General features: G+C 38.4%; 7 protein-coding genes across 9 annotated transcripts; 5 read left to right on the top strand and 2 right to left on the bottom strand.

Moving 5' to 3' along the window:
- Nucleotides 1–936: 936 nt before the first annotated feature.
- Nucleotides 937–10,897, top strand: LOC148059499 (galactocerebrosidase-like). Of its 2 annotated transcripts, none has more exons than XM_087780865.1 (17): nt 937–1,135; nt 1,579–1,647; nt 1,726–1,789; nt 2,173–2,286; nt 2,714–2,853; nt 2,965–3,003; nt 4,726–4,856; nt 5,910–6,065; nt 6,169–6,293; nt 6,363–6,490; nt 6,555–6,644; nt 6,712–6,801; nt 6,856–7,000; nt 7,793–7,973; nt 8,732–8,895; nt 8,976–9,052; nt 10,452–10,897. In XM_087780865.1, the coding sequence occupies exons 1-17, from the start codon at nt 998–1,000 to the stop codon at nt 10,590–10,592; spliced, it is 1,992 nt and encodes a 663-aa protein (XP_087636991.1). In that variant the 5' UTR covers nt 937–997; the 3' UTR covers nt 10,593–10,897. The 2 variants fall into 2 exon arrangements, with proteins under 2 accessions (XP_087636991.1, XP_087636992.1); XM_087780866.1 differs by lacking the exon at nt 4,726–4,856 and adding an exon at nt 3,141–3,268.
- A 475-nt stretch (nt 10,898–11,372) lies between these two features.
- magixb (MAGI family member, X-linked b) lies at nt 11,373–66,995 on the bottom strand. Of its 2 annotated transcripts, none has more exons than XM_087780864.1 (17): nt 66,843–66,995; nt 50,908–51,197; nt 46,719–46,835; nt 36,567–36,686; nt 31,198–31,362; nt 27,145–27,364; nt 25,966–26,036; nt 24,548–24,709; nt 23,032–23,530; nt 21,067–21,592; nt 20,895–20,955; nt 19,746–20,144; nt 15,142–15,342; nt 15,003–15,079; nt 14,790–14,936; nt 14,575–14,713; nt 11,373–14,223 (listed from the first exon to the last, which is right to left on the bottom strand). In XM_087780864.1, exons 2-17 carry the CDS (start codon nt 51,185–51,187, stop codon nt 13,064–13,066), a joined length of 4,344 nt encoding a protein of 1,447 aa, XP_087636990.1. In that variant the 5' UTR covers nt 51,188–51,197; nt 66,843–66,995; the 3' UTR covers nt 11,373–13,063. The 2 variants fall into 2 exon arrangements, with proteins under 2 accessions (XP_087636990.1, XP_087636989.1); XM_087780863.1 differs by lacking the exon at nt 66,843–66,995 and adding an exon at nt 66,397–66,712.
- A 647-nt stretch (nt 66,996–67,642) lies between these two features.
- Nucleotides 67,643–72,256, top strand: gpkow (G patch domain and KOW motifs). Its single transcript, XM_087781231.1, has 11 exons — nt 67,643–67,824; nt 67,987–68,147; nt 68,251–68,396; nt 69,666–69,772; nt 70,133–70,337; nt 70,414–70,546; nt 71,125–71,284; nt 71,374–71,494; nt 71,569–71,638; nt 71,715–71,800; nt 71,868–72,256. Exons 1-11 carry the CDS (start codon nt 67,643–67,645, stop codon nt 71,994–71,996), a joined length of 1,500 nt encoding a protein of 499 aa, XP_087637357.1. The 3' UTR covers nt 71,997–72,256.
- Nucleotides 72,257–72,358: 102 nt separating this feature from the next.
- Nucleotides 72,359–73,938, bottom strand: pqbp1 (polyglutamine binding protein 1). Its single transcript, XM_087781595.1, has 7 exons — nt 73,868–73,938; nt 73,487–73,554; nt 73,289–73,400; nt 73,088–73,188; nt 72,854–73,021; nt 72,709–72,766; nt 72,359–72,644 (listed from the first exon to the last, which is right to left on the bottom strand). The coding sequence occupies exons 2-7, from the start codon at nt 73,551–73,553 to the stop codon at nt 72,494–72,496; spliced, it is 657 nt and encodes a 218-aa protein (XP_087637721.1). The 5' UTR covers nt 73,554; nt 73,868–73,938; the 3' UTR covers nt 72,359–72,493.
- A 187-nt stretch (nt 73,939–74,125) lies between these two features.
- LOC148059495 (mitochondrial import inner membrane translocase subunit Tim17-B-like) lies at nt 74,126–77,000 on the top strand. The gene is made up of 6 exons (XM_087781259.1): nt 74,126–74,168; nt 75,448–75,547; nt 75,623–75,686; nt 75,748–75,876; nt 75,954–76,064; nt 76,327–77,000. Exons 1-6 carry the CDS (start codon nt 74,143–74,145, stop codon nt 76,398–76,400), a joined length of 504 nt encoding a protein of 167 aa, XP_087637385.1. The 5' UTR covers nt 74,126–74,142; the 3' UTR covers nt 76,401–77,000.
- Nucleotides 77,001–79,219: 2,219 nt separating this feature from the next.
- Nucleotides 79,220–103,824, top strand: cacna1fa (calcium channel, voltage-dependent, L type, alpha 1F subunit a). The gene is made up of 44 exons (XM_087782293.1): nt 79,220–79,324; nt 80,509–80,648; nt 80,726–80,871; nt 82,000–82,152; nt 82,221–82,417; nt 82,480–82,583; nt 82,656–82,798; nt 82,870–82,938; nt 84,122–84,185; nt 84,279–84,305; nt 84,386–84,546; nt 84,612–84,837; nt 86,096–86,303; nt 86,362–86,482; nt 86,555–86,627; nt 88,824–88,887; nt 88,976–89,030; nt 89,483–89,579; nt 89,653–89,782; nt 89,854–89,913; nt 89,978–90,084; nt 91,220–91,307; nt 91,383–91,490; nt 91,553–91,605; nt 91,672–91,818; nt 91,887–92,088; nt 92,920–93,078; nt 93,159–93,269; nt 93,343–93,426; nt 94,381–94,404; nt 94,485–94,613; nt 94,673–94,738; nt 94,805–94,896; nt 95,606–95,765; nt 96,798–96,925; nt 96,989–97,085; nt 97,147–97,249; nt 97,309–97,410; nt 98,941–99,409; nt 99,770–99,931; nt 100,945–101,282; nt 102,388–102,500; nt 102,564–102,890; nt 103,513–103,824. The coding sequence occupies exons 1-44, from the start codon at nt 79,268–79,270 to the stop codon at nt 103,717–103,719; spliced, it is 5,871 nt and encodes a 1,956-aa protein (XP_087638419.1). The 5' UTR covers nt 79,220–79,267; the 3' UTR covers nt 103,720–103,824.
- Nucleotides 103,825–105,860: 2,036 nt separating this feature from the next.
- LOC148059493 (synaptophysin-like) lies at nt 105,861–116,373 on the top strand. Its single transcript, XM_087781357.1, has 7 exons — nt 105,861–106,005; nt 107,584–107,649; nt 112,317–112,441; nt 114,589–114,787; nt 114,872–115,063; nt 115,140–115,479; nt 116,237–116,373. Exons 1-6 carry the CDS (start codon nt 105,988–105,990, stop codon nt 115,446–115,448), a joined length of 909 nt encoding a protein of 302 aa, XP_087637483.1. The 5' UTR covers nt 105,861–105,987; the 3' UTR covers nt 115,449–115,479; nt 116,237–116,373.
- Nucleotides 116,374–120,037: the final 3,664 nt, after the last annotated feature.

The raw sequence follows: 120,037 nt of genomic DNA, 5'->3' as shown, positions 1-120,037 counted from the left end.
AGCTGCTGTCTTCACGCCTAGCAGTGACTTTAATGTGGATTAAAGGTTTTATTTATATTTGACGATGCAATAAAGCCTTTCATTTTCTGCTTTGCCTTGTTTCAAACCAATAAGGAAACAATAACAAAACCAAAGATTTACATTAACTAACAAACATGTTTTACAAGATTTAAAAGATGGATAGTTTAAATTGGTTTTCGTGAAGAAGAAAAAAAAGAAATGAAAAACAATTAAAGATGAAGAAAAACGATAGTTATGTAAACTCCTGTCTTTTCATGGAGTCACAAAATTATCATGCAACTTTGTTTTTCATCTTAAAATGGAAGAAGTTTAATCACAAGCGATTTCATTTGTGAACCTCAAGAATTAAACTGAAATTAAAGTGATATTATTGAAGAAAAAAATAACTATTTAAATGAGATATAACTTCAACGATAACATTTAAAAAGTCACTCTAAATATTTGTTTTCCTACATTAATTAATTCTTTTTAAATCAGGTTTTAAAAACTAAAACATATCTGTGTCATTTTCTTTGAGATACTTATAGATCACAATATATTTTTCATGTGGGAAAGGGTTATGGTTTACTTTGCATTGGGGGGCAATATTTTTTTCTCAATAAAGTTGTTCTGGAATTAAACATTTTATTGTATCTTTTACTGGACTTGTACTAATGTTGAATTCAGCCCCAAAAAAATATTTTTTAGAAATATGTCTGTTCAGTGTGACATTTTAAACATAGAAGTAAGGGGTAAAAAATATAAAAAGAAAAGAAAAATGAATATAAGACGATAAAAATACATAAAAGACAAGAAAAAAAAATAAAAAGGAAAAACATAGAAGACAAGAAGAAAACAAAAAATATAGAAGACAAAAATAAAAAGACAAGAACTCTGGGAGAGTCATGACTTCCTTGTTCCGGGTCAGGCTCCGCCCCTAGAAGCGGCGCCTGATGTCACAAACTCTGATCCATGATCTGAAGAGTTTTTTGTCAACATGGACGAATCTTTGCTCAAACGTGCTTTTCTTCTGACTTTATTTCTGCAACTTCACGACTGTCATGTTTACACGCTGAGCGACTCCGTGGGCTTAGGACGAGAATTCGACGGAATTGGCGGTTTGAGTGGCGGAGGGGTGAGTCGTTTTGTTTTGATCCAGTTTACTGATGGTTATAAAACGTTTAACCTGTAACTTTTCACAGTCTTTATTGAGTTGGTAACTGATAACTACACTGATATATTCACTTAAAACTACAGCGCACGGACGAAACGTAGCATTTTAACACCCACGGTGCTCCCCTCGATAAAATGGTTTGACCCACATTCGTTTCCTCATTCGTCATCCGAGTGCGCCATCTGCAGTAGTAGTTCAGTAAAACAGAAAAAGTTACAAACATCTTTTATCTGTGTATTTCCTTTTATTCCCTTTTATAATGCTGGGAAAAAAATAATTTCAGTTGATCTTTTCTTGAATTTTTTTAAATATATATTTTTATAGCCTATAACTTCTTGATAAATGCTTAGAATCCATGAAACATTTGATTCTAAGACTATCATGTGATTAACTATTTGTTTCAGGCCACCTCTCGTCTTCTAGTGAACTATGCTGAACCGTACCGCAGCCAGATTTTGGACTTTCTCTTCAAGGTAACAAACGAAAAAAACACTCACTATATTTTTGAGGAAAAAAAACACTAAGCCAAAGATGTTGTTTTGTATTTTCAGCCCAACTTTGGTGCCAGTTTACACATTCTGAAAGTAGAAATCGGAGGCGATGCTCAAACGACAGGTGATCTATGTTTGTTATTTATTACTACAATATTAGAAATCCTTCTTAAAACACACACTAAAACGCTCTAAGGTCATCGAACATACATGGCTAAACATTCACTTCCTACTTTACAGCTCAGGGAACATTTTTATAGCAGTTTTACACCAGGCCAGGTCGATGATCAACCCTAAAATCCCATCAGCCTTAGTTATTATTGACCTCACATGTCTTTTATCATCTTCAGAAAATAATATAAAATATACTAAAGTAAAGACAAACAAAGGTTTACAACAGAAAAGGTGTAGGAAGTATTGTAGAGGTTTTCTCATGCAGTTTTATTTTGACATTTCTGAAACATTAGTAAAGCTCCTCAAAACACTGTCTGTTGTGCTTTTTTGAAGATGGAACCGAGCCCTCGCACATGCACTATGAGAATGATGAGAACTATTTCCGGGGTTATGAGTGGTGGCTGATGAAGGAGGCGAAGAAAAGGAACCCAGAGATCCAACTAATAGGTAAGAAAAGATCGCTCGTTTTACGTGGTCCTCCGGATGGTTGGCTCACAGTCAAAGTAGTTTAACCTTCATGTATGGAGTCCTATAAAGTTGTCAGTGTTCAATATAAAAAAGGAAATATATTATGCGTTTAAAAAATATATATAAAGAGAATTTCAATAATAATAAAACGCACATCAAACGAAATTAAATTGATGGTAAAAAAAAACAAGGTATAAATATGACGGATTAATATTGTGAATATCGCAATCTAGATGAAACAAGTTTAAAGAAAACAAAAATTTAGAAGAAAAGAATAAAAAAAAGAATTAAAAAAAAGAAAGTAACCTCACAACAACAAATCTAGTCTTAATGAGACATGAATGGAAGGTGATTATTTACTCGTCTACTTCATCCTGTTGACGTCACTTTAATCCACATGTGACAGGTCTGCCGTGGGCTTTTCCTGGATGGGTGGGTCACGGCAAGAACTGGCCCTACGACTACCCAGACATCACTGCAGCGTACGTGGTGAAGTGGATCCTCGGCGCAAAGCAGTACCACAATTTGGACATTAACTACGTTGGAGTGAGTTTTGAATCATTAATTCTATTCTTAAAGAGCAATATCAACCAAGGTAAAAATAAAATAATTGTTTTTATTTTATTTAAAAGTAATAATCACGTTTTTTTTAAATAGATTTGGAATGAACGCAACTTTGACACCAAGTACATCAAGGTAAGAATACATTTGTTCACGTGTTTAAGGGTTTTTTGGTGTTAAAATATAAGAAAAAAAGCCATTTACATTGAGTTCAGTGGAGCTCGTCACTCGTGGTCTTGGTTCCTCTTGAGAGCAATATCTGTGTCACGAAGGTGCTCCGGCAGACCCTGGATAAAGTGGGTCTAACCGATGTGGGCATCATCGCCGCCGATGGTGACTGGAGCATTTCTAAAGCAATGGTCGATGACCCCGGTCTTTACCATGCGGTGCAGGTGATCGGGTGAGTAGAGGCGACTTTCAAATCGCACCAAAACACTTTAGATTTATTTATTTTTTATTTGCAGAAAGAGAAAAGAGGGTTTCCCCCTCATTAGTCCGATCTGACCTCAATGTGGTGGCTATTTTTCTATGGCTCATTAGGTGTAAAAAGAGTGGACCGAATTTACTTCATGATCTCACCAGTAATATACAGTAGTTGGAGATGGTTTGATACTAGTTTCACTAAACCATGTTGCTTAGCAGATATGTCGATATTTATGAGTCGTAAAATCATGTTCAAGAATTAGGTTTATTCCTGCTGTCCATAAACACAGTTTTATTTATTACATTATTTTTAAAATTCAATACCTTTTCTTTAACCTCTGTACAATATGCACGTCTCTTGTCTTTATTCTATTTTGTAATGTATCTGAAACACCAAAGGAAAAAATAATTAATTAATTTTTTTTTTTGCATTACTGGAAATAAATGTGTAATCTTTCCAAAGTTTAATCTGGAAACACATACGGGGTAGAATCTGTTTAAATGATTTGTATTAATTTGCATCTAAATAAGCCTCTTATTTAGTATTTATTGTTTGTATTTGTCCATCATTTTTTGTTATTGTCTTTTTAAATGTTGTTCCCTTGCATGATGCAGTTTGAAACCCTTTATCCAAACATGACAATTTAGGAGTAAATTCTCCCTTACAGGGACATTTTTTATTTAATTTAAACGGATGTTACATATATACCATAAAAGAGAGATTAAGTCCATCTACGGTATGCACGGTACGTTAATTCAACGACAGTAATTATGGAAGTATATCAGAGTATTGAATGGTTTAATTAAAATAATTGAATTAAAAAAGATTTTCAAAATAATTCTTAGTTTATTATTCCAATTCTATAGATGGCTAGATATACTTTAAACTTTATTAATCCTCTGGAGGTCTCCTTCTGGAAACTGTTTTTCCAGCTTACAGCAACACAGACGATAATTCATAAACAAGAACAAAGTGCAATAAAAACAAAGTGCAAGATGACACAATCTAAGTCTAAAGATAAAGAACATGGATCAAAGAAACATGGAATATCATCTTTTCACTCCACTCCTGCCCCCAAACTCAGAATTTAACAGCCTAATTACACGAGGAATGAATGAGTCCCTGAGTCTATTAGTGTCGCATCTAAATTAAGTACATTTTCATTTGTATTTGTACTTTTAACCTAAATATACAAATCTTGGTATACATTTGAGGTGGGAGGAAATTTGCAAAAAAAAACAAGAAACAATTAATGAAAAAACAATTAGTCCCAACAATAAAATGTAAAAAAAAAAAAATCAACATTCTGATGGCACTTATACTTCTATAGATAAAGACAATTTTCAACTTCTTTGGTTTTACGAGCAGGCAGTTGAATTGAAGCTCAACGTTGAATGTTTGTTTTCTTCTCCCCATGTCCCTGTGATACTCAGTTACTGCGCTACACTCTGGACAAAAATGGCCTGAACACAGTCAGGATCATAGCAAGTGACAACCTGTGGGAGCCCATAGCCCTGTCTGTGCTGCTGGACGCTGAGCTCAGCGAGGCAGTAGATGTGATTGGGTACGAGTGACTCCTCCTGTGTGTCAGCGTTAATCTGTAAATACCTTCTCTCTCACAATCAGTCAATTGACTCTGAATGCAAAAAAAATCCAAATCAAAGTAGATCAATGTTCATGTTGATATGGTGACATTTAAAGATTTAAGACGATAACATTATGTGATACTGTAGTAACAAGGATATATTTGTAGTATTGTCGAGTACTTGACTCTGGTGTTGCAGAATTTACAGACCACATGACTCTTGACGAAGTCGTAACTGCTTTCATTTGTTTTGAAACCAATATATGCAAACATCAGCTTTAAAAGATGCTGGAGTCCACTGTATCCTCTCGTCCTTAGTCAAGTCAGGATTTTTCGGTATTTTAGGATTCCTTTTGCTGCGGAGGATGCGATGACTGCTGCCCTCCAGCGGCCATAAGTTTAATTTCTACACAAATAAGAAAAAAAAAAAGGTTTGAATATTGGGATATTAATTTTAAACAAAAACAAAAATTGTATTATATTATTTTATACATACACTTTACTGAAATATAAACCATAAAATAACTAATATGAAAATAAAATGTAATTGTATATTTGAAATATTTTGTAAATCAAGACAGTGCTGTAGAGTAATCGAAAAATGAAAAAAATATAATAATTAATATAGATTGTAAGTGTATCAATATTTCCTTACTCGCCTGGATCTGATGTAAATATACATTTTGTCCCCTTCACGACTGTAATGGCCAACATATTTTGGCCCCTTGTGTGTTTCAGTCTGACTCTGCTCATAAATCAAAGTTCTACAAGTTGTTGTCGTCCATACGTCACATTGGTCAGAAGTGAATCAAACAGAGGAAGAATATTGTGTGTATACAGATGTACAAAGTCCTTTCCCGACACTGATGCTTTTCTTGTTTGTTTGTTTTGTCATCTTATATTTATTTCTAATCACATTTATTACCAATACTGCTTCACCGTGTCCATGTAATACAATAATAATAATTATAATAATAATAATATATAATGTATTATTGCTATTTTGAGTTGGTGTATTTTCAATTCTTTCAGGGCCCACTACCCCGGAACCACAACAGTACCAAACGCCCTGAAGACTCAGAAGAAGCTCTGGTCCTCTGAAGACTACAGCACCTTGAACGACGAGGTGGGAGGAGGCTGCTGGGCTCGGATTCTCAACCAGAACTACGTCAACGGACAGATGACCGCGTACGTGGATTCATATCTTTGACCGCATGCATCAAATATTATATATACAGGTATTGTCTGTAATTGTCTTGTATGTGAAGTAAAATATCTGCTTGATCTTCAGCACCATCAGCTGGAACCTGGTGGCGAGCTACTACCAGGACCTGCCGTTCGGTCGAGACGGACTGATGACCGCGGAGGAGCCGTGGAGCGGACACTATGTCGTGGACTCGCCTGTTTGGATCACGGGTGAGATGCCGAGCGGTTCAGTTCAATTTCAGAGTTTGAAAATGTTAAACGTTTAAATGATTCCTGCAGCTCACACCACTCAGTTCAGCAGGCCCGGCTGGTTCTACCTGCAGACGGTGGGACACCTGGACGGCGGCGGGAGTTACGTGGCGATGACCGACGGGAAAGGGAATCTCACGGTCGTCATAGAAACCATGGTAAGTGCCTCTGAAGAAGTTTGAGGAGTCGGTGAGTTGATGTATTTTCTCCTTGTGTCTGCAGACTCACGATCACTCGGTGTGCGTCAGACCTCCACTGCCTCCCTTCAATGTGACGCCACAGAACAGCACTTTCCAGCTCAAAGGATCCTTCGTAGGCGCTCGTTTGTTCTCCGTGTTTAAATAAAAGTGTCTGATTTCTGGGCGTTTGTTTTCCCCAGGCTTCCATTAAGGAGCTTCAACTCTGGCGTTCACAGTTTAACTTCAAGACGAAACAACCTTCTTTCTTCGAGAAGCTCCGTCCTCTGAAGGTGAGGCGCCCCGGACCACGAGAACGAAGGATCATTCATGGAACGTTTCCTCAGGTTACAGACGGATCCTTCACGATAAGTCTTCTGGAAGATGAGGTCTACACTCTGACGACCGTTCCCTCGGGAAGAAAAGGGACCTTCCCGGACCCCCCTGCTTCTGCTCCTTTTCCTATTCCCTACAAGGACGATTTCAACGTCAGTAAGTACCACGTCTTAATGGAGGGTCGACGCTACTTGGTCCTGTGGACCAGTTTTCCTCAGAGAACGAGTATTTTCTAGGGGTGAAAAAGAAAAGAAAATATTGATACACTTAAAAAAACCCGATGGAAAGTACTAAATTAAAGAAACCCCACTAGAACCTTGGGATGACTGAGGATGAGAGGATACAGTAGCAGCTTTTTATCAACCCTTTTTATTTTCAACCTCTCTCGTTTCCATACATACATATGCAATGATGGAGGTTGTTCTCCTTGACCCAAAGGATACCAAAAACAGGTTTGTTTTAAAGCCTTCGGGTCACCTTGACCCTGAGATAACACGAGAGTTAAAGCTGATGTTTGGACATGAAAATGAAAGCAGTTACGACTTCGTCAAGAGTCATGTGGTCTGTAAATTCTGCAACACCAGAGTCAAGTACTCGACAATACTACAAATATATATACTTATTTTTTTGATTAGTACTCTCTGAAAAGTGTTTTATTTTACATTGTATTTAGTATACAGTATTCTGTAACATTAGTTTGTGACTTTTAACACGTCAAGACGCTTGTTTCAGTCAAGTTTACTAAGAAAATACATTCGTAAACTAGTGAAAATTGGTGAAACACAAACTTATATATATATATATTTTTATGTTTTTACTGTGAATCTAATGGTGACATTAAACTGTTACCTGTTGCCAAAAAAGTTGTGGATTTCTGTTGTATAAAAAGAAAACTTTCCCAAAATCTTGTTACCCTGACTTGTGACTAATCGACCTCCTCTTTCGCAGGGAACCCTCCTTTCTCCGAAGCTCCTAACTTTGCCGACCAGACCGGAGTGTTCGAGTATTTCGTGAACCTGAGTGACAGCGGACCTCACGTCCTCACCCTGCGTCAGGTCATGACTGACAGGCCGGTGACGTGGGCGACGGACGCCGACCAAACCATCAGCGTGATCGGAGACTACCAGTGGTGAGATGATGTTCAGTCAGTTCTAGTATGTCACAATATTGACTGGTTAAATCTAAAATTCAAATGTTAGAACTCTCCCCGTGTTGCGTGGGTTTACTCCGGGCACTCCGATTTCCTCCTAGAGTCCAAAAACAAACAGAGGTTGATTGAGAACTTTGGAAATTGTCCATAGGTATGAGGGTGTGAATGGTTGTCTGTCTTTGTGTGCCCTGCAAAAGACTGGTGTCCTGTCCAGGGTTTCCCCTGCCTCTCACCCTATGATACTGGGATGGTCTCCAGTCTCCCTGAGAGCCCGGTTAAGGATAAAGTATTAGAAAATGAATGAATTAATAATTGATTTTCAAAATTCAAATATTTTCACAGTTTCATGTTCATGTTCTAATAAATCAAGAATACATTTTCCGCATACATTTTTATTAACATTTTAAAAGTAATATACAAATAATTGTTGCACCAATAAATGTGAACCAACTTAATCAATGAATCAATCAAATTGAATCAATTAAAACAAAATATTCAAATTTTAAAATATAATATTTGAATTATTAAAAGAAATCCCAACAAATTCCACTTTTCAATATAGAAATGATTGAATTCAATTAAAAAATAATTCAACCTTTTGATATAGAAATCATTGGATTAAATAATTAAAACGATATTAAATGGTTTCAACATTTGAAATGTTACATTCACTATTCTGATGCAAATCTTACACTTTATTATCAGTTTTCGATGTTAACTTTTCGATCTCCTCTCAGGCAGAATTCCACCGTCACATGCGACGTCCTCATGGAGACGGTCGGGGAAGGAGGCGTCTTCGTGGCGGCGAGGGTGGACAAGGGAGGACAGCTGGTGCGCAGCGCCAAGGGCGTCTTCTTCTGGGTGTTTTCAAACGGCACATACAAAGTGACGGAGGATCTCGGTCGGTTCTGATGATGGTCTGGTGCGAGCAGAAGTTTTTTTTCTTCTTCTGACCCGTTTGTTACTTCTTCTGTTCTGCAGCTGGTCTCAGCGTTTTGGCGAAGGGAGAGTCGGGAACAAGTGCAAACACTTGGTACACCATCTCGCTCACTGTTCATGTAAGTGTCCTCATGCGCTTTAACACATTCATTGTTCCTTTAGCCGGGAAGGATGTCATGACTGCTGCCATCTAGTGGCTGGAATTTAATTGCAACACAAAAATGAACAAATGGTTTGAATATGTGCATGTTAATTGTAAAAAATTGAAATATTTTACTTTAAACACAGAATATTTAACTATAAACAATAAAAAAATGGAAAAACATAAAATATTATTTGCAAGCCAAATATGAAAAAATGTATGTATATATATATTGTATTTAAAATTAATTACTTTTCACAAATAATCGATACAGTGTTGTCATATATTGATACAGTATCATGGAAAGGATATTGTGGATCTATCGCCATATGAATACTTTCTTACACCCTACAATAAACGCGTATAGTTTTTGACGTTAGGAATATAAAACGTGTCTCAATCATCTGACTCAGTCTGGAGAAAGTGCCATGACTATAGGGGGTTGTATTGGCAATAATATGGTTATATGACCGGAGCCTTGTTCCTACAGTGTTCAAGTTATTTACTTTTAAATATACTTGTATCAAGACATACAGCATACATTAAATTGTACTCCTCTCAGACCCAAGAGGCAAAACATGAAGACGGTTGAAAGGACATTAAATAAGACATTCAAGAAAATAAATGAATAAAAGTAAATAATCAACAAAATCAAAAGTTTCACAATATATCGTAATATATAGTGATACTGTAGTAACAAGAATATATAATAATTAATAGGTTTTGTATAGTGCTTTTTTGGAGGTCACTCAAAGACACTTCACATTGCATAGAATATACAACAAAAAAAAAAACACGAAAACAAATTCAAAATAGGATCAGGTATGGTATGGGAGTCAGGGGTCGTATGCTTTCTTGAAGAGGTGAGTTTTGAGTTGGCTTTTGAATGAGTTTATGGAGTCTGAGTTTCGGATGTTTAGGGGGAGGGAGTTCCAGAGGGTTGGGGCAGAAATGGCAGAAACTCTGTCTCCTGTGGTGCGGTGTTTTGATCTTGTGATGGGGGTCAGAAGGTTGGTGTCAGATGATCTGAGTTGGCGAGTGTATGTGTAGTATTGTCGAGTACTTGACTCTTGTGTTGCAGTATTTACAGACCACATGACTCTTGACAAAGTCGTAACTGCTTTTTGGTTTTGAAAACTAAATATGTCCAAACATCAGCTTTAAAAGCCGCTGGAGTCGACTGTATCCTCTTGTCCTCAGTCATCGCCTGGAATTCTATTGCCACCGTGTTTTATTACAACACAAAAATGAATGAACGCAGTGAATATTTTAAGTAAATTGTAAATACAAAAATTATATCATTTTATTTTAGACACACTTTTCTGCTCTTTACTTGTTGTCGTGAGGTGACCGAGGGTTCCATCTCTTCTCTGCAGGGTCAGTTTGCGTCGGTGCAGCTGGACGCGAACACACTGTGGAAGAACACGCTCGTCTCGGCACCAAAGAACGGCTGGGCCGCCATCGGAACTCACTCTTTCGAGCTGGCTCAGTTCGATAACTTCTCTGTGCGAAGGTGAATTTTGTTAGATCATTTAATAACTTTGTGGTTTAAGGAAAATGTAAAAAAGATTTCTATTTGATTGGGCTTTTCTACTTTTATTACTGTTAACTGCTTTAATAATGGATTTAATAACATGTATTACAGTCAACCTATGATGCTAAACTTGTTATCTTCAAAATGGCAAAATGCATTTCTTTATTCCACCTTAGAAGTCGAGCGTCTTTGCTGAAGATTATGAAATGATAATAATACTTGAAGAGTGGATGATTTTGTGAAGGACACTGTTGATCTCTTAAATAATTTAAAGTTGAATTTAACAAATCTATTTTCAATTCTTCACTGCTGTGTCTATAATTGTACATTTCCACTTCCGGGTTCCCCAGGCGTATTTTGGCGGCCTCTGGTGGACGTTTAAAGTGTAGCTACTTATACCAAATGAACACAATGGATGAAAAAATGATTTGAGCACTTTATTGTCATATTTATCAGAGTACAGTTCAGACTTCCTCTTGACACATAACAGTCTGAGAATAAGGGAGATAAAAATAGGTAGAGATTTATATGTATTTATATAGATATGGTTAACAGGATTTCTCATATAGTGGCGTTTATAGAATTGATTATCGACAAATAAATAACAGTCATAGTCCTGTAATAATGCAGACCTTCTTTCTATATTAAATAATATAAATCTGTTGCTCTCCCTTCAATGGCTTGTCTAAAACACAGTATGTTATAACCTGAGTATTTCCAAAAAGATAATTTCATAGAAAAATAACATCTGACTGCCTCGCTCTTGAGGAACAATAATAATAATAATAATAATCATGATGTTCAATTCATGCCAGCTGACGCACAGCGGAGAGCTCCACTCTGCAGATGTTCCGGAAACAAAGTCCGTGGATTAACAAGGAGCGCTTACATAGATCAGCTCGGCTGGAATGACTAAAACTCACCCACCTGTCGGATCACAGACCTCGCATGACGCCGCTGTTGGTTAGAATAAAGCGTTACCAAGGCAACGATACGTGGCTCTACAGGAACAGCACTCGCCGGATTATGACCGTTTCTTTTGTTTTCGCTCAATAAGACGCACAGTTGTGTACTTTTGGCATCTTCTGCTCGACGGCAGGAAACAAAAACATTCGGTGAACGATGGGAAAAAAGAAGGTCCGTCACAAACGCTACATCTCAGCGACGCACGTGGATAAGTTGGATATAGAGATCTGTACAAATGCATATCGACGCGTAAATACATGTTGGAGCTTTTTTACATGACACTGTACACTTGATAAGAAGACCAGTGATGACCGAGGTGACGATAAAGTGGGTCGAAGTCTTTTCTACGAAACCACTGCAGTTTGTGTTGCGTTCACAAGTAAACTTTAAGAATCCTTTAATTGAACCCAAGGGTGTCAAACTAAATCACATGAGGGGGGAAATCAGTAGAGGTCGTGGGTCAACAAATATAAGTCTGTTTTTATTACATTATTATCGAATCAATTTTTATTATTATTATTTTTTATTATCAACCTCAAGTATCTGTTATTGGAAGTCTTTGTATAATTCATGACATACGTAATCTCTGTTCATGATCTTATCTTAATCACTGTCATCTGTCACCATATTAACACGAACATTAATCTACATTAAATTAAATATGTACCTGTTTCCAGAACTTATAACCTCTCACTTTCCAGTCGAAAGAAAGACTAATAAAAGAATAATAAAAAGACCCTTTATATTAAAGGAGAACTAAGAAAGAACAGAGAAAAAATTGGATCTAGTTTAATTTTATGCAAAAAAAGCACTATTATACTGAATAACACATTTCTTTGTAACAAATGATTGTTTTTTGATTTCTAAAAAAAATCTTAAATTACATTTTCAGTATTCTTTCAAATAAATAAATAATTAGTTTTAGCTAAAAATCAAAGTAGATCAATTTTTATGTTGATAATCTGACCTTTAAAGACGTCAGCGTTTAAGATAAGATAAGAAATGATGGACGTGAAAAATTCACACTGTAAACTGTTATTATTACTAAAAATCGAAATATCCGTTTCAGGAAAACCTTTTATTTTTGTAATAACAGGATAATGTTTTATGGTTTGAAGTCGCAATAAAAGTACTTCTTGTCTGTTAAGGGCTGCTTTATCTTATCGTCCCTGATAAAACAAAAACGGCAGTGGTTTCGTAGAACGACCTCTCGACCTTGATGAGGTAAAAGAGGAGCTGTGAGAGGCAGAGGTTGAGCGTAAGATCACGTGTCAAAGTGAGCGACTGCAACTGGAACTTAAAAAAAAAAAAAAAAAAAAAAAAAAAAAGAGCCACCACCTCATCCGATATTCAGCAGCTGAACGTCAGCTGAAAAAGGCACAAAGACTTGATGGAGAGAGGAGAAAAAAAATAAAAATAAAAAGTGAAGCTGCGTCAAGTCAAGAGACGGCACTTCTTTGTCCCTCCTGTTGGACCGGAGCCGGAGCTCTACCGGCTGGGCGTGAGCCAGGGCCCGGGCTGGATGGCGGTCCTGCGCCCGCCCGCCCGCGCCGCAGCCACAGAAAGGCCTGAGATGCTGGCGGCAGACGCGCTGCCGTCCGATTGGCTGCCGCCGGACTCTGACTCCTCCTCCTCCTCGTTGTCATCTCGCGGGCGAGGGGAGGCAAGGAAGGAGAAGGGCTCGCGTTGGGACGCCGGCGGAGCGACGTCGGCTTCGCCCGACAACCATCTGAACCGTGCAACATCTTCATCATCATCATCATCATCATCTAACATGTCCCTCACGTCCCTGTACTCCTCGGCCACGTACCATTTCTCCTCCTGCTCCCTGCTCTGAGGCCGAGGTAGCTTCCTTGTTTCATTGGGAATAGGTAGATTGGGATCCTCTTGCTCTTTGGTCGACTCAACTCTCTCTTTTTCAACTCTCACTTCCTCCTCTTTTTTAACTCTCACTTCCTCCTCTTTTTCAACTCTCACTTCCTCCTCTCTCCTCCCTCTTTCTTCTCTCCTCCTCATCTCCTCGCTTCCTTTCCTGGACCTCCCTCTTCCCACGTCCCCCGGCTCGGACGCCGGGCTCCGCACTCGCTCTTCTCCCTCGGACGCCCAACTCCTTCGTTCCCGACTCCTCCTTCTCCTCCGATCATAATCCAACATGTCCCTCACGTCCCTGTCCTCCTCGGCCACGTCCCATTTCTCCTCCTGCTTCCTGCTCTGAGGCCGAGGAAGCCTTCTTGTTTCATTGGGAATAGGTAGATTGGGATCCTCTTCATCTTCGGTCAACTCAACTCTCTCTTTAACTCTATCTTCCTCCTCTTTTTCAACTCTCACTTCTTCCTCTCTCCTCCCTCTTTCTTTACTCCTCCTCCTCTCCCCAATTCCTTTCCTGGACCTCCCTCGTCTCGCGTCCCCCGGCTCGGACGCCGGGCTCCGCACTCGCTCCTCCCCCTCGGACGCCCAACTCCTTCGCTCCCTCCTCCTCCTACTCCTCCTCCTCCGCCGATCATCCGTTGACTTGCTTCTCTTCTTCTTCTTCTCCTTCCGTTTGGAGCTGCGCCCCCTCTGCCCGGTGGACGTCACTGCAGCCAAACCCTGCTCCGAGGGGTGACGCAGGTCGGAGGAGGAGGGGGAGGTGATCCGGTGCTCACGGCCTGAGGAGGGGAAAGGAAGGAAGGCGGGAGTTAAAAGCGGCGAAGGAGTCAAGTCGGGATAAGTGAACTGTGTCGACAGACATCAGCAGAGAAATGTAGAGAAACAGAAAATGGGCGAACTAACAGGAACCATTACCAACCGCGTATTCTCGGTGCGACCAATGACATAGAAGCACGGCTCGCCCAGTTTGGAGTTGGTCATGCACAGAGACAAACTGGAGAGCTCCACTGAGAGGAGGAGGAGGAAATGTAGGACAGTAAAGATAGGATCCCGGGACAGAAGAAGAAAGGACAGTCAGGTTAGCGAGAAAAAGGAAGCAGCGGAGAAGAAGTTTGACTCTCGTGTCTCACCATAATCCGGGACGTAGCCGTTGCCTCGCTTCAGGACCAGGTGGATGCGATGACCTCCTCTACGGATCTGCTCCACCGCCTGGCTGTGGGTCATCCCCGCCGTGCTGTCGCCGTTGATCTCCACCAGCTGATCGCTCACCTGCAGGGTTAACGGTCGTGAGCAAAGATCCACTGGGGAAGGATTTTTCACGCTCTGGGTTTTTTTTTTTCTTCACCTGGATCTTCTGGCTCCGCGCCGCCGGCCCCCCGTCCATCAGCGCCAGGACGTACAGCCCCATGTTGTACTCGCTCCCGCCTCGGAGGCTGAAGCCAAACCCGGACGGCCCGCGCTCCAAGTCGGCGCTGTAGTACCTGGAGTCGCGCTGGAAACAGGAAGTTAAAAGATTAGCAACCCTTTTTTTTGTTGGGGGCGCTCTCTCTCCTCTTACCTTTGGTCGTGACCTTTGACTCTTCCTGCTCCTGTGCCTGAGGTCGTACTCGTTCGTGTCCGAGAGGCTGGTGGAGTCTGCGGATTCAACAAAAAACGTTAAAAGACGAAACTATTCGTTTTTGTCGTTGGATCCCTACATGTGCTGGGCCGCGGGACGATGGTGAGGCGCAGGGTGTTCCCGGCCCGCCGCAGGATCTGGGCGAGCTCCCGGTGCGGCAGCGTCGACGCCGAGCGACCTTCCACGGCCTCCAGCCGGTCGCCCGGCCGGATCTGACCACTCTTGGCCGCCGGGCTGCCGCGGCGAACCGTCACGAAGCGGTGCGGGAGAAGCGAGGCGGCTGAGGAGAGAGAGGAGGACGCATTGGTTTATTATTCCAGGACTTGTCAAACCACGACACTCAAAACTTTCCTTTTAACTAAAGACGATGAATAATATATGGACTGGACTTGAAACATTTAGAAGGAGGACAATTTACTCCTCCGTGCGTCTGCCAGGATTCTTTAAAACAAGCTGTAATTAAACGTCGGAGGATTCTTTTGGCAGCGTTGACACTATAAATTACGTGGACAGGACACTTCCTCCAGTGTCTCCTTGAAACACTCCTACGGCTTCTACACTTGCTGACGCTGGGAAAACTTCTTGGAGTGTTTGTCTGGATCTTAAAAAGACTGTCAGGGAACAGAACTGTCCGCTCGGATCTTTAAACCCGTCAAGTTTGGAGACACGTTACACACTTTTAAGAGTTAAAACGAGGCTTAATCGAGGGCGAGAAACTTTTTAACAACATAAATATTTAAACAATAACCTCGTAATAGATTTATTTTTAACTTGTAACCAAGGGTGTCAATACATTTGTCACAAATACTAATTTTGAGGAAAAATATTATACAATATTAAACATTTTATAAAACAAGGTAGTAAATAACGAGTGTAACACAGGGCGTCCCAAAAGATAATTTTATTACCCATTTTCTTTTAGTATAGTTTAGGTTTTATCTGATACTACAGACCTTTTAATTAAAACAGTATATTTATTTCCTATGCAATGTTTTTTTCTGGTAATATTTTCCGACGCATTAAATACTGTATGACTTTAGAAAAATCTGTTGTTGTCAAGAATTTACTGCTTTATGGAAGTAATCTTAATATTCCAAGTATGGCTAAAAAAAACTCAGAAACAAGCTTTTTTTAAGTTAAAATGTAAGTGTTATTGCTCCAGACCATGAAGTCGTCTCTAATGTTTTGGTAAACCATGTACATTATCAAGATGGGATACATGATATAAGGTATATTTAAATGATATATAGTATACATTTGTATATATTTTTAAACATTATCAACAGTATTATTTGAATTGATCTTGTTTATGTACTTCTTTCCTTTAATGATTTGGTGTGTTGGATATAATTTTCCTTTTTTTAAAATCGCATAAACTAAAAATGTTTAAATCATTTAAAACTTTGAGAACATTTCTACATAATTTACAGTTTCCAGACTCCCTTGACTCTTGGTTTAGGAAAAAAAACATAAATTCCAAAAATAGTTGGACCTAAAAACTACAATTTTTTGAGTGTACTTTGGGTGAAGAACAAATGTACAACACAGACCTGCTGCTCAGAACTTGTTTCTATCTTTGATAATTCCGATTAAATAATGTTTTTCTCGTGCTATTATAGAACAAATGTTTTATTTTTTTAGAGTAAATTAGGAAAAGCCGACTGATGCCACGAGGTCACGAGGCGGCCGATTTGCACCGTAATTAAGAGGTGCTGGTGTTAATCCCAATCCAGCATTTGACAGCAGATACTTCACACATGTCACAAACATGCGCGCCAAAAAAAAAAAAGCAGAAGCTCGTTGTTAATCTCTCGCTCGACCAAAAAAAAAAAAAAAAAAAAGCTTCTTATTGCTGGACTTTCTGTCCCTGTTGACTTAGTTCTAAACCACCTCTCACTCTCGCCATGACCCCTGGTTTGAGGCTGTACTTTAGTGACAGCTGCCTCCTCTTCCCTCGCCCCTTATGTAACCCTCCAACACCCCGACTCTCTGCTCGACGCCCTCAGGGCCCAGAGATGGCGAGACAAAAATAGCGAAAGTGGGGCAAAAAATGAGTCTTATTGTTATTTAATCCTGATGAGTCATTTTGAGAAAATGGATGTAAATCACAGGGAGGGGGGGGGGGGGTGAAGGGAAGGGAAGGGGGGTCGCGTCTCCTGACGGGACCTAATCTGGGTGACCCAGGCTGAAACGGCAATCAGGTCAAAGCCGGCGCGGCTTTGCATATAGTCCTCTTATCATGTATTATACATCATAAACTCCAGCCAAATACTCGCATGCGAACGGACGCACAAATGTGCTTGTTGCACACACACACTCTCTTGCACACGCACACACACACACACACACGTCCAACATTAGTTTCATCCATGTCGTCCGTCCATGTGTAATCCTGCTGCAGTGTCCAGGAGCGAGGGAGCTGCATGATCACGCCGCTCAGGAGTGGAAGAGGCAATGTTACCTCACCCTCCATTCCCACCCACCCCCCATCTCTCCCACCTAAACCCCCCCACTCTGCAGTCCACATGCACCAGCAGACATTCCTACTGCAGCTCACGGGGCGACAGCGCACTGTTGATCATCGCACACTCACACAAGAAAAAGAAAAGGCGTCCACACAATACCAATCAGATCCGCCCGCGGTGCGTTCAAGGGACGGTCGCACCAGTAGAACGACAGGAAGTGCTGCCTCTAAACTTCCAACACATTTTTTTTAACAGAAGAATAAAAAAGGATAAAGATTACGTTTCGACTCCTTCACAGTTCTCAGAGCGGACTGTAGTTTCTCCAGCATCTCTCCGTGGGGGGGAAGAAAATTCCGTCTGATTTTCTATGATTGACAAGGGTTTGTGAAAAAAGAGAAGAAGTGAGCGGAGAGTTGTGATGTCCCTCCGTCAGCGGCTGAATGTCCCGGGCGTCCGAGCGTAGCGAGAGAGAGAGAGAGAGTGTTTTAATCTGTTAAAAACTCGACCGGACGCTTCCAGCGTAGCGTGAATGGAGGAGGGAGACGGAGGGAGGAGGCGAAAAGACTGATGGATGCAAAAGACGGGACGGAGCGAGAATATAAAAAAAAAGGCGGGTTCCGGTGATTGAAGGGAGGAATGTGGGCGACAGGTGCGACTTTAATCTCGTGGGTTTTCTTGGGGCCGTAGATGAAAATCCAGCTGCAGTCGAGAGGCCATTATTATCATGGAGCAGGAGCAGGATCATCACCAGGTGTGACCAGCATCAGGACCACAAGTGTGGGCTTTGAAAAAGCGTGAAAGTATGAGCCGATCCAGTCTCGGACCGGTCCATGTTGAGACGCCAAATGAGGTTTATTTAAAGCCGCACTATGTAACTTTTTTTTCATTTTATATTTCCTGTTGTTCGAGTTAGTCGGAGTGTGTCACATGACCCCAAAACTACTTGAGTCGGAGACGGTATTTTCATGCAAAGTACTGAGAAACTTGTTCTTTACGTTCCGGGTTTTCTCTCGTTTAGTAAACTGATGTGGCAACAGATGCTCTATGGCATTGCAGTTGCACTGTTCTGACACTGTGGGGAGCCAAAAGAAAAGTTTTTAAAATCGGACGTATTACTGCTTTAATCATTATCCTTTCAGAATAGTACATTTGTTTCTCGGTACAAAATAAGCTCCTTTTTAAACTTGATGTAAGATAAAACGACGGATTTGAGGTAATATGACAATGTTGCAGTTACACTGTTTGGGCACTAGGGGGCAACTCTATATCTAACAACTGAAATCTGATTTGCTTTATTCCCCCGTTTTAAAATCTATGTCGCCTTAAAATATGAACAAATATTCAACTGTTATATGAAACAGTCACAAATGATTAATAAAAAATTTTGAACGGAAGGAACGTTACGACGGAAATAAATTTGGCCTTTTTTTATTGGGGGTTAATGTTCTGAGAAAACAGAAATATACGAAGTAGTGACCATTCCCCTTTTTTTACTTCTTTAAATTAACATTTATATTATCTTGCATATGAAGTACGATCCCTCTCTACAACCTTCTTAGTAATGGTGACCCGTCCGGCTCCAACGATGCTTTGCCGCCCAGCCAACCAATCATGACCGCCTGCTGATCATGCACATTGTTTAGTTAAATTAAATCTCTTAATTTTTGTATTTTATAATTATTTATTTAAATGACATTTTATTTTATTAATCAGTTTATTTTATTCATATTATTTCATGTTTGTATTTGTTAATGCCACAATTCAATTTAATACCTTTGACATTACAAAGTAGAATTTAAATTAAGTATTTTAATGATTAAGTAGAGCAGCGTGTAGAAAGGCATTATGGGAGTTTACTGTTTTTTGGCGCCGTAATTAAAGTGATTGAAATCCAACTGCTAAAGGTGAGCCACATCATTTAAAAAAGTATCATATAAAAACTTAAACAATACTGGACCTGACTCGTGAAGCTCAACATATAATAAATCAAAGTGACCATCAGAAGGTGAAATATGGAACATGTCACTTCCATCACCATGAAGTCCGTCAGGAACACAGTGGAGAAGGAAACGGTGACTCATGCCGTGGCACGAAGCCACTCCATAATATGTCATCTCTTAATGGCTCTTGTGCTCACAAGGGCAGGAGAATAAAAACCCGCTTCCCCGGACGAATCACCAAATGGATCTACTGGAACAGACACAAGGTTCTCTCCTACCTTTGCCGTTCTCCACGTCCTGCGAGGCGATCACGAACCCGAAACCTTCGCCGGGTTTCCTCCTCAGCTCCACCTCGAACCCTCGGAGGGGTCGAGTCCGATCTTCTGCCCGTCCTCCCACCAGCAGGGGGTCGGGCGGCGCCTCGTCCTCCAGCCCCGTGTCGATCCAGTCTTTGGGCTCCATGGTCAGGGTGACGGGGATGGACTCCAGGAAGCTGGTGCTCTGGACCAGGGAGGAGGACCGCTGGGGGACCGGAGAGGGGGGCGTGCTCCTGGAGATGCGGGGCACGGGGAGGACGTCCGAGAAGATGTTGGAGTCTCCGGGCGGAGGAGGAGGCCGGAGCAGAGGAGAGGGGAGTCTTCTGAGGGGACCCGGGGAGATGGAGGACTGGTAGATGCCTGTGACACACATGAGGGCCCCGGATATTAATTGTTTTCTTGCTATAATCACACAAATGTGTCTATTTGTAGGTTTGCTGGCTCTTAAAGTATTTATTCAATTATTTCTGGCATTAAAATTATAAAAAATATAATGAATTTAACATGTCTAATGTTGAAACTTTACATTTTTAAATATAGAATTCACTAACGTTTTTGTTTTTAATTGAATAACTTCATTTTAAAATGTGTAGCCTCTAGAATTCAACCAAAAATAAATCTGGTATAATAATGCAAACATTTTTATATTGAATTAAATAAAGCTATGAATAAAATAAATATTAAATTGAGAAAATGTAGTTGTTTTTTTAATTATTGGAATTAGAATATCAAAATCTATGCGTAAATAATGTTTTTCCAATTCATTTTAAGTTTAAATTTGTAATTAAATTATTAAAAACAATGACAAATTAATCAATGTATACATTATTGAATTAAATTATAAAAAAAACGGAATTAACCTTTAAATATATAAATTTCTAATTAACGTATTTAAATATATAAATTATTTAATTAACGTATTTAAATATATAAATAAATGCTTCAAAGTCTCAATATTTGAAATTTTTTAGCTGATATTCTGATGTCACTTCCATAAACAAGGTCCTAAAACATTCAATATTGTTGTTGCCATATGTGATTAATTCAACTCGGATTATTAAAGTAATTATTAAATTATTACTGGCATTAAAATGACAATCGTTTACTCACCTCTGTAAACCAACAAGATGACCTCGTCTTGTTTGGTGTGCTCCAGCAAAACCGTTTGTACCTGTCAACGAAAACAAGAGAAATAACGAAGAAAAAAGATTTTAAATGATGTTTAAAAACAAATTAAAACATGTTATTGTGAATATACTATCTTATTCAACCAGTGGCTCACCTGTGCACAGCTCAGACTCTGCACGTCAGCGCCATTAATCTTGATAATAGCGTCCCCTGGCTGCAGCGTGTGGCACTGCTTCCTGTTCCAGACCCTCTTCACGACCGAGAACCTTCCTGACGCGTCGCTGGTCATCAGACTGAAGCCCAGGTCCCCCTCGTTCTTGGCCAAGGCCACGGGCACCAGCTCCCCGCCGCCGCTCAAGCTGCCGTTCCCCAGACTCATGCCCCCCGGGGACGACATGGGGCTCATGCTGGTGTTGAAGACTCGGCGCTGGGGGCTCTCGGGGGCCCCCAGCGGGGCCCCGTGATGGTTGTTGGTCTGCAGGCGGAAGAGGCGGGAGCTGGCGCTGGTGGGTCCGCCCGGGGAGGACAAGGGTCGCCGGGGGGACTGGGGCAGGGGGAGGTGGGACTCCGGGGCGTTGAAGGTGGACAGGTCGCTCTCCGAGGACTTGTACGTGGCGTAACGAGAGGGAGGAGGAGGCGTCGACAGAGAGTTGTTGTTATGGTTACGGATCATCGAGGCTCTGAGGGCAGAAGAACGTGAAATATTAGTATTTACTTGTTTTGTTATTTAAAATAAGTTGAGCTCTTTGATCACAACATGATAAAGTGACAAAGACGGTGAACATCAGTTTAATTTTGTCACTTGTTAGTAAGTTTTATTCTGATGTTTTCTTTACTTTTTCCTCAAGAAAACGGCTTTTATTAGAAATTTACCGGTAATATTTGTGATTTTCTTTGTTAGGATTGATCTTAAAAAAAGGTATCGGAAAAGGTCAAAGGTTAAGTTTGGTATCGAAGTCCAAAAGTTAATTTTCGTACACAGCACTTTTATCACAGAAAGAACTCAAAAAACAGAGTTTGTGAGGATTTTGTGACGACAAAAATTGTAGTTACACGTTAGTAAATCGAGACTTTGGTGATGGACGGACGGAAAAAAAAATGCAATCATTCCTAAATGATGCATTCAATGACCCCAGGATTGCTGCGATGCGTTCAATAGCGTAGGATATATTGTAAGGAAAACACTAAAACTGAAGGATTTTTAACGTCAATTAACAAACTGACACATGGTCTTTTATGGTAAATGTTAAATGGCTCTTACTTATATAGCGCTTTCTATGCTTATTCAGCACTCAAAGCGCTTTACTCTAGTTACAAATTCACCCATTCACACACACAATCACACACTGATGGGAGTAGGCTGCGACGCAGCACGCCAGCTCAACCATCAGGAGCAATCGGGGTTTATAATGATTGAAGTTTTCTGCTCATTTTTTCGATTATTACTAATTATTTTAAATTTAACACATTATTTTAATGCACCGTCAGTTTGTGATAAAATATTTGGGTGTTTTGGTTCAAATAACTTTTGTTTTTAACGGGATCTTTAAAACTTCTTTGTATTTATTTTGGAAATAGGGCTGGAAAAAAAAAGATGGAAACATTTTAAAATATGTGTCAGTTTGACACATGAACAGCTTCAAAGATCGATTTGATTGAAAGGTTAAAGTTGTTTTTTAGTTTATTAATTGAATTTAATAGTTTATATATTGAATTTGTTTTTGATCGTATAATTTAAAAAAATTGAATATTTTCAAAATAAATAAAACATATTATACATAGATTTTGATTTTATAATTCCTATTATTAAAAATGTTGTATGTTGGCATTATTATACTTTATCGTAATGATACTCCTACTTCCTGTTTGTTAAATACCAACATCTTTTTTGGGGCGACACCAGGGCCGGGTCTAGACAGGCATGTATGAGGGGGCAGCCACAAATCTTGAGGGGGCATTGTGCTGTTACTTACTTACATGTAAGTTTGAGGGGGCACAACATTTATTTGAGGGGGCCAGGCCCCCTCTTGCCCCTGCCTAGACCCGGCCCTGGGCGACACTGATTTCGCCCCTCAAATCATTGAATTTCAGCCCTTGCTTTAAAACAAAAAAAAGTTACCGGTGAGAGCCGATGGCCGACACGACCTCGCTGTCGCTCTGACTGGCCAGGGTGGGGTCGAAGGACTGCAGCCGGGCCAGACTCCTGAAGGTCCGGGGCTGGAGGGCCGGGGACGAGGAGACGGCGTTGCTCATGCTGGAGCGCCTGTAGGTGGGCTGCCTCATCACGAAGGGCGACCCGTTCCCGTCGGAGTCCAGGAGGTCCATGTAGTTGCCGTCGTTGGGCTCCCCGTTGTGGTAGTGCTGGTTCTGGGGCGTGGGCGTGAGCCGGCGAGGTAGCAGAGGTTGAGGCTGGGTGGTGGTGGGGAGCAGGACCGGGTCGCCGGGGTGCCTCGGCGACTGCTGCTTGGGTCGACCGTCCGGGTTGTACAGCATGGGGTACCCTCTCCGGACCTCCACCTCCACGCTGTGACCCGCCGGGATGGTCTTCAGCAGCTCCACCACTTCCTTGTGGGACACCCCCAGCACACAGGCGTCGTTGATGTAGACCAGGATGTCGGCTGAGAGCAGAACCCGCAACATTTAGAGTCCATTTTTTTGGAAACATTATTATGTGAATCAAGTCCAGCATGTAACTGTGTCTCCTCTACGCAGATGACGTCACGTTCTCTGAAGGGTTCGTACTAATCCAAGCAACTAATCCCTGTCAAACAGACTATTAGCAGATACGGACCCGGACCCGTCCCCGCGGACCCTCGTCTGGCCCTCTGAAGTGGAAACATCCGCTGATCCGGAGTCAGTGCGTCTCTCGATAAATGTTGCGATCGTTAGATTACGGCGAGGATTAGCCGCGGATTGAAGAAGTCGACTTTTTTTCTCCAGGACATCAGATAAACTGCCAAATTCAAAACCCTTCATGTGAAGTGAGAAGTAAGAGGTAGAAAAGGAGTTCAATCATAAACGTACAGATGAACTATGATATACTGTGTTCTAATACTGTAGTAACAAGTATATATTTGTAGTATTGTTGAGTACTTGACTCTGGTGTTGCGGTATTTACAGACCACATGACTCTTGACGAAGTGACGATGAGTTTTAAAACTAAAATATATCCAAACATCAGCTTTAAAAGCTGCTGGAGTAACCTGTATCCTCTCGTCCTCAGTCATCACCAAAATATGTCCAAATATCAGCTTTAAAATCTGCATTAGTAAAGTGTATCCTCTCGTCCTCATAATCACCAAATTATGTCCAAGCATCACCTTTAAAAGCTGCTGGAGTTGACTGTATCCTCTCGTCCTCAGTCATCACCAAAATATGTCCAAACATCAGCTTTAAAATCTGCTCTAGTCAACTGTATCCTCTCGTCCTCATTAATCACCAAAATATGTCCAAACATCAGCTTTAAAAGCTGCTGGAGTCGACTGTATCCTCTCGTCCTCAGTCATCAGCCGGAATTGTATTGCCACTTGGCGTCAGCAAGTTTTATTACTATATTTTTTCATAAAAACAGAAAATGTCCATAAAGTCTGACATATTAACATCACAATAGACGAGAGAAATGTAGGTTTTTTCACCAGTTTTTAGAGCTGAAGGTCCGTTCGCCGTCACACTGTAGATCTGCAGCAACTCTCGGGGTCGACTGCCCCCCACGATGTTGAACCCGAATCCTCTGGAACCCTTGATCAACTGCGTGTGAACCGGGAAACCCCGGAGCTCATCGGGATGATCCGTGAACCCTAAAAACAATACAGTCGTGATGTCAGACTTTGAGGAAGAAAAACCTAAACATAAGCTCTGAAAACATCCATTCATGTTAATGTCCCTATTACAGAAATATTAGTTTAAAATACTATTTTATAAAATATATATAATGATCAAGAAATTTAAAAAAGGATTTTATTTTATAGTGAAGTATATAAGTTCCATAAGAATATTAAATAGTTTAATTCAAAATGTCAAAAGTTGAAAGAATTGTTTTCAAGCATTTAATTATTTATTTAATCATTTAATATATTGTTTTTTAAACAATAACATAAAAAAATATTTGTACTATATTCATACATTTCTAAAGATATATTTTTACACATAGTTAGTACATAGCTCAATACATGATATTATTTTCCCATTAATTCAATATTCAATATAAATCATAAAAAATATTATACCAGAAATTTTACAATTACATTCAATGTAAAGTGCTACTAAGAAATATATAAATAAAATGATTTAAATTAAAATAACAAACAGAAAAAACATTTTAAAATATTTTCTTTCAATTATTAAAAAAAATAAAATGAAGGCAAATTTAATCTTTAAATATACTTATTATTAAATTAAAGTATTCAATAAAAATAAACTCAACCTTTCATAGAAAATATAGAACAGAATATTATTCAATTTATTATTAAATTGAATAATTATTAAAAAAATACATCAATGCTTTACAAAAGCAATTAAAGCTATTTGTAGATTTAAAAATGTAATATTCTGATAAACTTTCATAATATTAATGCATAAAAAATAAACATCTGTTTCAAAATGTATATGATTATATTTTTGCAACAGATTTAAAAAATTAAAATATATACGTGTTTATTATTTATGTCTGACGAGCACAAACGGCGACTTTGCCGCCCCCACCTGGCGAGTGTAATGTACTTCACTTAAGAGCAGTATCACAGTACTTGAGTTCATAAACGCCAGAAAAACATCAAACCCATCATGCAGATTCAAACATGGACTCTGTCACATGACGTCTGGTCCTGGACCTCCAAAAAAAAAAAAAAAAAAAAAAAAGCCTCTTGGCTTCCCACCAAACAGTTCCGAGCCGGAGGCCTTTAACCACTTACTCGCCTCCGCTCGGCTCACAGCTCATTCAATCTGGTTCGACTCTCGACAAGATGGCTCTCGTCGCGGCTTCCGCTCTCCACGCACGTGCAGCTTCGTTCGGGCCGTCGAGCGCCTAATAATAAACCGCAGACAAAAGACTCACATTCGTTCTTGTAAAGCGTCTCGCGGCTCGACGCCCGGGAACCCTGCCAGACGCCCCTCTTCACGCCGTGACTTCGGGAGGAAGAAGAAGAAGAGATTTTGAGGCTTCATTAGAACAAGAAATGAGCGGATTGATAAGTCGACTTCTTTCTCCAGGGCATCAGATAAACTGCCAAATTCAAAACCGTTCGTGTGAAGTGAGAAGTAAGAGGTAGAAAAAGAGTTCAACCATAAACGAACAGATGAACTACGATATACTGTATTCTAATACTGTAGTAACAAGTATATATTTGTAGTATTGTCGAGTACTTGACTCTGGTGTTGCAGTATTTACAGACCACATAACTCTTGAAGAAGTGACGATGAGTTTTAAAACTAAAATATATCCAAACATCAGCTTTAAAAGCTGCTGGAGTCGATTGTATCCTCTCGTCCTCAGTCATCACCAAAATATGTCCAAATATCAGCTTTAAAATCTGCATTAGTCAACTGTATCCTCTCGTCCTCATAATCACCAAATTATGTCCAAGCATCAGCTTTAAAAGCTGCTGGAGTCCACTGTATCCTCTCGTCCTCAGTCATCACCAAAATATGTCCAAACATCAGCTTTAAAATCTGCTGTAGTCAACTGCATCCTCTCGTCCTCATTAATCACCAAAATATGTCCAAATATCAGCTTTAAAAGCTGCTTGAGTTGACTGTATCCTCTCGTCCTCAGTCATGAACCGGAATTGTATTGCCACCTGGCGACGGGAAGTTTTATTATAACACAAAAATGAATAAACGCAGTGAATATTTTACGTAAATCGTAAATACAGAAATGTGATTTAATTGAATAAAGTGTGTCTAAAACTATGATTAAATATATATATATGAAATCTGAAATCTTCCTGGCAATGATTCATGGGAATTAATATTCCTTCTCCTTTGTTCCAAACTTCAATTGGTTCCTTGAATGACTGAGGACGAGAGGATATTGTGTGGCCCACCATTGGGATTTTTTTTTTAATTTTATTATAAAATAACCTGCATAACTTCACTTAACCAGGTTATATACAGTATAATTATTGCTCCTTAAATAATGCTTTTTAACCATATAACTAGAAAAAGATGTAATTGAAATACGTTTATTTACATGCTATGGTTCGTCCATAGTTTCACAAAAAGTGCTGACACTCACTCGAGGTAGTGGCTCTCTCCGGTGTCACTGACGGCCTCCTCCCAGTGGTCAGGCGTCACCCCTCTGAACCGGGACCCTCCTCCTCTGTAGCCGTTGAGTCCGTTCTCCATGACATGACCGTCACCCCCGCTGGACGTGCGGGGTCTCCGGGGCGAGCGGTGGTGCTGGTGTTGGTGTTGGTGGAGGTGGTGGAGGCTGCTGCTGACGCCGGCAGATCCTCCTGCTGGTCGACACGAGGGGATGAATATGGAGCAGCAGGTGTCGGTGTCTGACCGACTAATGATCCGCCGAGGCCGGTCAGGAAAGACCTGAGGTCAGCGTCGCACGAAGATTCTCCAGCACGCTGTCCTTTGCGACCTTCAGCCGTGACGCTAGTGCAGCATCTTTGGTTGTTAAGAGCCGCCCCCCCCCCCCCCCCCCACTAAAATAAATGTTTAAATTCAATATTTTGTCATTTGTAGCCTTTTAATATCGGTATTGTCTGGTACCACTATTAACCTTAGTGTTATCTCTGGGTCAAGGAGACCCGAAAACAAACGTGTTAGAGGTATACTATACTATACTATATTAACATTTTAATATAGAATTTAAAAGGCTACAAATTAAAATATATTGAAATTAGGACATTTATTTTAAAATATAGGATTTAGAATATCAAAACGTTAATTCTTTTTTTAATATTCCAGTTTTTTATTTCAAATATTCAATAAAAACAAATTCAAACCTTTAATATATGTCACGTTCCTCTTCCCGGCGCTTTTATTTTGTATGGTTGTTTCCTGCTCTCTCCCTTCACAGGCGCTGCTCTGCGAGAACCACAGCTGCTGACGATGAGCAATCTAACCTCCGGGTATAAAGCCGGGATTTCTCTCTGACTCGGCGTCAGTATTTTGCCCTTGAAACCCCGATAAATCTCGCTACTCCCTGACTTTTTCCTCAAACTCTTTTTGATCTTTTTCCTGACCACTCTTTTCGTCAAATCATTTTGTTCTCTTTGGTGAGTTTGATTTCGGTTTCTCCTCTTCCCCAGTGGATCTCTTGACTTGAAGCCAGCCTCGCCGCCCCTAAAGTCTTTCTCTTGTTGTATTACACTGTGTTTTTGATACGTGGATAGATAAATGGATACGTAGAGAGATGCAGAGATAGATACGTAGATGCGTAGATAAATACATAGATAATTAGATAGATACGTAGATGCATATAGAAATACGTAGATGCATATAGAAATACGTAGATGCATATATAAATACGTAGATAAATACGTAGATGCATATATAAATACGTAGATAAATACGTAGATAAATACGTAGATACATAGATAAATGTGTAGATAAATACGTAGATAGATAAGTAGATGCGTAGATAAATACGTAGATGGATGCGTAGATAAATAGGTAGATGGATACGTTGACAAATGCGTAGATGCGTAGATAAATACCTGGATAAATACACAGATGGATAGGTAGATATGTAGATAAATACGTAGATAGATTCATAGATAGATGCGTAGATAAATACGTAGATGCGTAGATAAATGCGTAGATGCGTAAATAAATGCGTAGATGTATACTAAGATAGATGCGTAGATAGATACGTAGATGCGTAGATAGAGGGGTAGATATGTAAATAGATATGTAGATAAAAACGTGGATAAATGTGTAGATGCGTAGATTGATACGTAAATGTGTAGATAGACACGTAGATGGATGAGTAGATACGTAGACGCATAGATAAATACGTAGATAGATATGTAGATAAATGCATAGATGCGTAGATAGATGCGTAGATAAATACGTAGATGCGTAGATAGATGCATAGATACGTAGATAAATGTGTAGATAGATATGTAGATAAATGCATAGATGCGTAGATAGATACGTAGATAAATACGTAGATGCGTAGATAGATACGTAGATAAATGCGTAGATAGATACATAGATGCGTAGATAGATACATAGATATGTAGATAAATATGTAAATAGATGGATAGATAAATACGTAGATATGTAGATAAATGTGTGGATAAATGTGTAGATAGATGCATAGATAAATACGTAGATAGGTAGATATGTAGATAAATACGTAGATAGATTCATAGATGGATGCGTAGATAAATACGTAGATGCGTAGATAAATGCGTAGATGCGTAAATAAATGCATAGATGTATACTAAGATAGATGCGTAGATAGATACGTAGATGCGTAGATAGATGGGTAGATATGTAAATAGATATGTAGATAAAAACGTGGATAAATGTGTAGATGCGTAGATTGATACGTAAATGTGTAGATAGACACGTAGATGGATGAGTAGATACGTAGACGCATAGATAAATACGTAGATAGATATGTAGATAAATGCATAGATGCGTAGATAGATACGTAGATAAATACGTAGATGCGTAGATAGATGCATAGATACGTAGATAAATGTGTAGATAGATATGTAGATAAATGCATAGATGCGTAGATAGATACGTAGATAAATACGTAGATGCGTAGATAGATACGTAGATAAATGCGTAGATAGATACATAGATGCGTAGATAGATACATAGATATGTAGATAAATATGTAAATAGATGGATAGATAAATACGTAGATATGTAGATAAATGTGTGGATAAATGTGTAGATAGATGCATAGATAAATACGTAGATAGGTAGATATGTAGATAAATACGTAGATAGATTCATAGATGGATGCGTAGATAAATACGTAGATGCGTAGATAAATGCGTAGATGCGTAAATAAATGCGTAGATGTATACTAAGATAGATGCGTAGATAGATACGTAGATGCGTAGATAGATGGGTAGATATGTAAATAGATATGTAGATAAAAACGTGGATAAATGTGTAGATGCGTAGATTGATACGTAAATGTGTAGATAGACACGTAGATGGATGAGTAGATACGTAGACGCATAGATAAATACGTAGATAGATATGTACATAAATGCATAGATGCGTAGATAGATACGTAGATGCGTAGATAGATGCATAGATACGTAGATAAATGCGTAGATAGATATGTAGATAAATGCATAGATGCGTAGATAGATACGTAGATAAATGCGTAGATAGATACGTAGATAAATGCGTAGATAGATACATAGATGCGTAGATAGATACATAGATATGTAGATAAATATGTAAATAGATGGATAGATAAATACGTAGATATGTAGATAAATGTGTGGATAAATGTGTAGATAGATGCATAGATAAATACGTAGATAGGTAGATATGTAGATAAATACGTGTATACGTAGATAGATGGGTAGATAAATACGTAGATGCGTAGATAGGTATGTAGATAAATACGTGGATAAATATGTAGATACGTAGATAGATAGATAGATGCGGACAGTAGATATGTAGATAGATATGTACAGTAGATGCATAAATGGATAAGTAGGTAGATAAATATGTAGATAGATACGTAGATGCGTAAATAAATGCGTAGATAAATACCTAAATAGATAAGTAGATGCGTGAATAAATACGTAGATAGATAAGTAGATGCGTGGATAAATACGTAGATAGATACGTAGATACATACAGTAGATGCATATATAGATAGATACGTACAGTAGATGTGTAGATGGATACGTACAGTAGATGCGTAAATAGATAGATAGATGCGTAGATATATAATTAGATGGATACATACGTAGATACTTACAGTATTCTGCCCGTAACAACTGCCTCACAAACATCCCCGGGATAATGACCTCCTTGGCAGATGAAATGACCGTGAAACTACCTTCCGTTGCACCTGTGTCAGGTGAGACAGACGCCCACACCTGGCCTCATTACTCCTCTCTCTCGTGTCTGCAGACCCTACACCCCCTCCCTCAAACCCCTGAAGGCATCCTGACCTTCCTCTGGTGCTGATCCAGCGATCGATGAGGCCGCGGCACGGCGGGAAGTTCAGAGCATGCTAATCGTGCTAATGATCGATTCATCAGCAGCGTTTTGCTGCAGTTTCCCCCCGAAGCCTCGCCTGAGAACATTGGACCACAGGCTTGTGTCTCCAGAAGGTACTCGCCTGAGTCGTCCTCGCTGTGGTCGGCCTCCTCCGCGCTCTTCTCCAGGTTGCTGAGGGATCTGCTGCGAGTGCGGAACGTCCGGAGCAGGTTGCAATGTTCCTGGTAGGTGATGGGGGGGATCTCGGCGGTGATGTGGACGGGCCGGGGGGTGCCGTAGTAGTTCCCTACCACACAGACGTAGAAAAAAACATGGTTTTATAAGTGAAAATCAACTTTAAATTTAGCTTAAAAGTGACTTTCAACTTGTTATAAACACGTTTTTTTCATAAAAATATACAAATAATACATGGATTTTCAAGGACTTTCATTCCAATAACAAACTCCACTATTGGCTTTAAATTGAGCTTCTTGTTTGATTTTTTACGACCAATTATTCCTTCCCCGTTAAGCCGAGTCGGCGCCTTTTTATCGAAGGTTCAGCAGTAAAATGTTTCTGCTGATGTCATTGGTGCCATCGTGACCCCCGACATAACCTTGTCGTCCCCTTGGTGAGTCTTTTTTTTTTTTTTTTCCTTTGTGCGTTGAAATGTCGGCATCATGGACAGGAAGATTCTTTAAGACGTTTACATTTAGAAAAGTGGCTAAAAAACACATCATTTATGATAGTAGTACATTTCTTGGATCTTAAACTGTATCTGTGGAAAAACCTCCATTTCTTCATTTAATATTTTTCCTTCCATCAAAATTTTACTGTACTAATTATCTGGAAGACCTCAGTAATACTTTCTCTTTCTTATCTTTAAAAACACAACATCAACATTAACCTACTTTGATTGTCATTTGGCCACAGAATGACTTGTTGTTCAGACTATGATGACAAGTAGGACTTCGAGTGCCGTAATGTCATTAAAAAACGTGATCATAGCAGTTAAAATGCTTTAAAAGATATATAATTACATGTATATTTAATAATATAGTATTAATATAATTCACTTTTAAACAAAATAAAATAATCTGAGATTCCAATATAAAAGAAACTGACGTCGAAGGGAAGATTGATTGTTTAGTGACGATAAATGACATTATTATGAATAAATACATGTATAAACACAACTAAATGTATAAAAACATGAAAAAATATAGTTTTTTTTTGTTGTTGTAGCTTTTAAAATAACATGAATTGTAAAGGACAAAAAGTAGGAAAATATCAATGAATAAAAACCTCAATGTATCAATATATGAATAAAAAGCAAAATGTTGAAATAACAAAAAACATACATAATTAAATGTACAAATGAATGACAAAAAGTCAGAAGTAATTTATTTATTGATGCATATTTTATTGTAAAAAACTTAGTTATATATCAGATTAATAGATGTTCATTATTATGAATAAAAACGTGTATAAACACATAACTATATGTTTTAGCTGATTTTTTGACATATGTTGGTGATGACTGAGGACCAGAGGATACAGTTGACTCTAGCAGAATTTAAAGCTGATATCTGGACATACTAGCTTGTTGTAGCTTTTAAAATAACATGAATCGTAAAAGACAAAAGTAGGAAAAAAACCTAAATGTTTTAATATAAGAATTAAAAGCAAAAATGTTAAATAACAAAATATATAGATAATTAAATGTACAAATGAATAAATGTATATATAAACAGAAATTGCACTGTTTGACAAAAATAAAGTCAAGTCATTTATTTATTGAAAAACTTTTATATTTTTAAATGTATTTATATACTACATTAATAAATGTATCACACTCAGAAAAACGGAAGATTTGGGTAAATATAAAAATATTTAGTTTAGACTTCAAGGATCTTCCTTGTTGGATAAAGTTCCTCTGACATTTCTTATTCAACATATTGAAAGCGAAAACAAAGACTTGACCTTATTCATCAGTTTTATTGAAAGCCTTGTTACGGGCCGACATAAATTGGCCGACGACTGCACATCTCCTCTGAAATGCCAGCATCATAATGAAGTCACACACACACCAAACAAATGTAGCTGATATTTCCAGCCCGGCCTGACGAGCATCAATATTTTACTGAACCGGGGAAGTATTTTTTCATATTTTCTGTGCAGGTATGCAACCCTCCGGTCGTGTTTGTGGTCGAGCCTCTCGTCTACAACCATCTGCTCGTGCCGCTTTAATAAAGTAAATTAAATCACCTCCCCCACATGTGGGCCGCATGGAAATCCGAACCGGTCGAGGAATAACATTAGGTTAGTGATACCAACCCGGGGAGGCCCCTAATGTCTGCGCCAGATTGTTTTCGCCGGCGACTACACGTCCATCAGTGTCGCCGGTGTTGGCGGGCGGCGATGACGTTTATTGCCGCCGCTGAAACGCCCGATGAATTATGGGAGTTAATCTACAGAGGGTCTTTAATCAGGTGCAGAAGAACCGTGACCCTCACAGGTGCTGGGTTCAACAGCAGGTAACCAAGCAACTGGTAATATTTCAACTCCAGCTAACTATGATTTACTTTGTCGCCTTTTAAAGTCAATATAAAAATGTCACTATATAAGCATGGAAGTAAATCTGAATTTGAATACAATTTTTGGAAGATGTATTTTTACAGCATCAAAATCTGACTTTTAATCTGAAAAACACTTGTGTTTCAATCGTTCTAAATCATTTTTCTTTTCAATGCATGAAAAAAGGTTAAAAATTAAATTTGACATTGAAAAGACAAAAAAAATACAGTGTAAGAAATTCGACGTGCAATGTGTCGAGTAATATTTAGTATTAATTCTTACGAAGGCAAATAAAGTAAAGAGTCCTTTGTCACCATTGGTTCACCATTAAAAACATTTTAAGTGTAAAATCAGCATAGAAACAAATGTTCATTGTAGGAATTTCAATATGCAATGTGTTGGGTAATTTATAGTATTTAATGTTATGAACGCAAATAAAGTAAAGAGACCTTTGTGTAATGTGAAGCGTAACGTCAGGGATCGTTTGCTTTTCCATGTTGACGCTGAATTTTGTTTACACTGAATTTCTTACACTGCGTATATTGACTTTGAATTTTGACATTGAATTGTTTATACTTAATCTTTGTTTTAATTTTTTTTTGTTTTTAAGATTAAATTTGAAACTTAAACTATTCATGTATTAAAAGTAAATAGACAAAAAAAGAACACAAGCAATTTGATTTTCCAATTCAAAGTCCGATTTTGAAAAATTCAATGTTTGGAATTATTATTCAAAGTCAGATGTTGCACATTTATTTCCATATATTAGAATTTGGAGACAAGTTTGGCTTGAAGAACGTTCTAGTGCTCTTTGGTTATATTCTGGTGGCGCTGGTATACCGACATTCTTATATTGAATTTAAAAAGGATTTTACTTAAAAAGTATTGAATTTAGAAAATTATTTTTTGAATTTTTTAATAAGAAAGTTAAAATGAACATCAATAATTAAGAAAAATCTTGAATTCAATTATTAAAAAACTAAATTTAATTTAATAAAGAAATTGTTGTATGAAATTAATTGAAAAAAAAAACAATTAAATGCAAAATGTCAATAAAAATTGCACTGATGAACTTCAATAGTTGATGTTTGTCAAAATAAAGTTAGAAAATACAGTTTGAGTTAAAAACTAAAATCTATGGGATGTGGTTCTGACTGAAAGAGTCCCTGAGGGGCAGACGTGTATATTCTGATGATGTCAGATATTCAGAGACACATTCATGATTTATTTATAGTCGGTGTGTAGGCGGTCGAGGGTTGAAAGTTCAGAGCGACAGTGTTATGATAATTTCTATTTTAAGCGTGAAACACTTGCATTGATTTGTATGAAATATAAATGATGATGTTTGACTGAATAATGTATGTGGAAACTGGCAACACAACAAAAGAAGGCATGAATGATCAAGACTTCACCTGTTTCTTTGATCATCTTTCATGTCTACATCTGAGCTTTTATTTTTTCAAATCAGTCGATGCTGACCTAGTTTGAAAACAAATTAATTTTTGTTTTATTTAAAAATTATATTTCATTACATTTTTATTTTACTCAAATGGATAACTGTTGTATTTTGGCCTCACAAATGTGTCAATATTTACAAATTAAAATACAAAAGGGTAAATATATCATTTTAAAATAAAGCCATTTGCAATGTTGTATGATGTATATTATCTTTGATTATATAAAACAAACTCTTGCATGTAAATGAGAAAAAATATATTTTATGTTAAACGTGTAAAGAATAATTAATATAAGTATAAAATTAAATAAAACGTTAGTTGGTTGGTCTTTGTATTCTTACACAAACATACATGTACACAGAGAGAAAACCCAGATAGATTCACAGACAGATAAACACACAGACACAAAGATACACAAACAAACAGACACACAGGCAGATACTCAAACAGACACACAGGAAGATACACAAACAGACACCCATGCAGACACACAGAAAGATACACAAACAAATAGACACAAAGACAGATACACAAACAAATAGACACAAAGACAGATACACAAACAGACACACGGATAGATACACAAACAGATAGATACACAAACAAACACACATGCAGATACACAAACAAATAGACACACAGGAAGATACACAAACCGACCCACACACGGATACACAAACAAACACACAGGCAGATACACAAACAAACACACAGGCAGATACACAAACAAACAGACACCCATGCAGACACACAGACAGATACACAAACAAATAGACACACAGACAGATACACAAACAAATAGACACACAGACAGATACACAAACCGACACACAGGCATACACAAACCGACACACAGGCATACACAAACCGACACACAGGCATACACAAACAGACACACATGCAGATACTCAACAAACAGACACACACACGGATACACAAACAAACACACAGGCAGATACACAAACAAACATACACCCATGCAGACACACAGACAGATACACAAACAAACACCCAGGCAGATACACAAACAAATAGACACACAGACAGATACACAGACAGACACACAGACAGATACACAAACCGACACACAGGCATACACAAACAGACACACATGCAGATACTCAACAAACAGACACACAGGAAGATACACAAACAGACACACACACGGATACACAAACAAACACACAGGCAGATACACACACAAACAAACAGACACCCATGCAGACACACAGACAGATACACAAACAAACACCCAGGCAGATACACAAACAAATAGACACACAGACAGATACACAGACAGACACACAGACAGATACACAAACAGACACACAGACAGATACACAAACAAATACACAGGCAGATACACAGACAGGCAGGCAGACAGACAGACAGACGTATGTTACATAACTATCTAACCTACTAAAGTTACTCTGTCATAACCCCGTAAGACCACAGAGCGGCAGCGTCTCCTCCTCACCTTTGAACTTGCCGCTCTCCAGCAGAGCTCCAGACTCCTCCAGCGAGAAGAAGTCCTCGATGGAGACGAAGTTATAGTCCACCCCTGAGATCTCCCCGACTCTTGGCAGCCTGGTCGTACCTGGCGAGAGAGCGGCAGCAAATAAAAGCTTCAATGTTGTGAGGTGAGAAAAAAAAAGGCAATGAATCAATGTTTTATCCTTTTATCTGCAGCTCATGAATCACCATCAATTCCTGCCTGTGTTTAAGCACCAGAGCCATTTAGCAGGAGATAAATTGAACACGCTTGAGGCTCGACAGAAGCTGTGTTTAACATAATGAAGGAACCCAGGTGAGACCACACACACTATTACAAACACACACGTAGATACGTACGTACGTGGATAGATAGGTAGGTACCTAGGTAGGTAGATGCGTAGAAAGATACGTAGATGCATAGATGGATGCGTAGATAGATGTGTAGATAGATGGATAGATGGATAGGTGCGTAGATAGATGCCTAGATGGATAGATAGATGCGTAGATAGTCGTACATTGATGCGTAGATAGATGCGTAGATGGATGCCTAGATGGATAGATAGATGCGTAGATAGAGTCGTACATTGATGCGTAGATAGATGGATAGATGCGTAGATAGATGGATAGATGCGTAGATAGATGTGTAGATGGATGGATAGATGCATAGATAGATAGATGCGTAGATAGATGTATAGATAGATAGACACTTAGAGATATAGATGCGTAGATAGATACATGGATGGTTAGATAGATGCGTAGATAGTCGTACATGGATGCGTAGATAGATGCATGGATAGATATGTAGACGCATAGATAGATGCGTAGATGTGTAGCTAGAGTCGTACATTGACGCATAGATAGATGTGTAGATAGATGGATAGATGCGTAGATAGAGTCGTACATTGATGCATAGATGTGTAGATGGATGGATAGATGCGTAGATAGAGTCGTACATTGATGCGTAGATAAATGTGTACATAGATGGATAGATGCGTAGATAGTCGTACATTGATGCGTAGATAGATATATAGATAGATAGACACTTAGAGATAAAGATACATGGATAGATAGATAGATGCGTAGATAGATAGATACTTAGAGATATAGATGCGTAGATAGATACATGGATGGTTAGAAACGTAGATAGAGTCGTACATTGATGCGTAGATAGATGCATAGATAGATGTGTAGATAGATATATAGATACTTAGAGATATAGATACGTAGATAGATACATGGATGGTTAGATACGTAGATAGAGTCGTACATTGATGCGTAGATAGATGCATAGATAGATGTGTAGATAGATATATAGATACTTAGAGATATAGATACGTAGATAGATACATTGATGGATAGATAGATGATTAGATAGATGCGTAGATAGATGCGTAGATAGATGCGTAGATAGATGGATAGATAGACGGATAGATAGACGCGTGGATAGATACATGGATAGATGTGTAGATAGATGTGTAGATAGATGCATGGATGGATAGGTAGATGCAAAGAGATGCGTAGATATATATACTTTGATAGAGATATAGATACATGGATGGATAGATAGACGCGTAGATACGCAGATAAATGGATGGATCCGTAGATCTACAGCAAATCCTGGCAGGAGCCAAGGTTTTAAGCAGGCAAGTTTCTACTGATTAGATTTGGTCTGTAAAGCTCAACTTCACCACAACTTGAAATGTAATAGTTTAAGAAAAACGATACATCTTCAATATCAATAGTTAAGAACCACTTCCAGCCGTTGGACTCGCGGCTCAATAACCATCGACCCGCACGTACCCTTTGGTTTTGTGTGGACGACACCAGGCATTTACCGAGACCGCTTTATTAAGACCCGCTCGATGGAAATTGAATGAAACCGTAACGAGCCTTTGTGCAAGTCTCTCCGTCACCGCTCATCGACGGCGCGCTCGCATGATCGATGGCCCGTCATCGCTATTGATCCACGTTGACTTTGGAGGACGACGCCGAGTCCAGACCTCGGAGACGGAACATCCTCGACCGAAAGCGTCATGGCGTCATGCGGTGGGATGCTTAATGTCGGGTCAAGCCTCACATTTTTTATTAATCTGGTTTGTGTCTCCAGGGCAGCGATGTTTGACCTTGAGACGGATAAATTTCTCTCTCCCAAGACAAAAGCAGAACCCGAGGTCGAATCTGTGTCCTTGTCCTGGAGGACCTTCTGGTGATGTCAGTGGATTCACAACCGTCCACGGCCTCATGATTAATGCACAGCTGCCCCTTAGAGCCGTGACACACACAGGACTCTCAAGCCCACAAGGAAGTGAAAAAAGACTTCATGGGGGGGGGGGGTGTCGTTGCTCACCTTGTAGGAACACCCTGACCCGAGAGAACCACATGAGCCCTTCGAGAGAGAAGCTCTCCTTTAAGCACCGTCGAGGAAATCGACTCAAAGCTCTTCTTCTAACGTGACAAACTACTGTACGTGACAGTGGGCTTCTGTGGACCGACCAGCTGACCGGAGCCGAGCACAAGATCTATTAGGACCGACTTAAGCCGCCCACCGTGACTCGGCGGGGGCCTGAGGTCGAGTGGCAGGTGAGTTTAAAAATAAACATTTTATAATGATTAAAGGAGTAAGAATACACTCGATACACCTAAATATCCCCATATTTCATTCCATGATACTGGATCTATACAAAGTATGTATGTATGTATGTTGTTTATACTTCAATAAAGTGTATATAATATGAAGTAAAACTCTTTTTTTTTCACAATTTACATGCAAATATTCACTGATTATTATTTTTTGTTTGATTTAACAATTAAATTTCTGGCCGCTAGATGGCAACAGTCATTTCTTCATGAAATCCCAATTAAATCCAACTAGATCCAGATGATGACTGAGTACGAGAGGATACAGTCGACTCCAGCAGCTTTTAAAGCTGATGTCTGGACATATTTTGGTGATTACTGAGGACGAGAGGATACAGTCGACTCCAGCAGCTTTTAAAGCTGATGTCTGGACATATTTTGGTGATTACTGAGGACGAGAGGATACAGTCGACTCAAGCAGCTTTCAAAGCTGATTTTTTTTTTTTACATATTTTGGTTTAAAAACAAATACATGTAGTAACAACTTCATCAAGAGTCATGTGGTCTTTAAATTCTGTAACACCAGAGTCAAGTACTCGACAATACTACAAATATATCTTTGTTACTACCGTATCGCAATATATCGTATAGTCTTTGTATAGTGATACGTATCATATCCACAGATACGTTTCACTTTTAATGATTTTTAACACTAACACACAAAACAAAACCATTTTTATTTCAAGACAGATCTCAAATCATCTTGTCCTTCACAGCCTGGAAAAGAAAATCCGGGAATTCATCTATTTAAATTGAACACAGACTGTGCTGCCAGGTTACATTTTCTCTTTTGAGGATTAAGTAGTTAAGTAATTACCTTTGAGAGGCAGATAAGCTTAGTTAATAAAGGTAATGACTTTGGAGAGGAAGGTTTTTGTATCGAAGAAAATGTGTGCCACCAGATTTTGAATCAATCCATGCAATAATAATAATAATACAGTGAAAAATGTAATTTGTAAAAAAAGATATTCAGTGTGAATAATGCAGTGTAAAAATGTCAGTGTAATTACATTCAAAAACAACAAGTACGTAATTAGAAATAACTTTTGTTGCTATCAGCACCCTTGCTCAATAACCAATCACAAACGCATCTTGAACCCATCACTTTAAATCCAACCCAGCCTGTGATTCCGCTGTGTTAGATTTTCTCTTTTTGCACATTTAAGCGAGTAATTAAGGGTGAGAGGCAGATTAGCTCGTCGGTAACCATCACGAGTCCGGCGGTCGCGGGTTTAAAGCCAACATAAGGAGCGACCACACCCCTCGCTGACCCCCCGAGTCGTCGCTAATGGTTTCCAGCGTTGATCCGTCACCTACAGACAGGACTTAGAAAAAAGGGTCTTTAATTAAGGATAAGAAATCTCCGGATGACAAGTGACGCCTGAGTTATTTTTCTCCTCCCTCAGGACACACAGATGCTCCTGCATGAGGCGAGCATTCATTATCGATGCCCCCCCCCCCACACCTCCTCTAACAGATTTATGTGACATGTCAGCAGGGGTGGGGGGGCGGCGGCAGGATGGATTATTGACATCTTCTTCTTCCTCCAGCCCTGTGGGTGCACCGTCACCCGGAGACGGGGTGAGGCGAGGCAAATACAGAGAGCACTGTATCAACACCTGGAGACAACTGTCTGTCAAGATCATCACACGGCTAACGACGACGTCTGCCCGGCGACAGTCGGACGGGCAAAAAAAAAAAAAAAAAAAACCCAAAATGATGTCGCTTATCTCCGACTCACTCCGAGGACGATTACAAAACGTCTTTTTTTTTTATGGAGGAGACAAAAGCGGGTCGAGATGATGACTTTGGCGCCGTGCAAGGGCGTATGGATGAACGGATGCTGTGATTAGTGAGTCTGGATAGTTGAGCAGCCGAGAGGTTTTTCTTTCAGGGTTTTTTTTACATAAGGATACAAAATCTGATCCTCTGTTGTGAGACAAGAAGCTGGAAAGTATAAAAGTATATCAGTGGCATCAGGATATTGAATCTTTTATTTATTTTTATTGAATGTTGGACGGTTTTTGTTTAAGTATTTTTTAAGTAATTAAATTCCATTATTTGTATATTAAAAGTATGAATTATGTTATTGAATAATTTATTTTATAAAATATATAAATTAAAAGGTGTCATTACTTTTAATAATGGGATAAAACAATTGAAAATTGACTAAATGAATGAAATTTTTGCAACAGAGCTACTTGATCGAACTTTTTTTTTTGCTTTTTGTGTTACAGTCATTACGTCCTGAAATCCCATTGAAATCCAGCTAGATCCCGGAGATGACTGAGGACTAGGGGATACAGTTGACTCCAGCAGCTTTTAAAGAAGATGTTTGGATATATTTTGGTGATGAATGAGAACGAGAGGATACAGTCGACTCCAGCAGCTTTTGAAGCTGATTTTTGGACATATTTTGGTTTCAAAACAAAAGAAAGCAATTAAGACTTTGTCAAGGGTCATGTGGTCTGTAAATACTCGACAGTACTACAAATATATCCTTGTTATTACAGTTTCACTATATATCCTTTCGTCTCTGTATCGTGATAAACATCGTATCCGCAGATACTTTCCAATAGTTTCAGCCAATCATACGACACGCAGACTTAGTCTTCGCAGTTCAATACAGTAGCTGTACTCTTTAAAAATATTGTCTGGTGATACTGTTATCCGAATGTTTTTAAATTGACTACTAATAACGAAAAAAAAAAGTATTTTTGAAACGGGTTTTCAAATTATTGGAATTAGAATAACAAAGTCAATGTGTAAAAAATAATAATAATAATATAAGAATATTTATATTCAATTATGAGAAATGAAAAACAAATGTAACCTTTCAGTAAACAAATTATTGCATTACATTTTTTGTTTTAATTATTGTTATTATAATATAAATGATCTGTGTGAAAATATTAATTCATTTTGAATATATTTCTTTTTTCTTTTATTAATAAGAAACAAATTTATTCATGTTTTATTGTAACAAGTTGAGTGAATTTAAGCCAATATATTATTGTGATTTTTTTTTTTCTTTTGTCACAAAAGTCACATTTTTCTGCATCGTTTTTATTTTCTCTCATTTGGAAACAGAAGCTGCTGCCGCGGATCTGCTGCCGGGTGTCACCTCGTATTACGACCAAATAACTTTTCATTTCTGTTCGGCTCAGATTCGGAGCGAAGGCGTGACCTCCGCGAGCTCCGAGCTTTTTCTATTCCAACAGAATCTACTGAAGTGAAACCATTTCAACGTCGAGTCAAACTCACTTCTGGCTCAAAATAATGAATTAACGACTTATAACAAACGACGTGTCTCAGGTGGTTCAGAGGCGAGTCAACTGGACTGGGAACTGGGAGTTCTGGGAAAACGTGTCACCTTTTTTTCTTCAGTTCTCGGTCCAGTTAACTCACCTTTGAACCACTTGGATAACCATGACCTGGTTGAATGAGAACCTTCAGGGATATAATGCGTCTCCATGGTTTTATGTCAACATATCTTGGCAGAAATGTAATTGAGTCATTCAAATTGTACTGAAATAAATAAAGAAAACACTGTAAACTAAAGTAAAAATAGCAGTTTGAAGTCATTCCATGTGGCCCTGCTCGATTGCTGTGTCAAAAAATAAAGTAGATCAATGTTCATGTTGCTATGGTTACCTTTTATAGATGTCACTGTTTAAGATGAGTTAAGGAACAGAGATTATAAGTGTCAATAATAAGAGTAAAACTAAAGTTGTTTTGGTAAAGAAGGACAATCGGCCATAATTACAATAAATGGAGCAAGATTTTGGCCCCTAGTCTGATCGACACCCCTTTATTTAGAAAATAAAAGCACAAAATAAGAAAAAACGTTAAAGTGAAATTAAAAGTTAAAAATATATATAAATATAATAAAACAATGAATCATCTTTGATCCAATCACCTGTTCCTCGCTACTGTTGGTTAAATTTAAATAATCCTTTTCTGAAGTTATTTTGCTGGACAGAAACAATGCAACAAACCTCTGCCAGGTTCCATATATTTAACATCTGTCACTTTAAATAGGACCCTGTTAAAAACCAAATGTTCCTTTATTACCTGCTTCTGCCTCCACAAAGAAACATCTGCTGCACTTAACGAAAACCCACTCTCATCTACCAGAGTAGTCTCCTCCTCCACTTTGTTTTTTTTAATTCAATTCCACCCGCGAGATCATCGATGCACTCGCTTAACTTCATTTTCTTCCCTCATTTACATTTTTATGCACTGCCCTCTTGACTGACGGAACCTCCGCAGAGATCTCACCATCGGTGCCAACATCCTGGTCTGACGGAAACATGGGGGGGGGGGAAGCGCAGATAAAAACACTTACATCAAGACTGAGAGTCACACTCCTGCAGGAGACCAGGCTGAGCCGCCGATGCATCTGATTGACATTCCTCCTTCATTGAGCACAAAATCCTCCTGAGTAGATGTAGGAAAAGCTACTTCCTTCTAGCAGCCAGAGGAGGGTTTTTGGACTTGTCTGTGGCTGACTCAGGATCAGGGGGAAAAAAAAAAAGCACGCGCGTGTTGGTGTCTGCATGTCAACAACGGAATCTTACTGTCTCATCTCAAGCAGATCAGAGGATTACTGACTCGTGGGCGGACCTGCTCTTACTGCCACTACCACGGAAAGTTGTCTGACAGTTCGCCGCGTGGCTTAGAGGAGATTCAGTGAAGTCTGGAGATGATATCGTACATCTTTTTGCACAAAAAAAAGACGTTTTTAGTTACAAATATGAGCAAGATTGTAGGATAAAGCTAGAAAATCCCCAAGGAGCGCAGACCTCTGCCAAGCAGCTTCATTTCACTCAATATTATCGCCCCAAAAATTAATTTAATCTACATTATTATTTTTTGCACTTGAATGTTAACGCACTGTTAAATTGTATTTACTTAAATAAGCAGTTGGTCATTCAGAAAGATAATAGTACAGTACATTCTTCAAAAGATTAGTGGATCCGGGTGGTAATCCTGAACATGTAATCCATCTGTTCCCTGTTTTACAACATTTTATGAAAAAGTCGGTAAAATCTGTTTTTGCTAGGACGTAATTTCAAGACAGTCAAGCCAACGGACAAAATTTCCAACGTTTTAATCATGTAAACCTGAAATATATGCCTTTTTCTTAATTACAACTTAAAAGAAATGGCAATAAATAAACTAAAATGATTATTTAATATTATTATTATTTAATAAAGATATTGTTGCTTGGTTTTGTAAATGTAGTTATCTTATGCAGGTAGTACTAAGCCCAAAAAATTGTTTAATTATGTTTTTGCAAATATTGCCCAAAATGATATTTATGTACATTAGTTTTTACTTTTTTGGCACTTGAAGTCTAATTAGCGATTAAAAAGTAATAATTTAAAGTAGAATTTTGACACTCAGAAGGACAACACATGCTTCAAAAGATTAGTGGATCCAGATGGTAATCCCTAACACCCCCGCCAACATGTAATCATCTGTTCCTTGTCTCAACATTCGCTGAATATGTCAGTGAAATGCATTTTCATGAGGGTTTCTCCATAATCTCAGTCAAGCTAACATTTTACTCATTAATACCTGCTTTATAAATATATATTATTCAAAGCATAAATGGGTAAAATAAACAACAATAATCAACCTCTTAAATTATTCTTCAACATTAAACTTGTGGTTTAAATAAAATGTATTCTATTTACATTATCAGTTACCCTTTTAGAACCTTTGGACATGCAGGAAGATAATAAATTCTTCAAAAGATTAGTAGATCCAGATGGTAATCCAGAAATTCCAGCATGTATTGTCTAAACAATTCCTGAAAATATTGGTAAAATCCCTTTTTATCCCTTTTATTTGGATTGTCACAGAATCTAAAGGCAATTTGATAGATGGTCAAGATTTGAATCATTAATACCTTATTTATATACTAGATTATATAGACTTTATTAAACTATCTATCTATATTATTGTATAAAAGCCTTTTTTAGAGAAAAACACCTAAAATAAATTGCAATAAATACCTATAAAATTGTCATTTAACGCTAACTTAGCGGGTATAAATACATTTTTTTTCTTTGTTTTGTAACCGATTCTGCATCTCTGCAAGGGTTAGGTTACTCAGGGTAATAGTGTTTGCAAAAAAAAAGAAGAAAAAAGGTCAGTTTATTTATGTGTTTGCAGAGTTCTGACCCGGACCGTCAGCGGGCGTGTAGTGTGTCAGCGCCACCGACTCCCACATGACCTACTTGCTGTATTAAAGGAGAGATTAGCCGATACTCCACAGAGCAAGAGTGAGAGGTCAAGAGTGGTCACTCGAGTCCACGATTTAAAAAAAAAAAAAAAGGAAGAAAAAGGAGCAAGGTTTGAGAGTGATATGATTTTTTTTTTTTTTTTTAAAAGCTGATTTGTTGTTGTGAGGAGAAGCCACACTCATCTGCTGTGTCCTCTGGCTGTATCCAGTGACGTCATGTGGCGGAGGATTAAGATGGCAACAGATGCACTACAACTAGCTGCGTTTGGCTGCCATTGTACATCATTTTATTTATAGCCATCAAATAAGTCTTTGGACATCCAAGCGCTTTTTTCAGGAGATTAAACGGAAAATGTAAAAATATCCTGTCTACGCTGCCGCGGACTCGAACCTGCAAAAAATCTTGATCCAAAATATTTCAGAATATTTTCAAGACTATTACTACTACTAAAAAACATTATTTACTTCTGTTCTCCGATATAGCCTTGTGATGAATTTTAAAAGGTCTTTACTGTTGAGGGGTTTCACAAAATGTCCACATAAAAAACCACACTGTGAGGCATTTTTGAGGCTATAAAAAATGGATTTGAAATAGAAATGTCCTCATGACAGCCGCGGATAAAAGTGTCCATCAGACGATGAGGTTCGAAAGTGTGAAGAAATTAAAGGTATAATCTGTAGTTTTCTACATTTTGAGTTTAATAGCATCTAAAAAAGTGACAGAAAGGCTTATAAGTGTGATTTATATGCAACTAAGTATTTGCTTGTCATTTTTAAATATAATTCTTGACAACATTTTCTCTTAAATTTTCAGTATTTTGAGCTTTCATGTAATGCTTATTTCGATTATTTTAATTGCAATGACTGTCTATTTTTTAGTTCTACGTTACCATCTGGATCCAGATATCTTTCAAAGGACTCTTCACGTTGTTGCTCAAGAGCTGAAGCAGGGTCTTATTTACTGTTTGTGTTGTCCAGGTGAATTCCCTGGAGAGATACTGCCACCTGCTGGACCATTGATGCAATGCATGACATTTCAAATGCTAAAAAAGGCATTTGATCTTGATATTTGTTTCCCAAAACCATTTTCTTGTTTGATTCAGTCATTACATTTCCGACGTAAATACGCTAAAATGCTTCACAGTGATGCCGAACAACTGATCTTATTATTGCAGGTATAAAGAACGTCAATGGTTCCGATGACAGTTCCTGAAACTAGCGTGAAAAAGAAGAGGAAGGACTTACAAGGGACGGCGCGGAGGTAGAGGTTCTCTCTGATGACCTGCTGGAGTTGACTGTCCACCGATCCGGGAGTGAAGCACTTGCTCAGATACAACCTGAGGTCTTTGCACAACGTGGTTCCTGAGAAGGAGGAAAGATGATGACGACGCACACGTGACATATTATATTATTTATGATACAGTTTCTATTAGGGATGTTAGAAAAAATTCTACTCTTAAATAGTTTTTTTCACGATACCGAAACAACATTTTAAAGCACTGTATCAATGTATTTATTCGTGTTCCTTTTAGAAGTCTATATGTATCACACTTAAAATCATACTTCTTTGCGCTATGACTGAGGACAAGAGGATACAGTAGATTTTAAAGCTGATATTTGGACATATTTTGGTTTCAAAACGAATGAAAGAAGTGAAGAATTCAAGAGACATGCAATCCGCATCGCAAAATGAACAGGGAACGAAGAAGCTGATGATGAAGTGCAAGAATGCTCCTTCCCATGATGCAACACTAATAGACTCAGGGACTCATTCATTCCTCGCGCTATTATACTTTATAATTCTGAAACTAGGGAGCAGAGTGAAAGTATGATTACTTTTATCTTTGAGTTATTTCCTTTTGATATACGTTCTTTATTTTGATATATGTTCTTTATACTTGCACTTTGTTCTTTTGTTTGCACTTTGTTTTTGTTCTGTTTTTTCATGAAACTTGCTGTCAAGAACCTATTTTCCCGAAAGAGATCTCCAGAGGGATCAATAAGGTCTAATAAAAATATCATACTGTTGCCCTTTTATCGTGATACATATCGGCTCTAGATTCCTGCGGATGCACGATGTTTAAAAAGGACTGCATTTCATCCCTCGACAAGCGACGACTTGCCACGGTTCCCGAGCTATCTGTGCCACCTCTCCGGTATCGGATGTGTTTCCCCAACTCTCTGATGCATAGAGAATAATCTGCCGGAGATAATTGCTCCCGACAAACAAGCGTGGAAGCGTTTCACCAGGGAGTCGGAGCTTATCGCCGGGGCCTCGCTCTCCTCGCTCTGATCTCTCAATATCATCTGTGAACGAGATGTTATTGATGAGTCGAACACATGGTCCGCTCTGTCACTCTGACAGACGCCTGTGCCCCCCCCCACACCCCCCAACAGCTCTTCCCGGTGGCAGACGGAATGTTTGGTAAAAGAAAGAACATCCCTTTCAAAACTTGATGAGTGGACCGTGGACCGTGGACTGCTGTCTTTCGGGAGGATTGATGGGCTCCTGCTCCGCCTCTTACGAAACAAATCGTAGGAAACACTGACCCTAATGTTGCTTCTTCTTTGTGACTAATTGGCTTGTTTCGTTGAATCCTGTCCGTGAGTTTAATGGAGAATATAGAGGAACATGCTGGAGGCTTTTTCTGTCTAAAACACAGATGTTTGATTTGTTATAATGATATTTAACTATTTTATACAAAGACAACGTACAGACGACTAAACAATTACCCAGGGAGCTGAGACTTTATTGTAATTTATTTACTCAATATTATTTAATCAATATACTTATACCAGTGGTCCTCAATAGGAAAGAATGTAGAAGGTTTTATTTTGGTTTTACTTTGTACACTCACTTCCTGTTCTCTCATTTCCCCGAGTTTACTAATGGAACACAGCTGGACCTCATCAGCAACTTCAACTTACTTCACCTTCCTGAGTCAAGACTAAAGGTAATCCTGCACTGGTGTGGTAGTTGTTAACCTTTTCTATCTTTTTGTATATTACTCTTGGACCCTTTTGTGGTTTTGCCTCATGCATTGGTGAGTGTTTTAGTTTTCGTTCAAAATAAAAGCTTTGACCGCCGTGTTTTCTTTTCTGTCTTCCGGGTTTCCTGTTTTTTTTACTTGTTTCCTTTTTTATTCTTGGATTCATTGGACGCTTTGTTTTTGGACTCTTAGAGTCCAATTTTCAGACTGTTTTTGTGGACTTTTGTGATGGTATGGATTGAACGCTGTTATTTATTAAATTGTTATTAATTCCATTCGTATTTTGTATCCGCCTCTGAAAAATACTGACTCGTGTATGAATAGAGCTATAGCTGAGGGATTGACAAATCCTTCAAAAGATTCCTGGATCCAGATGTAAATCCACATTTCCTCAAAACACAGTTAAAATCAGTTGTTTGTAGATTATTTTTTCAAGAAATCTGCCAACAGGTTTTTCTCCTTAAAGACCCAATAGTGACCTTTTGGGTTTAAATTGAATCAGGATTCAACCCTTGGACAGCAGTTTAGTGGTTTACTCCCCCCTTGGGTCCATCAATCTTTTTTTTTGTCGCCCAGGCTAGGTTGACCAGAAAACCACTCACACCCTGTTGATAACTCTGATGATGAAGCGGTTTCTCCGTCTTCGTCCACCGCTCCATATGTTGCCGGATTAGTTCATTGATTATTTGACTTTGGTGTCACTCGTTTTGGTCGACTCGTATTCTAGCGACGGATGATTTCATCGCGTCTAAAAGTTTGTCGACAATTAGCTCAGGGTGTCCCCTGCCTCTTGCCCCAAGTAGATGGGTTGGGCTAAGTTCTTGCGGTTTGTGGCCTCCCTGAATGTTCCTCAAAAAGCTGAACCAATTACCTCTGACAAGAACATCAGTGTCACCTCAGAAGTGGACACTTTCCAGCTCCATCAACGGAGCCGCTTCATTGTAATCCTCCCCGATACCTCGGATCGTGGGTGTAGAATTGGGAACCAGCTCATCCATCAACGTCCACCGCTCAAGTCCGACTGGGCACACTTCAGGAATGATAATGGATTTAACTGTGGCAGAAGGACCAGAAGGGGGCAAAGGTCCCACGTTTACACCCTTGGGACCCAAACCAGCTATCAATCAACGGAGCGAGGCCATCGGGAGCCCGGTGGTCCGGTGACACGTCGGTGACATATTCCCTGTTCGGGGAACCAACGACGCCCCCCCCCACCCCCCGGCCTGGAGATATAAACATCAAGGTCCCCGGAGCGTCTGATTGACAACTATATGTCGTCAGGATTCCGACCCTCTGGCCACATATTGACACGTCGCCTTGACACGAGTGGAAGAATTGACGGTTGCAAATTAGGAAGCGGAATGTTTCGGCGGCGCCGATTGGGCGGAGGGTGATTCAGCGCCGGACTGAGTCGGTTGCAATCGGATGTTAAGTTGAACAGTGTGGAGGGGAAAAAAATCAGGAATTGGAAGGATCTTAATGACTCTTGAATAATTCATGATGTCATTAAAAAGCCATGAATACTCGGATCCCTGAGCATTGGCTTGATTATCTGATGCTAATTGTTTTCATAATTAAAGTGAGGACGATGAAAACCTTTTTGTCTGGTCGCACTCTTTCAAGGACACTTAAGCATGTACCGTGAATGAATATTGACTTTCTTTTCTTCTTGACGAATCATCCAAGAAGATGGACAGATTTATTTTTGTGTTGGAAAACTTTCGTGGTTTGGACTGACTCGGTACTGAAAAGCTTAGCTGGATTGGTGATTGTATCCGGAAGTTAATCTGAACTTCGTTGTTGTCCTACAGATCATCCTTCTTTCTTTAATATTTGGCTTTTATTTTCTAGTTCTTTTCGTGATCCCGACTCAGTCGCATTCTTCCTGCAATATGATACGTATCACGATACAGGGGCATAATACGATCTACTGAGATACTATCAGAATAATCCAGAATTTGTAGTATTGTCGAGTACTTGACTCTGGTGTTGTAGAATTTACAGACCACATGACTTTCGACGAAGTCGTAACTGCTTTAATATGTTGCAGTATGCTGGAATCCACTGTATCCTCTCGTCCTGAGTCATCACCCAAATATGTCCAAACATTAGTTTAAAAAAGATGCTGGAGTCCACTGTATCCCCTCGTCCTCAGTGATCACCAAAATATGTCCAAACATCAGCTTCAAAAGTAATGACGTCGACTGTATCCTCTCGTCCTCAGTCAATGCGTGGATCTAATAAGTTTTTTTTGTTGCTTCAACTGCGATGGACGTATTGTCTGCTGCCATCTAGCGGCCAGAAGTTTGATTGCAACACAAAAAGGATCGAACAAATGAAGGGAATTTGTGTCTAATTTAGTTGTTTTTTTTATATTGATACACATATTGCGAAAAGCTCTGTAACTGTTTCTAAATGTCATTTGAGTTTGTAAAGGGGCTCACCTGGCGCCACAGTTCTGATCCGGATGGGCTGAGGGCAGGTATTGATGACCCCACGGACATCTCCGAGTGTCATCCCCAACACGGGCGTCCCGCCGATCTCGAGGACGATGTCCCCGACGGTGGGGCCCCCCCCGGGGGCCGAGGTCACGAAAGGAAACTCTCCATAATCCGCCCCGCCGCCGACGGAGACCCCCGGCTCGCCCAGGGAGCCCAACAACGGCACGAAGCTGTCCTGCGCTTTGGACCGCCAGTGTTGCTTCTTGGCTCCCGTTTTAGACATGGCGAACGAACTGGAGAAGAAAACAAAGAGAAGCAATTCAGAGCAGAAGAAAGAGTCGACTAACATTCTCAATATCACACGCTTGTTGGTGTTGTTTAACCTTTGTCAGCTGTCTGAGGCGGCGGCAGCTTTTTCACATCAGAAAACTCGGAGTCATGAATAATTTCCAATCTCTAAGGCTGAGGGTCGACATGTGTCGCCCGGAATATCTGGAATAACCGCACCAGGGACGGCGTCTGTTTAATCATAAATACAGTCGTGGACCAGGGCAGGGACTGACAGCCCTGCACAAACCGGTACAGCGCTCCCATGACGACATGTTTTCAGGTAAACACACAAAACCTGAACCTCCCAAAAAAAGTATTTTCAGCAATGACGTGTCAAAAACTGCAAGTAAAATGGATCAAATTTTGATTCTTTATGACATAAACTGAGTTCTTGTGTTGTAGAAGTATTTTGCTGACACTGTTTTACTCAAATATTATCACTACCTTAACAGTAAATTCAAAAATGAACGCACAAAACCACATTTAACTTGAAACTAGTCCTGGAAAAAACTATGAAGAAAAACAATATGAGCAAATGGACCATTTGGTAAAAACTTTTTAGGCAATTTGCTTTTTTTGAAATACAAAATACACATATTTCGATATCGATGTACACATTTATGCGTGTATTTATTTCACAATAGCCATTAAAAGAACTGTCTATTCCCCTCGATGTCACTATTGCCAAACGCTTTATTATAATTTTACACTGACCCCTTTAAGAAGATTTATTTTCACAATTTTTTTTATAAAAATCGAGTAGATTTGCATTTTTATAAAGTTGCATTAACTCAATCCGGACCAGAACCTGGCCGACCGTCTGATCCGAACAGAACAGTACAGAGAAAAAGGAGTTGTTTTTTTCTGCTAGAGCGACAGTAATTAAGTCCCCCACTGGTATAGGAACAGTAAAATCCCGAAAATGACTGAGGACGAGAGGATACAGTTGACTCCAGCAGCTTAGTTAAAATAACTGATGATTCTTTATGACATAAACTGGGTTCTTGTGTGTCTAGCTGCTGTAGAAGTATTTTGCTGACGCTGTGTTTTACTGAAATATTACATTACATTAGGACAACCCTAAATGAATAAATTAAAACATAAAACTAAAAACCCACATTTGCATTGAAACTAGTCCGTCATCAAACCACATTCAAACTATATCTAAACATGATGCATTTAACAAGATTTTTTTCATGATACATAAAGTGAGATGCAAGAGTTTTTAAAAACAACTGATTAGATTTGCAGTTTAAAAAGTTGCATTAAATCAGCCCGGAACTGATCCAAATAGAACATGTTGAGTCAATACAAAATAAAAGGGAAAAAACGAATCTGTGTTTAAAAAAACTCAATTAATAACTGTTTTTTTCATGTTATGAGTTGTATATGATTATTATTATAAATAGTTTTATTGATTTTGTTTAATTTAAAATATTGTTGTTTTCTTTACATTCTCCCTTTAATATACAATGCCCTTGTATATGTTTCTCATGCGGGATATAGTTACAAACAAGAGAATACACTCCTGTTCTGCTCATAGACGACCAGTGAAAATAAAAACCCATCCTGTTCCATCAGGTTCAGTCGTGCGTGAGGTTGTCGCTGACACCGAGAAGATTTCTTCCCCTGACTGGACAGAGATGTGACGCCACGTGATGCCTCCGGGGAGAAGACGGTGTCGGTCTGACCTGAGCTACTAGAACACAGGTGAGTTCTTTTTTTTTTTAGTCGGAGTGTCTGCTCCTGGTTTAGTATCATGAAGGTTTTTCCCAGAGTGCAGCAGTGATCCAAGTTCCAGCCAGAGGCGTACCCCTGGCTCTCTTACAGCCGAGGACTTAATAAGGAGGAATCTTCTCTGGATCTTCTCCACTTGGCTGCTCTTTTGACATGAAGGTTTGACAACGATCTGCACATTTTGAGTCTCTGGTGACTTCAGTCTGACGGCAGAGGAAGTCGGGAAGCATCTCCTCTGAACTGATGAGACATTTAAGTGAATATTTCATGTATTCAAATGTTTCAGCATTTCTTTTTTTCAAGTTGTTTTGTCTGCATAAACTATTAGTTATAATTGACTTGTAGATTAAATATTTTGATTAAATTACAAAAATATATTTTTGTTTGTTTGTCAAAGTAAAGGATGTATTCCTGTATTATTGTGGATGGAAACAAATGTAAAACTTTATAAGTAAAAACCTTTTTCTTTTTTTTTTAGATCTCCCTCTACTAAAAAAAAGTACTGTAGTTCCAGCCAATCAGGCGCTAGATCAAGTGGCACTATTATACTATTTTTATATTGAATCTAAAAGGCTATAAATGGAAAAAATATTGAATTTAGAAAATGGATCGTTTAATTATTGGGTTAAGAATATCAAACTCTGTGTGTAAAAATATTTAATAAGGAAAATATTCCAATTTTAAAAATAGTGAAAGCTTAAAAGACATTTTAATATAAAAAAATATATATATTGTTAATTAAACCGTTCGATATTCCGATTATATTACAAAAAAAGACCTCATAAAAAGCAAAACGTAAATATGGAAATAACCGTGGATCACGATGATGAACATGATTTTAACTCGTTTTTATTTCGAGCCATATTTAAAGAACTTGTGAGCAACATGAAAATGACTTGAGTTTGTCACATGAATGAGTGCATGCATGTAAAGATGGCCGTTCTTGTGTCGACCTTGCAACAAACGCCTACAAAAAACAAAAAAGGAGAAAACGCCGGGTCAGCAACACCAGGTCCTGCCCGAGTATTCTCGTCTCATTTGAAACGAAGGCGGAAGGTAGAGGGAGGGAAGAGGTCGCTCACGGATGGAGCGCTGCCACTCACGACACAGGACTTCCTGGGTTGACCTTGCAGTGACTCGTGACGCCCACCAAGATTTTAAAACAACAACAACAACGAATCCATTCCTCTCTGAGCCAAGTTGTGTCAGCGACACTTTTTAAGCTCATTATTTCATACTTGGCTGGTCACCCTGACCCTCCGGTCCTCATCTCTACCCCACTGTGCAACCTTCTGGAGCCGCATCGTTGACCCGCTTCGCCATCGAACACACATCGCATTCAGTGTTACACACGTCAACAACAATACGATTTCTAATCACGTGTACACAATTCCAAGGGTTTATATTGGTAAAAATCTGACAGTACGATTTGTATTGCGATACAGGGGCAACAAACCGATATATTGTGATACTGTAGTAACAAGTATATATTTTTTTTCTGCCTCTGAAACATCGTGACTGGTATATACGAATAGAGGTATAGCTGAGGGATTGACTAAATCCTTCAAAAGATTCCTGGATCCAGATGTTAATCCACATTTCCTCAAAATGCAGTTAAAATCAGTTATTTTAACTTAAGTGCTGGAGTCAACTATATCCTCTCGTCTTCAGTCATTTTGCGGGATTTTTACTGTTCCTATAGCTGTGGGGGACGTTATTACTATCGCTCCAGCAGAAGAAAAAAAATCGAAATTGCTACACAAAAATAAACAAATGCTGCTAATGTTTTCATTTTCATTTTAAATTAGAAAATAATAATAATTTTAAACAGATTTTATAGAAATATAAACTGTTTACATTATATGTTCAAACATCAGCTTTAAAAGCTGCTGGAGTCAACTGTATCCTCTCGTCCTGTCATTTTGCGGGATTTTACTGTTCCTATAGTTGTGAGGGACTTACTGTCGCTCTAGCAGAAAGAAAAAAAATCGAATTGCTACACAAAAATTAACAAATGCTGGGAATGTTTTAATTTTAATCATAAATTTAAAAAAATGTAAATATTATTTTAAACACATTTTATAGAAATATTTAAACCATAAATTAAACTATGATAAACAATTAAATATGATTTGACAGCCTTATTAAAATATAATCGATACAGTTCTGTTGAGTATCATGAAAATAATGACCCAATATTTAATAGTATTTATATTTTCTTACACTAATTCCCGCCTGTCTCGCCGCTCTCGGGCTCGGATGGAGATATTTTTCCTGAACTTCCTGAACAGTTGGCAGGAAAATAATTAAAAATTCTAAAATTAAAAACGTCTCCTCGGTTGTTATCAATCCCCGCTGAGTCGTGTTGTGTAGTTGATCGGCGCGGAGACAGTGTGTTGCCGGCACCGGAGCTGTTGTGTTGACCTCCTGCGTCTGATGGAGGTTTAATGAGCCGCGGCCTGTCAGGTCCGCACTCGTCCTGTCACTGACTCTGACACTGCTGCGCTGCAGCCCTGCTGTCCATGTCAGGACTCCATGAACAGGACCTTCTTCCCTAGAAGCCACGGGCGCTGCTCTGCCACAGAGATGCACTAATAACCCTCTGTTTACTTTGTAGTCCACAACAGGCGTCTGCTGCACCGATATCTCCGGCATTTTAATGACTTTTATTCTATTTGAATAGATTTTTATGGACCACTCACGCCGGTTCACCTCTGTGGGAGTAAACTAGGAGTACCTGGAGGAGATCAGACGCACAATGGAATGATTAGTTTTGATATTTATTTATAATTTCAATGCACTATTCAGTTTAAAAAAAATGGGTATTCTAGTGTCATTTCTAACTCATCAGCATTTCCTCTGAATTGGTAAAATAAAATATAGATTTAAATACATTTATACAAATGTTTATTTTCAAATTTGAGTTTTTCTTTTATGTTCTTAAGGTAATTTTTTCTGGGAATATATAACGATTATGATGATTATTTTTATACATTTCAATTTTTATATGAATATAATTGAATCAAAATAAATGCATAAATAATATATATACTTGTAATACTATATATATTTTTATTTTATTAGTTTTACTGTGGATAACAACATATATATGGAAGTGTTTTTACATTTTTGAATACTTACAAAATGTAGAGCATTAACAATTAATGATGTGAACTTAAAAACTTGTATATTTTTTTCTTTACGTACTATGTAGTATTAAAACAAAGGTTTTCTAGTGGGTTGTTTCAAACACTAGAAATGTATATATAACTTTCTTCTTGATTAGGATTAATAAAATAATTGTAATTTAAAAACAAGTTTAAATCATACTACAAGTATAAATATTTAAACCATAAATGGAGGAAACCATCATTTGTTATTATTAAATATGTCACTTTATCTTCAATATTTAATTTAAGCTCAAACAGACTTTTCTATTTTAGAATGTATTTTTATTTAGGGTTAGAGATTTTGTTAATTAAAAACAATAACCATTACTTACTTACTTACTATTATAAATGACTGTGATGATGCTAAATGTATTGATGAACATTTTATTCCATGTTTGCAAATAATAATTTCCCTTAATTGATTATATATATATTTTAACAGTCGTTTATTTATAAAGATCTAAAATAAACATATAATTTCAGGTACTTGTGTTGCTTTATTAATGAGAGAGGATGTAAAAAGACACAGGAGAGTCTTTTGTAACCTGAACTGATTCATTAAAAAGCAGCAAAAAAAAACATTTTCCTTTCAAGCGTCATGATGTTTTATGTCGGGATTTAATCAGCATTTGGCTCGTTCTCTCGGTACGGATTCATGATGCAGAAGAAAAACATGAGTCACCGACTGCTGATTAAACCCAACGCTCGCCAATGTTCCGTGAACGCATTCATCAAATTTAAGGGAGAAAAAAAAAATCACATTGAAGACGTTTAACGATGCGAGAAAATCGACATGTTACAAAACCGTTGGATTTTCATCTCCATCAAGAACGAGCTTTAATTGGCACAAAAACGAGGTCCGAGGTTCGACGGAGAACCATCTGACCTTTAGGACAAAGAGCTGACCGAGACATCTCTAGTTTCACCGACTTCCTCCGCAGCCGCGGATCCTTCCAGTGTAACTTCAAACCCCGAGCCCATCCGTCAGTGTTGGACGAAAAAACTGCCACGGAGAGCTATTCTTAGAGCTCATTTTTTACCTCTTCATTAGACCTGTCTGTTAAGAAAGCATATGCTCAAGGCCGGCGCTGCCCGGTAAACATCTGTGCCACCCAGAGTTGTGTGTGTGTGTGTGTGAGTAATGTGTGTTTGTTTTCACCTTTTTTTTCTTTTTTTTATTCATCACACCTTGTTAATGAACAAACATAATAACTGGAGCTGAGCTGAAAATCCTCCAAGGAAAAAGGAAGCATTTCAGGTTCAGAGTCTCTCGTTTATTTAAGAAACGCAGCTTCAGATGAGCTTCGGGGGAAGATTAATCCTTCAAAGTCGACCACGATGATGAGGACTCAAGGACAAAAAGAGGAGTCGTGGTCCACACAGGGGGTCATCGTCGCAGAGGCCAAACATCAATGAGGACGAGTGAATAATTAAAAAGTCTCCAAGAGAGATTGTGTCCAGTGAGGAACTTCCACTTAACTTGAACATGTTTCTTGCAAATGACCGTCAATATCTTTCAAAGTTCATCGAGTTGATTCTTCAAGAGTCTTCAAGTGTTTTTAACGAAACTGGAAACCATGCGAGTTGATGCAGTGATTTTGTTGCAACAAGTTAAAGTTTTACTAGATTTTTGTTGCATTATTGTGTTGAGAATTTCTCTTATTCAACGCAATAGGATGAGATATTTGAGTTTTTGAGGCTGTATTATCGTTTTTATTGTATTTGTGTACTTTATGTGTGTACGTGTATTTACAAATGTGTGTGTGTACATGTACGTGTACGTGTGTATACGTGTGTATACATGTGTATCATTGTACATGTGTGTACAAAATAGTGTACAATTGTGTACATGTGAGTGTACATGTGTGTATGTGCATATCGTTGTGTAAAAGTGTACATGCGTGTAAAAATGTGTGTACAATTGTGTAGGTGTGTATGCAAATGTGTGTTCAAATGAGTGTACGTGTGTGTACAAGTGTGTATCTTTGCAAAAGTTGTGTACATGCGTGTATAAGTGTTTACGTATGCTTGTGTGAACAAATGTGCGTACAAAGTGTGTTTGTGTGTGTACATGCTTGTACAAATATATGTGAAAGTGTGTACATGCGTGAACAAACGTGTACAAAAGTGTTTACCTGTGTGTACAAGTGTGTACGATTGTGTACATGTGTGAATAAGTGTGTGCAAAAGTGTTAACATGTGTACAAGTATTTATGTACGTGAACAGGTGTTTACGTGTGTGTACATGTGTGTACAAGAGTGTGAACAGGTGTTTAGGTGTATTTACATGTTTGTACAAGTTTGTAAATGTATGTATAAATCCCTGTTTGGATCTGTTTATAATAATTTGTCTTGACATGTGACTCACACAAACAAAAGGGGAAAAAAGATGAATTTATTTTTCCAAATGTGTTCTTGCATATAAATCTCAATGTATTTCTAAATATGAGATAAAAACTGGGCGAGAGGATGATTTAAGTTGTGTAGACGAGTGGAAAAGTGACAGTTTGTATGTTCAGAGACAATCTGAGGCGACATCAGTCGGTGAAGAATCTTCTGTTGCCAAGACGACTCACACAATCTCCTGCCATGATCTTAAGAATTCACCTTTAAAACAAGCTGACATCTTTGTTCGAGGAAACTTTATCCTCTCTCACACACACACACACACACACACACACACACACACACACACACACAGACACAGACACAGACACAGACGCACACGGACACACTGCTAAAACCATTGCAGCAGCAGTAACAGGTGCGAGTACTTTGCAACACTTTCTTATGTCTGGTGTAAATTAATGCGTGATCCAGTGTTTGGATCACGATCTTCAGTCCAAGTCTTTGTCTTATTATATAAACATCTTTGTAGTTATGAAGAAAACTTTAAAACACGTCTTAAAGAAGTTCTTGTCTTTATTTGTCTTTCACGCGCACCTTTAGATCATATACATCAAACTCATGTCAGGTACAAGTTTCTACACGTGTGTACAAGTGTGTATGTGTGTATACTGTATGTGTGTACATGTGTGTTCATGTGTTTACTAGGTTCGGACGGAAACATTCATAATTGGCAGTTTGATACAAACTGAGGATGAATTAAAAAGTTTAAAATGTGTGTACAAGAGTGTATGTTTACTTGTGTGTATGTGTGTACATGTGTGTACTAGTGTGTGTACAAGTGTTTATGTGTGTGTGTATGTGTGTACTAGTGTGTGTACAAGTGTTTATGTGTGTGTGTATGTGTGTACTAGTGTGTGTAAAAGTGTTTATGTGTGTGTGTATGTGTGTACTAGTGTGTGTACAAGTGTTTACTTGTGTGTACGTGTGTGTACTAGTGTGTGTACAAGTGTTTATGTGTGTGTGTATGTGTGTACTAGTGTGTGTGCAAGTGTTTACTTGTGTGAACATGTGTGTACTAGTTTGTATGTACAAGTGTTTACTTGTGTGAACATGTGTGTACTAGTGTGTGTACAAGTGTTTATGTGTGTGTGTATGTGTGTACTAGTGTGTGTACAAGTGTTTACTTGTGTGTATGTGTGTACTAGTGTGTGTACAAGTGTTTACTTGTGTGTACGTGTGTACTAGTGTGTGTACAAGTGTTTACTTGTGTGAACATGTGTGTACTAGTGTGTGTACAAGTGTTTATGTGTGTGTGTATGTGTGTACTAGTGTGTGTGCAAGTGTTTACTTGTGTGAACATGTGTGTACTAGTTTGTATGTACAAGTGTTTACTTGTGTGAACATGTGTGTACTAGTGTGTGTACAAGTGTTTATGTGTGTGTGTATGTGTGTACTAGTGTGTGTACAAGTGTTTACTTGTGTGTATGTGTGTACTAGTGTGTGTACAAGTGTTTACTTGTGTGTACGTGTGTACTAGTGTGTGTACAAGTGTTTACTTGTGTGAACATGTGTGTACTAGTGTGTGTACAAGCGTTTATGTGTGTGTGTATGTGTGTACTAGTGTGTGTGCAAGTGTTTACTTGTGTGAACATGTGTGTACTAGTGTGTGTGCAAGTGTTTACTTGTGTGAACATGTGTGTACTAGTGTGTGTACAAGTGTTTACTTGTGTGAACATGTGTGTACTAGTGTGTGTACAAGTGTTTATGTGTGTACTAGTGTGTGTACAAGTGTTTACTTGTGTGTACATGTGTACTAGTGTGTGTACAAGTGTTTACTTGTGTGAACATGTGTGTACTAGTGTGTATGTGCGTATACTGTATGTGTGTACAAGGTGTACATGTGTGTACATGTGTGTACTAGGTTCAGACAGAAACATCCATTGAGGATGAATTGAAAAGTTTAAAATGTGTGTACAAGAGTTTATGTTTGCGTACGTGTGTGTACAAGTGTTAAGGTTTGTGTAAAAATGTTTCTACATGTGTTTATGTGTGTATGTGTCTGTTAATGTGTCTACAAGTGATTATGTGTGTGTACATTTATGTACAAATGCATATATGTGTGAACATACGTGTGTACAAGTTTATACGTGTGTGTACATGTGTATACAAGAGTGTGCACATGTGTGTACTAGTGTGTGTACCTGTACAAGTGTGTATGTGTGTTTATACTGTATATGTATACAAGGTGTACGTGTGTATGTGTGTTCATGTGTGTACTTGTGTGTACAAATCCATCCGACATGAGACAGATTCATCTGTGTTTGTTTAACTGTCGACCACATGTCGACACTAAGAGGCTGTCGATTTAATCCAATAATTAAATTTATCCCACATTTCTAATCCTCATGTTCATCTGGATCAATAGGTGAACGAAGGCCCCGCCGGCTCCCGTCGTGACCCCCCGGGCCGGGGGTCCGGATGTCCGTCTCCACGGCGACCCTCGCCTCCGTCAAAGCCGTCTCTCGGCATCACTCTCTAACGTAATCGGCTTTGACCACAACCCCGGTTCTAGGAACTTGTGCAAACATGGTTAACTTCCCAAAGCCTTTGTTTGTCTGATAACATCTCGCTGATCTAAGGACCAATCAGCAAACGGCATTTTCCTTTGGCATCGGCTCACAAACTATTTCCGCTCCAGATAATAATCTGCAGGAATAAAATAAATCCCAATTATTCCATGAATTCATATAAGCTTATTTGTTTTTGTGGCCACAGGCGGGGACTCTATTATTCTCTATTCTCCACGTGTCTATTGAATATTGATGGAGCGGCTGCAAACTCTATTGGCTGGGATGTGACCAGCATCCATGAGCAACACATTTGTTTATCGTTCTGAAGGCGCCCGCGGAGCAACAGACCACTTCTGTCTCCAGTGAGCGTAATCATGTCGCCGTCTTTCGTATCAATAATATACGAAGGGTGGTCCATTCAAGGTGAAGAAAAAAAAGACCTTTAAAACGATGACCTCGTTGATCTGTCACTCAAGCGTTTCTTATGAATATGCATCAGTGTTAAACAGTTTCAAATATTACTTGGAGGCGCTCTACGTCCATTTTTTATCTTCGTATTCCAGTTTTCCCTCGCAGTCTGAAAAGTGCATGAAGGTTAATTGGAAGCTGTGGATTATCCAAATTGGATCTTTTTTTCTTCTTCCAGTAGTCAACTCATTGACCGTTCAACTGGATAATCAGTTAAACAGAACTTTATTAGAACGTCAGTCACACTTTAAAATAAACTCTTCGTAAATGTTTTTGTTATTTCCCTGTTTAAGTTTAGCTTGACAAATGTTGTTCATTTCAAGAGAAAGATTAGAGATAAAAAGAATGTGTTTCAATGCAACACAATCTACACTTTTTTTTTTATTATAATTATTTTCTCAGTATTTATGTAATTTATGTGCGCACTTGATAGTAAACTATACATTAAAAAAAAAATTAAAGTATAATACGTGTATAAAGAAAATAAATAAATCATCCCCTGAGTTACAAACTATCTAAGATAAGTGTCTTTAAGATTGATAGACTTTATTAATCCCTCTGAAATAAAAAGAACAAAGTGCAAAGAGGTAACAAATTGCAGGTATAAAGAGCATATATCAAAGGAAGTAAAAGTGCAAATATAAAGAGCATAATTCAAAGGAAGTAAAAGTGCAAAAATAAAGTACATACTGTAGATCAAGGGAAGTGAAAGTGCAAATATAAAGAGCATAATTCAAAGGAAGTAAAAGTGCATAGTTCAAAGGAAGGAAAAGTGCAAATATAAAGTATATAGATCAAAGGAAATAAAAGTGCAAATATAAAGTACATAGATCAAGGGAAGTGAAAGTGCAAATATAAAGAGCATAATTCAAAGGAAGTAAAAGTGCAAATATAAAGAGCATAGTTCAAAGGAACTAAAAGTGCAAATATAAAATGCATAGTTCAAAGGAACTAAAAGTGCAAATATAAAGTGCATAGTTAAAAGGAAGGACAAGTGCAAATATAAAGTACATAGATCAGAGGAAGTAAAGGTGCAAAGTTAAAGAACATAGGTCAAGAGGAAGATGATTAACTCGGGGAAAGGTACAGGAACTTGTAATATTTGTGTTGCTTTGTGTGTTCAGTGGAATTGTTCAGTTGTTGTTGTGTTATATAGTTCTTTAATTATAGTTATATATTTATTTTTTACGTTATCTTTCGTCATCATCGTGTTTTGTTTGGACCTGGTGTGAGTAAACATTGAAATTAATGATAATAAATGATACAAAAATAAAGAAATCAAAAACAACATTACATAATCTGAAAAAAAGAAGGGAATATTGAATTAGCGCAAAACAAATATTTTAAAGTAAAGTTTTGGTTTCCTGGGTTAAGTGTTGACGTTTCCCATCATGCAACATTCACCAAAGTACGTTCTATTAATAGCTTTCCTGCGAAACACTTAGAGTTGCAGAACAATGAGATGTTCTCATGATTTGTGAGTAACTTTTAAATCGCCGAGCGCAGCAAAAATGTTTCTTTAATGCACATGATAGAGTTATAAGTTCTCTGACGGCCTGAGATATCAAACAGCCGACGGACACGTGAGAGCAGCGTCGGAGAGAATCCGTGGCGTTCTCTCACCTGGCATCTGTGGCCCGACCTCTCCATCCAAAAATCATTTACATCCAACAACACGACGCGCACTAAAGCTGCCTGACGCTCAGTCACTTTTGAATCTAGGGCACACCAGTGGCGAACACAAAATAGACAGCACTAGCAGCTTTAAAAATAAAAGATTAAACGTTGAAGGCTGGAGAACACATTACACATGCCCTCACCCGCCCCAACATTCAAAACATAAAACAAGCTTCTTCACTTCCAATCAACCATCCTTCGTTTCTTCATGCTGTAGTGAGTCAAACGGTATGTGAGAGGTGTAAATAAGGGAGTATTTAAGATTCTGCCTCCAGTTAAAAAGTGTCTTTCCGATCAGGATCAAGACTAGGAAGGGGGGGGGCAATTAGTCAGCCTTGTTTTCGTCGTATCTCTGCTTGTGACGAATACCTGCGTAACAACATGCGTCCGCAATCTAACAAGAATCATTTCCATTTGAATCTATTCTCAGATGTAAAATGATAGTTTGCCTTACAAGCCGCTATGCCTTATGTATTGATTCTGGTTGTTCTTACTGACTTACTGAACCAGTTTAATGTGGTTCACAGAAATATAAAATCTATCAAAATGTTTGAGACCAATTTTAGTAAGCTCTGTAGCATTACTCCGGGAGACTTTGTACTACTTTTACCTCAAGGCTCCATAGTATTACCTCACAAGGCTCCGTAGTATTTCTCAGCGAGGCTCTGTAGTATTAGTCTGGAAGGCTCTGTAGTGTTACTCTGCAAGGCTTCTTGTTTTTACCCTGCTAGGCTTTGTAGTATTATTCTGCTAGGCTTATTAGTATTACCCTGCTAGGCTTCTTAGTATTACCCTGCAAGGCTTCTTAGTATTACCCTGCTAGGCTTCATAGTATTACTCTGCTAGGCTTCTTAGTATTACCCTACTATGTTTCTTAGTATTACCCTTTTATGCTTCTTGGTATTACCCTGCTAGGCTTTGTAGTATTATTCTTCTAGGCTTATTAGTATTACCCTGCTACGCTTCTTAGTATTACCCCGCTAGACTTCGTAGTATTACTCTGGAAGGCTTTGTAGTATTACTCTGCAAGGCTTCTTAGTATTACCATGCTATGCTTCTTAGTATTACCCTGCTAGACTTCGTAGTATTACTCTGCAAGGCTTTGTAGTATTACTCTGCAAGGCTTCTTAGTATTGCCCTGCTAGACTTCGTAGTATTACTCTGCAAGGCTTTGTAGTATTACTCTGCAAGGCTTCTTAGTATTACCCTGCTATGCTTCTTAGTATTACCCTGCTAGACTTCATAGTATTACTCTGCAAGGCTTTGTAGTATTAATCTGCAAGGCTTCTTAGTATTAGCCTGCTAGACTTCGTAATATTACTCTGCAAGGCTTTGTAGTATTACTCTGCAAGGCTTCTTAGTATTAGCCTGCTATGCTTCGTAGTATTACTCTGCTAGGCTTCTTCGTATTACCCTACTATGCTTCTTAGTATTACTCTGTTTTGCTTCTTGGTATTACCCTGCTAGGCTTTGTAGTATTATTCTGCTAGGCTTATTAGTATTACCCTGCTACGCTTCTTAGAATTACCCCGCTAGACTTCGTAGTATTACTCTGCTAGGCTCTGTAGTATTAGTCTGCAAGACTCTGTAGTATCACTTGGAGAAGTTCCGTAGTATTCCACTGATAGGGTCCTTATTATTACTCTGTGAGGCTTCGTAGTATTACCCTGGAAGACCTTGTCGTATTACTCTGCCAGGCTCCGTATGGTCTAGAAAATATGGCATATATTTCGATTCCTTTTTTAGCATTTGAAACACGACAAATAGCACGGAGCTCAGTCGTACAGCAGGTGTCACTAGAGCAACCTTCTCCTGCCACATCTCCTGAAAATGAAATGGAGATGATGTGATCATCAGAGAAGGTGTGTGTTAACCTTTCAAATGAAGAGCGAGCGGCGACAATAAATACAATAAAATGAATAATTCATCCGGAAATGAAAGGGGGGAGGGTCAGCTCATTGGAATGAGTGAGGTCGCACTTTGGTAACTTAAGCAGGGCTTCAAGTGTGTGTGTGTGTGTGTTTGTGTGTGTGAGAGAGATAGTGCTGATTCAGTAGGGATGAGTGAAGGTGACCCTCGGCTGCTCCTGCTGCCTGTCTCACCACCTGATATCGATCCGAGTTGTCCAACTCAGATGCGAGTCAAGGATACACGGATTCATCGCCTTCGTGGCATTTAAAAAAGAAAAAAAAAATGGCTGCGTGTAAATTGTAACTCCAAACACAACCATCGATCCCATTGATCCCTCATCCTTCGTCGGAGTCTAACTACTTAACCACGGCTCGTCTGCTCGGTGACGAAGGAGGAGGGCGAGATTTTTCATCTCAGACTTCAACTGTTGAGACGAGGAAACTAAGAATAGAAGCGGGAGAGCAACTGCGGAATCTAAATGCAGTGGCTGGGAGCAAAAGGTTTGGACCACAGATGGGGAGAGAGTGTGCCTGCACAAGCCCTGCCCTGTCAAGGATAAACTACCTTCGCACACATGTGTGCGGGCGCCTCTCACCTCGGAGAGCGGCGGCATGAATATGCAGACGAGCCCAAGGACACTGGGAAGCACATAATTAAACAATCAACAACTCCCAGAAGACGAGCATTAGTGGGTAGAAGAAGAACACCTCGCTACCTCCTCCTGGCTAGTTATAGCCGTGACAAAAAGTGTTTGCATGTCCAGAGAATCACTAAATTAAAAAAAAAAAACATGTCGTTCATCATGTACAAACCTGCAACAAATTAAAGATTCATCATCATAAACAGTGTCACCTTGACTGTCCATGGCAATATGCACACACACACCGACCGCCAGGGTCACACACATCCATCATTCTTAAAACAAGCACACAATGTATTGAGCAGAGACACACCCTGAACAAACAAACACACCCCTCTGGGGGCACAAACACTCACACCTGGGCACAGTTTTTCAAGTCGATTCCAATTGAGAAAACGCAGCCAGAGGCAGTTGAAGTTGCGAAAAAGCAATCATTGGAACAGTTGATGTGGAGAAATAGAAACTTTTTTTTTTTTATCCTTAAAGAAAAATCTGCAAAATGTTCAACTCTGGCCAAGACTAGTTGACATGCACACATGTTTACACGGTTGACACACACACCCACCCGCACGCTCACACACTCGCGGGATTACACACCACAGATCCTCAGATTTCTCGTGTTTTCAGGATAAATACTGACCTGCCCTGGCGCTGACACACACACATTCTCTTCAAGCAGTTGAGCCTTTCAAAGAGAATCCGTTTGAACGCGTCTATATACATTGACCCGGTGTGTCAGTTAACGCTTCACTACAGACATAAACACGAGTGGTTCCGAGAACTGCCGAGCAAAAAATAAATTAATAAATAAAATAAAAAGCGAGATTAAAGTGGATTGTTCATGATAGTTGGCAACGCAGTATCCCAGAGAAAGTCGGAGGACGTGCACGGCGGATCAGATATTTGGACACTAGTGATGCTCTGAGAGCTGTGGTGCTGAGGAGAGAGAGGGAGGAGGAGAGAGACACACACGCACACGGATACACACCCACATTAAAGTGCAAATAACCTACTATATAAAAAAAAAGAATCACGGTTTTCACTCGGTCTCACAATTTATTTTTCTTTTAAAAAATAAAGTCATACCTTCATAGTTGTCCAGCTTTTCCTCCGCAGGTGGTTACAGTTTATGTTTGAGCTTTTTTTAAAAAACGATTCCAATAACAAGTATCGATGGAAAGCACGTGGTGCGTTCAAGCCCGAAACAACCACCGCCTAGTGGTAATAGATACATCCATTTAGTCGAGAGATTTGTTTTAAAACGAGGGTTAACTCGGTGGGTATGACGAGTAACGCCCGTGGGAAGGAAGTAGTAGAAGATAAAGTGAAGTCGAGGCAGGGGAGGGAGGAAAAGAGTAAGAAAAAAAGTACCGCCCTTAGTTTGTCTCACCTGCATCAACACCTGACACCCGGACCAGGGCATGAAAACAGTAAATAGTGATACGTTTTCCGATTGATAATTCAAACTTAATAAAAGCAATCTTAATTATTTAGTCGCTTATATAGATAAAAAAAATGTTTAACAAAAACATAATAATTATTAGTGTTATTACAGCTACATTAAAACATTTAAAAATAAATAAACTTCACTGTAGCATTTATTTTCTCCTTGTTTTAAATTATTTGTTGGTTGATATTGGTTTAATTTGGTAAAGCGTCGCGATCATAAACACTATTTTAAAGTTTATATTTCTCTTTTACATGACAAAGCCCCATTAATTAACTGAAAGTGTTGTTAACGTGACTATACCTTTAAAAAACTATGACTTCTGGGAGTTGTCGTTTTTTCACATGGCCACAGCGACACCGATGCCCCCGGAAGGGGGGAAAAACTACAACAACCATAGTTCATTTCGCAAAAGCGTCTGGTGGTTTTCTAAACAGTAATGGCGTCGAACGGAAGAGAGATGGATTTCGCGTCTGAGGAACACGATGAACAAAAACAAAGTGCCGTTTCTTTCGGTTTTACCAAGAAGATCAGCAAATTCAAAGGCGCAAACGGTCAACCTGAGAGCGAAAACGACGTAAAAGATCTTTTAACTGGAATAAAAGGAAAAACATTTCAGAGGTACGTTTATTGCTAATGCTAACTAGCGTGTTGGCTACGTTCATCCACATTGCATTAGCATCAAATAGAAACAGTAAACGTTATATATGTAGAGATTTAATTTTGGTATTTAATGGTTCGAAACTGTTTACTGTAATAATCTGTGATTTATTTTCTGTACAGTGTAATACCGTCTGAACAGTCAAAGGAGCTCATCATTCCTCTCATAAACAAGAATCGTTGGCACAAATCTGACCAAAGTGAGCAAAATGGAGAAGAAAAAGTTAACAAACAGGATAATAAAGAATCTATGGAAAGTCAAGCTGTCAAAGAGCTCATTGAAGGTGAGTGAACATCCTGAAAAACATGGAAACTTAATTGAAGTGTCTTCAGATTTTTTTTCAAAAGGTCCATATCTATATCTGATGGTTGTATTGCTTTTTATAGATTCAAGGAGGCAGCTTGACTTGTGGGAGAATGGTCCACAGTCAGAAATGCCCCTGAACCTCTCGATCCCGCTGTTGATGCAGAACAAAGTACCTGACGGATTTGAGGATGGAGATCATATCAAAGTGGACTTGCGACCTGAATCGGTGAGTAAATCATTTGAATCCAAGAATCGGTTTTACTTATTATTATATTTGGGGTTTAAGCTTGTAATGCAAAATACATTTCTTACACTCGCTTGCTTAACATAAATCTTCACAACCAATACTTAATGTAAACATCATATACAAGTATACAAAGTGGGAAAACACATTCGATTTTTTCTATGCATCTTAAAGTGATAGTTTCACACATTTCTACTCACTCTCATGTAGATTAAAAGATTATTTTTAGAGTCATCTTTGTCTTTTTGAAGTTAGTGTCTCACTTTAAAAGTATGTGCTTATCACGATCACCACCGGAGCTCATTTTTCTTCGTCCAAAAAGACACTTAAAAACTTCAAAATACTCCTGTAATGTAGCCCAGACATGAGAAATTGTTTGGAAAAAAAATAAAAAAGTTTATGCATTAAGTTTATTTTATTTAGCTTACAATATAGACTTGTTATATATTTTTTTACAATTACTCTTATGCTTCATCTAAAGATGGACGTTACATGCGAACTTGCTGGAGGTCTTTGGATGTTTTTAAGTGTGTTGTTTAGGAAGAGGAGAACAAAGAAAATTATCTCTGTTTGCGATCGTCATATGGACCTGCATTTCTTCCTGTAACTCGAAAAATACATGGATTACTAACAACAACTATCCCAACCCTTAGTCGACATGAGTGCGATTAGAAAATTACTGAAATGTATACCTATACCTTAAATGTATTTATTATATATTATAAATTTAGTTATTATTTTAATTGTATACGTCTGTATTAGTTTCACAAGATTTTTACTTATTAATATTATTTAAATGCAGATACAATTGGAAATGTGTTTTGGCCAAAAAATGCCTGTAGCTAGATTTGTGTGTGTGTGTTTTTATATATATATATATATATATATATATATATATATGGCTGAAGATTGCTTGGTCAGAAAGAGGTTGTCAAAATCCTCCCCACTGACAAACCAAAAAAAACACAATCTTGTTCATTGCATTTCATCTGAAGCCTGATGCAGCGTCACTGTCACTCCGTATTATCTCTCTGTGGACATGACAGTCGGTGAGGGAGGAGCTGCCCGGTGACTTTTAGTCTATTCGGTCTGACAGCCTAGAGTCAAATGGCTGAGTAAGACCAACGTCACACACTTGCACGTTTTCTCTGGAAAGCTGACATAAGCTTTTTTCTTTTTTTTTCATGATGTGATGCATAAGAAACCTGATTTTCATTTGATCGTATCTCTTAAAAACTGTGTGTTTATCAGTCAACAGAAGCAGATTATGAGAGCATTCCGATCAAAGCATATGGACTGGCCATGCTGAAGGGGATGGGATGGAGCAAAGCTGAAGGAATCGGGCGAACATTTAAACAGTAAGTTGTGTACTGTGCAGATTGACACCCCAAAAAATACTTTTACCTCGATGTGTTGACCCAAAATAAAAACAAATTGAAATTTAAAGCGACTGAAAATAAAACATTTTACTGTTTTCTCTGGATAACCAGGACCGTTTTTACAGCACAATCATTAGATTAATTTTAAATATTGTGTTATTTAAATAACAATTTAAATGTAATGCAGTTTCCATTGTGAAATCCATCATGTGAAATATGTAGATTGAATAGTTGGTCCACTTCTTAAATGATTTGATCATTATTCACTGAACTGTCTGCTGGAATGCTTTGACTAAATTAAACAGTTGCTGGAATGAAATTGTTTTCCATCTTCTTCAGAGACGTGAAGCCGATAGAATGTCAGCTCCGCCCAAAAGGTTTAGGTCTCGGTGCAGATTGTTCCGCAATCAAGGACCTGATGCCCGACAAACGGCGACGCCCCCCCAAACCTGGCGAGGAGCCAAGCAAGGACGATGAGCTGGCAATGGGCCCGGGGGGATGCGTGCTGGTGGAGTCGGGGGCACATAAGCGACTGTATGGCAAGGTGAAGCCGACATACCCGAGTGTGATCCTCGAAGAGAAATGTATTTCATTTATTTTTAACCACACTTGTGTTGCAGATCGAAGGTGTCGACCCAGACAACGCACGGGTCGTAGTGAAGCTGGCTATTGGCGGCCAGACTGTAACCATCAGCCAGTATGCTGTTAAAATGGTCGGGCGTAAGGAATATGAAAGAAACAGCAAAGACCTGAGTAAGTGACAAAAGATCATTACTTATGACATGAATGATTTTTTTCTTTTTTACAAATGACGTATAAATTGTTTTTGTGCTGTAAACCACTGGTCCAGGGGCCGTTACCGACCGCAAGGCAAAAAGAAAAATATATATATATAATTATAACTGTCTGAAGGTTGTTTTGTTTTGAAAAAATACGGTATTTCCTCAGGAGTAACATTGGCCTGTGACTCTTGACACTTCAAGATGCTCATTTTAGTAAAGTCTACTCGGAAAAGAAACCTCAAAATGAGCGAAAAAACAAACGTATGATTTTATTTAACTGCTTTCTTCTAAAGGTATGTGCACAAACATAATGCAAATATTAAACTGATAAAAGGTGCATAAAAAGGTTGTACTCCCATAATTTAGAGATTTTTGGAGGCTCCGGCAAATGGATGCATCAAAAAAAAATTTGGGAGTTTAGGATTTTTTATAACATATATGTAACAATTTCTGGAAATTTCTTTTCCATCTATTAAGGAAAAATCAAATGTGGAATAAACAGCGATGTGTCAACGAAACTTTAATATTTGTTTTTCGCATACTTTCCAGGTCGACTCGGTAAAGCTCATAAAGAAAAGGAAGAACGGGATAAAGAGAAGGAGCGGCACAGACGGGAGGAAAAGGGTAGATCAGACGACGTTAAAAGTTCAGAAAGAGATAGTCGGAGTGACGAGAGGAAGAGGAAACACAAAGATTCAAGGAAAGACAGGTATTTATTTTTTATCCATCTGTCAGGCCCAAACATGCCGATTAAATCAAAAGACTAATTAAAAAACTTTATTTTCTTTTGACTTTCAGAGATAAACCACCTGAAAAGGAGGCGAGGAAAACCCCAGCAGCTCCTTCTTGGCTCCAGAGAGACCTTAAAGTCCGATTCATCGACAAATCCTTCAAAGGAGGAATGTACTACAACTCTAAGGTACTAATAATCTTTCCTAACCTGAGTTATAAAGGAAAATTATTCAAACTGTAACACATTTATTGAACCTTCAGATGCGAGTGGAGGACGTTTTGACACCGGATACGTGCAGTTGTCGAACAGAGGAGGGACGACTTGTAGATGGTGAATAAAATATGTCTTTACCTCTCAACGAATTACTGAAACCTTTTGACCATTATTATTTTTTTCCATGTGGCAGATGTAACGCAGGACATGTTGGAAACCATCGTTCCCAAAAGCGATAATGATCTTATAATGGTGGTACTTGGTGAGCACAGACGGCAGGTGAGTTAAAGTTTTTTAATCCCGGTATAAGTCTGAAGCTGGTGAGTTGACGGGTGTTTGTGCGCAGGTGGGTCGCATCCTTCAGCGGGACAAGAGCCGATGCAAAGCGATGGTGCAACTGGACCGACAGGAGGATAAAGTGTTCACATTGGACTATGACTGCATTTGCCACTATGTTGGTGCAACAGAACATTGAGACTTTTGTCGTTATTATGCTGGTTTCGATTTCCTCCGACACTAAATGTTGTTTTGTACCGCTCCAAAAAATACACATCATGTTTAGGAATCAACATCTATTAAGGCGAAGTACTGCAGTAGTATTGGTCTCGGTCGAAACTAAGGTTTATATCGTGTGTATTTAATACCTGTGCCAATCATTGGATTCAATGAGGAGAAACCCAGCTATGTCTATGTATAGATTTAAAAGTACTTTGTAATAAAAGCTTGTCAACATTTTCTTTTTTCTATAATTGATTATTTTAGAAAGTGTTCAATAAACATCACTGTAAGCTAAAGCTCCACCTTGTGAATTTAAAGAATCAAAACTCTTTCACAACCTCAAATTCAGTACTTTTAATGAAATCCTAGTAACGAGTATTTTCGCGTATTTACAAATCGGCGTAAAAAGCAAAATGATCATCAGCCTTAACAGTAAAACATCGATAAGAAAAAAAGTGTTGCTCATGGGACGAGTCACTCCGGCGGGGGATGGTTGGCGGCGTTGGCTCGAAGTACAGCTCCTGGACTCGGGTACGGTCGCTGCTGGAACAGAGGACCTGCTGCCGTCGTATCGGCTCCGGTCTTTGCTTCATTTCGTTTCGGGAGACCAGTCGACCACGAACCCCTAAAATAAAGTGTGTTATAAAAAGCTTTATGATAACAAAAAAAAAACAACAACAATTAAATACTTTGGTGCATCCGAGTAAGCGCTTGGATCCATCGGGTCCATTTCATCCTTCTCTTTTCCTGAATTAAAAAAAATATATAGTTAAGGAAATATCTGAGCGACACATTTAGATATTTTTTTTTTTTAAAGACTGGACTTATCGTTACCTCTTTTGCTTTTGTGGTACGGAGCCGTGTCCTCTCTCCGTTTTCTTCTATCTCTATCCCTCCCATCGTCACGTTCCCTGTCTCTATCCCTCTCACGATCGCGATCTCTGTCGCGCTCTTTGTCCGGCTTCTCAGGCTGACGCTCCGTCTTCTCCTCCCCAGCTTCAGCTGCAAATATAGTTGAAACAATTGCGTTACAGTTTGTGAAAACAACGCACACACTAAGTTTCCTACCTCTCGGTTTTTTGGCAGCTTTTGTTATCTGGACAGACGGGTCATGTGGGGAGAGCCAGGCCACCAAATCTGTTTCAACATTCCAGTAGTAAGGTAGACCACTGGGGGGGAAATGCAAAATAATTACCATCAGCAAACTGAATACGTTTACATCAAATTATAATTAGACAGTACAATTAAACATGGTGGAAGTGTACGTACCAAGTTGGGTCAAAGACTTTGTACCAGTTCGGAGGAAGACACTCGAGCCTCGTCGCTTCATAATCCACGTTGTTATCATCGTAGTCTTCTGCGATAATCTCCTCATCCGCCTCTGATTTTAAATATGTAACAGTATAAACGTTAGGAATAGGTTATAAAGTGTAGATACATGAGGAGATAATTAAAAATGTTTTACACCTTGATCTGATGGTTTAACAATCCCTCTTTTGGCCAGGCGGGCCAGTAGGGCTGCTGGAAGAGGCATGCTAAAAAACAGAAAAACAGACATGGAATGAATGGAAAAAAATACACTAAAACATTAATTTTACCTTACCCATGAGGATTCTGATCTCACATTGATAGATTAAACCTTAATATTCTACCTATAAAACTATATTCTACATAAACATCAACACATGTTTTCAAGAGATGCACAGTATAACTCAGTCAATGTAAACACGAATGCAACGCTTCAATAGTCGTAATATACACTTTTATCCATATCATCTTGAACTCAGATTCATGCTACACAACGCTATCACTCACATTTTTTATTTAAAAGATGAAAAATGCAATTACCTTAATCAAAAACCCGCCGAACGATAAGGAGAAAAAAGAGGTGCTACTTGAAGAAGCGGCGTACGCGTCGCCCACTGATGACGTAGTGTATTCACAAACACATGTATCAGTTGCGAATTAAAATATATATATTAAAAATCACCAAATAACCATGGTTAATATAGGAACGGTAGACGTTTTTTAAAACTTTTTTTGTCAAGTTTTTGTCTATTCAAGACGCGGGATGACGCCGTTGGTCACGATGACGTCATTTGTTTGTCACGACTACAACCAAGATGGAGGAGTATGCTCGGGAACCTTGGTGAGATTAGTAATATGTCCTAACGCGTAAATGTTTACCTGTGTCTCTTTAGTGTCCTTTAGTTTATACCTTAAAATCACATTTGTTTTTATATTGTTTATGTGATATATTTGTACGCTTGACACATTATGAGATAGTTGTTGTTTTTGAGCCAAGTATGGTAACAGACACATAAACATGTAAAGTTAGGTATGATGATGGTTGATTTCTAAGAAGGACCATCAGGTTCAGGTCTTGTAAACACGATCTCAGGGATATGAGTATCATTTTTCTGTGATCAATGTTAAGAAAGATTATTAGAACAGGTTAAATGCACTTATTTCTGGTCAGTCTCCTTGATACTAAGTCAAGGTGTGACCTTTTAAAATATGACTCTCAAAATGTCTTAACTTGCTTAATATTTACCCAATATAAAATTAAATTATAGTATCATTAGGAAGCTTATCTAAAAAAGATTGTCTAATAATTATGTTAACTTTTAATCAAATAATTAACGTTAAATTCGATTTTTTTCTTTTAAAATGTTCATAGAATAAGCGAATGAATATCCCAGATTGAACAGACACGTCATAAGTTAAATATACAGTAATAGAAGCATATAACACACTTACAGTGTATTTTCATTGATTACATTTATGAGATTAGTGGTAGTTAAAATTAATTGTGAATCAGTTTACAAGCGACAAGGCAATTTATTAATTTAAAAAATATTTGTCTGACTCACTGATAAATGTATACGATATATTATTATAGGGATTCCAACGTATATTTAACTCGCCTCAGATATTTCGCGAGGGGAGTTTTGTCAAGTAAAAACTTTTGTCAGAAAAATGTTGTCAGAGACTTGTGGCGCTTTTACTTGGTCGATCCAGAAATGTGGGTATTCTTGATGAACGAGGACATTTGTTCATCAGTATTGTTGAATAAACAACGCGAGCGCAGTTGAACCGGGAATACAGTGCAGGTATTCAAGATCGCACGATTAAACACAAAATCCTATTATTGACCGATGCCGATATCCAGGAAGAGGCAAATACACACATATTTAAAAGTTTCAGGACAGAGTTTGATTATTATCATGATTACATTGCAGCTTTAATAATACAAAAGACATAGAAATAAACAAAATAGGCCGTGATTATGTACAAAACAATCTCACAAATATATAGTTTTATTGTTTGATTTGACTTATTATTTAAAGATTAAAACTAAAATAGCAAAAACCTTCAATGAAAAATGCCAAATATTGCGTCAATTCAGGTATTCTTTAATCCCACAGTCCATGGAGGATAGTGGACGACTGTGGGGGAGCCTTCACTATGGGAACGATCGGAGGAGGGGTCTTTCAGGCGGTGAAGGGCTTCCGAAATGCACCTGCGGTAAGTTAAATTGTATTATTTCTCCCTTCCAATTGATGATTAAAACGTTTTTTTTAATTAATTCATCTTTTCCAGGGTGTTGGACACAGATTAAAAGGAAGCGTGAATGCAGTTAGAATACGAGCCCCACAGATTGGAGGTGAGGGTATGGAACAGGATTTTGTAGGCGTGCAGATGCAGTAAGACAAGTGTATTTGCAGGTAGTTTTGCGGTTTGGGGTGGTCTTTTCTCAACCATTGACTGCGGTTTGGTGCGTCTGAGGGGTAAAGAGGATCCCTGGAACTCCATAACAAGTGGTGCTATGACTGGAGCGATCCTAGCTGCGCGTAGTAAGAGAAAAAAACACGTCCCGGACTCAATCAGACAACCTAGATTATTCTTTAAATTGTCTTTTTTTTCACACCAGGTGGGCCAATGACCATGGTAGGCTCTGCCATGATGGGTGGAATCCTGCTTGCTTTAATCGAAGGTTTTGGGATCCTGCTGACCAGATACACAGCACAGCAGTTTCAGAATCGTGAGTAGAGATGGTTCTACTTTATGCATGCTCTGCCCTCTACTAGTTAACGCTAATAGTTTCCCACCCTCCACCTTAAATCAGTATTTGATCCTCAGCATTGACACAATGTTGCATTTTCTTGGTGGTGAGCCATCGCTATAACCGGAAGAGGGCCTTGCAGGCATTTGTAGAACAACGGTTACAACAGTAACCTTGGGTTTATTTGATGACTAATGCATGTATAAACACACTAAAAAATCTGTTTTGCTTTCCTTCCCAGCTCTTCCATTTGCCGAGGACCCAAATCAACTTCCATCAAGAGATGATGGTCAGAAAGGAGCTTTCATCAGATGACACCAATGGTGGAAAATAATTCTCAATGTTGAGGTTGAGATTAGAAGGATAAAAAAGGAGGACTACGTCAGTTTATCCCCTCACACGTTTTAAAGGTGCCCATCATAATTCTGCTGGATTACATTTATTTGGATCATACCTCACTGTTGTTCATTTTAATTTATTGCATTTTTTTTGCACCCATTTCCTGCATGTGTAAAAGCTTAAAAAACTATTTAGTGTGGGTAATTTGTATTATTTTAGCAGAGCTGTTACTGTTCAAATTTGTGTTTACCAAATTATCTTTTTAGACATGACTGAATTAAATGATATGTTTAATTATATTTCAAATGCGACCTTCTACGCCTAGATCACGACTTTAAAAGTCTTAGTTTTATCATCATTTGTCCCTAATTCAGAATTAAAAAGTACAATTCTGATCTTTAAGTTAGACGACACAGCACTTTTGATGGCTGAGATACAAGCACTTTATTCTTGTCAATTTATTTTTAAATAACATAAAACAATGTTTAAATGTTTGATGGAGAAAATGTATAGATTGTTTACTTTGTGTAAAAGTATATTTATAAGATTAGATTCAATAAAAACGTGAAATACTGAGCTGATTCATGTTTTTATTAAAGTCGTTTTCTTTATTCATTTTGCGAACCAGAAACTGTGATTTTCTGATTTATATACATTTTTTAAAGTTTATAAATAAGACATTACGTTTATTTCAAAGGCTTGTAAGTAAAATTTGTTTTGGTGAAAGTAAATACATCTTTTTTCTTCTTCCCTCCTTCTTCATAAATGGTAATATGGCCGAACAATGGTGCTTTTCTTGAAGCTTGTCTCACATGGAAACTGTTTTGGTAAAACCTCATTTATTTAGAAAGTCAAGAACAAATGTAAGCTCTTGGTTGTTTGTCGGTGTAAAGGTGAGTGTTGTTATTTATTTATTCATGATATTCACGTTTTGAATCTTATTTGTGTTCATTGGGCTTCTTATTGTCAACTTTTATAACGTGTTTGCTAATCGTTTAGTGTGTGAACACGAATAAAAACACGTGAAAATACAAGGAAATGTTATTTAAACTCGTTTATTAAACAATTGGGGCATATTTGTTGTTAGCTTAACACGTTCTTTGTTAGCATACACTTTGCAGCATCACAATGTGCGACAAAATAACCGAATTATTGGCCTGTTTTTGGAAAGTAAGAAATGTCAGTAAAATACTATCGTTTGACGGAAGTTGTTGTTACTATATTTATAGAAATAATCTTTTTTAAATGGAATTTAAAATAATGAATATTGCTCAGTTGGGCGACTTTCTTTTATATTTAAATTGTATATACACATGAATATATGTCTATATCTATTTGCTTGTTTTAATAACTGAAACGTGTTTTTTAAATTAAACAATATTCAAACTTTTTAATTCTATATACTTGTGACGCGTAATGCAAATCTTAAAACGGTGAAACAGCGCCCTCTGTCTTCCATGTGTCGCTATTGTAGCCCAGCTGCTTCTGTCCAAGGTCCTGATATCCGTTTAAAACTCGATTTGGTTCAAGATTTCGTCCCAATTTCAACACGCAACGCCGAAATAATTCAATTAAAATCAAACATTCACAACCGATTCCAGAGCCAAGCGGTCGTTCTGGAGTTTTCCTCCACCTTCCCGAGGAAGATTTCCTCTGTCATCCCTTTAAACGGCTCAGCTGCTCTAATCCTGCCGGCTGACCACTGTGGATATGGGGACGCGTTTGTTCTCTGCCATTTTGTGCCTGCATGCTCAAAATTACTGCACTTCTATGTCTTGGAGATAACCTTTTTAGGAGTTTGGAATTGCATGGCAACAGTCATGCGGCGCCGGACATCCTCCTCCAGCTTATAATGTCTCAATTCGGATGATTATTTAAACTAATATCTGTTGTTTTTGGACGATAAACTGACATCTGTGATCCTTTTTTGGATCTGCAGAGCAACTTAGAAGTTGATGGTGGGCTTTTACATTCATTTTTTAAAAAGTGGCAGACATGGATGGTGTAAAGAAAGGTAAGAGATCTCAGAATATCAAAGTTGGATTATTTATAATAGTGTGTTTAGATTTATATGATCATTATTGTGTAGTTCTGTGACATATAAATACTTCCCTTGTTCCGTACATCAGCTTTAACGATTTAAAACAAGTTGCATTTCTGTCTTCATCACTAAGAGGTTATTATAAATGATTAAAATGATCAATAGAAATGATCATTTAAATGATAAAAAGTACCTGCTCAGGTGTTCATGTATAGAGGTGGGGACGGCACTGGGCCGTGTACCACAGGGCTCCTATTAAAGAAGTAGGTCACATCTGGTCTACGGCACAAGACCTTTAGGTATGAAAAGTGTCTCACGGTGGACACACATGCCGTGGTTTGAGCTCGTATAAGAAAATGGCAGAAGGTGAATTGTGTGTCTTTAAAAGCAGCTTCTATTAGTCAAAACATACTTATGGGATAACTTTATAATTGATTGTTTCCGACAGATCCACCTGCTGGAGGCGATGGAGGAAAAACCGACACCCTGGGGTCGACCGGCTCCGCCAGGAAGAGGGGCGGGGGGGCCAAGAAGGCCATGCAGGCCAACAAGTCTGCTCTCAGGGCCCCCCGAGCTCTTTGCTGCCTCACCCTCAGCAACCCCATCCGCATGGCAGCGCTGGCCCTGGTGGAGTGGAAATATCCTTCGCTTGTTGTCGTTGTAGCGCATAATATAATAATAATAATAATGTTTAGTGTGAATACGACTGAACAATCCTGCTGTGTTTTTAAAAGCCTTAATTGAAATCTCTAAGCCCTTCGATATTTTCATTCTCCTCGCCATTTTCGCCAACTGTGTTGCCATGGGGGTCACCAAGCCGTACCCCGATGATGACTCAAACGCTACCAACCACCAGCTGGTGAGTTGACAGATATATCAAAAAATCTTTAATTAAATAAATATATATGTCGCTTTTAGTGGATTCTTTAATGTGGTTTGTTTATTTTCTTTTAATCTGTATTGCTTATACTCTATATGCTGTATTATTAACTAAAGGAATCGATCTGATCTTTAATAATGATGTTTATTTGTTATTTTTTAAATGAATAATGTTTGCTTTATCTCTGTTTTCATTTAAAAGACATTGTGGTTAATGTCTTAAAAGTGCTACATCAATAATAATAAATCAATATAGTGTATATGTTGTAGTTTTTGCCAAAGAAAAATTGGTTTGAGGCTCATCAGCAAGAAAATATTCCTTAATTTTTCTTCATATCTCTTTTTCTCTCGCTATAAATATACTGTATATATCAGTTTAACTTTCTAAAAGAGAGTAAAATTAAGAAAACATGTTTCAACTGAGATGTTTTGGCTCTTCACTCTCCAGTCCCTCTTATGAAAAGCACTTGCGCTGACAATCAGTGAGAAGAAGATAATAGCGTTAAAAGGGGAAATGTTGTGGTGCGACCTCGGCCATGTGACCCTGTCAGGGATCATGACTTACTTAAATACCAACCATCTGTCCCGCCTCCTTTTATGTTTGTCTCCGCAGTTTAATAGAAAGAAGGTTCACTTCCAGCCTGTGACCTTTTTCTCTAGTCGTCGTTAAATGAGGTTTAGTACGAGACGTTTGTGTGTTTTTAGTTCAAAGAGTATCAGGGGACAGTAGACACAGTGTCTCCTGCTTCAGGATGGATGTTGGCAGATCCCTTGATCGGATTGTTTGCCGGTGATAATCCGACAGTTAAACGCACACACTTCCACCAAGTGATTCCTAAACATAATTCGCACCTTTTTCCAAAACAAATATATATCTTGCTTTCTTATTTTTGACTTATTATGACCCGTTTTAGACATGAAGTGACGGTTCAGTTGTGGTGATTAGCATTGAGCTAATGCTAGCGAGATCAGGATCCATGCCCCGGCTTAAGTGTGTGTCAGGCAGTAGGTTAAGAGGTTAGAAATCCAGAGCATCAGGAGATCTGTTACAGTACTTAACTAGGAAAGTACACGTTGTCAAAGTGTGGTCATGTTGTCATCCTCCCAACTAAATTCTATTGTCAGCTTTTTAGAAACTCAATATGCTTTATCTTGTCGTTTCAGGAACAAGTCGAATACGTCTTCTTAGTCATCTTCACCATAGAGACCTTCACCAAAATCCTGGCCTACGGTCTGGTCATGCACCCGAGCGCGTACATACGCAGCGGCTGGAACTTGCTGGATTTCGTCATCGTCATCGTCGGGTAACGCCGCGTCTTCATGAGGGTCTGATGGTGAACCCGAGGGGAGTTTAATATGACGCCACGGTGTGTCTGCGCAGGTTGTTCAGCGTGATGGCGGAGGGCATGACGGATCACAAGCCCGGGGAGGCCCACCACGCCGCGGGGAAACCTGGTGGTCTGGATGTAAAAGCCCTGAGGGCCTTCAGGGTGTTGAGACCCCTTCGGCTGGTTTCTGGAGTGCCAAGTAAGTTGGAAGAAAACTGGTCAAGCAGGGACTCATTTGATTAAAGATCAACAACTATAGGGCTGTAAGAAAATATTGATACACTTGAATATCACATTATTTTCTTAAAGATACTGTATCAATATTTGAAGCATTCAAAAAATGTTTTATTTTTTATCGTTGTTGTTTTACCCTTTTTTATTTCAATAACTTGTGAATGAAATAAAATGTCTTTTATTAATTTACATTTAACATGCGTTTGTACATTTTGGTAACGGAAAAAATAAAGCGGCAGTCATTACGTCCTCCGCAGCTAAAGGAATAATTGAATCCGGCTACAATTTTCTGATGACTGAGGACGAGAGGATACAGTCGCCTCTAGCAGCTTTTGAATCTGATTTTTGGCCATTTTTTGGTTTCAAAACAAATGAAAGCACTTACGACTTCGTCAAGAGTCATGTGGTCTGTAAATTCTGAACGCCAGAGTCAAGTACTGGACAATACTACCAATATATCCTTGTTACTACAGTATCACAATATTTCGCAATATATTGCGATGCGTATTCTTGCAAACACACCCTCCTTAACTTTAATATATTGAATTGTCAGAGGAATAAACAAAGATGTGCTTCCTTTATCCACTAACTTCGATAAATAGTTAAAATAAGTTATGTAGAATTAATACTTGAATATTTTTACCTAAATTATAGTTGGAAAATGGTCTAAACGCGATGATACAAATTTGACCCGCAGCGCCGGTTTATGTAGCCCCGACTGTTTAGCTTAAATCAAAGTAGATTAAAGATCACGTTAATATTGTGACCTATAATAGGTAAGTAAGTAAGTAAGTAAGTAATATTTATTTATATAGCGCTTTTCCAGACCAGGGTCACAAAGCGCTTTAACAATCAAAAAAATACTCAAAAAAGTATATACTTTAAAGATCAAGATAATACTGAGAACAACACAGGAGTTCCAGAAAATCAAGGAAAAGCCTGAACAAATAGAAACGTCTTAAGATGTTTCTTAAAGGAGTCAGTAGATCCATCAAGCGCAAAGAGAGAGGAAGATCGTTCCAAAGCTTAGGAGCAACAAGAGCAGAGATGCCTCCTGTCAGAGCTCGGTAGATAAAATTGTTTGACTCCTCAGGTCTCCAAATTGTGTTGAACTCCATCATGAAGGCCATGGTCCCTCTCCTCCACATCGGAATGCTGGTCATGTTCGTCATCATCATCTACGCCATCATCGGACTGGAGCTCTTCATCGGCAGGATGCACAAGACGTGCTACTTCCAGAGCACAGGTGTGAGGAAAATGAAGAATCCTTCTGATGATATCTTGTTTGACTTAAACCCCGTGATCCCGCCGCAGGCCTCATGGTGGAAGACGACCCGTCGCCCTGTGCGTTCGCCGGGAACGGTCGCTTCTGTCTCACCAACGGAACCGAGTGCCGGGGAAAGTGGGAAGGACCCAACGGCGGCATCACCAACTTCGACAACATCTTCTTCGCCATGCTTACAGTTTTCCAGTGCATCACCATGGAAGGCTGGACCGACGTGCTCTACTGGGTAAAAAAATCTCAGGAAAGTAAATGATTCATTTTCTCATTTTCACCATCTCTTCGCTGCAGATGAATGACGCAATCGGGTTTGAGATTCCGTGGGTTTATTTCGTCTCCCTCGTCATCTTCGGATCTTTTTTCATCATCAATCTTGTTCTGGGTGTGTTGAGCGGGTAAGCCGGTACCACAGAGTTGAAGTGAAAGTGAAAATGATCAAAGCTCAAGGCTGTAATTGTGGCTCTCAGTGAGTTTTCCAAGGAGAGAGAAAAGGCTGTAGCACGAGGTGAGCTTCAGAAGGCTCAGGAGAGCAAGCAGATGGAGGAGGATATGATCGGCTACATGGACTGGCTCATCGAGGCGGAGGATGTGGATGAAGAAGGGAACAAGCGTCAGTGCAAACACGATGATTCATCTTTGAAGTTTCATATCGTCATCATTACTTTTGATTTTCCTGTAAAGGAGCGGCCATTGCAAAGAAGAAGATGATGAAGAAGTTTGGATGGTACAAACACAGTGAGGACGGAGGAGGTTCGTCTATTTTACTGGTGTTAAACTGAAGGCATTTACACTACAACAGCAGAACTACACGTTTCATATAACACTACAACAGCAATAATACACATTTCATAAAACACTACAACAGCAGCAATACATGTTTCATATAACACTACAACAGCAGCACTACACGTTTCATAATACACTACAACAGCAGCACTACATGTTTCATAATACACTACAACAGCAATAATACACATTTCATAAAACACTACAACGGAAGCACTGAAAATCCCATTTAACACTACAACAGCAGCACTACACATTTCATAATACACTACAACAGCAGCACTACATGTTTCATAATACACTACAACAGCAGCACTACACATTTAATAATACACTACAACAGCAGCACTACACTTTTCATAAAACACTACAACGGAAGCACTGAAAATCCCATTAACACTACAACAGCAGCACTACACATTTCATAATACACTACAACATCAGCACTGTTAATTCCATAATACACTACAACAGCAGCAATACATTTCTCGTAATACACTACAACAGCAGAACTGTTAATTCCATAATACATTACAGAAGCATTGAAACATTGCTTATAATACACTACAACATCAGCACTGTAAATTCCATAATACACTTCAACAGCAGCAGTACATTTCCAATAAAACACTATAACAGCAGCACTACACATTTCATAATACACTACAACAGCAGCACTGTAAATTCCATAAAACATTACAACAGCAGCACTACACGTTTTCATAATACACTACAACAGCACCAATAAATATACTATAATAAACTACAACAGCACACTGTTAATTCCGTAATACACTACAACAGCACCAATACATATACTATAATACACTACAACAGCAGCAATACATATACTATAATACACTACAACAGCACACTGTTAATTCCATAAAACACTACAACAGCATCGATACATATCCCATAATACACTACAACAGCAGCAATACATATCTCATAATACAGTACAACGGCACCAAAACATATCCCATAATACACTACAACAGCACCAATACATATCCCATAATACACTACAACAGCTACAATACATATCCCATAATACACTACAACAGCAACAATACATATCCCATAATACACTACAACAGCTATATTTGTGGATCTTTCTAACGATAAGGTTCTTCTGTGTCTACAGAATCTGACTCTGACGACGATATCGCGTATCTGGACGATGACAACGGCTTCTGCGCGTCACTCATGTACGTCTGTGACCTTCACATGCGTCTGTGACCTTCACAAGCGTCTGTGACCTTCACGTTCACCTGTACTTGACTCTTTGTTCTTCTCCTCAGGGCTAAGATGATGGCCAACAGCTTCTGGTGAGATCATCTACAGTTATTTAGTGAAGATAATTCAAGTTAATATGACTTGTTACCGTGTTAACCATCATGTTCCTCAGTGACCAGCTGTGTCAGCTCAACCACACCTTCAGGAAGAACTGCAGAGTTGCCGTGAAGACCACCAACTTCTACTGGCTGGTTCTTCTGCTCGTGTTCCTCAACACGGTGGCGAGCGCCTCCGAGCATTATGGGCAACCAAAATGGCTGACGGAGATGCAAGGTAGAGGAACCTAACTCTCTCTCCTTCATCTTCTACCTTCTCACCGGTGACGCTCGTCCTCCCAGAGAGAGCCAACAAGATCCTGCTGCTGCTCTTCACCCTGGAGATGTTGATGAAGATGTACGCCTTCGGCCTCCAGATATACTTCATGGCGCTCTTCAATCGCTTCGACTGCTTCGTGGTGTGCGGTGGGATCCTGGAGACGCTGCTGGTGGAGATGAACCTCATCCCACCCATCGGCATCTCCGTCCTCCGCTGCATCCGCCTGCTCAGGATCTTCAAGATGACTCGGTACTAATGTGGATTTTACTGAAGATTTATGGAACTTATTTCATCATGTAATGAATACAAATTACATTCTTTGGTTCTGAGGGACTTTTATATGGAAGTAAATCAGTGCCATTATAACTTAAATGGTTGAATTTAAAATTAAAAATTTCTGCATATATTTTCTTTACACCATCATTTTTTTATTGAATTGTTTTCGGTGGGTTTTACGCGTTGAATTATTTTCAGGGAAATATTTAATTTAAATCATTTCTATATTGAATTTGTTTAGTTTATTTTTTTTTAATAATTGAATTTAAAAAAGGAATATTCGGAAAATGTGTTTTTGTACGGAATCTGCCAACATGAAAAAATTAAATATAATAATACTTAAAAAAAAAATATATATTAAAAAAACCTAAAAGAAATCATGTTAATACATGATAGTTGAGTACTATGTAATAATGTAATACTCCAGTATCATGTAATAACATAATAGTTGAGGGGGGGTTTGTATTTTTTTCAATGTTTTTTGTATTTCTTTTGTATTTTTTGTTTTCAATTCATTTTACATTAGCAGCTCCACTCTCTCAAAATTCTTATTATAAGAGGTTTTAACATCTTTTAAATTTTCACTTTTCGTTTTTAATAGATTATATTATTATAAAACACCAGAAATTCCACCTTTCAATTTATAATAATTGAACCGAATTATATTTAAAAAATTAAAATGCCTGAAAAAATTTCAATTAAAATAAAATAAAATCATTATTATGGCACTGATTTACTTCCATACATATGTCTCACAGAATTGAGTCCAATTTTGATTCATTACATCTGGGGTGTCAAACTGCTCCAGAAAAGGGCCGAGACGGTGCAGGTTTTGGATCAAACCGGTCGAGCACATATAGTCGAACCAATCAAGCGTCTGAAGACAGTCATCAATTAATTGTCAGTCAGGTGTTGCTTGTTCAAGCCGACACCTGATTGGTTAACTCATGTGTGATTGACCGGTTGGAACTAAAACCTGCACCGTCTCTGCCCTTTTCTGGACCAGTTTGACACCCGTGCATGATTTAAACAGTTAAAATAATAATATAAAAAAATAAAATAAATATTTTGGTGGCACTGATATATTTCTATATTTAAAAAATAATATTTAGGTTTAGTATGATATGGAAAAATGTATTATTTTGCAGAACTCATGGACACAAATAACATTTTCAAACCGTTCCATGTTGTTGATGCAACGATCATTTGTTGATCCTCTCTTGTGTTCCAGACACTGGGCGGCGTTGTCCGACCTGGTCAACTCGCTGCTCAACTCCATGAAGGCCATCTGCTCGCTCCTGCTGCTGCTCTTCCTCTTCCTCATCATCTTCGCGCTGCTGGGCATGCAGCTCTTCGGCGGCAAGTTCAACTTCGACGAGACCCAGATGAAGAGGAGCACCTTCGACTCCTTCCCTCAGGCCCTGCTCACCTGCTTCCAGGTGAGCTCGCGAACATCTCAATGTTCCTCCGACGTCACTGACTTCTTCTGGGCTTCAGATCCTGACCGGAGAGGACTGGAACGCCGTCATGTACGACGGCATCATGGCGTACGGGGGACCGGTGTTTCCCAACATGGTGGTCTGCATCTACTTCGTCATCCTCTTCGTCTGCGGCAACTGTATCCTTTTGAGGTATCTGCGGTTCCTTCGATGATCCGTGAGTGTGTTTGGATCCTCAACTCCATCGGCAGACATCTTGCTCAACGTCTTCTTGGCCATCGCTGTCGACAACTTGGCAGGAGGCGGAGGAAGCAAGAAAGTCGAGTACGTTCCACCATTTTGTTTCTCTATTGGTCACAATAGTCAGTTTCTATGGTGTTTCTATGAATACGTTTTAATTTTATTAAAAGGTTGTTTTTTTTTCTTTAAAGTTTTTACTACTTGATTGAACTTTCAGCCAATCATGCGACGTGCAGTCGATCACATGACCCTGTTCAACCAAGAAGCTTGTCTGGTGTCAATATTATTACGTTTTTGTAGTGTATTATGAAATGTGTAGTGCTGCTGTTGTAGTGTAATATGACATGTGTAGTGCTGCTGTTGTAGTGTATTATGAAACACTTAGTGCTGCTGTTGTAGTGTAATATGAAACTTGTAGTGCTGATGTTGTAGTGTAACATGAAACTTGAAGTGCTGCTGTTGTAGTGCAATATGAAACTTGTCGTGCTGCTGTTGTCGACTAATATGAAATTTGTAGTGCAGCTGTTGTAGTGTAATATGAAACTTGTAGTGCTGATGTTGTAGTGTAACATGAAACTTGAAGTGCTGCTGTTGTAGTGCAATATGAAACTTGTCGTGCTGCTGTTGTCGACTAATGTGAAATTTGTAGTGCAGCTGTTGTAGTGTATTATGAAACATGTAGTGCTGCTGTTGTAGTGTATTATGAAACATGTAGTGCTGCTGTTGTAGTGTATTATGAAACATGTAGTGCAGCTGTTGTAGTGTATTATGAAACATGTAGTGCTGCTGTTGTAGTGTATTATGAAACATGTAGTGCAGCTGTTGTAGTGTATTATGAAACATGTAGTGCTGCTGTTGTAGTGTAATATGAAATGTGTAGTGCTGCTGTTGTAGTGTAATATGCAATGTGTAGTGCTGCTATTGTAGTGTAATATGAAATGTGTAGTGCTGCTGTTGTAGTGTAATATGAAATGTGTAGTGCTGCTATTGTAGTGTAATATGAAATGTGTAGTGCTGCTGTTGTAGTCTAATATGAAATTTGTAGTGCTGCTGTTGTAGTGTAATATGAAACATGTAGTGCTGCTGTTGTAGTGTATTATGAAACATGTAGTGCTGCTGTTGTAGTGTATTATGAAACATGTAGTGCTGCTGTTGTAGTGTATTATGAAACATGTAGTGCTGCTGTTGTAGTGTATTATGAAACATGTAGTGCAGCTGTTGTAGTGTAACATGAAATGTGTAGTGCTGCTGTTGTAGTGTAATATGAAATGTGTAGTGCTGCTATTGTAGTGTAATATGAAATGTGTAGTGCTGCTGTTGTAGTGTAATATGAAATGTGTAGTGCTGCTATTGTAGTCTAATATGAAATGTGTAGTGCTGCTGTTGTAGTGTAATATGAAACATGTAGTGCTGCTGTTGTAGTGTAATATGAAATGTGTAGTGCTGCTGTTGTAGTGTAATATGAAATGTGTAGTGCTGCTGTTGTAGTGTAATATGAAATTTATAGTGCTGATGTTGTAGTGTAACATGAAGTGCTGCTGTTATAGTGTATTATGAAACATGTAGTGCTGCTGTTGTAGTGTAATATGACATTTTTAGTGGTGCTGTTGTAGTCTAATATAAAAGTAATGTGGTGCTAACGTTTCTGTATTGAATTTACAAGGCTTTAAAGTGCATTAATTTATTTTTTTTATGATTGGAATAAGAATTTAAAACTCTATCTGTTATTTTTTTTATTCAATTGTTAAAAAAGTAGTATAGTAGTCTAAGTACAATTAAATAATTTCATTAAAAAAATTCAACCTTTCAATATATAAAATATGCCTTAAAATCTATTAAATATATATATTTCAAAACATTTGAAATGTTAAACTCAACCATTATTAATATTCTCCTGGCACTGATATACTTCCATATGTTTTAACGTGTTTGTTCAACTCCCAAATACAAAATAAATAGCAGGTAAACAAAAAACATTAAAAGAAGATGAGAAGTCGAACTAGTAAAGTCTTCATAGTAAAACTTACATTTGCAGCAACACGTTTGAATATAAACATAGTTTCTGGCTCCACCCAGCGTCATAACAGTGTAACTGCAATATCAAGGAACTTCAGTTGCATCCGCTTTTTTTGCTAAATTAAATCTTTTTCTGTTGGTTTCCTGTTTTACTTTTCACTCCTCAGCAGGTCACCCAGTTTATTTGTTAGTAACATTGTTTAAAACAAATGCTACTGTTCTACAAAAAAATATTTAAAAAATGTGTGTTTTTGTCTGTTTTAGAGAGAAAAAGGAGGATGAAGAGGAATGGGACGAGGATGATGAGAAAGAGGATGAAGATGCAGGGGTAAATGTCAACCTTATTTCTGTTTTAATTTTTTTTTAAATGGAAGTATTGTTTAACTCAATAGAACATTTGTGTGTCGTGTTTGTAGAACGACGAGGACGACTGGCAGGACGAGGAGCTGCGAGCCATCGAGGGTCTGGAGGGTGAGTTTGAATCAATGTGGAAAAAAATGTAGAGTTAAAATACAACGACTTCAAGAAGGTAGTACACATGGAGACACATCTTGCAAAAATAAAAATAAAAACATTTCAGATCAAGTAATACAACTAAGCTTAATATTCTAAAATTATGATTTTTATTTAATTTCTTATGTCCTTTATTTTGTAGAAAATCTGAAATAAAAAGCACTTTATTTCCTAATATTTTGTAATATTCACCTAAATCTTTTTTAGGGGCTTTAAATACTTTCAAAATGACCAAAAGTCCTAAAACATAAAACCATATAATCCTATTTAGAGACGAGTTATGAACAGTATAATATTTTTAACCCCTAATGAGGGCCATACAGTCAACACTGATGCGTACTCCAACATTACTCATATTTTCCTGATGTATATTCAGAAGTTAAAGTATTTCATCATCCCTGTCGTTGCAGGAGTTGCTCCCATGAAGCCGGAGTTTTCCGGACCCAAAGAAAAGATCGTGCCGATCCCCGACGGAAGCTCTTTCTTCATCCTCGGGAAGAAAAACTGGTGAGTGAAAAAACACGATGGTTAAATTCACACTCTCTCAAATCAACCATTTTGTTTTTGATGTCTTTCAAAGCTTGCGTGTCGCGTGCCACAACCTCATCCATCACCCTTACTTCACCAACTTCATCCTCATCTTCATCATCCTCAGCAGCATCTCTCTGGCTGCTGAGGATCCCATCAAATCCCACTCTTTCCGAAACATCGTAAGACCTCATCGCGACGAAAAAGTGTCTCTCGACTAAAGATAACCCCTCATGTTTCCTCACATCATCAGGTTCTAGGATATGCCGATTACGTTTTCACGTCAGTCTTTACGGTGGAGATTGTGCTGAAGGTAAATTAGAAAGTGGAGAATCTGAGTTTTTAATCCTCATGATTGATTTGGTTTTGATTGACAGATGACGGTCTACGGAGCTTTTCTTCACACCGGCTCCTTCTGCAGAAACGCCTTCAACCTTCTTGACCTGCTGGTCGTCGGCGTTTCTCTCACGTCCTTCTTTCTTCAGTGAGTAGAAACTCTTTATGTTGAGCTATAAAGATGTCAGTGTTTAATATAAGATAAGGAACAGAGAATAGTGATGTCAAAAATGGTAAAAATGATGTAACATTTTGATGTATTTTTGACCGAGGAGGACATACACATAATTTAATTCACAGCTGTTTAAATTCAATATAAAATGTTGGTATAATAGTAGCGCCATGATTGGTTAAAAGTTCGATCAAGTAGCTCGGTACTCGTTTGGTACAGTCTAGCGGCACTATTACACTTCTTTTTTTTCTTTTATAAAGAAAAAATTAATTTCTTATTTAAATAATTTAATGAAATGGTTTATATGTAACATATTTTTTCAGTAAAATGTTTGAAAAAAAAGTTCAATAAGTCCAAAAGCGTTCAATAGGGTTTAATATTGTGATTTAAATCATTTAAAGATAACATTTCTAAACCCAATATTTGTTCATTCACAGACTTTCAAATTCAATATTCAAATTTCAAGCGCTTTGTGACCCTGGTCTGGAAAAGCGCTATATAAATAAATATTACTTACTTACTTACTTACTTTAGTCTAGTGTCACTATTGCACTTTAAACCTTGAATATTCTGACTGAAATGTGGTTGTTATTTAAAAAAAAAGATAAAATCTTATTTAAATAATTAAACAAACGAAATGGTTTTTATATTAAAAGGTTTAATTTCTTATTTTATGATTTTAATAAAAATGTTTAATATTGTTTTTTACACATAGAGTTTAATATTGTAAGTTCAATAATTAAAAAATAAAATGTCTAAAGTTAATATTTGTTAATTTATAGTCTTTCAAATTCAATATTAAAATTTCATAGAGCCACAGTGATTGGCTGAAGGTTCGATCAAGTAGCTCGGTACTCGTTTGACAATGTCTGGCACTTTTATACCAACATTTACCAATTTAAATAGATTAAATTGAGTTTTTTTTTTATTTCGAATTATCGAAATTATAATTAAAAAAAAAGTAATATTGGGATCAGACTCACTTTTATATGAAACAGTGGCAAATATATAAAGATACATTTTGTTTGGCTTAGACTCGTCTGGTTTAGTTCGACACTTCCATGACATTCAGGTTCATAAAAAAAACCTTTTTAAACATTTAACTTTGCAGCTCGAGCGCGATCTCCGTCGTCAAAATCCTGCGAGTTCTCCGAGTGCTGCGACCTCTGCGAGCCATCAACAGAGCCAAAGGTCTCAAAGTATGTCGCCCCGGAATTCAACCTGCTGTGTGCGTTTTTAAACATCATCTAATCACGACCATGTGTGTTTCTCAGAACGTGGTGCAGTGTGTGTTCGTAGCCATCCGCACCATCGGCAACATCCTCATCGTCACGACGCTCCTGCAGTTCATGTTCGCTTGCATCGGAGTGCAGCTCTTCAAGGTTTCAATCTCCTTTTTTATCATTTGTTTTTTGTGTGCTTTAACTCCTATTTTGTGCCGCAGGGTCGATTCTACAGCTGCACCGACGAAGCCAAACACACTCCAGACGAGTGCAAGTCAGTGTTTCTACGAAAGTCCTTCAGCAAGAGAGCGATTTGTAAAACGAATATATCTGCTCGTAGGGGAACGTTCGTGGTGTACAAAGACGGAGACATCAACCACCCCATGTTGAAGGAGAGGATCTGGGAAAACAGCGACTTCAACTTCGACAACGTTCTCTCGGGGATGCTGGCCTTGTTCACGGTGTCCACGTTCGAGGGCTGGCCGCAGTGAGTCGTCGCGTCACGTTTATCGTTTTAAAAACTATATTTGACTTTTAAATATCCTTGCACTCGAGGCTGCTCTACCGCGCCGTGGACGCCAACGCCATCAACCGAGGGCCCATTTACAACTACCGCGTGGAGATCTCCATCTTCTTCATCATCTACATCATCATCATCGCCTTCTTCATGATGAACATCTTCGTGGGGTTCGTCATCATCACGTTCAGAGAGCAGGGAGAGGCCGAGTTCAAGAACTGTGAGCTGAACAAGAACCAGGTCAGTGTTTCTGCAGAAGGATGTCGGTGGATTTTTACTGTTGAAACTTTGAATACTTTTTACTTAAATGGTGTTGTGTTTTTTTAATCATTTGATATGTTTTCTGTGTAATTTAATTCAAAAATGTCTTTATTGAATCGTTAATTTTTTTTAAAATTAATAATCTTTAATATTTAAATTATTGAAAATTCAATAGTTAATATTTTCTAAATTCAATATTTTTTTCATTTATAGCCTTTTAAATTCAATATTAAAATGTTGATATAAATGTGCAAAAAGTACTTTTGGAATTTTATATTGAATTTAAAAGTCTATGAATGAATAAAAATTAGAAAATGTATTTTTTCACTATTGTAATTAGAATATCAAAATCTATGTGTAAAAAAAATGTTTTAAAGAAGTATATGATATAAAAAAAAAAAAGGTTAACCCTATGTGTTATCTCTGGGTCAAAATGAGCCGAAAACAAATGTGTTTTTTGAATCCCTTGTGTTGTCTCCCCGGTTCAAGGTGCACGACCTCCACCACTGCATATGTATTTATAGTTCACCTTAACCCGGAGACAACAACACAAGGGATAACACAAACACATTTTTGAAAATTCAATTCAATTACTAAACAAAAGTAATTCAACCTTTTAGTATGAAAATATCAAGTGAAATTATTTAATTAAAACAAGTTAAACCTTTCAAATATACATTATTTAATTCAATTATTCGAAAAATCATTTAGTAGTTAAAAATACACGACATTTCAATTAAAAAAAAGGAAAGTTTTAACATTCTCAACATATATGTTTCAGTAAACCGTTTATCCGACTTCCCTCCGCAGCGTCAGTGTGTTTACTACGTACTCAAAGCTCAACCCATCAAGATTTATATTCCCAAAAACCCGTCCCAGCTCAAGTTCTGGAGAATCATCAACTCCAGCCAGTTCGAGTACATCATGTTCGTGCTGATCCTGGGCAACACGCTCACGCTGGCCATCCAGGTAACGTCTGCACACGGCACTTATGTTGTGTGTGATGGATTTTGACAGTTTCATTTCCATCTTCTCCGTTTCTCGTTCAGCATTACGAGCAGTCCAAGCTCTTCACCTCCGTCATGGACATCCTCAACATGATCTTCACGGTGATCTTCACCATCGAGATGGTCATCAAGCTCCTCGCTCTCCGTGCCCACGTGAGAAATCCTGTGTTTTTTTAAAACCGTGGTAGTTTTCAGGATTTTTAACCTGTTCACGTTAATGTCGCAGCACTACTTCATCGATCCGTGGAACTCCTTCGACGCGTTGATCGTGGTCGGCAGCGTGCTGGACATCGCCATCTCCGAATTCAGCGTGAGTTTATTGCCCCTGCCAAGGAGGTCGTGTGATCGTTCACCAGTCTGTCTGTTAACAGAACGACTTAAAAAAAGATATGTGAATAAAACAGGAAACAATGAGAGAATTAAATGATAATCAAACACATACAAATTACATAGAGACGCACAATATATACAGTATATTGATTGATTAATTATACACACAATTATTCTTCCCACATTCGGGAAAATTTGAGTAGTCACAGTAGAACACAAACAAGAAGAAACTCTTGTTTAAAAATACAAACACATTAAATTAAAAACATACATTGCACAATTTTAGTTATAATACATAATGATAATAATATTTTAAAATTAATACAAAAGTAATTAAAAAATAAAATGGATAATAATTACAAAAAGAACTATAGAAAACAAAACACAATAATAATGATACAATGACAATGATAAGATTTAATGAAAACAATAATTAATAAAATGATAGATAGATAGATGGATGGATGGATGGATGGTAGGTAGGTAGGTAGGTAGGTAGGTAGGTAATTGCAAGATTAGTAAACTATAGTATATACTGTTACTACAAATAATAATGATAATAAAATAAACAATTATTTTATGCAAAAATAAACAATTATTTTATGCAAAAATAAACAATTATTTTATGCAAATTATTTAAAATTAAAATTATTTAAATGAAAATAGGTAAAATGAACCAAATAATAAATAAAATAATGAGCTAACTTGTTAGTTTAATTGAACATAAAAAAAACAACTAAAAGCAAATACACATTTCTTTTGTTCTGAGGCCTCTCTCCACAAACAAGAAAATAAGCACATTTTTCTTTTTCCCCTGTTTTTTTTTATCACTTTACTAGACTCCAAGCAGCCTTAAAATAATTTCAATATTTTTTTCCATTTTGTTATTTTGTAAAAAGTTGTTAACTGCATGTTTTTGTCCTTCCTGCTCCAGGGAGGAGGTGGACATCACGGAGAGGTGAGAGCTTCACTTCCTTCTTCACACTCTTCACTCCCCACTCTCCTCCTCTGAGCAGCTCATCTTTGCTTCCCTCGTAGGGCAAAGGAGAAAGTGGCAAAGTGTCCATCACCTTCTTCCGTCTGTTCCGAGTGCTGAGGCTGGTGAAGCTGCTGAGTAAAGGCGAAGGCATTCGAACTCTCCTCTGGACGTTCGTCAAGTCTCTCCAGGTCAGCGACGCTCGATCAACGAGGGGGAAATATCGGCAACTCACCAAGTTTCTCCGCAGGCGTTGCCTTATGTCGGCCTTTTGATCGCCATGATCTTCTTCATCTACGCCGTGATCGGGATGCAGGTGAGACCAGTCGTGTCCTTCACAGGTGGAGCTTCAACTCTCATTTTTTATCTCTATTTTTCTTAGACGTTTGGAAAAATCGCTATTGACGACGACACCGATATTAACAGGAGCTGCAACTTCCAGACTTTCTTCATGGCTGTTCTCGTTCTGTTCAGGTCAGACCAGTTTTATTTGTTTATTAATTCTGAAACAAAATAAATCCCGGATCAAATTTAAAAACTATTAAATTAAATTCCGAAAACAAATATATAATTTAGAGGGACACATTTTGAAACCCTAAAACAAAAATTAAAATAAACTGAATTTTTTTTTTAATTTCTTGAATCTTGTTCAGAAACTCTAAACAAATCTAGAAGAATTTCCTGAATTTCCTTAAAAAAAAACATTAAAAAGTTATTAAGAAACTGACATTTTCTTTTATTCTGCAACAAAAAAAATTTAGCAAAAAAAAAAATGTACAAACTCAGATTTTTTCAAAATAAATTAGCTAAAAATGTAGATTTGCTTCATGAGTTTCATATTGTTCAATTTTTAATTTTTGTTTCACGAGTTTGTTCATTTGTTTCAGGAAATTGCAATTTAGTTTCAGAGTTTGTAAGTTAGTTCTGCACCTCTGGGCCACCGTACGATCTGGACCGACTAGTCTTTTGAGGATCCGTAACTCTCTGTGGTGCAGAAGCAAACTTAACTCTTGTTGTGCCTACTTTTTGTGGTGTTCCTCGATATTACTAACAGTGATTTGAATTAAAATACGTTTTTTAAAACAATAATTAAGTCAAATAACGTGTCAAAAATGCTGTTTATTAATCGATATCTAGTATAACTATCCCTTAGCTTGTGGATCACGGGTTTAAAACTTTACAGATGTGCCACCGGAGAGCAGTGGCAGGAGATCATGTTGGCGGCGCTGCCCGGCAGACGCTGTGACCCGGAGTCTGACACGGAACCTGGCGAGGAGTATTCTTGTGGCAGCAACCTGTCCTACATCTACTTCATCAGCTTCTTCATGCTGTGCGCTTACCTGGTGAGTCTAGAATCACATCCTTCCACGTGTTTTCTAATCTCCTTCGTTTCTGTTTTAGAAATGCTTGTTTTAAAAGATGTTTGCATGGATTTCATTATTTAGAGAATGAAGCTCAGACAAAAACACCATCGTCATAAATATGCTAATTATTTTTTAATTGTTAATCAACACATTTTAAAAAAGTACTTCTTCCTACTCATTTTTCAAAATACAGGGTTTTGTTATGTTTTCTTTTTTTTATTCTGCTTTTTTGTTTAATTGGTGTTTTGCTATTTTGTATGAACAAATAATTTAGACATTTAATTTAGTTTGAAAACAAAATCAAAATAAATAAGTTAATTCATTCAAATGATTGTAATTAAAACACACTTAACACAACATCAGAATATTGAATGGTTTAATTAAAAATTTTAAATGTTGAAACATTTAATTGTTTTTAAGCGTTAAATCATTTTTATACTGAAAGGTTGAATTAGTTTTTATTTAATTATCGATTTCAATTATTTTCTGTATTGAAATGTTACTCAAAAAATGTATTTAATAAAAAAAAAATCGAAAATGTTCAAATTAATTAAATTTTTAATTCTAATAATTAAAAAATAAATTCTTTAAATGATCTGGGTCTTTTCATAGCATTTTAAATTCAATATGAAAATATTGGTATATAAGCGCTACAAGACAATACCAACAGAGTACCGAGCTTCTTGATCAAACTTTTATCCAATCATGTGACGCGCAGACGATCATGTGACATTTTTATATTGAATTGAGGCTATTGAGTGAGGCTATACATTTATAAATATCTCATTTAGAAAATTGATTTTTGGATTATTGGAATTAGAATATCAAACTGTATATGGAATAAGACGTTTCGATTTTTGAATTGTTTAATTCAATCATTTAATATTCAGATGATAGACTTCCATACATGTCGCTGTTAAACATCTCGTGACACTCTGGTTTCCTCCCACCGTCCAAAAAAGTCAACAGACTGAGGTTTATAACTACAATTATCACGTCTCCTGTCACCAGATCATCAACTTGTTCATCGCCGTCATCATGGACAACTTTGAGTACCTGACGCGTGATTGGACGGTGCTCGGGACTCACCACCTGGACGAGTTCAAGAGAGTCTGGTCCGACTACGACCCAGAAGCCACGTGAGTGTTCCCCGACAGTATTCTCCTAAGTCGTACTTCATCTTAACCTTCTTATCTTCTCAGGGGTCGCATTAAGCACATCGACGTGGTCACCATGCTGCGGAGGATCCAGCCGCCTCTGGGTTTTGGGAAACTGTGTCCTCATCGAGTCGCTTGCAAAGTGAGTTTATTTCCTTGAACTCCCGTCGTTCACGAGCGCTGACCGACCCGTTCCATCTCAGAGGCTGGTGTCCATGAACGTGCCCCTGTACCCCGACGGCACCGTCTCCTTCAACGCCACCCTGTTCGCTCTGGTGCGGACGTCCCTCAAGATCAAGACCGAAGGTATCTCGTCTTTTCTTCTTCTTAAAGTCCATCTCACGAGCCGCTGGTGTCTCACGCAGGCGCCATCGACCAGCAGAACGAGGAGCTGAAGCTGATCATTAAGAAACTGTGGAAACGAACCAAACCCAAGCTGATCGATGAAGTCATTCCTCCCCCTAGAGGTGCGAACGCAAATGACGCCTTCCTCATCAATCATTTAAGAGTAGATGCTATCAGAATCAGAATCCCTTTATTGTCCCGCGAGGGGAAATTCGTTTTAACAACAGCAAGAGCAATATACCAGAAAAAATAAAACACCCAGAAATACAATATTAAAAATAAAAGAAAAAATCTAAATAGAATAGAAAATAAATCTGCACTATATTATATACACAATCATATTTACAAAAATAACAAGAAAGGTGCAGTTAGATAGTTATCTGGCTGTGTTATTGTTGTGGAGTCTGATGGCAGTAGGGAGGAAGGACCTGCGGTACCTCACCCTCACACACCTGGGATGGAGCATCCTATCACTGATGGAGCTCCTCAATGCCCTCAGTGTGTGCTGGATAGGGTGAGACAAGTTCCTCCTCATGCAGCCCAGCTTGCTCCGTATACTCCTCCCAGACACTTCCTCCACAGGATCCAGGGCCCTCGCTGTTTTCACATGCAGTCTCTTTTTGAACTGAAAATACTCACACTTGATACACAAATTTTGCTCGACTTTTGGACAATCAAACAAATACTGAAAGTAAGAGAAGTTGATCAAAAAGGGAATATATTCTCCATAATTGATTTAATTTGATAGTAATTTAATAAAATATACATTTAGAAAATATATTTCAATACATTTAAATATGAATATATATAATATGAATATACATATAATTATACTGAAGTTAACTACACATAATAACAGTGATTGTGTGCGGTTAAGAATCACACTGAACTGAATAAACCAAATTTGATTGATTTATTATTTGTATTTTAACTGAGTGGCATTGAATTATATTATCAGGGAAGTCAAAAGTTAACATTACTCATTGCAAGGTGTTGATTTTACCCATATATATCAATCAATATGAATAATAATTTGGTAAACCTAAAACATTTCAACTGTTGCTTCTATTAGCATGAAGTTTAATTCATACAGTAATTGTTCCTTAAATCTATTCAATTGTATTATGTGTCACTTTGAATTAAATGTTATTTCTGTTAACAGAGGAATTATAATTAGAATACAAAATATTATTTCTCATAATCAAATGATAATCAATACAATATTATTCTTTAATAAAAGGTTCGCTTAATTAACCCTATCTCAGGGTCAAGGTGACCCGAAGACAAATGTCTCTGGATGTATTTATTGAAGGGAGGTCGTTCACCTTGACCCAGAGGCAACACAATGGATACCACAAATACATTTGTTTTTCGGGCCTCCGGTTTACCTTGTACCAGAGGCAACACAAGGATACCACAAACACATTTGTTTTTCGGGCCTCCGGGTCACCTTGACCCAGAGGCAACACAAGGATACCATAAACACATTTGTTTTTCGGGCCTCCGGGTCACCTTGACCCAGAGGCAACACAAGTGTTCCCAAAAACACATTAGTTTTCAAGCCTTCGGGTCACCTTGAGCCAGAGGCAACACAAGGATACCTCAAAACCCATTTGTTTGTTGTCCTAACATGTGACCCCTCTGACCTCCAGGTGATGAGGTGACGTGCGGGAAGGTCTACGCCAGCTTCTTGATTCAGGACTATTTCAAAAAGTACAGGAAGCGTAAAGAGCGGGAAAGGAAGTTGAAGAGGAAGGACCGGGCGGCGGCTCTTCAGGTGATGACCACGAAAACCCTCGTCCTTTCGATTACAATCGTAATCAAACGTGTGTCTTCCTGTCCTCAGCTCGGGCTGAGGACTCTGCAGGACCTGGCGCCGGAGATGCGTCTGGCGATGGCCTGCGACCTGGAGGACGAGGACGAGATATTCGACAGCGAGGCCGGGACGTCGGTCAACAACACGCCGGCCCCCACGCCCATGCCGCCCATAGAGGTCCTGGTGGAGCAGACGTCCGTGATGATGGAGCCTCCTGTGGTGACGCAGCAGGTGACCAGGATGCAGCTGCACAGGCAGAGTGTTGTCACGGAGCAGCCCGTCGGGTCCACTGGACTCCCTTTCAGGTGCGTGTCCGACTCCTCCTGCAGCTCCTGAATCACACTTTAATATTCGATGTGTTTGAATTCCAGTCAGGCGGCTCCTCCCCCTGCTCCTGTTTCTTCTCCTCCCCCTACTCCTGCTCCTGTTTCTGTTTATTCTCCTCCCCATAATCCTGCTCCTGTTTCTGCTCCTGTTTCTGTTTATTCTCCTCCCCATAATCCTGCTCCTGTTTCTGTTTATTCTCCTCCCCATAATCCTGCTCCTGTTTCTGCTCCTACTCCTACTCCTACTCCTGCTCCTGCTCCTATTTCTACCCCTGCTCCTACCCCTGCTCCTACTCTTGCTCCTACTCCTGCTCCTACTCTTGCTCCTACTCTTGCTCCTTCTCCCGCTCCTACTCCTGCTCCTGCTCCTGCTCCTTGTCCACCTCCTCAAATAGAGGTTGAATATGTGAGACCTGAAGTCGCACCGGAGGAGTCAAACATGACGGCAGCAGAGAGTTTCTATAGTGAGGGAGACGCTGCCAGTTTGGCTTCAATGGACAGGTGAGAGATTTTATTCTTTGTTATTCATTGAAAAAGTCTCTTTAATCGAAAAAGAATCTAGCATAAACTGGCTTCAATGAAAGAAAATGTATTTAAAAACAACAACATTTAAAGCAATTTTTATTTATGGAAGCAGCTTTTTTAAATTTTTTTATTGAGATTCTTTTGACGTATTTTTTTATAAACAGTTTTTTTTAACTTCATTGTTTAAATTAAAGGATTTTTTTATTTATTTAAAATATTTTGTTTGAAGATTTATTTATTTAAATTATTCCCTTTTTTTTTTTTTAAGCAACTTTTTTCTTTCATCTACATTTTTTTTATATAGAAAATATTAACTGTCTTTTTTTTAACTAAAATCTTTTTTATTTGAAGAAGCTTTTTTAAGACTGCATTTTTAGAGATTAAAGCAATTTTTTTTTCATATCAAGCAACTTTTCATCATTGAAAATATTTTAGCTTTCTTTATTTTAAGATTTTTTAACTTAGAATATTTTTTTTTAATTGAAATTTATTTTTAAATATTTGCATTTGATTGAAGCTACTTTTTTCATTGAAATTATTTCTACTTTTTAATTTGAATCAAGCTATTTTCTTTTATTGAAAATATGAACGTTTTTATTTACTGAACATTTTTGTATTTGAAGAAACTTTTTAAGACTTTTTTTATTTTAAATTGAAGTGATACTAAGCAACTTTTTTGATTAACTGTTTTGTTTTACTGAAACCTTTTTTTTTTTTTAATTGAAGCAACTATTTTATTCAAAAATATTTTTATTTGATTGAAGCAACTTGTTTTCTTTGAATTAAATCTTTTTTTGGAGGATTTAAGAAACTTTTTTGTTTAAAATGTTTCATTTGAAGAGACTTTTTTTTCATCCATTCATTCCTGACACACATCTTAATATGATTGGACACTTTTTACTAAATCACCAACTTTTCAAGTAGCTCTAAAAACAACAGTTATAATTCGCATGAATGTAACTCAGGTTCTCGATCCACCTCCTCTGCAGGTTCGTGTATCCTGAGGCCGTCTCTCCGGCCCCCACAGAATCGGTCTATAACGGCGAGGGAACCTACGACGCCGTCGACACCAACGGTTACGTCAACGGTTACAACGGCGAGAGCGCCGCCCCGAGCCCCTGCCCCGCCTACGGGTACGACGGGAACGGCTACGTCAACGGCTACAACGGGGCCGACAGGGTCCTCACGGCGAACGGCAACGGCAGCTCGGTGGGAGGAGGACGTGAAAACGGCGGCAGCGTCTACGCAGGAAACGGCTACAATGGAAGCGAGAACGGCAGCCGGCAGCCGTTCGTCAGGAGGAGGCTGCTGCCCACCATTCCTAGAGGTGAGCTTTTCTCAACTTTCACTTTGTTACAGACCATCTCTGCCTAAGAACACGATACAGGAATAAACATCTAATGTTAGAGCAGGTCCAGTGATCTTAGTAACATATACTGAAGATGGAAGTTCCTTCAGAGAAGTCAATGGTTTTTCTTAAGAATATGCATTTTATGAATAATTTAATTCAATAATTTGTACATTAAAAACACTTATTTTTATATATATATATATATATATATTTTTTTTTAAATATTATTTAATTAAAGAATTTTAATATTTTCAAAAAATATATTTTTTACACATTGGGTTTTCATTGAATTCCAAAAATTCCAAAATATAATGTTAATACTTTTCAATTAATGTTCTTAAAATTCACTATTGTCTGATGGCGCTTTTATACCAACATTCCAATATTACGTTTAAAATGAAATTAGAAATATTGATTTTAGAAAAAAAGTATAAAAAGTCTATAAATATATAGAGTTTTTACGGTTTGATTCATATAAACTTTATACATATATTAAAATGCATTTTTTTTTAAACATATAAAGTCACACTTTAAATGTAAAAATGTCAATAAACACATTATTTAATTCATGTATATTTAATAAAAACTCAAAATTTCGAAATATAAATTTGTCAAGTCAAATATTCAATAAAACTAATTAATTGCTTTTAAATAGCTAATAAATATTTAACAAAGTTATTTGAAATTTAAGAAATCAAATACAAGCAAAATATTTTCACAAAGGAACATAAACTTTTACTTCAAAGGAAAAAAAAGGATTTCCATGGAGATCAATATATATTAGGAATAAGAACGGTTTCAGCTGAATTTAAACATAAATAAAAAAGAATAGGAAGAATAAGTGAAAATTATTGATGGATGTGGAAAACAAACTAAAGAAAACAAACTAAATAAATTATTCTATCCATATTCTCTATCTATATTCAACATTTTTAAACGACCACAGAAATGAGCTCAATCGCACAGCAGGTGGCAGTAGCATTCCTCAACCCCAAAGAAGAAGTGGCTCAGCTCTTAGAAGGATTGTGAAAATATTCTAAAATAATCAATTATTTAAAGAAACGTTCTTCTCTCGTCTCAGGACGTAGACCTTCGTTTAACTTCCAGTGTCTGAAGCCACAGAGCAGCGTGGACGACCTGCCCATCCCCGGGAACTACCGCGGCAACACGTCTCCTTTGAGATCTCGTTTACAGGTAAGTCATCCATCGACGCCGCCTTGAAGATTTAATATCTCATCCCCGATCTCTCCCCTCCAGACCCAGCACAGTCTGGACTCCAGACGCAGCAGCGTGTCCTCCCTGTCGTCCTCGTCCTGGGCCAACACGGCGGCCGCGGGACACACTCCCGTCCCCGGGATCGTCCCTCCTCAGGGCCGCAGAGGGAAGCTGCTCTACACTCCCATGATGCTTCTGGACGAAGCCACGGGCAAAACTCAACCCTTGTGGAACGACCGCGCGGCCAGTCTGCCCGCCAGAAGTCGCCCGGGCTGGTACCCGGGTCAGAGCAGGACCTTCACCAGCACCCGGCTGCCGGTCCCCCAGGGATTCGTCGACAAGGGCAGCGCCGACAGTTTGGTGGAGTCGGTGAGTGAGAGTTATCGCAAGGAAATACCATCGTTATTTTTTACGATATTGTATCGATATTCAACAGCATAGTTTCCTTTTTAATAAAACTATCAAGCCACTAGATGGCAGCAGACTTTACGTCCTCCTCGGCACAATGAAATCCAGCGAGATGACTGAGGACGAGAGGATACAGGCGACTCCAGCAGCTTTTAAAGCTGATGTTTGGACATATTTTTATAAACAAATGAATCCATCAAGATTGTTGTGGTCTGTAAATTCTACAACGTCAGAGTCAAGTACTTCGTACAGTATTGCGATATATCGTATTTTCGCGCCTCTATCGTATCACCAGATTCTTGACCGTACACACCACTAGGGGTTTAAAGATAGTCAACTCTAAGGCTGTAATTATGTATGGACTCTTATTTTTAGACCCACAATGCACTGCAACATTTTGAATATTTGTTTTTAAAAGCTCAGTTTATGTGAGGATACGTGTTAAGTTTTTTGTAGGATACTCCCGTAATATATTTCTACCTTCCTTTTCTGTGTTTTTAAGGTAAAAAAAACTTGACCTAATTCTTTTCAAAAACTTTATCGAATCGCCACGTAGCGTCAACGAAATGCTGGTTTGTTTCAGATCCTGATCTCCGAGGGTCTTGGGGCCTACGCCAGGGACCCGAAGTTCGTGACCTTTGCCAAGCGGGAGATCGCCGAAGCCTGCCACATGAGCCTGGACGAGATGGAGTGCGCCGCCGCCGACCTGATCGCCCGAGGAGCCAGCAGGTCGCTGTCCCGCCTGGAGGACGACCTGGCCGACGAAATGAACTGCGTCATCTCGTACTGACGCGCGTGGCTCTTGAACTTTTTCACTGTGGTTGTACAGTATGAACTGCTTTTTTAAAAAACTTTATTGATTTTTCGATGAAAACAGCTTGTAAAACTATCAGGAAGAGAATGAAATGCTTTTGTTTGCTAAATGCCAAAATACACGTTGATAGGTAAATAGAACTGCAGGTTAAAATAGTTATTTGAGGCAAATATTTCCCTTTGTATTCAAATTCCGAAAAGTACAATTAAGTGTCAATTAAAAAAAAAGAAAAATAAGAAGTACTTTCTTTCTTCGTTGTCACTGATAACTTGGAAAACGTTTAGTGTTAGCAAACAACATTAGCATTAGCATCCCGAGGACAGTTTCTCTCTCATGACAGACTGAATATTTTTGTGCTCGTTGTGTGCGTCTGATGACCATCTTGAAATATTATTTTATTCTGTTGCTCCTGGATTATGATCTGAACAGGAATTGCCCCAGTGCATTATGGGACTTTAGAGGTGCTAATGGTGCCCCTGGGTGTGACGTTACTTTTCAATACGCAAGTCGACACACTTGTGAAAGGTTTTTGTGAGTATTTTTTTCCGTTTTGTAATGAACTGTGTCATGTAATTACTTGTTACGATATATTCGTGTGGTTGTGTAGTAGTGTGTGTGTGGTGCAGTTGTGTATGAGTGATTGTATTAGGGGTGTGTATTGGTAAGAATCCGGAGGTACGATACGTGTTACGATACAGGGGCAATTATTCAATATATTGTGATACTGCAGTAACAAGGATATAGTTGTAGTATTGTCGCGTACTTGACTCTGGTGTCCCAGAATTTACAGACCACATGACTCTTGACAAAACTACTTTAATTCGTTTTTTAAACCAAAATATGTCCAAACAATCGCTTTAATAGCTGCTGTATCCTCTCGTCCTCAGTCAACACTGGGATTGTGTTGTTCATTTATCCGTGGATGACTGCTGCCATCTAGCTCCCGGAGTTTAATTACAATTAGAAAATGAATTTAAAAAGACGCAATATTATGTTATTTTGATGTTAATTGTAAATAAAAAATAGAAGTATTTTATTTTATACGCACTTAATTGAGAGAATGTATGGTTTTTTTTAGGTTTAGGGTTATATTTTTTCTAGTTTTTGACTTGTTTTGTAAAATCCAGTCTCACGTAAATGCAGAGTATCTATCGGTACCAGTACTTCACGTGGATTCAACAGCACAGTTTCCTTTTTTAATAAAACTTTCAGCCACTAGATGGCAGCAGTCTTTACGTCCTCCTTGGCCAAAGGGACAATGAAATCCTGCGAGATCCCGGCGGTTGACTGAGGACGAGAGGATACAGTCGACTCCAGCAGCTTTTAAAGCTGATGTTATGACATATAAACAAATGAACGCGTCAAGATTGATGACGATACCATGCGTATCACGATACAGAGTCAAATATATGATATATATTGTGATACTATAGTAACAAGGATATATTTGTAGTATTGTCCTGTACTTGACTCTTGACAAAGTCGCTTTCATTCGTTTTTGAAATCAAAATATGTCCAAACATTCGCTTGAATAGCGGCTTGAGATGAGTGTATCCTCTCGTCCTCAGTCAACACTGGGATTGTATTGTATCTATTGACACCAGACCTTTTACGTGGACAAAATAAACACGGAGCGTGTTGTCTCGGTGGTCAACGAACGTGCCTCTTGTATTGACCGACACGACCCCCCCGACCCCCCGACCCCGCCTCCAAATCCACTGACCTTCTGTCCCCCTTTAGACTAGAAGGGACAGGAAGTAGCACCTGATTGGTCCAGCCGTGCGACAAAAAAAAACAAAATCACTGAACAAACACTGGTAACAGCTGCTGCTGGAAACAATAGTAAATTATATAATCGTCCATTAAGACTCTGACAGATGGACGCTCGCATCTGGACTCGTTTGGGCTCCGTGAGGACATGTTTACTTGGACCGAGAGATTGCATGTTGTGCGGACGATTGTCCTCCATCCATCCCTCCATCCATCCATCCCTCCATCCTCGCTGCCTACTAAAGCGTGAACACTGAACCCCCGCCCCTCCCTCCTCCCTGCATCCTTCGGGCGCATCTCCCGCCGCCTGTGATTGGACGGCACGCCGGTGACGTCAGCGCGCTCATCCCAGGCCCCGGTGACGCAGTCGGCTCTTCCTCCTGGGCGTCTTCCCTCCCTCCCTGGGCTGTTCCAGATGAGACGCCTCCATCCCTCCGCCCCTCTGATCCTCTTATCAGCGAGTAAGCGGCCGAGATGGATGTCGTAAACCAGGTAAGACCTTTTTTTTTTTTACTATTTACGAAAATAAAACAATAATACAAACCTCGGTGCTTATATCTCGTGCTTTTTATCGTCGTTAATGTATATTTTTCACCGTTTTTTTTAATTTAACGGCCGCGACGTCGAGCTATCGTTGTCGATGAATCCGTGTCTTAATGTCGCTTAAACCGGTTGAAACCAGATGAGTAATGGCGGCACATATGTTTAATGGCTGTTTTATTAATAAATGCTCGATGCTGCGGTTTATGCGATGGATTCGTGCAGCCGCAGTAGGCCCCACACACACACTCACACACACGCACACACACACACCTTTTTCCTCCTCCATCTAAACACCGCAGTCGGTGAATATCGACCATGTTTATTTATTTTTTTGTGGGAACATCATTTTTTTGTGGAAGAAAATCTGCTGCTTTATTCCTGTGCGGCCATTATTGATGCGCGCACACACACACACACACACACACACACACACACACAGACGGCCTGCTCTGCTGTGTCGCATTCACCTGCTAGGATAAAAAAACATATTTTATTCCGGATATACTCGTTTGAAATCGACAAAATGAGGGATGAGAGGATGAAAAAAAAAAGGATTGACAGTGATGCTAATACATCTCTCTCTCTCTCTCTTCATCTCTCTCTCTCTCTCTCTCTCCATCCCTCTCTCTCTCTGACTACTACAACAGCCATTTTGGTCAAATAAAATGCAGATGTTAAGACAGCAATTCCTTCCTGAATTTGAAGGAAAATGAAACTTGAAACATCACAATCTCCATCTACAATGACATGTTTGCTCTGGCGTCCTGTCATCACCCTGAAATATATTTTTTGATACTGATAATAAATGATGTCAACTGGAAACACCTGCATACATATGAATGTAAATGACGTTTGTGTAGCACCCAGAAGTCAAAATTCAATGTAAAGATGGACTCAATAATGCTAGGAAAAGGGAAAATGGAAGGGGTTAGAAAGAGACAAAAAGAACTGGAATCCTAGAAGATAAATTCATGAATATAGACCTATAGCACACTTTAAAGACAGATACAAACATGGTGGAGGTAACTATAAACATTATCCTCTTGTTAGACATTGAATAACTGTAGACAATCCCATTTAGATTCCACTTAATAAATAACTCCCCACTGGTGTTGACATAAATGTTTAATTTAGACCATCATATCAATCAAATCTACATTTATTAATTGATTTCTAGTTGCAGGTCTTATGTAGAAGACAGACAAAAAGTGTCTAGGTTTCAACATTTACATGAGTAGAAGAAAATATAAGGTATATGCATTTGTTAACAAGACAAAAGTAGATATAAATATGAAATTACAGTGTAATTGCACACGGTTATTATTGCAAAGTTGAATTGTTGCACCAATTCAATGTCAATATAAAGACTCTGAAGTGTTTAATAGATATGAAATAGCTCCGGTATGATTTGCAACAAATATTATTCAACAACAAATTGAATTACTAGCCATATATCAACAATTGTGCCTCTTTATTTGGTAAAAGATGCTGTTTTTTGTAACGAATGTTCTTTTCTTTCTCTTGCAGTTGGTGGCGCAAGGACAGTTCACAATAATCAAACAGCCCTTGGGATTTATAAAAGCCCTACAATGGGTAAGTCCTCTGTTTGTGTTGTACCTCGATACATGTGTAGTGTGGGAGTCCAGGGGTGATGCTGATGTTAGTGGTGATGCTGGTGATGGTAACGTTCTGCCGGCGGGAGCTGCCACGTCACCGGCGTGGAACCACAACGTCATGCTAGACGGCAATATCATCACCACTTTCTCCGGTCTCTCTCTCGAAGGACGTGACCTCCGCATACTAGTGGGTTTTTATTTCCTGTGTGGTTCCTGTGCGTCTCTTCCTCACCACATGGTGGAGCCAACGACCAGTAGTGAGGCCCAGGGGAGTCGTCCCTCAGTCGGGGCTTCACAACTACACACTGAACTAACGACACAAACACACAACCGTGTGTAGCTGTCAGTCTTCGGGGCGGACAGATGCAGCTTCCCTATCTGCTGGACTAATTACACTTGAAGGCCTTTTGGCGCTAACAAGGAGTCTTGACTATGTGTTTGTCTCCATCATGTGAAATTACATCATGTCTATTTACTCCTATTGCCATGGTAACAGCTTCTTCACACCAGGTGGCATCTGTTATCAGTTTCATGCAATTTATTTTTAGTTTTTAAATTAAAATGATACATTTAATTAACTATATCGAAAGGGAAAACATCTTTTTTGTATTCTTCTTCTTCTTGTTGCAAGATGAGTCAATATTAGAAATCAATTGAAAAATATTTAATTACTTCATCACAAAGGCCAAATCATGTAAATACCCTCAAAAAATACAACTGTGAGTTTAATATAATTAATTATTTCAAGGCTTTTGCAAATGCCTGTATAATGTTAGTTGAGTGTTAATATAATTAAGATAGAGTTTGAATTATTATTCGCAAAACCTTGACATAATACATTTAAATAAACTCTCTATTTTACTTTTTTGAAGTAAGTATTAGTAATACTGTGTACAAAATATTATTAATTAAGTTCTTATGAACTGAAAAAAAGAATATTCATCAGGAATTAAATGACAAAATATATCTTACATTTCAAACTATTGCGAAAGACGTTGTAGTCAAAAAGGTATTTTAGGTCCAAGGAATTATTCAGTTGTTGCCATGATGAAAATTAAGTTAAAGTACCGGATATTTCATACTATAAGATGCACTTTAAACCCTTAACATTTTCTCAAAAATCCCCAGTGCTCCTTGTGGTCTAAAGATTACGGTATTTGCTGGTAGATGAGCCTGCCGATAATTTATTGGCTGAGAGGAAGATGTTTAAATAGCAAACTGACTCATACCACGATAGACTATTGACGTCGACTGCAGGATGTTTCACGTGAAGCACACATAACGCCTGACGACACCTTCGGCAGCTCCTCGGCATCTCACTCGACTCGACCCAGATGAGAAGGTGCATACCAGAGTGGCTCCGACAGAATGCCACACTGCAGATCTGCCAGTGAAGCACAACTGCACTGCATGACTCTGTAGTCCTTCCCTGGAGCTGTGTGAGTGTGCCAGCACCTCATCACAGCCCCCTTCTGGGTCACTACGGGCCCACCACCAATCAGGAGGCTCGCTGAGGAGGAGGCGAGGAGGATGTGAATCATTTGTCAGAGGAGAGGAGGAGCCGCTGCTCCCTCTGCTTCCTCGTTGCTCCGCATAAGCTGCTGCATTCTATCGGAGCCGGAGAGGAGCCATTACAGCGATGTTCCTCCGCAGGAGATGTGGCCGAATGATTATGACCGTCACGTCTTCGTGTTCTCCCACACAGTTGTCTTCGCACAGAGACTGAAAGTCATCTTCTTTCTGAATGCATTTTGCCTCCTTGTGTGGTGAAAATATCATCCTGTGAGTGACTCATGTGTTTGCCCACCCACTCACTCGCCTGCCCCACCCACCCACCCCCCTCTGTCTCTAGGGGGAATTGCTGATAAAGATGTTAGAACACTCCGATAGCCCCCCAAATAAGACCCAACCTCTCAGCGGAGGCCTTCTCTCCTCTTGTTAACTTTCACCCCTACATGTAAATGTTGTTGTTGTGACTCACTCCCTGCAGACATTAGTGTGAGCGTGAAAGCAGCGTTCACTCTGATGATATAGGATGTTGACGTGGTCGTTGCTCGAGGGGTGCCGCTCTCTTAAATCTCTTCAGTGTGTAGCAACACCGCGCTCAATGTGTGGTCTGTGCTGAATCACTGTCATTCAGACAGCAGATATCATCTCTCAAACCCTTGCAGGAGCCAAGGTCTTGAGCAGGCAGGCAGGTTTAAAAATATCATCTAATTCAGTGCTCGTTTTTAAATGTGGGGAACTTGTATTTATTTTAAATGGTACTGGATTCGTATAAAAACTTACGATGAATATATTTATTTTCTAACTGATAGATGACGAGAAAGTAAACTGTATTTACCTCAAAAAAACGAAGTGAACATTTATAAAATGGAAGCAAATTAATATCAGTGTTGTAGTTGGAGAGACCGAAAGTGAACAATGCAGACAAAGTTTGTTTCTGCAGATTCCTGATTCGATTATCGAGGACTCCTATTAGATTAATACAGAGATATTGATCCTTCTGTGCAGACAACATCCTGTTGCTGATATGAAATCATTATTGAGTACTGTTACTTACATTAAGCACTGCTTCATGAAAGGAGATTTTATATTGTGCTTAGATAGTAATACAATTAAAGAGGACGTTGTTATGTAACTTCCATGGAGTGAATTTATAACTTTTAATGTATTTTTTAAATGCTCTTGATTATATAAGTGTAGGTTTGTATTTATTAATTTGTTCCCTCATATGAAACGGCGATGTTACCAAACCAGAGTGATGCTGATACGTAACCAAACGCTGCTCAGTTAAAGCTTCCTCTGCCTCTCCTTTTTACAACACGATGATTCACTTCTTCACGCTCATGTGGGCAGCCACGGCTTTGTCTCTGTCCACGACTTTATTTGCTCTGCACCAGAGGCTCGCTGAGAGCAGCAGACTGATGGCTACTGTCTTCTATCTGCTATCGTGGATCTTCTTCTTGTCACAGAGGAGTTGACTCTCATCCAACATACCAGGATGGGTAGAAACCAGCCTCCCACCTCCACACAATGTGGCGCTGCCAAGAGCATTGCCACGGCAACCAAAACACCATGTCATCTCCTTACCAGGCCAGCCGTCACACCATCTCTCCTCCGTCCTCACAAATGATGCTAGTCTGGACTTCTTATGAATCTTTTATTGACGAAGAAATCCTCATTTACTGATATAAATGGCTAACAAATTAGCTTTTTAACTTAATTTAACCATTTGTATTGATATATAATCTGAAAATAAAACTATATTCATGTATGTATTATTTAAGTCAGGAATAATCGTTTTACATAACTCTTGTATTAATCAATACATAAACAAAAATATAAATACAAATATTATTTTAAATTGATATAAAAACGTTGATCCATCAACATTAAAGCATTATTTGCATAAATTGAATTAAATAATTTAGGAAAATTGATGATCTACACATTTTTTTTATATGTATCTATTTTTATTGTTAGTTATAGCAGAGACAGAGACATCTAGATACGAATCAAGGAAAGCATCTGACTTAGATGTTATTTGTTTTCTGAAAATACATTTATATTTTCTGTATATGGACTTTTTTTTTGAGGTTTATTTTTTCTATTAGTGTTTATCTGTTTGTGAGAGCATTTATCATATTAAACAGCAACAGTTTTTGCTCGTAGTGAGAAACGACACTCAAATATAAAGCTGTTGTGTTCCCAGTCACTACGAACGTCTTCAATAATGCAAGTAGTCGTGAAGAGCAGGGATTGGTTGTAATGGCTGACGTGAGCTTTCGGCGCAGATGGCGGATCCTTTCTCACTTTCACACTTGTTTGCTCAGATGGTGAACAAGATTTTTAACAGCAGCACAAGAGGGTGTTTGAAATGCTAACACAGCTAATAGTCCTCCGGGGAACACAGATTGAAAAGTATATCTTTACCATCTGAGTCGTTCTCAGTCGTGGTTTTGTGCGATGCAGATAAAACCCTTCTGGTTTTTTCGTGGCAGCTCAACCATTACTGTAAGTAGTTTAGTGTGTTGCTGCCTGCGGCAGGTAGACACGACCATGGGGGGGGGAAGAGGGCTCACGTGCGGGGGTGTGGCCGTGTGTGGGTGTGATGGCAGATGGTGGGACACTTCAGTCAGATTAATAGCTGGATTGTCTGTCCAATCCGATCTGGCCTGCGGCACAGGGAGGGTGTGGTAAAAATAGTCTGACTCCTCTAATCTCCCGTGTGCGAGCGAGAGATGGCTCATCTCTACACGCCCGATTGTTACGTGACGCTCAGATCATGAGCAAAAGTGTGAGTCGCGTGAACTCGTCGCATGTTGCTTTGAATACACTGTCCTTTTGTTGCAGTGTTTAGCATAAAATCAGTGGATAGAACTGGTAACCATGGCAACAGGTTCCGTCTCAGCTGTGCAACCTGCCGATCACGCTGTATTTATTTGCACACAGAAACCCAGCGGGTAGGGGAATCTCTGAATGTCAGCTCCTGTTTCCTTTTTTTTTTCTTCTTCTTTTTACGTCGTTCTGATAACACCCTTACATCATCTTCATTTCAGCTGGTTATGTTTCAGATTCTCCTGCAGCCACTTCCTAACATGTCAGCAGTTTCTCAGTGACTTCCTTCCTCTTGCCCTGCAGATTTTCGCAATCTTTGCCTTCTCCACGTGTGGCAGTTACTCTGGCATGTTCAAGATGAGCGTGGAGTGTAAAAACCGGTCGGAGAGTGACCTCGGCATCGAAGTAGAGTTTGAATACCCCTTCAGGTACGTGTTTGTTGAGCCAAAACCGGCTCGGAAGTTTATCAGAAGCATCACAGGAAATAAAATTCAACAATTTATTTTAAAGGCAGGAAAATGTTTTTTTAAAGGAATTTATTCAACACTTGACTACAAGTTTGTTCACGTTATTCACATTAAACACAAATAAATTGTTCATAAGTTAAGTTAAGTTAATAATACACGGAAAACACGCACGTACACACCCACACACATGTACATACAAACATAGAGACACACACACATACATACAAATATACACACACATACACAGACACACACAAGTAGATACAAACTCACTGATGTAGATACAAACATACACACATAAACAGACACACCTTAATACAAACATACACACATAAACATACACACACAAGTAGATACAAACACACCGATGTAGATACAAACATACACACATACATAGACACACCTTAATACAAACATACACACATAAACAGACACACACAAGTATATACAAACACACCGATGTAGATACAAACATAAACACATAAACATACACACACTAGTAGATACAAACCCACACAGGTAGAGACGAAAATACACACACATACAAACACACTGATTTAGATACAAACATACACACATACATAGACACACCTTAATACAAACATACACACAAACATACACACACTAGTAGATACAAACCCACACAGGTAGATACTAACATACACACATGCAAACAAACCGATGTAGATACGAACATACATACACATACATAGACACACACAAGTAGATACAAACCCACACAGGTAGAGACGAAAATACACACACATACAAACACACTGATTTAGATACAAACATACACACATACATAGACACACCTAAATACAAACATACACACATAAACAGACACACACAAGTAGATACAAACCAACACAGGTAGATACGAATATACACACATACAAACACAAACACACAATATACACACATACATACAAACAGACACACATACCTACATACAAACTTACACACAGACGCACACAAGTAGATATTAACATACACAAACACATACAACTAATTACAACTTACCTATACATATATACTTACGTATATACAATACACACTAACATGTATACACACACCTCTACATACAAACATACAAACAGATACACAGACAACCACTGATGCTGCTGGTACAAGAGTTGTTAATATAGTAACATACCTGCTTAAGCTGCTATTGTAACTCACACTGTTAAAATCACAATAACACTTTAATAGTGTGACTCCTATGGATCTCACTATGATTGATCAAAAACAGCTTTAATGTACATTAACAATATACATGTAATTTTATGCTTTTTAAGATTTGCATTTGTTTGTGCACACAGATGATAAAAGCTAAAAACAATAGAATAAAGATATCGAAAAAACAAACTACATATATACAAAAATATCGCAAGAACAGTGATGTAGTGGAAATTGAGTCCCTAAAGTAAAATAGTATCATCTAAGGTCAACAATTCAAACAAAAACACACTAATGGCATTAGGCTGAGAGTCTCTTGCTCCAGGAGACAACGACACAATCATATCTGTTGCTTTGATCGAAACAGCAAGATCTCAGTCACAAGTTATAGTAATAATAATATTCTTGGTAAAATAAGTTGTGTCACTAGTGGCAGTATTTGCAGCAGTAGTAGTAGTAGTAAAATGAAAAACGGCAGCAGGTGTATTATAGATGTAATGGTAATTGCCACTACAAATACCTATAAACTACCTAAAAAACTATTGCTACTACTCATGTATTTTCCTCCACGACAATACTACTCCTGCTACTCTAACTACTCTTGCTAAAAATGTACTTCTAAAGCAGCAATTGCTAATAATAAAATGGCCTCTTATACCTTTGTTAACAATAATGCTGCTACTACGATAAGTAGAAGTACATTCTTTTTATACATAAGATTGTTCTTTATTATAGTCAGGGCCAGCATATCCATCACCTGATCAACTAGGAAATATAAAACATGACTCACAAGACACCTCCAGGTCTTATTACTGAATAAACACAATTTGATATTGCGTTACTCAAACTGACATATAAATAGAAGAAAGACTCGCTGGCTGCTCGCTCTGATCACTGAAGATGTTTTGAAACCTTCTCTGTGTTCGCAGGCTGCATCAGGTGTACTTTGATGCTCCCACCTGTAAGGGGGGGAATCCCGAGCGTCTGTTCTTGGTCGGAGACTACTCTTCCTCAGCTGAGTTCTTCGTCACCATCGGTGTCTTCTCCTTCCTGTACTCTATGGCAGCTCTCGGCGTGTACTGTTTCGTCCTGGAGAAGTACCGTGAGAACAACAAGGGGGCACGAATTGTACGTTCATTTGCTGGCGTTGTTGATTCTTGTGTGGGCTTCACAGCAGTTGATTAAAAAATGTCTTTTTTCTTTTTGTTCCAGGACTTTGCGGTGACGGCCGTGTTCTCCTTCATGTGGCTGGTGTCATCATGTGCTTGGGCTAAAGGCCTATCAGATGTGAAGACGGCCACCGACCCGGAGCGAGTGGTCACTCTTATCTCGGCCTGTGAGGAAGAAGAGAACCGCTGCCGTGAGGTCTACGACCCCAAAGTCTCCGGCCTCAACACCTCCGTGGTAGGCGTCTCGAGGGCCAAGTGTATCACTCGACGGCTGTTCCACTGATCGCATCGACAACTCTCGCCCCTCGCAGGCTTTCGGCTTCATCAACGTGATCTTATGGATAGGGAACCTGTGGTTCGTGTTCAAGGAGACAGGCTGGATGGCTGCGTTCGCCGGGACGTACGCCCCCTCACAGGAGAAGCAGCCCGCCCCCGACTCCTTCGCTCAGGGAGGATACGCCCAGCAGGACCCCTACGCCGGCTCCCAGGGCGGGTACCAGCCTGAGTACGGCCAGCAGGGCGGCGGCGTCGGCGGCGGCGGCGGCGGCGGATACAACGAGGAGGGAGGCTACAACCAGGGCTACGACCAGCAGCCCACCTCCTACTCTAATCAGATGTGAGCTGGTCCTATGAAGCCACAGCAGCAGGAGGGTGAGTGCAGAGAACAACAAGCACACTTAAGCTCATAATCAAACCGTCAACCAGAGGCTTATGTAAGCGACCAGTGCAGGAAACTGTCACGTAAAAACATGATAGTCAAGGAAGTAGACTTGTAACTTTATCTGAACTAAGCAGGTGAGACCATGGATAACACATGTGTGTCAAAGTAACACCTGATCTTGACATTTTCATCCAGCAGCTTTTATGACATCATACTTCTACGTTATCTGTCAATTAAATACTTGTTATTGACTAGTCTTTACACTGATGTTGTTCTTTTTGTAGTTGTTTTAAATGAAAATATGACAATTGCATGACCTTCTGTCTTCTTATTTTGACACTTAAGTACAAAACTTTCTTGGTCCTAAAAATATTATATTTATCTCCAGTATGTTCTTAAATGATTAGTTTAGTGAACATAAAAAATAAAAGCTAGATTTGCATATTTGTAACTTCCTGGGTACTATCATCTCCACGTTTTTAGCTTTAAACTGCAAAATATTTAACTACATATTAATCAGGGTACAAATTAAAATATATACTTAATATTACACCAAGTTCCTGAGAAGCCATTGTAACATTTTCTACTCCTCAAGGATTACTTTTCATCATTTAAAAAGGAATCATTGCAGCTCAATTAATTCACAGAAAATGTCATCTTCGAATCGCTTTTATATTTCTCGCTTCACCAAACCTTATGTATTTTTAATTCTCTCTTTTCTCTTGCTCCCCTGCTTCCTCTCCTCAGGGTGATGTTGTGTTCGTGGAGTGTGGCTGTCGACAAACCACCTGCATTTCTGCACTCCTCTGTTAGTCCGTGTGTGTATTTGTGAGTCGACAGTTGGCGGGAGGGAGGCATGAAGGGCCAGATCATGGCGGGGCCTGGGGAGGGAATCACTACTCGGGGATCAGGACCAGGGGGGGGGGGGACACTAGTGTGTGAGGGGGGGAGTGTGGGGGTCTTTGCTGTAACATGATGTTTATTCTCGTGCTGTATTTAACTGTAGAAGACATCAGAGGATTGTCTGTTTGGTTATACGAGAAAAACTTGGATACAAATACCAAAACATTCATTGATGAACATTTAAGAAGAAATCTTGTCATGGAAAAAAAGACATTTATGGAAGAAAAAAAAAATGTAGTAATATTTAACTTGAGAGAATGTATTTGTCTGTGCTGTGTAAATATCAACATGCTGATATATATGATTCAAGTGTACGTCCACAGTTGAATAATTGTGCACTCCATATTAGTTGTTATACAACAAATGTTGAGCACAGAGTTATTCAATTGCATTTACTTTGGTTCTGTTTAGGAGCTCACATCGTTTCGTCCTCGCCCCTTCAGATCCTCCCATCGATACTTTTCTTTACTCATCAACGGTTCTTTTTTTTTATTACCATTCTTATTTACTTTCTCTTGTCAGCAATATGTTTCAGGGTTGAAGGGAGGCGGAGGATAAAGGGGGGAAACAGCAGAGAATCAAGTGAGCAGTGTTGAGTTCTTTACGTTTTTAATTTTCACTTCGATGTAGTTTGTTCGGTTCCACAGTCGACAGCGGATTAGACTCTCGTGATCCACTTCATGTTGAAAAATCTAAAAAGTGCATAGGGTTAAGAAAATCTAGTGAGCATGGTAGCATCCTCTATTTGCTGTGCTGTTTCCGGAAAAAAAACTACCGCTATTGTGTGCTATCAGTATGAAAATTGTGAAAAAGGCAAAACGAGCATCTGTTTTAGAAGCGTGTGTTCCTGGTTTATTTGTCAGCGTCGTGTCCTGTTTTTGATCGCCTTCTTTTCCGTGGTCCAGAAAGTTGTAAGACAGAGTCATATAGTTTTTTAAAATCACACTGTAACCAGTGAGGTGCACATGAAACTATAGCTACATAAGAATTAAGTCTATTCCACCATAATCACCCTGGTTACGCCCTGGTGGTCTAAATATTTAAGGCGGTATGATAATATTTTAAAATATACATATATATATAAATATATAATATATCTATATTCCTCCGCATCCTCAGTCCTTCTTTGTCTTTTCTCTTCCGGAAGGCAAATGAATTTACTTGCATGCATCTGAACTCTTATATCCTCGAAGCACCCGCAGCATAAGTGAGGTTCAAAGGCCGCAGGAGAGTTTTTTTCTTTCCCCCGTCCTCGCCATCAGCGTGCACGCCGCAGCTCCGCCATCTTTGTGACAAAGCACAACGTCGGTGCCTCAACAGATCCTTTCATCGAACGACAGCGTCACAGCGCACGTGTCCGACCGCCGATCCCTGGAGGTTTCTCCGGAGAGACGTGGTCTTGCTTCCACGGGCCCCATATCAGAACCAAACGTCCCATCTTAACTGCGCAAGCCTTCGCTCATTTGTTTTCCTTAAATCAGGGTCTTTTCATTCAGGCAGTGTTGAAGCACCTCTTTCTCTTCCTCTCGTCCCCTCGCCGGTTTTTCTTTCTCCCGTTTCTCTCGTTCACTGTAGCTCTTATAAATATGCTGAAATGAATTATACTCTGTTGTTAGTGGTGAATGATGTCTTGTGATAATCTCTACACCTTTGGATAGTGCTGTGTTTATTGTGTATGATGTATTCATATTAGTATTTATGATAATGATAAGTCTGAAAAAAAATATCCAAATCTCTCCAGAAATCTGCTGTATTCTTATTCTATGGGATCCATGTGAAACAAAAATGAAATAAACTTGAAATTATTCTGTTGAACGTTAAGTGTGCTGTTCATAAAAATGGGTTTGTTTTGTCATTATTTGTTGTCGGATATCTTCACGCATGTTACATCCTCAATAATAAAGACAAATCATGAACGTTGGTCAATTTAAACGTGTGTTTTCAGTACGATCGTCTACACAACATCATATCAAATATTCAAGACTAGGAGTAAAATGAAATGAAATACTCTTATGATTGACAGATCTCTAAACAATTCTGTAATCGATTATTTGAAGGAAATTTTGATAATTTATTCATGAGTTACAGTTCTTTCATTGAGTACTTCTTTCCCAGTATTTATAACCACAGCCATCATATAGTCACGCCTACCATTATCAGATCCTCATGCCCTCGTCCCTGAACCTTTTCCTCTTTTTTTCCTGGATCCTCCTTCTACAACACGCCCCTTATTTCATCCACTCAGTTTCTAAACTTCTACGTCTGACAATTATCTTTAAAGATAAAGTATATTTATGCTTTTTATAACTCAAATGATGCCATGAATCTAACCAAGTATGCAATTTATTTTTTGTAATCCTTCAAGGAAATGAGCTTATGAACTCATAGTGTTTCAAATCATCCTATATATAAATAATAAATTAACACATAACAAAAAAAAAACGTTAAAAGGAAGGTAAGGGCTATAGAAATATATAAATGCATTTATTAATGTTTATCTGTTTAAAAAGAGGGTTGGGAGGTTGATACATATATTTAACTATAGATTACCTTTTATTATTAATCTATTTATTTTTAAAGGCATCCTTTAACGCTCAAAGAAATACAGAAAAATGTAATAAATGTTTGAAAAAATTACACTAATAATAATAAATAAAATGAGTCTTTATTTTGTCTTTTATTGTTAGTGTTTAGATTTACTGTTGCTTTGTGTCTGTTGTTTTGTGTTTGATTATTAAAAATGAATAAAAATCTAAGTTAAAAAAACAATGTTTGAATAAAAACATGAAAGTTTACATATTATATATTTTTTTATTTTGAAAGTATAGATAATACGTGATGGAAATTATACATTGGAAGACGCGCTAGTTGATGACGCAATATGAAACATTGAAGTATGAAGAATAAACAATGTATTAAAAAAAAATACGTCAAATGATCCCATGAATCTAACCAAGTATGCAATTTGTTTGGAATCCTTCAAGGAAATGAGTTTATGCACTCAGAGTGTTTCAAATCACCCTATAAATAAATAATAAGTAAACACATTACAAATAAAACAAACAAGTTAAAAGGAAAGTAAGGGCGATAGAAATATATAAATATTTTGTGTATTTATTTTTACATCTGTTTAAGAAGAGGGGTGCGAGGTTGATCAATATATTTAACTGTAGATTACCGTTTATAATTTATGTATTTATTTTAAAAGGTCATCTTTTAACACTAAAAGAATTAAACAAAAAATATAATAAATATTTGAAAAAATGACACTAATAATAACGAATAAAATGAGTGTTATTTTGATTTTTCTCACTTTTATTTATATTGAATGTCTTTTATTATTAGTGTTTAGATTTACTGTTTCTTTAAAAAAATTAATACAATCTAAGTTAAAAAAAAATGTTTGAATAAAAACGTGAAAGCTTACATATTATATATATATATATATATATATATATATATATATATATATATATATATATATATATATATATATATATATATATATATATATATATATATATATATATATTAAGTATAGATAATACGTGATGGAAATTACACGTTGGATGAAGGCGCGCTAGTTGATGACGCAATATGAAACGTTGAAAAGTATGAAGAGTAGACAATGTATATAAAAATAAA

Source organism: Callionymus lyra, chromosome 19 (genome assembly GCF_982586985.1).
Source record: "Callionymus lyra chromosome 19, fCalLyr1.hap1.1, whole genome shotgun sequence".
In the NCBI taxonomy this organism is placed as follows: domain Eukaryota; kingdom Metazoa; phylum Chordata; class Actinopteri; order Syngnathiformes; family Callionymidae; genus Callionymus; species Callionymus lyra.
This window is presented reverse-complemented; position numbering and strand designations above follow the sequence as displayed.

Bases quoted from the DNA above. Each gene is read 5' to 3' on its own strand.
- LOC148059499 (XM_087780865.1), top strand. From the start codon at position 998: ATGGACGAATCTTTGCTCAAACGTGCTTTTCTTCTGACTTTATTTCTG. The intron at 4,857-5,909 runs GTACGAGTGACT...CAATTCTTTCAG, and splicing joins GAGGCAGTAGATGTGATTGG to GGCCCACTACCCCGGAACCA. The intron at 6,066-6,168 runs GTACGTGGATTC...CTTGATCTTCAG, and splicing joins GTCAACGGACAGATGACCGC to CACCATCAGCTGGAACCTGG.
- magixb (XM_087780863.1), bottom strand. From the start codon at position 66,479: ATGTATATAGACGCGTTCAAACGGATTCTCTTTGAAAGGCTCAACTGC. The intron at 31,363-36,566 runs GTGAGGAGGAGA...TCTGTGTGGTAG, and splicing joins GGAGAGCGGCAAGTTCAAAG to GGAACTACTACGGCACCCCC. The intron at 21,593-23,031 runs GTAACTTTTTTT...TTCTGCCCTCAG, and splicing joins TCGGCCATCGGCTCTCACCG to AGCCTCGATGATCCGTAACC.
- gpkow (XM_087781231.1), top strand. From the start codon at position 67,643: ATGGCGTCGAACGGAAGAGAGATGGATTTCGCGTCTGAGGAACACGAT. The intron at 70,547-71,124 runs GTAAGTGACAAA...CATACTTTCCAG, and splicing joins AAGAAACAGCAAAGACCTGA to GTCGACTCGGTAAAGCTCAT. The intron at 71,801-71,867 runs GTGAGTTAAAGT...GTTTGTGCGCAG, and splicing joins TTGGTGAGCACAGACGGCAG to GTGGGTCGCATCCTTCAGCG.
- pqbp1 (XM_087781595.1), bottom strand. From the start codon at position 73,553: ATGCCTCTTCCAGCAGCCCTACTGGCCCGCCTGGCCAAAAGAGGGATT. The intron at 73,401-73,486 runs GTGTAAAACATT...ATTTAAAATCAG, and splicing joins TGTTAAACCATCAGATCAAG to AGGCGGATGAGGAGATTATC. The intron at 73,022-73,087 runs GTAGGAAACTTA...CTATATTTGCAG, and splicing joins AGCTGCCAAAAAACCGAGAG to CTGAAGCTGGGGAGGAGAAG.
- LOC148059495 (XM_087781259.1), top strand. From the start codon at position 74,143: ATGGAGGAGTATGCTCGGGAACCTTG. The intron at 74,169-75,447 runs GTGAGATTAGTA...TTAATCCCACAG, and splicing joins GAGTATGCTCGGGAACCTTG to TCCATGGAGGATAGTGGACG. The intron at 76,065-76,326 runs GTGAGTAGAGAT...TTTCCTTCCCAG, and splicing joins AGCACAGCAGTTTCAGAATC to CTCTTCCATTTGCCGAGGAC.
- cacna1fa (XM_087782293.1), top strand. From the start codon at position 79,268: ATGGGGGTCACCAAGCCGTACCCCGATGATGACTCAAACGCTACCAAC. The intron at 89,031-89,482 runs GTGAGTTTGAAT...CTGTCGTTGCAG, and splicing joins AGCCATCGAGGGTCTGGAGG to GAGTTGCTCCCATGAAGCCG. The intron at 91,491-91,552 runs GTTTCAATCTCC...TTTGTGCCGCAG, and splicing joins TCGGAGTGCAGCTCTTCAAG to GGTCGATTCTACAGCTGCAC.
- LOC148059493 (XM_087781357.1), top strand. The intron at 112,442-114,588 runs GTACGTGTTTGT...CTGTGTTCGCAG, and splicing joins GAGTTTGAATACCCCTTCAG to GCTGCATCAGGTGTACTTTG. The intron at 114,788-114,871 runs GTACGTTCATTT...TTTTTGTTCCAG, and splicing joins ACAACAAGGGGGCACGAATT to GACTTTGCGGTGACGGCCGT.